This window comes from Mytilus galloprovincialis, chromosome 5 (genome assembly GCF_965363235.1).
Source record: "Mytilus galloprovincialis chromosome 5, xbMytGall1.hap1.1, whole genome shotgun sequence".
Taxonomy (NCBI): domain Eukaryota; kingdom Metazoa; phylum Mollusca; class Bivalvia; order Mytilida; family Mytilidae; genus Mytilus; species Mytilus galloprovincialis.
The window spans coordinates 52,406,618-52,548,303 of NC_134842.1; the positions used below are offsets into that span (position 1 = coordinate 52,406,618).

The 141,686-nt window shown below is 32.0% G+C and overlaps 3 protein-coding genes and 1 non-coding gene across 4 annotated transcripts in view; 1 reads left to right on the forward strand and 3 right to left on the reverse strand.

The window, feature by feature from the left end:
• The window catches only part of LOC143076012 (sigma intracellular receptor 2-like), a 4,121-nt gene extending 1,811 nt beyond the window's left edge, over positions 1–2,310 (reverse strand). The window contains exons 1-2 of the mRNA XM_076251617.1: positions 2,122–2,310; positions 1–73 (exon numbers count right to left, since the gene is read on the reverse strand). The exon at positions 1–73 is cut by the window's left edge and continues 72 nt beyond it. Of these exons, the coding sequence (XP_076107732.1) occupies positions 1–73; positions 2,122–2,232 (184 nt within the window). The 5' untranslated portion in view covers positions 2,233–2,310. The remainder of the gene's footprint in view (positions 74–2,121) is intronic.
• A 17,791-nt stretch (positions 2,311–20,101) lies between these two features.
• LOC143076009 (SH2B adapter protein 2-like) lies at positions 20,102–28,594 on the forward strand. Its single transcript, XM_076251614.1, has 3 exons — positions 20,102–20,247; positions 21,085–21,293; positions 22,723–28,594. Exons 1-3 carry the CDS (start codon positions 20,166–20,168, stop codon positions 23,119–23,121), a joined length of 690 nt encoding a protein of 229 aa, XP_076107729.1. The 5' UTR covers positions 20,102–20,165; the 3' UTR covers positions 23,122–28,594.
• On the reverse strand, positions 22,179–22,298 carry LOC143077119 (U6atac minor spliceosomal RNA). Its single transcript, XR_012978887.1, has one exon. It is a non-coding gene; the product is annotated as a U6atac minor spliceosomal RNA (small nuclear RNA).
• On the reverse strand, positions 26,092–112,665 carry LOC143074071 (uncharacterized). Its single transcript, XM_076249619.1, has 22 exons — positions 112,626–112,665; positions 106,222–106,313; positions 105,629–105,803; positions 104,032–104,325; positions 102,905–102,959; positions 96,815–96,864; positions 94,655–94,717; positions 91,275–91,325; positions 85,448–85,567; positions 85,121–85,246; positions 83,260–83,379; positions 82,571–82,684; positions 81,052–81,180; positions 71,111–71,230; positions 70,571–70,684; positions 67,259–67,372; positions 63,038–63,160; positions 61,121–61,255; positions 57,463–57,588; positions 56,585–56,728; positions 46,255–46,716; positions 26,092–26,129 (listed from the first exon to the last, which is right to left on the reverse strand). Exons 2-22 carry the CDS (start codon positions 106,261–106,263, stop codon positions 26,092–26,094), a joined length of 2,715 nt encoding a protein of 904 aa, XP_076105734.1. The 5' UTR covers positions 106,264–106,313; positions 112,626–112,665.
• Positions 112,666–141,686: the final 29,021 nt, after the last annotated feature.

Genomic DNA, 141,686 nt, shown 5'->3' on the forward strand with positions numbered 1-141,686 from the left:
TAAACCAAGCTGGAGGGTCAATCATCATGGTGTCCTTGAACTCCGCACAGTACCATGCTTTCAATTCTACAACCTAGAAAAGAAAATTAGTATAGTACATAATGTTTAAAAATAAACTTTCACGTTTATCTGGTTATTTGCGCTTTGGTAAATAGTTTGAACTTTGCAGAACTTTCATAACGTGTTATTACGTAAAATAGTTTGGTACACGTATAAACATATACTTTATAATTGGTTTTCAATTTTATCATAACATATATAGATATAGAAATATCCTGATTCCTATGACTCTGTTTCTTCAGGTTTTTACACATATTTTCCATGAAAATAAAATCATTTTTAAAATGTTACTGCTGGTGTCATAGTTAGACAATAGTGCAAGTTATAGATACAAGTAGCTGTGGTATGAGTGCCAACGAGACATCTCTCCAACCAAGTTACAATTATAAAAATTATTATAGCTCAAATAAGTCCTTCAACACGTAGAATTGGTTCACACCGAACAAAAAGCTATAAACTTGTTAATGCATTCATTTGCTTCTATCGACCTCTCTAATTCTAAATAGATTAATCTTAAGACCATATATTAATGATGTTAACTCTAAACATGATTTTGGTTTTTATCGAAGATGCCCAGTTTTACATTGTTTAACATTTTGGGGGAAATACTCTAAATTTACTAAACTGTGTTAAAATGTCCTTAGGGTCATCTTCAGGCGTTGATAATTTGGTAAACGCAGATTATTCGTTACGATATCCATGATATATAAGAAAAGGAAAATATTAGGATTAAAAGGAATATATCCTAAAGACAGGTTATCAAAAAATAAATATTTAAAAGAGTATTACGTCTGGGATTAATTATTGAAATCAGATGTAACATACAATCACATTGAATTAAACATGTTAAAGAGTAAAACAATCGCCAGGAAAATGTCGCTATAAAAATGTGTATAGTCCGCGTATACATATATAATTAGCACGTTTGTCGACTGCAAATAGTACCTGCTATTATTATCCGGTATTATTAACGATTTGTTTTATCTAACTTATTTCTTTATGTATGGCAAAATGTTTAAAGTAAAATACCAAAAAGACCGAACTCCGATGAAAATTCTAAACGGAAATTCCTTAAGTAAATTGCAAAATCAAAAGCGCAAACACTTCAAACGAATGGATGACAACTGTCATATTTCTGGCTTGGCTTATGTAGAAAATGATGGATTAAACCAGGTTTTATAGCTAACTAAATCTCTTACTTGTATGACAGTTGCACACAATTCCATTACATTGACAACGATGTGTGAACAAAACAAACAGGCATATATTGAAGGCCGTACATTGACCTATAATGATTTACTTTTTTTTAAATTGTTATTTGGATGGAGAGTTGTCTCATTGACACTCACAACACATCTTCCTATATCTATATAATAGGTTAAAAATGTCAAAAAAGGGACACAGCAGTCAACATTGTGGTATATTCTATAAAACAAACAATTTCGGGGTCTTTTATAGCTGACTATAAGACATGTGCTTTGCTCATTGTTGAAAGTCGTACGGTGACCTATAGTTGTTAATTTCTGCTTCATTTTGGTCTGTTGTGGAGAGTTGTCTCATTGGCAATCATACCACATTTTCTTTTTCATAAAAACGTCAACAAATCATTTCAAACAGAACATCATATAGCGTGCTAAATAATAGGATATTGCACTAGTGCAAATAAAGCTTCAAATTGTCAACGTCTTCGGGAACTAAACTATTGCACCTGTTTCTATAGTCTTTTACACCAGACAAAAAACAGTTTTAATTGAATTGCAGACATATATATTAGCTATAAATATTATCCTTCGAAGAATAAATATTGCTCTTCCAAGTTCGTGCAATATCAAAATATACTTAGGACAATAGTTATGCAATAACAATGCAAATAATGAATTTATACTGAAATTGTTTCCATTGAACAAATGACAATGTTAAGAACATGCAACGTATCTAGCATTCAATTTGTAAAAGTATTATATGCATATTGATTTTTTTTTTTAAATATTACATGATTGTTTAAAAAACTGTTTCTCTGTCAAGTCTGTAAGAACTACACGATATTGACTTTAAATTTACCTTTGTCGGAAAAATCCATTTTGGTAAAAGCACCTGAGCATCCACAAATATGGAAATCGGTATATGAGTGATAAAATAGCATAAAAATATAAAGTCAAGCACAGCCGCCATTGCTTCTCAAACTAGCTACAAGATCTGTTAGTCTATTTAAATGTGCTTTGTTTACATCCAGTTTAACCCATAAACAAATATTTTATTTAAAATACCAATTGACCCGTTACAAAGATCATATCCGGGGCTCACGACGGCTACTCTAAAACGGATATAGCTATGTCAAAAGATTTTAAAGATCACTGATAAATACACACACAATTAGCAGTGAATTTGCATTTAATTGCAAATCTAATGGACGATAATTAAGATTCCCAACACATCATTGAATTGATTTCCTAGACCAATACATTAACTTGTTTACATGAAGTATAGATTACCAGTGGTTATTATGTGTTAACAATGTACGTATCATAGGCTGTCAGCTGAAAGCCAATCGGGTACCTAATGCATAAGCTTTCTCAATTAAGCACAAATTAAACCATAAGACGATCAAAGGCAATGTATTACATACAAATTACAATTAAAGTGGCATTAGCTGGATTTCTTTTAGTTCTGTTTGATTTTATTTTGTATAGGTTAAAATATATGTTAATCATAGTTTTAACCTGAATTTAAAAAAAATCTTGCTCATAATTGAATTAATGATCAAATTAGTCAATCAAGTGGGTTAGCCTTGTTTCATTTTGAATGTCGACATTATTTTCCTTTTAATAACTGTACACGCCTAATTTATGCGGAACCGATCTCTAGATAAGGTTTCAATTGAATGTCACATGAATAGATTCAATGAGGTCGAATTATTCACATTTATGTGAATTCCTCTTCAACGACCTGTTTTATTCTAGCTTATTTTGACAAAATTGAAACAAACTGGCTCCTATAAATGAATTACTATTACGCTGTTACTCTTTCATTAATGATTGGAAAATAAATAATAGTATTATGCCGATATTTTTCTATATCTCGTACAAACATGTAACTAATGCACCTTAATTTAACAACAATATATGAATTATCATCATATGACATTTACATAAAACTGAGATTTTACGCACTCAACCCTCTAGTGACTACCCAGTTTCTCAATACCATAGACAGTTTGATTCCCCACCCCAGGAGCATTAAGATTTGACTTGCTGGCTAGTCGTTGGATTTCTGATATGATCCATATTATTGCCAGAAAAATCTTCATATAAGATTTATTAATCTTAGAAATAGCCATGTCTCAAAAAATTAAGTCCTTATTTATTTTACAAACTAAAAAGAAATGGGCTTCATCATATAGAACTTAACACTTGTTATTGATGTTTAAATATAAGGGCAACGATCGAAAGAGTTCTAATTTTACAGTGTCTTTCTAGTTATATATAGACTGGAATCTAATCTTAGCTTGTATATTGTTTTCATTTTTCTAACCGGGTTATATAGTATCACCAACGTTATTCTTTTCGTTCTTACAACTTGAAATACAACTGTTGTCCCGACTAATTTTCATTATGCAGTAAATAGTTATCAAAGATACAAGGACTATAATTTAGTACGCTAGACGCGCGTTTCGCCGTCTACATAAGACTCATAAGTGATGCTCATATCAAAATATTTATAAAGCCAAACAAGTACAAAGTTGAAGAGCATTGAGGATCCTAAATTCCAAAAAGTTGTGCCAAATACAGCTAAGGTAATCTATGCCTGGGATAAGAAAATCCTTAGTTTTTCGAAAAATTCTAAGTTTTGTAAACAGGAATTTATAAAAATGGCCGCATTATATTGATATTCATGTCAACACCGAAGTGTTGACTACTGGGCTGGTGATACCCTCGGGGACGAAACCACGGTCCAGATGATCTTTTGTTTCTTTCCGTTGTAAAAGCCGCTTTGGAATCGTTGGGATTCTGTTTCATTATCTCGCATCTTTTTTTATTCTTACAGATTGAGTTTGCTTTTTTTTTGTTATGAATTATTAACTGCTACAGGGATAACGGCTTTTTCGTTCTGGATATGCATGAACTATTTGCGACTGAACGTTAAGCATACCGCAAAATTCAGCTATTTTCTTGTTTATATTATTTACTTCACGTGTTTCCATCAGTGTTTTTTTTTTTTTTTTATTATTTATGTATGATACAAATAGATAAATTTGACCCTCGAAAAAAAAAACATGGTACCATATAAGTTTCCAAAAATAACTTACGAAATCCGGAAATATAATTCGTGATGCGATTCTGATTGTATGTCATCAAGCGTGTCAGTGATAAAGGTCTTATAAACGCTTCAAAGAAAGCCCACACATAGTTATTACAAAATTTACAAAACTTTAAGAATACTATTTACACACTTTTTCGAGATAACAAGCTTTTTCTATGATATTCTTAGATTCTTCTTCGATTATTAGTTAGGCACACAGCTTTTTCATCCATGTCATTATGGTTTTATCAGAGGACAGGTGGATAAAGCATGCAATTTGTTAAACAGTTAAAGATGATGATATATATATATATATATATATATATATATATATATATATATATATATATATATATATAACTCGTTTAAACATCAACCCAACAATGTTAGATCTGTAAATTTGCTATATATATATATATTAGTCCTATAACATATGACCTCGGGGGCATTATTTACTACATATATTTCTATTAACTGTTCTGATATTTCTGTATCTGTATGTAATCGTTGAAGACACCAATTCTGGCTTTTACTCAACTCAATTTTATTTTACTATTAATGTTCGCATTTAAATAAAATAAAAAATGACAATATAAGTATAGAAACTTTAAAAAATAAATAAGAATGCGAAGTCATATGTTATAGGAAGAATATATATATATATAAAATTATGAATTACTTTTCTTCTCCAGTGGCGGATCCAGAAATTTTCATAAGTAGGGGCCTACTGACTGCCTGAGAGGGGGCCCGCTCTAGTCACGCTTCAGTGATTCCCTATATGAGCAACCAATTTTTTTCCCCAAAAGGGGGGGCCGCCCCCCCTTAATCCGCCTCTGTTCTCTTTGTCTTCGAGGCTTCTTTGAAAACAATACAGTCCTCTTTGCACAATTGCCTATGTTGTAGGACCAGGTCACAACAAATTTGCAAGAAGTTCACATATTTATAGGACAGTAATAATTATGATGACATTGATGTCTTGGAATGCTATTTTAAATTCTTGCTTTGACACTTCCTGTGGTAAGCAATGGTAAGGTGTAAAAGAAAAAAAATGTAATAGCCTTTCTAGACGTCATAATTATTTGGACTATCAGTGCTCATGCTTTCATATGATTGGGCCGACCAGTTGCTTCGCCCACCCATCAAAAGTAAAATGTAGTCAGTCAGAGATCTGACATAAACAAGTCAGAACAAAATCGCTTCTTCAAGTCAGAAAATGTTTTGAAATTCTGGCCTGTACGGGTCAATTTTTGTTTTGCATAGTTTTCCATCGAGTCCGTCAAAAATTATTTTGAATTTGCCGCTGATCTAAGACACATACTATCACATGGTTTTTTGCGAGAGATCACGTGTTTGAGAGTCGTTGTTTTGGGAGTTTCTCGAGCTAGAAGTTATTGAAAATATAGTGATTATTTACGTTTTTTTAGTGAAAATCTAGGTCAATGTGGTCATTTTCAGAAGGTAATACATATTACCTCCGTATTTTCATGGCCATTTTTATATTTTTGCCTGTAAAGAAGGTCTTTGCAAGTGGTTTTGTTGCTGTTTCATGCGTGGCCTTTAAGACGACCTGGTGTCTGACAATTCTGACTTGTTCAGGTCAGAAAATGTTGTTATGATGATGAACTGTTGGGAGACAACTCGTGTTGTCTTAAACAGTATTAACATTATTAACCAGTCAGTGCAATTTTAGAAGTAAAATTATTGCTTCGAGCTGAACATCATCGCGTGATATTTGGTGGAAGAAGACTTCAAGTCTTCTGAAGGCCTATGGTGCAAACTTTAAAATCATTGAACCTCCGTACGCCGCATTGTGTCTGTGTATTACAATTACATATCAACTTCCAATTCCTGACATCGATTTTTAAACATGATTAATCATCTGAATCATTTAATTTGTAAATTAGGATAGAAAAACAATCACTATCGTAAATATGTACCCTTTTATTTATATGTAAATTATTAGATTTCATCTCATTTACATGAACGTTATTTGTTTACTTGTAACCGGATGTTTTTACTGTAGATATTTGTAGTACGCATGCGTGAATTTGGTATCGGGATAACTCACCCTGTTAACATGTTCGCCCTTGGTCTGATCGTCCTGAGTTCTTTCGCCCGTAATGGAACGTTCGCCCTGTGTTCATTCTCTTTACTCTTATCAAGGACGTTTTAAAATACGTCCTTGCATTTATTAAAAAATATTTATATTAAGGGTATCGTTAAAAAACTCTAAAAACGATTTAGTGAAAATCATCTAATCCTTATTTTGTTCCCAAGGTAAGATAATCGTGTACAACCAATCAAATTCTGTGTTTCTCATGATCAATTAATAAGCCAATCAAAAACGTTTTCTCTGAAGATTATTCTAGCATGCTAGATTTTGAACTTGTGCTGTTTTATTCTAGTTGTAAAATTGTGAACATAGCATGTGAATTTTCATCTGCAAGCAGGTTCTTACACAGCTTAAGGATAAAAGCATGGCGGATTGACAAAATTCAATGATGCAGTACTACCATAAAGATAATAAATAGTATTTTTTTCACTAATGTATTGACATAATACTTGTAATATATTTTATTTTTGTATTCAATTAAATCATTTAAAGGACAATGTACTATTCTTTTTTCACAAAGACCAACAAACAGGTAGGGACCCTCCCCCTCCCCCCCCCAATTATGTGTGGTGTCCCTTAAATGAAGGACTGTCCCTAAAAAAGATTTTTAACTCAAAAGTGGGAAAATTTATTATATTTGGAACAACTTTCCTAAATGATAGGTCAAATTAATGAAGAAGATATAAGTTTAGCAACATCACAAAATTCTTTTGACATGTTTTGACCATTTAAAACTTGATAGATGCATAGTTCTTGGGGAAAAGTTTCATCACATAAAATGAATATAAAGTTGCTCATTTTTTACAGTGGGTTGTAATGTTCTTCCAATGAGGGTCACCCCTCATTTGAAGTGGTGTTCCCAACCTGTTAAAGATCCATCTTTGTGCATAATTCAAAATTGGAAATTTCAACTAGCATCTAATATTCTTACACAAGAAAATAAACCCTGGTCTGCTAGCTACATGTTCATCTTTTCTATCGATTTAATAACTAGAATCATGCAAACAGACTTAAGAAAAAGGCATGCAAGTTCATCATACAAATATGACATTTTTTCTAGACAATCCAGATCGTGCAAAATACTTCGCTAAAAATTGTAACCTTTAAAATTGTTGTCGCGCACATGGGAACTTTCAAAAGTTGACGGGTATGTAACAAGTCTTACTATTTGTATGCCCCATTTATGGGCATTATGTTTTCTGGTCTGTCCGTCCGACCTGCTTCAGGTTAAAGTTTATGGTCGAGGTAGTTTTTGATGAAGTTGCAATCCAATCAACTTGAAACTTAGTACACATGTGTTCCTTCTGATATGATCTTTCTAATTTTACTGCCAAATTAAAGATTTTACCTAATTTTCACAGTCCACTGAACATAGAAAATGATTGTACGGATGGGAAATCCATGTACTTATGACACATTCGTGTTTGAAGAAAAAAAACACGTCATAACGATAATGGAACAAAGCAGGCTGGGTTAGTGGGGCTGCTTTTATGGTAATTCAAGTTACCTTTTATTGACCTTCTTCCACCTCAGAGCTATCAGCTCCTTGATTCTATTTTTATACTCAATCATGAATTGACTTTTTAACCTTTCCGAGTTTGCGGTTTATAAATATATTTGTTTTTTCGTTTCTCACAATGAGAAAAACGATCTTTTGAATATTGATATTAATAAAAATGAAATGAAAATCGGAATAATTTTAAAAAAGGAAAAAGGAAGGGAGGGTTTAACTAAAGAACCCAAACACTTTTTTCATTTTTATTTTAAAAATGATTTTAACTTGATTCGAGAACATTTAATAGATTCACAAAACGGGTTTTCAGTTATGAACATGGAAAAAAACAAATTAAATGATCACCCCTACCCCTGTCATTTGACAATGTTCTTATAACTTGTGAACAGTCGAGATCCCTGCCCCCTAAACTCTATTTGTTCTCTCTGTAAAGTATTATGAAATATACCAGGCTAGTCTCTATGGGTCGCCCCACCCCTTGTCATTTGAGAATGATCTTATATCTTGAAAATGGTCAAGATCCCCACCTGTAAACCATATATATTCCTTTTTATAATATCAAATTGATTTCAATGAAATATACCGGACTAGTCTCTGGGTTAACCCCTCCCCTGCCATTTGGGAATGTTCTTATATTTTGTAAACGGTCGAGATCCCCACTCCTAAACCATATATATTGTTGTATGGGAAAATAAAACAAACCCAATGAAATATAGGGGAAGTCCCTTTAGGGGGGGGGTCATACTACCCCTCCTATGTGAAAACATGTAAATGGTCAAGATCCCCACCCCTGAATCATATATATTAGTGTAAAGGACAAGACAAATCAAATGAAATAAAGATAAAGTCCCTAGTGGTCATCACATCCCCTCATGTTTGAAAACTTGTAAACGGTTGAGACTTATAAAAGTCTGAATGTTCTGACTTATAAAAATCTGAATGTTCTTACTAATAAAAGTCTGAATGTTCTGACTTATAAAAATCTGAATGTTCTGACTTTTATTTGATAAGGACAGAAAAACACAGAATAATCAGAAAATACTGACTTGTTTTGATACGACCGCAAACATTGAAAATGTTTTGGTCGTATATTGGTATGACGTTGGCGTCGTCGTCGTCGTCGTCGTCGTCAAAAGACATTTGGTTTTCGCACTCTAACTTTAGTATAAGTTAATAGAAATCTATGAAATTTGAACACAAGGTTTATGACCACAAAAGGAAGGTTGGGATTGATATTGGGAGTTTTGGTCCCAACTGGTTAGGAATTAGGGGCTAAAAGGGTCCAAAATTAAACTTTTTTGTTTGATTTGATCAAAAAATGAATTATTGGAGCTCTTTGATATGCCAAATTTAACCGTGTATTTAGATTCTTAATGTTTGGCCCTGTTTTCAAATTGATCTACATTAATGTCCACTTAGTTTGATTTTAACAAAAATTGAATTCTAGGGGTTCTTTGATATGCTGAATCTAAACATGTACTTAGATTTTTGATAATGGGCCCAGTTTTCAAGTTGGTCAAGATCGAAGTCCCAAATTAAACTTTGTTTGATTTCAACAAAAATTGAATATATGGGGTTCTTCAATATGCAGAATCTAACCATGTATTTAGATTTTTAATATTTGGGCCGGTTATCAAATTAGTCCACATTGAGGTCTAAAGGGTCTGAAATAGAACATTATTTGATTTCATCAAAAATTGAATTCTTGGGGTTCTATGATATGCTGAATCTAACCATGTATTTAGATTTTCGATATTGGACCAAAATAAGTAAATGTCCAATTTAAAATTTTTGAGTTTTTAAGTTTGAGTTTTTAGACCACATTCATTCTTTGTCAGAAACCTATGTTGTGTCAACTATTTAATCACAATCCAAATTCAGAGCTGTATCAAGCTTAAATGTTGTGTCCATACTTGCCCCAAATGTTCAGGGTTCGACATCTGCAGTCGTATAAAGCTGCACCCTGCGGAGCATCTGGTTAATGTTTAGAATATTTTAGAATATGAGTGCTCTTGTCATGCTATAGTACCATAAGAAACCCTGACAAGATTATGTTCCCCCAAAAATATATATTAAGAATAACAAGTGTACAATTGAACATCAATTGCAAAGTTATAAATGTTGCTAAAACATCTATATAAAAAACACCAATATATAGTTATCTTTCAACTTTTACATGTTTTTGAAAAAACAGTGAAAATATTATGTATTATATATACTACTTCTTGAAGGACAACAAAGTCACCAAACTTAGTCTGGTTTTCTAAGTATTTTCTCCTCAACATTATTTAACAGAACATGATTTGACCTGTTTAAGTTAGTTTACAGGGGAAAAAATCCGATCAAACTAGGTTTCTTCATCTTAGCCCCTCCTTTTTCTCCTTATCTGAATCTACTACTGTTCAAATACCTAACTCAAGAAACAATTCAGTCAAATGGTTTTTAGAATAATGTTTTTTACAACCAAAAGTTCCATATGTTAACTTAACAGAAAAAAAGTCATGAAAATACAGAAATAAAATAAATTTTTAAGATATTAATTTGATGAAATTTGTTAACAAAATACATTTGAATATAAAATATATCAAATACATTTTTTTATAGTCTTCATTATTGTGACTTTAGTGGACCTTATTTCAACAGTCTTTTATCTGGTTTCCCATACATTTTAAAATCAATATGAAAATCTCTGACTTAAAAAATGACATAAGTTCAGGTTTGACTGACTCTTTGAAGTCAGAACATGATTTGACCTGTTAAAGTCAGTTGACAAATAAAAAATGTCCAGTCAAAACTAGGTATTCTGCATTTAAGCCCCCTCCATATCTGAATCTGCTACTGTTGCGTTAATTAATTCATAATTTGGTTAAAGAAACAATTCAGTCAAATGGTTTTTAAAATAATGTTTTTAAAACTGAAAGATCCAAATGTTGATTTAACAGAAAAAAATCATGAAAATACAGAAATATAATAAAATTTTAAGATAATTTGTTAACAAAATACATTTGAATATTAAATACTAGCAAACCAAATACACTTTTTTATAGTCCACATTTTTGTGACATTATTATTGGGTGTCTTTTACCTGAGTTTCTTATACATTCTTAAATGCATATGACAATCCCAGACTTAAAGTTGCAATAATTAATTTAAGTTTAGTTTTTGGAAAGATTGAAACTTGTTCTAAATCTTTCTTTAGGCACTGGCCTCCCGACAGGTTAGCTACTTTTACTAAATGTATTCACACTAAAATAAAGTTCCCTATAGTTCTCATGTATGTGCACATAATATACATATAAACTGTAAAAAATGGGTATATTGTAGGAGCAGTTCATTTAAGAATGTATGTTATTAAGATGTGTTGATGGAAAGGCTTCGTTTTAAACATTTTGATTAGATAATTGATACAATACTGTATGATTGACAACTGTCAGTATCATCAACCATTCAGGAAAAAGGTGGACCTTTAATTACAATGCCCCACCTCCTAAACTGTCAATCAAATTGACCACATTACTATCAACCTCGGTCTTACATAATTATACAGACAAAATATTATCAATATACATTCCAATAAACAAATATCAATGAATATTTGACCTCATATTTGAATACACAAATGTATATATTAGAGGTTTGATATATCATGTAAAAACTATATGACATATGTATGAGGATGATAGATTTATTTATTGCCTATTACTTTTGATCTACATTACATAAAGTAATTCTGTAAATTATGTTTGAAAGATAAATGATTAATTAAAGATTAACAAGATCTTTAAAAAATTAATGAAATATAAATAAAATATGAATATATAAATAAACTCATCATAGATGCCAGGACTAAATTAAGTATATACGTCAGACGCGCGTTTCGTCTACAAAAGACTCATCAGTGACGCTCGAATCCAAAAGAGGTAAAAAGGACAAATAAAGTACGAAGTGGAAGAGCATTGAGGACCAAAATTCCTAAAAGTTTTGCCAAACACAGCTAAGGTAATCTATGCCTGAGGTAGAACAGCCTTTGTATTTCAAAAAATTCAAAAATTTGTAAACAGTAAATTTATAAATATAACCATATCAATGACAATTCATGTCAGCACAAAAAGTGCTGACTACTGGGCTTGTGATACCCTCCGGAAAATAAATCTCCACCAGCAGTGGCATCGACCTAGTGGTTGTAAATAAACTCATCATAGATACCAGGACTAAATTTAGTATATACGCCAGACGCGCGTTTCGTCTACAAAAGACTCATCAGTGACGCTGAAATCCAAAAGAGGTAAAAAGGCCAAATAAAGTACGAAGTTGAAGAGCATTGAGGACCAAAATTCCTAAAAGTTTTGCCAAATACAGTTAAGGTAATCTATGCCTGAGGTATAACAGCCTTAGTATTTCAAAAAATGAAAAAATTTGTAAACAGTAAATTTATAAATATAACCATATCAATGACAATTCATGTCAGCAGAAAAAGTGCTGACTACTGGGCTTGTGATACCCTCAGGGAAATAAATCTCCACCAGCAGTGGCATCGACCCAGTGGTTGTAAATAAACTCATTATAGATACCAGGACTAAATTTAGTATATACGCCAGATGCGCGTTTCGTCTACAAAAGACTCATCAGTGATGCTCGAATCCAAAAAAGGCCAAATAAAGTACGAAGTTGAAGAGCATTTAGGACCAAAATTCCTAAACTAAAAGTTTTGCCAAATACAGCTCAGGTAATCTATGCCTGAGGTCGAACAGCCTTATATTAATGAAATTTATCCTGTTGAACTTACTTTAAATAAAGCTATTACTAACAATGACCACTGCCCTTTTCTCGATCTTGATATCTATATCACTAATGGAAAGCTGAATACTAAAATTTATGATAAAAGGGATGATTTTTCATTTCCTATCGTTAATTATCCGTTTTTAGATGGTGACGTTCCCTTGTCACCATCTTACGGTGTTTATATATCTCAACTTGTACGATTCGCTCGTGTATGTAACAATGTTTTAGATTTTAACGAGAGAAATTTATGTATTACTAAAAAATTATTACACCAGGGTTTTCGATATCACAAACTAGTCAAAACATTTACTAAATTTTATCATCGGTATAAAGACATCATTCATAAATATAGCTCAACATGCAGACTTCTAATACGTTCAGGTATTTCACATCCAATTTTTTATGGTAATATTCTTTATAAAGCACAAAGGTGTCAGTATTCACCTCAGAAACTTACAAAACCTTTGAATAGACTTATTAAGAAGGGATATAATTACGATACTGTTGTCAAGTCATTAAAGATTGCATATTTTGGCGTTAATATTGAGTCACTGATAAGGTCTTTGCATCGGAACTAAACACATTATTTTTAAAAACAGTTGTTGGCATGACACGGGTTATGTTCTTCTCATATATGTTATGATGGTATGATACTAAACCCCTAACGGGAAGGATTGTGCCTGATGTTCATATGATGAAATCATAATCTTTCAGTCAGTTTAATTGAAGTCTGGAGCTGGCATGTCAGTTAACTGCTAGTAGTCTGTTGTTATTTATGTATTATTGTCATTTTGTTTATTTTCTTTGGTTACATCTTCTGACATCAGACTCGGATTTCTCTTGAACTGAATTTTAATGTGCGTATTGTTATGCGTTTACTTTACTACATTGGTTAGAGGTATAGGGGGAGGGTTGAGATCTCACAAACATGTTTAACCCCGCCGCATTTTTGCGCCTGTCCCAAGTCAGGAGCCTCTGGCCTTTGTTAGTCTTGTATTATTTTAATTTTAGTTTCTTGTGTACAATTTGGAAATTAGTATGGCGTTCATTATCACTGGACTAGTATATATTTGTTTAGGGGCCAGCTGAAGGACACCTCCGGGTGCGGGAATTTCTCGCTACATTGAAGACCTGTTGGTGACCCTCTGCTGTTGTTTTTTATTTGGTCGGGTTGTTGTCTCTTTGACACATTCCCCATTTCCATTCTCAATTTTATTTGTATTTCAAAAAATTCAAAAACTTGTAAACAGTAAATTTATAAATATAACCATATCAATGACAATTCATGTAAGCACAAAAAGTGCTGACTACTGGGCTTGTGATACCCTCGGGGAAATAAATCTCCACCAGCAGTGGCATCGACCCAGTGGTTGTAAATAAACTCATCATAGATACCAGGACTAAATTTATTATATACGCCAGACGCGCGTTTCGTGTACAAAAGACTCATCAGTGACGCTGAAATCCAAAAGAGGTAAAAAGGCCAAATAAAGTACGAAGTTGAAGAGCATTGAGGACCAAAATTCCTAAAAGTTTTGCCAAATACAGCTAAGGTAATCTATGCCTGAGGTATAACAGCCTTAGTATTTCAAAAAATTAAAAAAATTGTAAACAGTAAATTTATAAATATAACCATATCAATGACAATTCATGTCAGCAGAAAAAGTGCTGACTACTGCTCTTGTGATACCCTCAGGGAAATAAATCTCCACCAGCAGTGGCATCGACCCAGTGGTTGTAAATAAACTCATTATAGATACCAGGACTAAATTTAGTATATACGCCAGACGCGCGTTTCGTCTACAAAAGACTCATCAGTGATGCTCGAATCCAAAAAAGGCCAAATAAAGTACGAAGTTGAAGAGCATTGAGGACCAAAATTCCTAAAAGTTTTGCCAAATACAGCTAAGGTAATCTATGCCTGAGGTATAACAGCCTTAGTATTTCAAAAAATTAAAAAAATTGTAAACAGTAAATTTATAAATATAACCATATCAATGACAATTCATGTCAGCAGAAAAAGTGCTGACTACTGCTCTTGTGATACCCTCAGGGAAATAAATCTCCACCAGCAGTGGCATCGACCCAGTGGTTGTAAATAAACTCTTCATAGATACCGGGACTAAATTTAGTATATACGCCAGACGCGCGTTTCGCATCAGTGATGCTCGAATCCAAAAAAGGCCAAATAAAGTACGAAGTTGAAGAGCATTGAGGACCAAAATTCCTAAAAGTTTTGCCAAATACAGCTAAGGTAATCTATGCCTGAGGTATAACAGCCTTAGTATTTCAAAAAATAAAAAAAATTGTAAACAGTAAATTTATAAATATAACCATATCAATGACAATTCATGTCAGCAGAAAAAGTGCTGACTACTGCTCTTGTGATACCCTCAGGGAAATAAATCTCCACCAGCAGTGGCATCGACCCAGTGGTTGTAAATAAACTCTTCATAGATACCAGGACTAAATTTAGTACATGCACCAGACGCGCGTTTCGTCTACAAAAGACTCATCAGTGACGCTCGAATCCAAAAAAGTTAAAAAGGCCAAATAAAGTGCGAAGTTAAAGAGCATTGAGGACCAAAATTCCTAAAAGTTTTGCCAAATATAGCTAGGGTTATCTATGCCTGAGGTAGAACAGCCTTAGTATTTCAAAAAATTCAAAAAAAATTTGTAAACAGTAAATTTATAAATATAACCATATCAATGACAATTCATGTCAGCACAACAAGTGCTGACTACTGGGCTTGTGATACCCTCGGGGAAATAAATCTCCACCAACAGTGGCATCGACCCAGTGGTTGTAAATAGACTCATCATAGATACCAGGACTAAATTTAGTATATAATCCAGACGCGCGTTTCGTCTACAAAAGACTCATCAGTGACGCTCGAATCCAAAAAAGTTAAAAAGGCCAAATAAAGTACGAAGTTGAAGAGCATTTAGGACCAAAATTCCTAAAAGTTTTGCCAAATACAGCTTAGGTAATCTATGCCTGAAGTAGAACAGCCTTAGTATTTCAAAAAATTCAAAAATTTGTAAACAGTAAATTTATAAATATAACCATATCAATGACAATTCATGTCAGCACAAAAAGTGCTGACTACTGGGCTTGTGATACCCTCGGGGAAATAAATCTCCACCAGCAGTGGCATCGACCCAGTGGTTGTAAACAAACTCATCATAGATACCAGGACTAAATTTAGTATATACACCAGACGCGCGTTTCGTCTACAAAAGACTCATCACTGACGCTCGAATCCAAAAAAGTTAAAAAGGCAAAATAAAGTACGAAGTTGAAGAGCATTTAGAACCAAAATTCCTAAAAGTTTTGCCAAATACAGTTAAGGTAATCTATGCCTGAAGAAGAACAGCCTTAGTATTTCAAAAAATTCAAAAATTTGTAAACAGTAAATTTATAAATATAACCATATAAATGACAATTCATGTCAGCACAAAAAGTGCTGACTACTGGGCTTGTGATACCCTCGGGGAAATAAATCTCCACCAGCAGTGGCATCGACCCAGTGGTTGTTAATAAACTCATTATAGATACAATGCACCAGGACTAAATTTAGTATATACGCCAGACGCGCGTTTCGTCTACAAAAGACTCATCAGTGACGCTCGAATCCAATAAAGGCCAAATAAAGTACGAAGTTGAAGAGCATTTAGGACCAAAATTCCTAAAAGTTTTGCCAAATACAGCTCAGGTAATCTATGCCTGAGGTCGAACAGCCTTAGTATTTCAAAAAATTAAAAAATTTGTAAACAGTAAATTTATAAATATAGCCATATCAATGACAATTCATGTCAGCCTATAATTTACTTGATAAATTTCCAATAATCATCTGCAATTAATCAACAATTTAGGTTAGTCAAGGATTTATATAGTTAGTCTAACCATGCTAACTAACTATACAAATCCTTGGGTTAGTTCACTTATTTTTTTTTATCAGTAATTGGCTTGAAACAATTTAAAAATTTTCAAACTTTTGATTATAACAAAACAATTTTTATTAGTTATTCCCCATCAATCATTAGGTCTATTTTAGTCATTTGAATTTTTATAAGAAGTGAATATATATTTTTGCAATCAAGAAAAAAAATCCACATTTTAATAAGTTTTTTAATTTGTTTACGTTGAAAATTACATTTTCAATGCCATGTGCTGAAAAATACTTTATAAATTGATCAAAAGGCACTTTTAATCTTCAATGCAATAAAACCTTTTTTTCAACTTACAAAATGCCCCAATACAACATTTTTAGATTTTTTTTTGTTGACACTTTAAAGTACTTAGCTGTTGGTCAAGATCTTATGTTCTATAAGGGTAGTTGGTAACATTTACAGTACTAGAAGAATTTTCAGCAATAGTTCTTTTTTTATGTTCTTTTGTCCACTCCATGCCTAAGTATATAATTATTCAAACCACTCTTCCAATCTTTCCATGAGTGATTTCCATCACTTTGATTTACTGTCTCCTTAAAGTCAGAACATAATGTGACGTGTTCAAGTCAGTTTGTTCAAAAGGATTTACCTCAATGAAATATTAAGATATCAAAAATATACCAAATTATCTTTCATATAGTTCTTATAATTGTGACTTAATTTTTGTAATTTTTTTCCTACTTGTATCCATACATTCTAACAATCGCATCACAATCATGATAATGTCCGACTTTTACAGAACTTTGCAAGCCATTTAGTTTTTGAGGGACTCTTTTAAGTCGGAACATGATTTGACCTGTTCAAGTCAGTTTCCAGAACAAAATTTCCAATCAAAGATAAGTGTTCTTCCTCTTAGTCTCAGCCCCCTTCTGAATCTGCCACTGTTGAATTTATTTATTAATAAGTTTTTTAAGAACAACTAAATCAAATGGTCATTTATCTTAGAGGATCTTGCATGTATTTTCTGTGTCTTTTATCTGACTTTTCCATACATAACATTAATATCATACATGTATGGCAATGACTGACTTAAAAATGTCCTTAAATTTAGTTTTCGACTGATTTTTTAAAGTCAGAACATGATTTGACCTGTTTAAATCTATTTGTCCGAACATGCCTACTTGACCTGTTTAAGTCAATTTGTCTGAACATGATTTGACCTGTTCAAGTCAGATTGCAGAACAAATTTTCCAATCAAAGCTAGGTGTACTTCCTTTAAGCCCTGCTTTTGAATCTGCTATTTGTGAATTCATTATTTGATAAATGTTTAGAAACAATTAAGTCAAATGGTTATTTATTTTAGGGGATCTTACATATATTTCCTTTGTTCTGACGTTCCCATACTTTCATTTAATATCATATGTCAGTGCCACACTTTAAAAATTTCAATATATTTAGTTTTGGACTGACTGTTTTAAGTCAAAACATGATTTGACCTGTTTAAAAGAAAATACATTTAAATATTGAATATACCAAATAATTTTTTTATAGTCCTCATTGTGACTTTAGGGGAAATTATTTCCTCTGTCCTATATCTGGCTTTCCCATACATTTTTAAATCAATATGACAGTACTAGACTTAAAGGTTGAAATAAGTTTAGTTTTGACTGACTCTTTGAAGTCAGAACATAGTGTGACTTGTTTGAGTCAGTTTGCACAACAGTATTTACCTCAATGAAATATTAAAATAATAAATGTCTTGCTCTTGAAAAAGTTAGCTAAAAGTGGATGAGAATAGATCCTTTATTTTTTCCTTGGAAGATTTGAAGTATTATCATGGTACTAGTAAATATATTCAATATTGTATTTTGTAAATCTTTTGATATTGACAGAAAATTGTATGATCCATTTTTTCTCCTCTGGTTTTTGTTTGTATTTTAAAATGATTGAATTTGATGAGATAAATATATTTGTTAAGATTCTGGAAAGAAGAAGGTATGATGAGCCCAACTTTTTAAACTCTTTGATTCGAAACTAGTAATCAGTATATTTTTATGGAGATTGATAACAAAGTAGTAGTAATGACTGCTTCAAGTCAGAACAAAAATGACCTCTCTAAGTCAAAATGCATTAAAAAGGGACATAAATCTTATTAGAATCTGAAGATATAAAGTCACAATATTTTGTGCAAAAACTGACCTGTGGAAGTCATTTTATGATAAATTAAAGTCTGACATAAATTTACATGTACAAGTCATATTCTGTTTATTGCAAGAAGAGAGACAACACTTAAATCAAATTATATCTAACCTATGGAAGTCATTTTATTCTGACTTGTTTATGTCAGAGCTCTTACTGCTTAAACAAACAACGACAACCACTGAATTACAGGCTCCTGACTTGGGACAGGCCCATACATACATAATGTGGCAGGGTTAAACATGTTAGCGGGATTTTAACCTGGGACAGTGGTATAACAGTACAACAAAAGAACAAACTATAAAAATCAGTTGAAAAAGGCTTAACTCATCAGATGAATATAAACACAAGTGGACGTGGCAGAGTACAACAAAAAGACACTATGAACAGATCTGAGAGTACTTGACCAGATAGATTGTCAATTTAATTGTTAGTTGTGTAATGTCCAGTGACAAATATTTCATACATATTCTTGATGAGACAATAGAGATGTATTTGTCAGAACCTAAGAGAACATGGCATTGATGGACACTGACCGTAGAGTCACTGACAAATGCTAATGATGTTCGTGATGTTTGCAACAACAAAAAAAATCACAAAGAAATGTGTATTATGGTTACAATGCTGTCAAAATAGCATCATTTATTTAATTATTTTATCAATGTGTGAACTGTGCCTACTGATGGAATATATTAACAATGTTTATTTGTAGACATTTTACCCAAATATAGAAATCAATGTGTTATCAAGATAATTAATAAAACATCTGTTTTGCCAAATTATGATGTTTCATCTGGCTTTGAAAGTGTATGATATTAGAAAATTTTAAAAGTACACATACATTATACAAAATAAAATAAGATCTAGATGTGCTATGATAGCCAAAGAGATAACTATATGCCAAAGACCAAACCATGTAGAATCAAGCAACCATACATGTAGGTCACCTCACAGCCTTTAACAATGAGCAAAACCTTTAACACATAGCAAGGTTTACAAATAACAAACTTAAAATTTTTAAACAAGAAAAAAAACCTGCCTATTTTTTGTAGGTATGTAATTAGTGTAGCAAAATACGAAATGCTAAAATAAATCACACATTCAAGTACATTATATACTGTCAGAAAGAACCATATGCTTTTAGATACTTTTCAGTGAAAGCTCAGTATTAAAGCATTATTTCTTGTTCTGTCATAATGATAATGTCACTGTACTTGATATAAGCCTTTTATGTTACAGAATCTCCTAGTCCTGGAATTATCCAGTCCAGCACATCACAGCGAAGTCTAACAAGTAACCCTCCTGATGTCCCTCCAAGACCAAGTCCAAGATCATTACCTAGGACAGAGCATATATCAACTTCTCAGACATATAGGGGATCATTTAGGTACACATCTCAATGTATTTTGGATATATTTGTGATTTTGGGTTTCTGTTTCTTCAACATTGAATCCACGCCTTAGCTCTACACTGTGGTCAACATTCTGTTTTCTGGAAATATGTCCCCTTTTGAAAATCTGGACATCATACCACATCTTTTTATTTTATGATATGTCGTGTGATTGCTAAAGAGACATTTCTCACACACAGTCCAAAGGATTGCAATGTTAGCAACTAAGGGCTATTCCAGAAAAAAATGTATGGGGATTGGGGTTGGAATGCACTTTTTGTCAGCACCTGCCACCCAGACAATTGTAATTGAGACTTATAGTGCATTATAGTGTGAAAAGTTGCTCTGATACCCATCACCCATGTATTATTAGTATAATGTGCCTCCTTCCAACCTCCCCCCTCTCCCCCTCCATACATTTTTTTCTGGAATAGCCCTAAAGGTCACAATAAGAAAAACTGAAATCATATAGTAATTGTAAGATAGAGGAACAGGCAGGACTAAATATGAAACAGTTCATAGGAGAAAACAAAAGTTCAGATTTATGATAAAACAACTAATAGCAACCAAAGATAACCACTAAACAGCAGGTTCCTAACCAAGCACATTCATAATGTGACAGTTTAAACAAGTTTGCCTGCTCTCAAAGCTCCCCAAACTGATGCAACAGCACTACATAAGAATTAACATAATTAACAGGTGAAAAGAGCTTACCTCAAAATACAAAGTACAAATAAACTAAATGCATATAAACATGCATAAAACATTAAAGATTTGCATTTTCCTGGTTTACTCAAAGTTAAATAAAAATTGAATCCTTTCTTTCTTTTTCAGATTCACATAATCGGGATTCATCAGGGGACATACAGATAGAACAAACTTTACGGGAGTATCCATGGTTTCATGAAAATCTGACAAGATCTGAAGCAGCTCAGTTAGTCCTCCAGCAAGGCCCAACAGGACATGGGGTGTTTCTAGTTAGACCCAGTGAAACAAGGAAAGGAGAAAGTGTTCTCACGTTTAATTTTCAAGGAAAAGCTAAGGTATTTTACGTTGATGATAAAGTTTTTTGGGAACAGGATGCAAAGTCACCAAACAAACAAATTTTTCTCTATGAATGGCTTGCACCAAATTATACTGATATGTACATGTATCCTTACTGGCTCCATACCTCTAGATGCTAAGCAAGGACCTATCCAAAGTTAAGTCACTACCTTAAGGGCATACGATACAGTTACAGGGGAGGTGATGTCGTTGCTAACGTCAAATGTTATTTTTGCGACGTCAAACTGTGACATATCGGGAAAAGATGCATTTTTCGACTGATTTTTATCATTCAAACTGATTTCATTTGAAAATGAGTGCATGGACCCCTATTTTTTAAAACGACATTTTGTTTCATTTTGCAGGGAGATTATGCGGACCAAATTTTATAAAACTGTAAATAGTGCATTTTTTTTTTTAATTTTGATAAATATATAGCAAAAATTACGTTTTTTTTCTCAATTCATGACCATTTGATTAATATGAGTTATTTCTGAATAAAAAATGCATAATATTTAAGGATACTTATAAAATACAGAAATAACAAAATATTTAACAAAAAACAATTTGTGTTAATCTTTTAAAACAAAAAAGTTACGTCTTTCGTTCGAAAAAGAAAATACGGCCACAAATCTGAACTTTGAGGAAATATACAAAATTTCGACCTCATTTTACTCAAAAAGTGGCACATGAAGGTATATTTTTTATTACATATTTGATTTAATCGGGTAAAATATAGCCTATATGCAATTTTTCATCAACTTGTAAATGCAGGTTCAAAACTGTATCGTATGCCCTTAATTTTAAGAACTCTCATATATTTTCTACTGTAAATATACAGGCCTAGGATGGTAATTTATTTGAAATACACAATTGGGTAGTTCAAAAAATAAGTGTTGCCTCCTAAGTAGGGAGACAGCGCCTTACATGTATTGTATAGACCACAAGGGTCTCTTCCGTCCTTATCTAGGGGAGTGCTAACCTTCTCTCCTTTCTTACAACACACAATATTAAGGCATGAAAGTATTATATATACCCTTCATTTTTTACCAGAAGACAAATAAGGGTGAAATAAATTTATTGGCTTTGCATAATTTTTCAAAATCCTCATATTTATGAATTTCTAATCCTCAGTTTATGAATGTTTTTAAGTAAAAGGTAACAATTTATTATAGTGAATGAAAGTTTTAGAAATTTACAAGTCTGAAATTAAAAATAGTTTTACATGGAATTTCAAGGGAAGTAACTCAAAATAATAAATTTAAACTTTTATATTTTGTCTCAGTATAACTAAATATGATTTATTTCTGATATTAATTTTAAATACATTTAGCATAATTTTTTTTTTTATCTAAAATAAGAATGTTATATTTGTAATAATATCAATTATGTCATAATTAGTTAATATATGTTTTTACTTTTTTGCAGCATTTAAGAATGACTTTAAATAATGATGGTCAGTGTCGTGTACAGCATTTATGGTTCCAGTCTATTTTCGATATGTTAGAACATTTTAGAACTCATCCGATTCCATTAGAATCAGGAGGGACATCTGATGTGACTTTAACAGATTATGTGGTGGCAATAGAGAGACCTGTGACTCCTAACCTCCCGCGTGGTTCGCCTAGATCCGGCGGTGGTGGCCATCATGGGTCTAATCCAAATCTTGGTAATAATTCCTTAGGAGCTATGGGAGGCAGTCAGGAAAATCGTGATATAGTTGTTGTTCATGGATCAGTGAGAGCACGGACAGAATCAATAGAGAATGTTATGCGTGAACAGGGACAACACGGACGTGCAATTGAAAATCAGTACTCATTCGTATGATTGTCATCATTGTTTTCTGCCACACTTTTAGAAAGGATATGTTTTTGGCAGAATCATGTTAAGTCTTTTATTTCTTTAATATACATGATATATACTACTGTAAACTTATATTTGGGGGGGGGGGGGGGGGGGGCTTCTTTTTGAATAAAGGTATCTGTAGTTTAGATTGCTGGTCTTTCTCTACAGACTTGTTGGATGACTCCTCAAATTTCTAGTTAAAGTGTTTTTTTTATGTTTTTATGAAAATTTAAAGTTAAATTACTTTTTTGCTTTTGTTCTTTTACTTAGCCCTTTTAACGTATGCAAAATACAACAATGTGTGTTTTCAAACTTTTTTGGGAGGGGAGCATTTTTGTTAGCTCTGTTTAAGTCACAATGTGTTCTATATATGTTCCATATCTATATAAGGGAAATCAATGTTACCAGAACCACATATATTAATTTATTTGGCTTTATTACAAACTAAAATTGAACTTGAGTATAACTTTGGAAAAGAGTGAATTATTTCAATTATTGAATATTGTTAACTATTTCTTAATTTATGTATGCCAGAGAAGATATTGAAATATTCTATGTATGAAAATATTACCTTACTGATTAAGTATATTTTATTGGTTAATGCTTTTGGCAATACATTTTAGGTGACATTTGTATTCTGTTTTTTCTACCTGCCTACTATGGACAGCTCTCCCAATTTCATTTATATGTATTTCATGATTTTGTAAAACTATTGAATTAAAATACTTTTCTCTTTTTTGCAAGGAATTATTATTCACTTGTTATGAGATAGATAGAAACGAAATGGCACATGGACTCCAAAGACTTGTATACACAAATTTTAATGTGACTACTTGTTGATACATACATTCTTTTGTAACAAAAAAAAGGTGTGGAAGTTGTATAGTTATGAACCTTGCATATAAGAAACTTTAGAATATCAATCCCTTCAAGCAGTAACTTAGAATTTTATTGGTAGAATTCTAACCTTAAATTTGAGTTCTTGCTTGTTACATGTATTTTGTTAATAGAAATTATCATGTATAGTATTGGTTAGGTTTTTTTACAAATTAAAAAATGGCTCTTATATGCATATATTTTTTTGTGCAGTTCATTAAATTACTGTTATGTTTAAAAAAAAACACAAAGATTTATATTTATATAGGTACAAATATTGTATGTGTCAGAAATGAATTTTTCAAATGTCTTCTCTCGGGTTTATGTTCACTAAACACAAAGATAGATATATATTTATATAGGTACAAATATTGAATGTTACAGACATGAATTTTTCAGATATCTACTATGATTTTATGTTTATGAATTTGGTAGATAATATTTTTTATACAGTTCACACAAAGTGATCATGATTAACATTATCAATGTTTTATTGAATAATGTTCATACAAAGGGCTCTTTGTAAAAAATGATTTGTTAGTACTGAAACTTTGATGACTAACAAGAACTGTAAGTTCAGAAATTATAGCATGCATTTATATTTGTTATTTTTTAAGAGCGAACAAAATGCGAGATTAATTATTGCGATACCAAGAAAATCTGTGTACAAATAAATGTATCAGATATAAGAATACAATTTCTTATTTTTGCGATTAATCATGAAGTTAAATTTTTCCCATTAATAAAAATCTGGCAATAATTTCTGAATTTTCAGTATTTGATCTGGTAAGATTTTTAATGAAAGGATTATTTTTGAGGAATGAAAGTTCTCTGATTTACAACCCTTTTGTACATACATATACTGTAAATTTAGAAATTATTGTGTTCATTTATTATTGTGATTTTTTCATTTTGGACTAAAATGCAATTTTGATTTTTGCGATTTTGAGAAAAATTCTGTTTAATTCATATAAAAAAAATGTCAAAATGTTAGTTAAATTATTGCGATTATAACCCTGTCGCAATTTTTGCAATAATTAAAACATGGCAATAATTTTGATTTACAGTATTAGAGAGATTCAACTAGAAACACTATTTTCTAGGTTTTACAACAAAGAGTGATTTATACTAGATCATGGAGTGTTTACTGTAGTCTGGTACTAGATTTTGAAATCTGGATTTCTGCTCAGTTTTCTCTAAATTCAAATTTTTTGGGTGCATTTATTATTTCGAATTTTTAAAAAGATGGAAAGAAAATAGGGGAAATATTGTTTACAAATAATGCAATCATTGCCACACACATCCTGCAGCAATTTTTCACCAAGATGTCTGAATTTACTATTTATCTGCTATTCTTATGTACACCCTTGTCTTTAATGATTTGGTGAACAATATGTATTCAAGTTTACATATAGATGTATTTGTTAAGTTTTCATATCATGTCTTTGGTTGTATGCTTTTAAACTTTTGTTGCTATTATAACTATAACTTATGTACTAAAAATATTGCAACCTTGTTCAGGGGATAATTTTGAATCTGCTTTTAAAATGAGCTGCGTCGGATTGAAACTTATCTTATGCAAATGAATATTTATATATCTGTTAACCTATTTTGGATTTAAAAAATGTTTACGGAAAGTCTGAATTTAGCTGTGTCAAAATTGAATTGCTAAATAAACCTATAAAACAGACAAAATTCATCATTTTATTTCGTATTTGAATGTTTCAAAATCGAGTAAAGTTTTATACATTTACATGTAAACGAGCACTTGCATAAGGTTGTTTCTATCAGACCCAGCTCAAATATTATTTAGTGATTACATATTTTTAAACTAGTTACAAGGTTCAAACTAGTTATTTGAGCCAGTTGATACAGCAGCAGATTTAGGGAAAGAAGCCTAGAGGGCTTTACAAGGTTGCAACAGTACTAACAAAGTTTACATACTTTATACAAATGTTTTGCAATGAATGTTGAAGAATTTTTTTTAATGTGGGTCATTTCAGGGTTTTGTAGGTTTTTATTTAAAATGACCGATCTTAATCCCTTAAATAATTGCATGTGTCTTTTGTTTTGCTCTTAGCTCTGCCAGAAATAGACTCTGCCCGACTTTGCATCTTAAAAATGTAAGTTCATCAAGTCAACTGGGTTTCAAGATAATTATGGACTTTATGTAATAAGATTGAATTGATCAGTTTTATGCAATAACATAGCTTTACTTTACCAGTATTGGCTTTATTATTTCATTTGATTATGTTATCAGGTTTCCCCTCATCCTGTTTATCCATTAACTATTTGCCACTGGACATTAAGCAAACAACAACCATTTGATATTTGACCTCCATGGATCAATTGAAATGGTCATCATCACAACAAATAGATTTTTTTCTTTCTTGAAAATAAAATCTGAGAAATAGTTATATTGAATGAAAAATTTCAACAATATTGACCCAGTATTTTTATTTGATAAATAGTACTTGGATATATATGAGGATCTATTAGGGGGGGTTCCTGAATTTCTGTATAGTTAAATTTTTCAGGCCATTTTTCTCTATCTATACAAATAATGACATTTTTTTAATAATTCTTGTACAAACAGATTTTGCTGTTAATCATTTCTGAAATTAATTATATGATTTCTTTAATCTGTAGTTTATTCATTTCTGTATTATCCTGATTGTATTACATATTCTTTAATTTTCTACAGTTATTCTTTAAACTTTTGCAACCCATTTTTCTCTCGATTATTTTTTATGGTCATTATATTATTTTGCCATTATTTCCTATTCTGTAAACCCCCATCCAGACCCTCATACACCAAATGGTACTTTTAAACATCAAGATAAGTTCCTTTGCTGCAAGTATGATCCTATGGGAACCTACATGAACAAAAAATCAAGTTTTTTTTATATTACTGTATACTGACCTGAGTTGACCAATGGGATTCAACTAACAAAAAATATATATATATTTGTTTTTTCCATTAAGTATTGTCTTAAGAATTTTCACTATTCTCTTACAACCTTTCCTGGAATAACTATAATTCATTATCTGAATCAAGTTAGGTTATTTTAAACTGAATTGGTCTGAAGTGTAGTCATGATCATGATGATGTTATCTAGATAATGTTGGGAAAATTGTAGATTCTTTGTTAGTAATTTAATTCAGCTAGAGTTATTTCCCTTTGGGCACATGTTTTTCTTTCATGTAATTTGTGTATTCAAGTTTGACAAAAAAATGTGAAAACTTCAACTATGTTGAAACTTCAAAATTATGTTTATTTTATGAAACGAGACATTGCCTATGCTTAAAAAATATTTTATTATCTAATTGACAAGTATGTGTCAATATTTTATGATAAATGTAATACCTTTTGAAAAGTCGATATGTCTTGTAAATTACCAAAAAATGGATATGTTTCTTTTGGAGTTAAATAAGACTTAAGTTTACACATTGCTGAAGTTTCATGCTTTAATATTTTAATTATTTTATTTTTATTATTCAGGATCATACGATTGAAACAACTACGTTTTTTTATTTTTAGAAGTTTTTGAACAGATTTTGTTTTATATGATGATTGTCAGTATATAGTTGATTAATTTTATTCTCTTTGTTAAATATGTTCGAATTGTTATTGTTTTAAAAAAAACTTTTGGAACAGAGAATCTATCACGAAAATTATGAGTACTTTATCAAAGACCAATGTTTGAATTGGTTTTTAGTACTTTAAATAACTACATCAAACAGTTAAATAACATTCAGAGCTAGTAATACAAATGTATATATCTATATTGAAATACTGTCTGAAATTTTTAAACAACCTTTTAAACTTTGGGCAATGAATTTACCAACATCTGGTTTTGTCTCTTTTTCAAAGGTAGCAATGTTTCTTATAATTGCTTACATCAACTTTATTTGAACTCTGATTGATAGTTGTCTATCATACAAAATCTCCTTATTTTTATACAGTTTACTGTGTAGCCTTTAACAAGACAAACCCATGCAGAATAGTAAGCTACTATTAAAGACACTAGAGAAAGAGAAATTAATTTGAGCTAATAAAATCATACAAAAAACAAATCTGACAGACAGCAAACAATGACAACTGCTGGGCTACACAATTTAAGTGTTCTGGCTTACAGACAGTTATTAAAAACAGGGATTTTTTTTTTATCTATTTAAAGCTTTTCCTTTTATAAATAATTGTGGTATAAACATTTTTAAATTTGAAAAAATGAAATTAATCATACAAAAATCCTCCCTCTTTTGGAAATTTGGAATTTAAGCAAATATTTGAAATAGAATTAAAAAATCATCATTATCATTCATGAATGAAAATTAAAACAACTTGAGAATGTCAGGTCTTTAAAGCACATTGCAATACTACATAGATGAATAATTTATTTTGCAAGCTTATAGAGAGATTACATTTCCACATTATTTGAAATGTCTTTTTATGTATTTATGATTTTTAATGTTATTGTACTAGATTTTATCATTTGTACATAAAAACTTTACATCATTGTTTTATTGATATATGTCATATATATGTTATTGTAATAATAAAAACTGTGATGCTTAATTTTACGTTCTTTTAGTATCCTATGTTGTATATTTATGTAAGAAGATAATGACAAGAGTATGACAGGGAAAGGGTTATAAACTATTTGAAAATATGTAATAATACATTCAAATGATAGCATGAATTACTAAAAACATTACAACCACATACTTACCATTACCAGACTGTTTGGACAATGAACACAGTTCAATAAGGACCTTACTTGACCTACATTTTATAATTTAATGTATATTACAGATGAGAATGATTAATATTCTCAATTCACATCCATGTTCTGAAAATAGGTTTCTGGTTTCTTGTTTTTATAACGATACCACTGCTGGTTTTCTTATTTGAATGGTTTTATGCTAGTCATTTTTTGGGGCCCTTTATAGCTTTCTATTCAGTGTGAGCCAATGTTCCTTGTTTAAGACCTGACTTTGACTGTTAATGGTTTACTTTTATGAATTGTGACTTGGATGGAGAGTTTTTCATTGACACTTGTACCACATCTTCTTATATCTAAATATCAGTAGAGTGGATCCTAGTTTCATTATTCAACACCAAGTGAAAATGTAATTTACATTTGCAGATGCATGTCATGCACAACTAAGTTCAGACATCTTGAGGACAGGTATATTTTTCCAGATGAGACCAGTCAAGTGGAAATCTACAATAAAAAGTTTGTGACTGGTGTTGGTCAAGTCAACTAATATCCCCTTTAAATTATGCCAATAAAGGTAAACAGATGTTACATACAAATGAAAACATCGCACAGCAAAGAAAATTTCATAAGAAAATACAAAAGCACAACCAAAACTGTAACATTATCAAAATAACCAACACAGCACATTGAGTAAATTGCATTCAGATGATTTATTGATTAACCAGATTTTATACATGCCAGAATTCTTACTTAAGCCACAGATATGTTGCATATAATTTAGCTTTGTATGAATAGCTTCTTAAGCAGAAGTACAAAATACAATACTGTTTGGAAACGAAATAAAGCAGGACTTGTGAATGTAAAATATGCCTGTCAAAACATACACGACGGAAAACTTTTATGATATAAAAAAGAAGATGTGGTATGATTTCCAATGAGACAACTATCCACAAAAGACCAAAATGACACAGACATTAACAACTATAGGTCACCGTACGGCCTTCAACAATGAGCAAAGCCCATACCGCATAGTCAGCTATAATAGGCCCAGATAAGACAATGTAAAACAATTCAAACGAGAAAACTAACGGCCTTATTTATGTAAAAAATGAACGAAAAAAACAAATATGTAACACATAAACAAACGACAACCATTGAATTACAGGCTCCTGAGCTTGTTTATGACATCTTTACCAGTGGTCTCGCTAGCCCAAAATAGAAGGGTGCCGCGCCCTGGGTGCCCTCAGCTGCGCCCTGGGTGCCTTCATCCGCGCCCTTATGCCCTGACGTCTTTTTCCAAAATTATCTTGTGCCGTTTTGGTAAAATTTTGTTTTATCGATTTCTGATCTCCAAGTTAATTACATATATCACCTGTGTGATTGCCCCCAGGTTAATCATGTCATTACAATCAACTACAATGATAAAGACTTCAAAGGTGTTTTAATAACTAGGTAATTTAATTAGGACAATGTATCTTTTTGTCATACTTTTGATGAATGTGTCAGCGAGTGTGTTTAGCTTGGGTCGGCATTTTCGATCTCCAAGTCACAATGGAAGAGCGTATATAAATGAAGACTTTCATGACTTTAGAATTGAATTTAAGTCATCAAAATAAAACTATGCCTTTACAGAAATGCCTTCCATCTCAACTTGTTAGCGACAAGCTCAGTTTTTAATTAACCCAAACGTGGTGGAAATTGATTTTGGAGTTACTTCCCCTGTTTTAGCTTATTACAAATTTGTGCTCTAAAATTATTATCTAGTACCAAAAAAAAGGAATAAATTACCAATTGAATATATAATAACATAATAATGTTACCTTAAAGATATTAACTGTCTTTGAACATATTAAAAAATATATATTGCAATTTCTACTTGATAATTATACTTTTAGCAATCCATGTTCTAAACATTGCTAAACTAGTAATGCTCTCCGTTTCAGATCATAACCGACCGTGCAAGGGCTGTATAGCCAGTCAAGGTCGTTAAATCTTCCATTTGTTGTTCACATCATATGATGTATTCAAAGCTATAATTCCTATATAGATAAAAAAAAAATAAAAAAAAAACACATATTCTTTGATAATGGGTAGAGTGAAGTTGAACTGTAAAAACATAATATGATGATGAAGATGTACTATATCAATCATAACTACACAAACAATGAAATAAAGACTATAGTTGAAAAGCATCTTTATTTAAAAAAAAACATATACAGTAAAAAAAAAAGAGATTCGTTAACTCGTGATACACACAGAAACGTAGACAAAAAATGAGCAGTGCCTTTTCTTATCATAAAAAGTGCCCTGCCCTCCACTGGCACCCTGCCCCTTTTGATTTCTAGCTAGAGCACTGTTTACAATAAATCAATTGGATGTATACTGATTGATTCTTCAGTATGGGAGAACATGATTTATTTATTAGATGTAATTGGTTTTGAACTAGATTTCACAAACAATGAGGTATACTAGTTCAGGGAAATGGATGCCACACTAAACTCTGAAACACACAAATGAACCAATATTGAACAAAAACATGCAAAGGCTAGAGGTTCCTGACTTCAGGCAGGTGCAAGTGTTTTTGTCATGTGGATTTCTCAGTTATTACAATTCGATAATAACTGTATAAAGTCATTTTTATAAATTTACTGTTTGAATTATTCGAAATACTAAAGGTTTTCTGATCCCAGGCATATTTAACCTTAGAGATAATTGGCACAACTTTTTGGATTTTGTGTCATTAATGCTTTTCAACTTTGAACTTGTTTGGCTTTCTAATTTTTATGATCTGAGAGTCACTGGTGAGTCTGATGTACATAAATAAGGCCCTTAGTTTTCTCGTTATATAGACACAAGTTTTTCAACTTAGTTCCGTCTTCTCCTTGACACTATTGTCATGAATCATTGATAATGTTAAGTGTATGTGAATATCGTTAGGAGTCGACTACATTTTTTGAGTACCAACGTAAAACACATCATGAATAGAAGAGCATACGAGACATTTCAGCGCATTTGAAAGTAATTAATTTCGACCTTACAACAAGACCTGCCTTTATATCATGGCGATGTATGCATGACCTCAACACTGATTTATTTTATAATAAAAACAACATTAACTCTCTCATTAACGTCCCCATTCTGATCGGATGTCACTGAGTACTACTTGTATACACCGCACTGGTAAATTGATGCCCGACTTTGGCAACGTTTTACTGCTGTTCAGAAGAAGACCAATGTGACCATAGCTCTATTCTCATGATTCTCTAACACCTTTTGGAATTTAAAAACTATGATTCCATATTAAAGGGAAGAAGACTAGTTAGTTTATTTTCACTTACTAACGATAGCGACATACTCATTTTGACGAAAAATATCATTTTACGAGATCAATTTTATAAGTATAAAAGGAGCTATATAACAATATGGGTGCTAATCTGTCTTCTTTCAAACTTAAACAATTAGTTAAATGTTACAGTATATCGTTTATATTCATAATAGTTAACCCGTTAGTTCTTAAACTGATCATGAAAGAAATGTTTTTGTTAAATAGAAAGTTAAAGAAAATACACTATTTATAGTTACATAAGTTAAAAACCAACAGCTGTTTGTCTGGTTATTTTCCCATATTATTCTCTTAAATATTATCAACAGTGTTTTTATTTGAAATGAATCATTTGCTTTTGTGCAGATCTGTCGGGTGAAACACCATTCCAATGAATTTTTATCATACGGTGGTCTTCAACACCACAGTCCATGTTAGGGGAGGATTGAGCGGTCACAAACATGTCCCAACTCTTCCTAAATCTTAATTTTCCTTTCCAAAGTCAGAATGATGACTATAATTTAGTGGTGACTATCTGGGATATTTGTTTTTTTCTTTCATTGCTTTGTCATAAATCAAGCCTTTGGTGTGTCCGCCTTTATTATTTTACAGTTTTAATGACTGAGTTTTGTATAGCATGCTTATTGTATTTTGTCCATCTGATGAGTTAAGCCTTTTTCAACTGATTTTTATAGTTCGTTCTGATGTTGTACTGTCATACCACTGTCCAAGGTTAGGGGAGGGTTGGGATCCCGCGCTAACATGTTTAACCCCGCCACATTATTTATGCATGTGCCTGTTCCAAGTCAGGAGCCTGTAATTCAGTGGTTGTCGTTTGTTTATGTGTTACATATTTGTTTTTCGTTCATTTTTTTTTACATAAATAAGGCCGTTAGTTTTCTCGTTTGAATTGTTTTACATTGTCTTATCGGGGCCTATTATAGCTAACTATGCGGTATGGGTCTTGCTCATTGTTGAAGGTCGTACGGTGACCTATAGTTGTTAATGTCTGTACATTTTGGTCTTTTGTGGATAGTTGTCTCATTGGCAATCATACCACATCTTCTTTTTTATATACACAAGATAAAGTATTGGATTTGTTCATTGTTGAAGGCGATATGTTATCTCCTTTTTCGGTTTATGGTGGATAGTTGCTTATTTTGTAATCATGCCACGAACACATGTCTTCTCATCTGTAGATTATTTATGTATTGATATAAATCACAGTTCATAGTCAAGCTTAGTTGAAATCCACTACCTTCCATTTAACAGGGAAAAATGATGGCACTTCCCTTTATCTTGATAATATTGTTTGTTAAAAATCAAACAATCTCTAATTGTATTGTGGACATTTACTTCTGGTAAATTATTAAGTTAGGGAATGCGTACCCATGCACCTATTGCTCAAATCCTTAAGCATCGTATTGGAGCGACACCAGATATTGGTATTAGCTGAATCAGAGAGAGGTTTTAATACTTTATAATCACAGGTACGAATTCCATTTTTTCGCATTTGCTATTATTACAAGTACGTGCTTAAACATTTATATAAAATGTAGAATGATTTGTTGGGAATTGACCTATTTTCAAAATTATTGCTGTATGTTAGACATCAGCCTGAATTAAATCTGGAGACAAACAAATACTATCTAGTAACGAAAAAAAGCACCGACTATTTCAGATCAAGAAAAGAAGCCGATTTAATGCTTCTAAAAAATGGATATTTCATCCTGTTATTCAATTTTGACCCACTTCTAGTACACAAGACAATACTTTCATAATTAGTTGTCTTTGAAAGTTATGTACAAAGGCGGCAAAGTTTCGATAGTGTACGGCAGCTTGTATTAACCTTACAACCTTTTCCCGCTTCAGATATCAGCAATATCCGGTGTCGCCCACAACGGTGTAACATACATTGATTGTCGAAAGCGGATATATTAATGCAGATTTTTTTTATCATGCATGTTTTAATACATCTTTTTTCAAAAGATCCAGAATAGCAACCACAACTTGACATTAGGGTATGGGGCTATTCTCACAAACAGTAGAAGATCATTTCTAATTAGATCGGACTCACCACTGAGTTTGTCAATAAGATGAATGCAGAATTGACATGCTTATTATGTCTAAAACTATCTACTGGCATTTACAAATTCATGCTTCGGTATTTTCAGACTACTTAAGTCGTCTTTACACCACATGCCTTTGGGGGTGTACTCATTGCCATTTTTGTCTCAGAAAACATTGTTTATCTTTTATTTATATTTTTCGGTAACTGTGAGATCTGTTAAATCGGTACTTTTGGTCTTTTGTATTGTTATTTGCGTGTATGGGAATTGATCTGATCAACAAGGCACATTCAAATAATTTACCCGGTTTGTTCATTATTGTGTTTTGTTGTGACATCACTGTCGACGACTGAGAGCCTACGTAAAATGTTTAACTCCGTGACAATTTTGATTTTAAGCCAATAGTTGTTGTTAAGTTCTTATGACATAATAAATTTATGACATAATATATCTTCCAACCTGTCCGGTTACTTTTACTGGACTATAGAGTCAATGCTATGTGCCTATCCCAAGTCTGGAGTCTGTTATTCAGTGGTTGTCGTTTGTTGCTGTGTTACGTACAAGTACTTGTTTTTCGTTCATTATTTTGAACACATGATTGGTGCAAGCTATACTTTATTGTAGTTTTAACATGAGTAGGCATTATATTCGTGATTATTTTTGCCCAAGCGATAGTGAGGGCTAAAATAACACGAATACAATGCCTATCCATATTAAAACTACAATAAAGTATAGCTTGCATCGATTATTTCGATTCTGATTAGGACAATTAAGGTAATTTCTATGTCCGATGTGTATAAGTGTAGTGCGTTTGTGTTGAACCTCCCTATTTGTTTGTAAACAAGCAAACGACTGGCAATGATTTATCAGCGGGAGGAGTTTTGAACAGCCAGCATGAACGATTGTCGTATGTAGGTCAAATATGTCAATTTCAAGCTGCAACACATTACACACATACTAAATGAATTAGTAACAACATGTGCATCATTTAAGAGTTTGGAAGTGTGTTAAGTTTATGAAATATATTAAACGCATGATAATTTGATAAAATTTATTATTCTGCAGTAGTCAATACACGCATGTGCAAACTTTATTGGATTTAGAGCATGGGTTTATTCACAAAGCGAAAGAAGCACGTCAGTTTAGAATAGGCCGTTAGTTTTCTCGTTTGAAATGTTTTACATTTGTTTTCGGGGTCTTTTATAGCTGACTATGCGGTATCGTCTTGCTCATTGATATAAGGCTGTACAGTGACATATAGTTGATAATTTCTGATTCATTTGGTCTATTGCGGAGAGTTGTCTCATTGGCAATCAAACCACATCTTCTTTTTAAAACTGAACTTAGAACTTGAAATCGCTTCGAGGACATGGATGAGAAGTCCATAATGAATTAAATGTATAATAATTCATCATGAAAAAGAAATGTCAATACATATATATATATACTAGAACACACCCGCGAAATCGCGGGCATTCAGAGCGTAGTTTAAAGTATGTAAAGTGTTGTTTGAAGAATTTTGTAAAATGCAGAATGACTGGAGAATTTCAGCAAAAGTATCATAAGTCATAGGTTATTGTTTTTTTACCCTCCACCTTTATTTCCAAAGTTCCCAATTTTTGGTTTTCTGTCAATTTCAATATGAACATACATTTAGTATGTTATGAACAGTTATTTAAGTAAGGAGCCTGTAATTCAGTGGTTGTCGTTTGTTTATGTGTTACATATTTGTTTTTCGTTCATTTTTTGTACATAAATTATAAGGCCGCTAGTTTTCTCGTTTGCATCGTTTTACATTGTCATTTCGGGCCTTTTGAAGCTGAGTATGCGGTATGGGCTTTGCTCTTTGTTGAAGGCCGTACGGTGACCTATAGTTGTTAATATCTGTGTCATTTTGGTCTTTTGTGGAGAGTTGTCTCAACATGGCAATCATACCACTTCTTCTTTTTTTTTTTTTATGTAATCAATGAATTTTGTAAAAGATTTAATGACGGAGAATTTCAGAAAAAGTATCAAAAGTTCACATGAATAATTTTAACGCTTATCTGTATATTATGAACATTCATTACTACATGTATATAAATAAAGCGTGTTTACTTTCAATTCTAAGTTTACTAATCGATCCATAGTGATCATTGAAATAGTATACAGACCCTCTCTATTTAATAAACTCTGTGACCGCCGTGGATATAGTAAACTTGAAAATGATAGCAGATAAAATTCTGAAAATAAACTTTATTCGTAGTATATATGTATGTTCAAAGTATACAGAAATACGCAAACCGGAAGTCTAATCTGACTTAAAATTTCGTACAATGACGGGACAATATCCGGATGCCTTTTTCTCGTTTTTCTACTAAAATAACTCAATCTGAATAATCATATGAACGGATGACAAATGCGACTATGCACTGTACCTATAGGACACAGAGGCGTGTTGATTAATTTATTCTGGAAAGAAGAGAAGCGACACCAAAAATGAGGTCTTCTCGTTTAATAGTATAGAAGATAACTATGCGCAAGCCTTATTTTAGTATTAGTATTGTGATCTGATAAAGTCATGCCTAAGATACACTGCTTTCAAATCTTTCTGTTTGAACCCGTCGAACTGGAACTTATCAAATATTGGTAATATTAATTATTTGGAAAACAAAAGGTCCTGGAATGGAGTATTTCTTAATCAACAGCATTGTCCTATATTAGTTATAAATAAAGGTGAATTCTTTGATTCGCTGTTTTACGTCATGCCCGCTAACAAATTGAAAATTGTACCGGCTATACGCCTTATTTTTAGTCCAGATTTTTAGTATTCGTATTGTTATCTTAGAAAGTCTTACTGATTAAAATACTACAATAGGTAACAATTTGACAATTTAGTAGTGTCAACCCTGTGATTATGACCCGTGTATATAGCATATAAATCCTGAATACACCGTTTGGTGGTGCGCCTGTCAGATGCGGAGCGTACAGATAAGGTAATAGGTAACAGGTGAATATACTATTGGTATCGGTATCGGACTCGACCCGGAACTTCTTAATTATTGGCAATATTAATCACGTGGAAAGAGCCTTGAGTGGTGTAATTTTTAATCTACACCTTTGTACTATATTAGTTATATATAAAGTTGAATTCTTTGATTTGTCGTTTTTACGTGATGACGGCTGACAAATTGGACCTCGTCATTTTAGTATTATAGATACATTGTTTTTAATTTCAAGTATGTAATCATTTAATACAAAAATAAAAAATGTATCTACAGAAATTCACAAATTATCTAAGGAAAGTTCACGCATTTCACTTGGTCACAATACAATTAAAGAGTAGTAGTTGCCACCATAATACCCTTGAAATACAGTCTATCAAACATTGACTTATTTTAGCATATCTATCCCCAGCCACAGTAAGTTTTGAAATACGTGCAATTTTAAGATAAATAACATTGAAAAATAATAGAAAACATCGATATAATTCACATGTGTTAATGAAAAACGCATGATTTATTCACTGATAGACATACTTATACAAACTGATGCCATTAGATGTTTCAATTGTCTACTGATTTGAAAACGACTTTTTCGTCTAGCATTAACATGTAATAATTGATAGACCAATGTATGTATGCTGTCCATTCAAGAACTAAGAATACGGCAACGATTTTCTATTAGTCATTTATCAAAGAAAAATATATCAGAAAATAGAGACGTAGCAAAACATTACATTTACAATGTAAGCGCTCATTAAAAACTGAACTTGGACAAATGATTAAAATAAATGTCAAACTTTCGGCTAAAGTTCTAGATTAACATTACGAATTAGCGTGAGGTAAAGAGACTTGCTTACATCACTTGATTTGTAGATACATGTAGTTGTCTCATTGATAAATACACCACATCTCTTTTTTTATACCACCGCATGCATATGGTAAAACCTGTCGTCTTTAATATCACGATGTGTTGCGGTTTGTTTAAATTGATAGTTATATCTGCTTTTTGGTCGGGTTGTTGTCTTTTTGACACATTCCCCATTTCCGTTCTCAATATGTGTTTATTCTTAAAAATCTATCTGAAATCTCAATTTCCTATATATATATATTCTAGTGGCTTCCTTAATACAAAATAGGTTACTTAGAAAATAAAGGTATGACCTGTATTATGTAACACGTAAACTCTTTTTATATATAGTTATGATAATGATAATTCTAAAAGAAAACAATAATAATAATCACAAAACACACACACACAAAATAACAAGCTGACATGTATTTACAGGTCTACTTAATGATATCTCTATTCGCCATGGTTGAAAATAGTTCATAACCACTGTAAAGTCTTTTCGAGATGCTAGGACTAGGCACACCTACAATGTACAAGCCTGAAGATTGTTAATAGTTTAGCAAATTGTCAATTGTTAAGGACTTCAAATTTCTCGTATGTCTTTTGTGAGACTTTTTTTGTTGGGGGTTGAGATATCTTTGAAAAATAGAAGTGGAATATTACAAGGAGACATTCAAAACACATAAGTTGAGATAGACTGATACATGAATATCCAATATTCTCTTTTATTTATTTTGTATTCCAGCCTATTAATCTCTGATTTTTTTTCCAATTAGATATATGAAATATCATTTACTTCGTTTATCTCTCTGCGCTTCCCAAGTATTATGATCAAACAATGTTAAAAAATATGTTAAAATGCTGATAAAACATTAAAATCACATAGAATAATATATAAAAGTATCACGATTTGTTTATATCCACCGAATACTTTGTAATCAATAAGTATTGGATATGATGAAAATCAGCAGCATGAAACAATCGATACAACTATACAACATCTTCATTGTTTTTAAAACATTAATTAATTTGTGTTTAATTATTTTGTCATTTATATTTCAATAAATTACTAAGTCTACTAAATATCCAGAAAGGAAAAAACCTTCAAGGGGATTTTAACAAAACAAAATCTAAATCAGAAAAATTTAACACAGTCAAATTAAATATAAATTTTCGTAATAGAAACACACATATATCACACATAGCATTTCAAGGCTAAGTTCAGTTTGTTAAAGGACAACCTATTTTATTATCTGGAAGTGCAAAACATAAAAGACTAACACTTACATTTTTGAACGATATATTATTCATTGAAGGTCACTGGATAAATATATATCTGATTTCGTGCATAAAAAAATGTTCTTACGACATTTATTAAGGTCGCGTTGTATAATTTCATTTTGGCAGATTGATTCGTTTCTTCTTTTTTTTGGCTTAGAAAATTAACTGTATATGAGAAGTCCATTTAAAACACCGTTTTAACTATTTGAAAGTGGTCACTTACTCTGATTACATGTAGTAAAATTTTGCAATTTATTTAACAGAAATTTAAGTACAATATAGGTCTTGTCCGAAAAATATTCAAACTCAAATAGAATTTGAAGTTCCCCCGACCTCTGAATATATATTTTCACAGATTGCGTTTGAAACCATACTCTCATGATTAAAAGAATAACATATTTTCATCAGTTTTGCATTCTAACAATGTAATGAACAGATATTTCATGGAACCATATTCTATCAACGAAATTTTTCATTTCAAAATGTCGAGTTAACACATATAAAAGAAAAGATTTCATATTAATTTAACAGATAATGATAAAATGTAAACACAAAATTGACAGGTTCAATGAGATCATTAACTTAATTAGTGATAACCTATAACTAATGCAGGGGATGATTCAAATCAAATAATAACTGCATGTCTTCCTCCCACAGCATAATATAACCAAAGGGGAACAAGACACACAAAAACAAACATGACAATAGATTACAATTAATATTTACAAGTTTCAAAATTGTACACTACTTAAAACAATCTGAAAAAATCTTAACAAAGTTAAAAACAAGAAACTAAAACAAAAAATAAATCAAACAAAATATTAACAAATTCAAGAACGCACAACAAGTAATACACCTGATTTTATATCACAACATATTAAGTTTGATAAAACCTTCATGCAAATTTAGGTAGCTTTGATTTAAAAGAGCTAGGCATGACTTTCTGCTTGAACCCTACCTCCTATGACGTCAATTACTTTCATTAATTTAAATGTGATGCTAAATTATGTAATTTGGTCACAATTAGTCTTTCGTCACTAATATTCGTTAAGACAGTACACAAAATTATAACAAATTAATTGGATGCCAAATATTTACAAGTTAGTATGAACATATTATACTATTATACTGAAAATGTACTATATGGGATTACATACTTAGTGCGTGTATAGAATAACAATATAAACGTAAAAGTATTTAATACAAAAACAATTCAAAAACTGTACCATTGTTTTGTAGCAGCATATTAAATGATATGTTAGAAAATAAAAAAAAAATGCTTGAGAACAATTTATTTATTTATTAATTGATTCGTTCATCCATTTATTCAATGACATTTAATAATAATTCATTGATATGTACTTTAAACACAAACATGTATGTACCTTGTAAAAGAGCGGTCTGAAAACATGTTTCGTCGTTGGTTTGCTATGTTAATGACGTTTACCCCCAAATAATCGTTTGTCCCTTTCAACAATATAACATTTCCCCTTTCCATGGACAGTTTTTAAAGTCTTATTGTTTTTATTAAACCATTTGATGCCTTTTGCCGGGATATTTATAAGTATTGACAAAATAGATCTTTGAATAAGAATTTGAAATATAGAATCATTTTAGATTTTTTTTATTACAAAACAGTTTAAAGTTTGTCTATTCTACGCAAACGGTTTCTGATTTCTTTTTTCGTTTTTGAATTTTTCAAAGTATCAAGCGAATGAAAGACTTTCAATTGCCTCTTTCTCTGTTATAGTTTTCCAAGTTTCAGGCACAACAATTTTTTCAACTTGATATTTTTCTTTTAGTTCATCTTGATATTTGCACATTACCCACATCCAGTATTTTGACTTATCAGATGAGGGTACAATATCCCATTCTGGAAAATGTGACTTATATTCCCTGTAGTATCTGCTTTCTTTTGGTTCCTCATTTCCCCACATGTACTCTATATTTGTTTGCACATAACAATTGCAAAACTCTGTTACCAAAAGTTTTGTACCTATGTTATACCAACCGCTTATTCCTTGAGGTCTATGTTGTATGCATTGGTGTTGGACATCTTGCTCTACATGGCCTTTGTCTGTATGTCTGCAAGGTTCGGCGCAAAACATACATTTTTCCGTACAACCCCACAATTTGTCCATTATTTTTAAATTTGGATTTGTCTTCCATTGTACATTATAGTTGTCAGTATCATCATAAGTCTTACAGATGTCATTTTCCATTTCGTTCAAGTCATTCCTGATAACTTCAATATAACCCTCTAAATCTTCCACCTTTCTATTTTTCACATGAACAAAAACTTCATTAGGAAATGGTAATGCGTTAATATCTCTGCTATGTTGAATAAAAAATTGCATCCAACTTGATATGTCCTTCACACCAGAATCCTGACACATAATGGATGCTTTATCTATGCATTTTGATACTTGTTTAAGCACCTTTATAATTTGACATTTCGCTAGTCTGCCGTAGGTTGTACAGTTATCTGCTCCACGATCAAATATATCTTTGTTAATAAAACAATTCAACCATACCCTTGTATACTCACTTGGGTCTTGAACGAATTGAGAGAAGTACATAAAGGTCTTTTTTTTAGCCAAATCGATCATGATTGTTTTCATCAACGCATACTTTTCGTGTGCAAAAGACGTCATTATGTGCTCCTGTACTAAGATTGGAAGAAGATCATCTATATACTCAGTGACAGCTTTTGTAATAGCTTCTCTGAAGAATGTTGCTGCAATTACACTTTCGGTTTTGCTGTCGAAAACATTCTTAAATAATGTCCAAACAGTACCTTTGTATTCCTCCATTTGACTTTTGGGACTATTTTTTTTGTTATATTTTTCATTCATACGAACAAAAACATCAGTGATGAAAGGTTTCACGTGGGTGACAATCATTGCTCGGTATGGCGGCAACAGATTAAATCTGTAAGTATTTACAAGGTGGTTGTTATGTATTTCTATATCTTTTGAAATCAACATCAGTATTTCTGTTGCGAAAGAGATATCAAATCGAACATCTTGAGAGGTATATTCAGCAAGTCTTGAGTCCATTTTCCTCAACATTTTGTTAGTTACCTCAAGTGCATCCTTCCTGTTTTCCGTAAATGATTTCCAGTTTTGTCCTTCGTATGAGGTGATCATGCTTATATGATTTGGAAGAATATTAGAGGTTGTTATGCTTCCTCCAAGTTTTTCTTGTGGTTTAAGCGTTGATTGATCACCTAAGATAGTTATTTCAGCAGGTTGAGAACTATGTACTCTTCTATGGTTTACATTAAGTTTTGTAAACCATATGATGGCATATCTAATGATATGTGTAGTCACCATTCTTCCATAGTCTTCCGTCAAAGTGAAATCGAAATGATTTGTATTTCGACTTACAATGTGAAGATGTATCATTTCTACAATTTTGTTTGCATGCGTGACATTAAATTTAACGTCCGTCGTTTTGATTGTGGAGAGGTATTCATCAATTCTGTGCAACAATGCATCAAGTAGATCAACAACTTGCTGCTTCCTTGTTTTTGTAGTCTTTCCAAAGATAAACTTGAGATACATGTGTGGCTTTATCTGCAATTGGCTATCGGCTATATGGGTTATATCAATACTTTGTTCAAGTTGATTTAACTTATTTAAAACCTGGAATTCATCATCCGATATTTGTACAATAGCTGAAGCCAGCTTTGATTCATATTTTCTTTCTTCAAGAGCGGATTTTATAACCTCCTGTATCAATTCATAAGCATCAGCATGTATTATATCTGGGTTGGATTCTGAATCATGCGCTTCACATTCCACAAATGCAGCATCAGAGCAAAATTTCTCACAAAGAAGAGATTCAATCTCATCTTTGATTGAAACTCGGTCTTCAGATATTTCTGACATAAAGTTTGTCATCCAGGTTTCCCACAAAACATTAAATTTGTCTTTTAAAACATCTTCAGAAGGCGTTTCTCCTCTCAATTCGGTAGCTAATATTTGCACACGTTGATTTATCTCCATTTCATGTGTTTTCTGTGCGTCCATTCTTTTTTTTTCAATCCGAATCTCTTCCTTTGTTTTTTTTATGCTTGCCTTTGATCTGTCAATTAAATCTTCCGCCAACATTTCCAGTCTTTTCTTTTTCTTTTCTATCCATTGAATCATTATGTCTTTCAAGGAATTTGAATCCACAAACTCATCCAATTCATGGTTCGAATCGTCAACCTGTTTCCAAACTTTTTGAGAGCAGAGTTTTAAAATTTTAGGCACAACATTTACGAAATCTTCCTCATTTAAACATTTGTATATTTCGACTTTAACTTTTGAAAGAACAAATTCTGAAACACACTGTTCCAACTTCCATGATAGTTCCTGATATTTTCTGTCTATATTAGTGTATGCTTTCAGTTCCAAACTATTTCTGAAACTAAACACAAAATCATCTTTTAGTATTCCTTTCCACAAATCGTCTATTCTTAATATTGTATCAGTAATTGTAAAATATGTTTCTCGAACTGAGGCTAGTTTGTACAATACGGTATTTCTTACTTCATTGACTCGTCTGCTGTACCCAGGATTAAAGGGGGCCATTGGAGGGTCCCCATGCCATAAATCTGACAGATACCAAACGTCTTTATTACAGTCAAAATTTATAACCTGACTAAAAGTGTGAATATCTGCTATATTTTCTTGATCAGCAGCCTCTTTTGTCATTTCATCAAGTATTTCAAGAAATTTCTGCCTTCCTTGCACCATTTTATTATTAGCATCAGAAGCAGGAACGTTTTGATGAATGAACACACAACTTTGTTTTAAATTTAATCTTCTGTTTGCAAGCTTAAGTCTCAAGAAGGCATGCACTGCTATTTGTAGAACGTCTTTGACTTCTGCAGTATTTTCACCTTTGATATTAATTATGGTGATGTCACCTAAACCAATAACAAAGGTTGCCAATTCATTGTCATGGCTATATTTTTGATGGGCTAGTTCGGGGGCTCTCAACCCTTCAGTGTCAAAAACAACTATGTAATCAACTGGAACACTGCACTTTTCTACTTTGACAAGCTGCATAAAGACACCACGTGTACAACGACCTGCGCTTACAGCAAATTGCACGCCAAACATTGTATTGAGTAATGTTGACTTCCCAGAGCTTTGAACACCAAGAATAGACAATGCCAACAACTTCCTGTCACCAATCATATTTTTTAATTCAGTTATCACCGCCTTTACCCAAATCAAAGGTACGTTAGCTGTATCTCCATCCATTAATTCAAATGGCTGTCCGTTCAAAAGCATTCTTGCACCAATTGTTGCCAGATCACATGCCGTAATACTGTTTGGACTCACATTGCTTAAGTTTTCTCTCTTACACTCTATCATAGCTTCATACATTTGTCCTATTTCACGAACCACATGTTCTAATCCAAATGAGGCCTCTGCAAGATTATATTCACTTGTGTTGAGCTGTAATTTCAACTTTTCAATTTCATTATGTTGTTTGATGTTTTTAACTGATCTAAGTGCCTGCCAATCTCGTTGGTATTCTGTTAGAAATTTTGGAAGAATACGTCTTGATCTTTCATCTAATAATAATTTCAGCCACCAAATGAGATACGTGAAGTGGAGATCATTATTCAAATATTTAAATAATATTTCAATGACTGATTTCATGAACGGTCCTAACTTGGTGCAAATACGTAATTCCGTCTCTCTCAATCCTATCATATGCTGCCTTATTTTGTCTGCTTCATAAATCGACGTATACTGGCTAGTCTTATTCAAGGTTTTACAGTATTTAGTCCACATTTTCCAAGTTTCACCTTGTAGTGGGACAATTTCATCTTTGACAGTTGAATGACTCGTTGGTATATGGCTGAGAATTAATTCTGCCTTTTCCTTACATTCTTTATATTTACTATCAACATCAGAGTATGTGTATCCTTTATCTTTTAGTTGTTTTGATAAAGTGCAAGGTTTCATATCTGCTGTCAGTTTTGCAATAGACTCTCGAATCGATATCTTGATACTGGAAACGCTTGTTTCTTTATCCTCTCTTGACAAAATGCAAAATTCAGTCTGTTTCCTACAATCCCCGATAATCCTAGAATAGTCCTTGCAAATAGTCTTCACCAGATCCAGATCCACTGCATTTGCATCTATAGCTATGACAACACCTCTGACTGATTTATGCAGATTTAATAAAACAGTTATTGTCTTCTCATCTTTTAACCATAAAACATTTAGCATAACAACCACAACTGCCGAAATATTAGATAAAACTTCAAACTGATTAACATGCGTTAGCCCATCGCCCCGCAAATTCATACACATAACAACATCTTTGGAAAAATCTGAGTGTTCTGAAGGTAAGAACCATGCACTTTCTATTGTGCCTTCACTAACAGTTCTTACAGATGTCCCATTCGGACAATCTTTGTTAAAAAATGTGTTATGATATTGATCCGTGAGAATATCATTGATAACTTTTGATTTAGAAAGAGAAATTTTACCTAGACGAATAAAACCAACAAAATGACAAGGGCAGTTGGTAATATCTGAGTGCTGTGATCCTTTTTTTTCTGTAGGCAAATCTATAATAATAGTCTGCAACATCCATGGTGAAAATAAAACTTTATCCAAAGTCAACGAAGGAAAGCAAATTGGAATTGCTAATTTGCACATGAATAGCTTCTGTGCAAGAATATGTTTCAAGATAGGCGAACTACAAAGGAACAGGACAACCAACAGATCCATAGGATGTAAGGAAATGCTACTGTTATCTCCATCAAGCAAACTCACAAAAATGTCATCATAGCTTCCAGAAACAGGCAATTTTGATTTAGGTTCTGTTTTTTGTAACAATTCTTGAACCAATTTATCTCGGGAATTAAAGTTACCCATTATAAGACTTTTATAAACTATCCATGGTATATCCGTAAAAGTAATTGTTTTAACTGGATTATTTACAATCATTACATTCAGTAAATTGATTTTATTAGGGAAAAAACTTTCTAAACCAAGAGATTTAACAAGAACATCAAATTTATATTGCTTATCTGCTATTTCTTTACTCTTAACATCTTTGTCTTGTTTTGATGTTGTAACTATGTGCTTTTCCGTTTTCTCTTTTATGTCTTTGCAATCTGTTCCCGTTTCTGTTCTTCTATTTTCTTTCCTAACGACTTCATTATTCTCGTTACCTGTGTTGGATAGATCTTTCACTACGCACTGAGCCTCAGCCATTTCCCGGATGCTTATATCGTCGTTCGATGTTTTACGTTTCATACTGTGCTCTTCAATAATTACCTGTAGTCTGTTATCAATGTCTGGATTAGACTTATTGTTTTGTTCGTGTCTAGCTGGAATAAGGTTTGGTTCAGATTGTTCGTGCAAGGTTTTTCTATCAGCCCCAACGTTTTTTGTTTCTAGCTTTGTTTTGTCAGCATCACATTCAGTCTTGTCCTCATAATTAGAACAACCTAAAATATATTTTTGAGAGTATATATTACAGACGAAGCCAGACTTTCTAATAGCACTTTTTAAATCAAGGGACAATTGGGTTACAATTACCCTAAAAACGATTTCGAATGTGGTGAAACTTATTACTATTCTTAAGACGCGATCTATGCTGACCAGTCTAAAAATTTTCCACCCTTAAACAATACATTCATTGTGACTTAACATCAAAACATATGAAGTTCAAATAACAATGGGGTACAATTGACACTCTTGGCCAGTTTTCCAAATGGTATTGTTACCCTTTTGGTATATTTTCCAGATGTTTTTTTTCAATTTCGATTATTTGACACTCAGCGTGTCAAGTAATATTTCAAGTTCAGATAATTCCAATGGAAACAAGAGGACATGTAATATATAGACTTTTTGTCATTCAACTAAAAGTAGCACATGTACATAGATTTTTTTCACTCCCTATCAAACAACTTTAAACTGATGTAGTTTCTTTCATCTAGCTTTAAATCTTATTAATGAAATACCAAAATAAAACAAAAAGAATAATCTTTCGAGTGGGGATAATTTCATTATGATATAGTTATTACATATTAATTAATTATTATATAATTAGTTGCTAGATTGTCATGTTTACACTTGAATGAAATTACCTTCTTTGTTATGCATAGCATCACAAAATATTTTATAGATTCTTATATAACACAGTTTGACCACCAAAAGGTGTCCCAGATGTTTCCTATTGTATTTCATTCTCTTATAAACCTTTTTTTTTCATTTTTGAAGTTCATTTTTAAAAGAATTCATATCTAAACATTCTCCTGGAAAAATTATATTATAAACATCAGAAACATTTATTGTTGTACAATTACATTTGTTAAATATCTGTATATTTATATTTTGATTCCCTTTATATATCTTCATTTTTCCATTAATCCCTTATCCACCTCTTTTTCATAACTATTAATTTTATTGCTAGTCAGTGGTCATTAAACAGCTATCAGATGATTCAATGGATTAACCATGAAGTACTGCCTACATGTTGTTATCTTGTACATATTTATTTGTTTTTAATTCAATTCTCATATGATTTGCATGTTAGGGAATACGTTGATATGATTAGTCGGGAGGACTTCCGGTAGTTGATCTTGACGTTGGTTATTTTTCGATAGACGACGTTGACCGAACTTCTTTTCGTAACTATGTAAACAATATGGCGGCGATAATAACACGAACGTTAAGAGAATTTATTTTCACTGCACGTTAATCGTTTAATAAAATAATAAACACATAACCATTCATTTGAATCATAATAAGAGTTTTTGCAGTTTATTGTTCATCAGATAGCAAATTTCATGGAGTACATATTTTTGCGTTAACCAACAAATATTATCATGCGCCAGGCCTATATGATGACATAAATATACAATTCAAATGTGATAGAAGTTTCGAGTATTGACAAATATATTCCCTATTTCCAATTTAAAAGGCTTATAAGGATTACACGCCTTTTTAAAGGAATTTATTGGTGTATAAACTGGACCAAGTCACTCACAAACATATCATAAAAGTCTTTCGGACTTTTATTTGTTTATGAGTGACTTGGTCGAGTATATACACTAATAAATTCCTTTAAAAAGGCGTTTAATCCTATAATAAAACTAATAGTACGGTGACCAGACCCAATATTTTTTTTATATTTAATCGTCAAACATACTATATGGCTATATTATATATCATTGGATTCGGAAAAATGAGTACTATCAAAATATAGATGTCGTCAAAAAGAAATGTGGTAACAGTTTTGCATAAAATGAGGTCAAAGATCAAATTCTGTTTTTATTTTTTTTCTTCTATACTTTCAAAATTTGAAGAAATATACAACAGTTTAGGTTAAATTCTAGATACATACATTTTCTGATATCAATTTTCAATGAATCATCTCGAAAATGTTAAAAAACTAGAGGCTCTAAAGAGCCTGTGTCGCTCACCTTGGTCTATGTGACTATTAAACAAAGGAAGCAGATGGATTCATGACAAAATTGTATTTTGGTGATGGTGATGTGTTTGTACATCTTACTTTACTGAACATCCTTGCAGCTTACAATTATCTCTATCTATAATGAACTTGGCCCAGTAGTTTCAGTGGAAAATTTTAGTAAAAATTTACAATTTTATAAAAATTGTTGAAAATTGACTATAAAGGACAATAACTCCTTAGGGGGTCAATTGACCATTTCGGTCATGTTGACTTATTTGTAAATCTTACTTTGCTGAACATTATTGCTGTTTACAGTTTATCTCTATCTATAATAATATTCAAGACAATAACCAAAAACAGCAAAATTTCCTTAAAATTACCAATTCAGGGGCAGCAACCCAACAACGGGTTGTCCGATTCATTTGAAAATTTCGGGGCAGATAGATCTTGACCTGATAAACAATTTAACCCCTGTCAGATTTGCTCTAAACGCTTTAATTTTTGAGTTATAAGCCAAAAACTGCATTTTACCCCTATGTTCTATTTTTAGCCATGGCGGCCATCTTGGTTGGATGGCCAGGTCATCGGACACATTTTTTAAACTAGATACCCCAAAGATGATTGTGGATAAGTTTGGATTAATTTGGCCCATCAGTTTCAGAGGAGAAGATTTTTGTATAAGATTACTAAGATTTACGAAAAATGGTTAAAAATTGACTATAAAGGGCAATAACTCCTATATGGGTCAACTGACCATTTCGGTCATGTTGACTTATTTGTAAATCTTACTTTGCTGAACATTATTGCTGTTTACAGTTTATTTCTATCTATAATAATTTTCAAGATAATAACCAAAAACAGTAAAATTTCCTTAAAATTACCAATTCAGGGGCAGCAACCCAACAACGGGTTGTCCGATTTATCTGAAAATTTCAGGGCAGATAGATCTTGACCTGATAAACAAGTTGACCCCCGTGTCAGATTTGCTCTAAAGGCTTTGGTTTTTGAGTTATAAGCCAAAAACTGCATTTTTCCCCTATGTTCTATTTTTAGCCATGGTGGCCATCTTGGTTGGATGGCCGGGTCATCAGACACATTTTTTAAACTAGATAACCAAAAGATGATTGTGGATAAGTTTGGATTAATTTGGCCCAGTAGTTTCAGAGGAGAAGATTTTTGTAAAAGATTACTAAGATTTACGAAAAATGGTTAAAAATTGACTATAAAGGGCAATAACTCCTATATTGGTCAACTGACCATTTCGGTCATGTTGACTTATTTGTAAATCTTACTTTGCTGAACATTATTGCTGTTTACAGTTTATTTCTATCTATAATAATTTTCAAGATAATAACCAAAAACAGTAAAATTTCCTTAAAATTACCAATTCAGGGGCAGCAACCCAACAACAGGTTGTCAGATTCATCTGAAAATTTCAGGGTAAATAGATCTTGACCTGATAAACAATTTTACCAATAGTCAGATTTGCTCTAAATGCTTTGGTTTTTAAGTTATAAGCCAAAAACTGCATTTTACCCCTATGTTCTATTTTTAGCCGTGGCGGCCATCTTGGTTGGTTGGCCGGGTCACCGGACACATTTTTTAAACTAGATACCCCAAAGATAATTGTGGCCAAGTTTGGATAAATTTTGCCTAGTAGTTTCAGAGGAGAAGATTTTTGTAAAAGATTACTAAGATTTACGAAAAATGGTTAAAAATTGACTATAAAGGGCAATAACTCCTATATGGGTCAACTGACCATTTCGGTCATGTTGACTTATTTGTAGATTTTACTTTGCTGAACATTATTGCTGTTTACAGTTTATCTCTATCTATAATAATATTCAAGATAATAACCATATAACGGCAAAATTTCCTTAAAATTGCCAATTCAGGGGCAGCAACGAAACAACCGGTTGTCCGATTCGTCTGAAAATTTCAGGGCAGATAGATCTTGACTTAATAAACAATTTAACCCCATGTCAGATTTGCTCTAAATGGTTCGGTTTCAGAGTTATAAGCCAAAAACTGCATTTTACCCCTATGTTCTATTTTTAGCCATGGCGGCCATCTTGGTTGGTTGGCCGGGTAACCGAACACATTTTTTAAACTAGATACCCCAATGATGATTGTGGACAAGTTTGGTTAAATTTGGCCCAGTAGTTTCAGAGGAGAAGATTTTTGTAAAAGTTAACGACGCCAGACGACGGACGACAGACGACGGACGACGGACGCCGGACGCCAAGTGATGAGAAAAGCTCACTTGGCCCTTCGGGCCAGGTGAGCTAAAAAATGAAAAAGAAATCGATTTATTCTGGAAATTGGCGTTTTTCAAATATTTGTTCTATTACACAAGATCAACACATATTCTGTTAAAATTACTGTAGTTACCTTGCCGGCTAACATCCAACCTCATCAATAAATGATGAATATTATTTTTACCTGCATCCTTCTGTCATGAAGGCATATTTTGCATAAGACCATTCATGAAATTCATTAAAACTAAAAAGCACTCAATTATTCGAAAATAGTTACAACTCAACATTCCAATCAAAGAGATCCACACAACAGAATTATATCTTCTGGTTAATTGTCAAGGAACATGATTTGAAATTTCTACATAATTCTGACCCTTTACAGGACCAAAGCCCCGGACATGTAAGGTTTTATAGTGAACAGACACATGACTCTTTCACATGTAGATTTTCCTTCAATGAAGACACAAGATCCTGCAAGAACTCTGCTGAAATATGCCTTTTAAAATACACAGGGTGTAATGAATCATTTTACTCTCGCCAACCGTATTCTAAAGGTGACCGGATAGGGGTTTAGCAATGTGTAATGCGTTTCAAATTTTTAGTTTGAAACGAAGTACGTAAAACATATTGTTTCAGTGCCGTCTCGCAGGAAGGTAACCTGACTAAACTTACATCTTACTTGTGAAAAACTTGAATAATTATTATGATGGAGTGGTTTTAAAGAGATAGCTCTGATCATAAACCTTTGAAATTATCTTTCATGCCAAAACAAGGGATTTATCATTGTCAATATTACCGAAACTCTAAACACAACTGAAAGAGTCGTCCGTGTCCTTCGAAGTCTTGTAGACAGTTTGAATACCTACTCCAAACAGAGACGAAGTTGCGTCGCATTCGGTAAGTACATGTCCAGCAGGCAATAGTTTACAAATTGTTGGGGAAAGACAGACACATAGTTATTGAATGGGTGAAAATCTCCCCCCATCATTTACACTGCTAATGTTCCACATCTGCAACCACAACTCGCTTGTATGTGTCCTATTTTTATAGTAGCGAACACACAAAACAATTACAACTGTATACGAGGTCTGTATAATTGTTCTTCCACTCTTTCACATTTCCCTTAACTCCGTGTCAAAGTTTAAGGCATTGGGTATAGGCCTTCTCTTAAATGCTGAACAAGTTACGACAGCCATGAACAGTGTAGGTATAAATAACTAAGTTTCAAACGTTCTGACTATGTAAAGCTCACATCAGGTGGAATCTTATCGGATTTGTCAAGGTTTTCCAGTCAGGAATACTTCTCCGCTCTATAATCTGATACACTTTGATGGAAGCTGTAGTCTCTGTGAGGCGTTCCCTTTCGGCAGACTTTATAGAGTTGTTCGTGTCGTAGCGGTCAAAAACATGTGCTACTATGTGCGCCATAGAAATTCATTGGGACATATTTTTTTAATAGTAAGCTGCAAGGTCGCAGCATGTTTTACCTTTCTTAGCATTAATAAATTGAACTAATGCCATACCATCTCTTATGTAAGTTGTGAGCGATGATATAAAGGAAGGTAGGGAAAGTGCACAAGAGACTTAAGATTCGAATTGCTTCACAAAATCCGACTTGCATGATTTTCTCATGGTGCCGTCATTTTGAAAAGGGGATAATGGAATGGGTGCGACAGCACATGTTCTATGATAACATCATCTCTACATTTTGCCGAAATTGGTGCACGTCTAATTACAAGTTATGGATTTATGCGACCTGAAAGTATTTCCCCCGATTTATTTTTCAGGTTTGTGTTTGACTTTGACATTGGACTATAAAACTCCTTGTGATCTTAAGAAAAGCACTAATGAGAAAATGTTTAGACATTTTCAAGCCTTCCTCGACAACTGGGAGCGAAGAAACTCGACTATGTCTTGAGCATGCATTTAAGAAGAGATATTGATAAGACATTGAGGGTGGGATTCCACACCAAAGGGATATGTCATGGATCATTTAGATGGTTCACAATGGCAATAACATGTTCTTCATCTCTGTTCATTGCTGTTGGCTTTGTTTCTTACTGTGAATTTGCCTAATTTTCAGCATTTCCATCCCTTTTCAGTATTACATGACTAATGGATTCTATGAAATGTCTAGTAAAGGCCCATCTAACAAGCGCAGACTTTTGAATTGTTATGCCTACAGTGCCACCTAATCCCCTTGAGGCTTTTATAACGGTCTTTTCTGTTGCCATGTCATAGTCCTTTTAAAATGTCCAGGAATCTGTCTAAAAAGCAAAGTAGCCATCTATAAAAGGTGATCAAATGTTCACAGAAAATTGAAGCATATCGATTATGTAAAATGGCATCCACCTTCGTGGAGTACGGTTGGTTACAAAAATATAATTTTACATTTGAGATGACGATCTCAAGGAAGAAATCAATTTCCCTCTCGTTCTGCTCTAACATTTGACTGCTAAATGTCTACTGCTTCAGGGAACATATCCCAGTATGTAAATGTAAGTAATACATCACATCCCAATAGCGTATATGTATCTATAAGAGGCTGTATATGAGATTCGAATAGCTCCGTCATATGAGCGTTATGAATTTTGTCTGGCTTGAATTGCTGAAATGGTGCTTCTGAGACAAATGAATTTGATATTATTGATTAATAAAGGTACAAATATATGGAATAACATATAAATGTTAATTATTTTACATTTTACGTTAAAAAAAATCATGAAATTAAATTGGAACGTACTCTATTAAATGCAAAGTATTCGTAGTGTTAAACTTTTACAAAAACTCTTTAATAACGAATTAATTTTGCTAAACTTTCTTTGAAATCGTTAAAACAATATGAATAAGGTGTAACAACAATGTATATAATAACAGAAATCATATCACGGATGTTATTTTACAATGTTGACCTCAAAACTTTTTTTAGTCGATTTTTCGTTCAAGTTAATTAACGTACTTCAAAGCCCATTTTACGAAAATTGCACCGTACGATGTTTTGACGACAAGTCAAAATGTTAAGTTTAACCTTTGAACTACCAATACTGTGATTTATAGCCGTATAGTCCGAATGACAATTAAACTCCTTAAATAAGCCACTTTTCCTTACTCGGTCACCGTACTATAATAGTCATCAAAATAGTGCGAGATATTTAAATACATTTTTCTTCGGTGATTTTGGAATATTAAAAAGTAACAAAAACAGCTGGAAATGAAATTATGATACAAAAAAAGTAAAATCACAAAAATACTGAACTCAGAGGAAAATTCAATCGGAAAGTCCATAATCACATGGCAAAATCAAATGACAAAAAAAAAACAAAAACGAATGGACAGGAACTTTCATACTCCTGACTTGGTACAGGCTTTTTCAAATACAGAAAAAGGTGGATTAAACCTGGTTTTAAAGCGCTAAACCTCTCACTTTGATGACAGTCTCACCAAATTCCGTTATATTTACAATGATGCGTGAACTAAACAGACATAATAAATAAAATAGTCAAAATATGGGTACAGCAGTCATCATCGTGTAACAATTTTAAAAGGAACAATTTCAATTAACATATAAGTTCATTCTGTAATGTGTATAAATTTACATATCAAACGAAAATTATGTCATCTGTTTATAATCAATTGATCATACTGCTGAACTAAATAATATTGTAATACATGACCTTGCTTCGCATTTAAACAGATTAATCTTTATCATATTTTTTTTTCTTCTGCTGTATACTTGTATATAAATTAGTTTTGTGGAGAACCAATATAACTTAATTTTGAAATTTAACGGTGTTATGCAGAGGAACAACAATCATAGTGCTGTTATAAATACTCAGGTGTATCTATCATCAAATATTGACCGGCGTCGTAATCAATATTATTGGTAATACACCAAAATGAATATCTTATTTCTACCTGCCTATGTTTGTAGGTTTTTTTTTATTTCTGTCTTGGTGTCTCGATCTTTAATCTAAGATATAGTTAATTTCATAATATTATGGATTTTCATAAAGCAGTACAATTTAGTCAATTCCATAATAATATGGAGTTTGCTAAGTGCCCCGACTGAACTTAACAGAACACAAAAAACATCTATCTACAAACACATTCATTGATTCGCGTGTTTGACGTCAGAAAATGTTATACGTCACATAAATTTGTCGTTCAATGTATATACAAACAATTTAAAAATTTCACATGAGCCATATTAGCATACAGGGTTAAAAAAAATCAAAGTATGTAAGAATTAACTTCAGAAATAGACAGAGATTTAAAATAGTCCAAAAGTTATATAGAATTTATAAGAATCCACAAATAGTTCATTCCACTACGCGATTTAGTTACTTTTGTATTGTATTTACTTGATATCTAGTTTTAAAATGTGTAAGATGACACGCCCAACCAACCAAGATGACCGCCATGGCTAAGCATAGAACATAGGGATACAATGTAGATTTTGGCTTATATCTCTGAAACCAAAGCATTTACAGCAAATCTGACGTAGTGAAAATGTTCATCAGGTCAAGATCTATCTGTCCTAAATTTTCAGAAGAGTCGGACAACCCGTTGTTGGGTAGCTGCCCCTGAATTGGTTATTTCAACGAAATTTTGCAGTTTTTGGTTATTATCATGAATATTATTATTGATAGAGATCAACTGTAAACACCAATAATATTCAGCAAAGTAAGATCTACAAATAAGTCAACATGACCAAAATGGTCAATTGACCCCTTAAGGAGCTAATGGTCCTTTATAGAAATTTTTATCAATTTTTGTAAATTTTTGTAATCTTACAAAACTCTTCTTCTCTGAAACTACGGAGACAAATTCAGCCATACTTGGTCAAAATCATTATTAGGATATCTAGTTTGACAAATGTGTCCGATGAACCCACTAGCCAACCATCATGGCCGACATAGCTAAAAATAGAATATAGGGGGAAAATGCAGTTTTTGGCTGATATCTCTGAGACTAAACCATTTAGAGCAAATTTGACAACATAAAAATGTTCACCAGACTAAGATATATTTGTCCTAAAATTTTCAGACCAATCAGGCAAACTGTTGTAAGGTTGATGCCCCTGAATTATTTATTTTAAAGGATTTTTTTTGTTTTCGGTTATTATTTTGAATTTTATTATAGATAAAGATAAACTGTAAACAGAAATAATGTTCAGCAAAGTTAGATCTACAACAGGTCAACATGATCAAAATGGTGAATTGACCTCATAAGGAGTTAATGCCCTTTAAAGTCAAATTTTACAATATTTCATAAATCTTTGCAATCTTTTACAAAAGTCTTCTCCTGATACTGAGACAAATTTAAATAAACTTAGTCACAAATAAGCAAAAGGGAATTTAGTTTTAAAAATAATGTACGATGACCCTGCCTGCCAACCAACATGGCCGAAATGACTGAGAATAGAACATAGCGGGAAAATGCAGTTTTTGACTTTTTTCTCTGAAACTAGAGCACAAGTATAACGGTTACATTATTTATGCATCAATTGTAAATAAAGATATAAGGTGAGCGACACAGGCTCATTGAAGCCTCTAGTTAAATTTCCAAAGAGAATCAAGATTGCATATATTATCATTATAGATACGCTTTATAATGTTTTTCAACTACAATTCGTCTCACCATTGTCTTGAAATGGACCTGTAATGATGTCTGCGTTAGGCCCTCCGTCACGAGTTCTGTTCTGTGCAATTTCGTCTTGTGGGTGAGAATTCGGTTTGTCAGCACTACTTATAAACTTGTTTTGGTCAGTACATTCTGATGAAGCTATATTTAAATGTAACAATACATAAACAAATATTTTTATGTTTTCTTCTAAGTTTTTACTGTAATTTAGGACAAACAATATTTTTGTTCGAATACATCAACCTTTGAGATGGAAAATAGATAAATTAGCATGGGATCATAATGAATTTATATATATATACTAGTATCAATTTGTTTTATGATACGTATTACCTGTTTTCATCTAGTTCACACTTATATCAATTTCCTCAAGATATTTTAATACCAGTTTAAAAAATATAGAACTATAGGAGAGTGCAAATGTTTGAATTCAAAGTTGACAATCATAAAAACTGCATTAAACAAATTCTACATCAGACACCTTATTTTCATTTGTTGTAATCAATTTCAATAATTTCTTTTTTGTGCCCCCTGGTTTTTTTTTACCCATTGTTCATTGTCAGGTTACCTTCATTTTTCTGCCTCGAACTGATTAGTTAATGAACGAAGTAATAATCGATGGAATAATTTCAAAACAATTTGTTTTGATTTTCATAAAACAAGGAAAAAGGGAAAACATATTATGGATTTTGTTTACATTAAATACATGTATGATTTCCATATTTTCGAAAAGCGTAATTCTGATAACACCTTTCAAACTAAAATTCACAAATTATTGTATCAGTTTGACAAAATTGTGTTTATTCTTCAAAATGTCCACGCTTCATAATGTTTTTTTTAACTATTATCTGTCTAATCATTGTCTCGAAATGTACCTGTAATGATGTCTGCGTTAGGCCCTCCGTCCCGATCTCTATTCTGTACAATTTCGTCTTGTGGGTGAGGATTTGGTTTGTCAGCATTACTTATAAACTTGTTTTGGTCAGTACATTCTGATGAAGCTATATGTAAATGTAACAATACATAAAAAATTGTTTATGTTTTCTGCTAAGTTATTACTGTAATTTAGGACAAACAATTGTTTTGTTCAATTACATCAGCCTTTGAGATGGAAAATAGATAAGCTAACAAGGGATCATAATAAAAAAATATATGAATATTGTTTGTTTCATGATATTCATGACATGTATTCTATTAGTTCAAACTTGTATGAATTTCCTTAGGATATTTAAATACCGGTTTAAAATATACAGAAATATTGGAGATTGCAAATGTTTGAATTCAAAGTTGACAATCATAAAATCTGCGTGAAACAAGTTCTTCATCAGACTGCTTATTTTCATTTGTTGTAATCAATTTCAATAATTTCTTTTCGTGCTGCCTGTTTTCTTTTACCCATTGTTTATTGTCAGGTTAGGGAAAAAACATTTTGGATTTTGTTTACATTTAATACATATATGATTTCCATATTTTCGAATAGCATAATTCTGATAGCACTTTCAAACTAATATTCACAAAGAATATTGTATCAGTTTGACAAAATTGTGTTTATTCTTCAAAATGTCCACGCTTCATAATGGTTTATAATCCGGTATAAAGGTTGTTGGTCATGATCTAGGTAATTTAAATGCTAGAGTAAAATATTATGATGGTAGGGGATATAAATATGCTTAAGGGTTGCCAATAATATTGCCTTAATATGAACTGTAGAATAAAGTGTGAAATTTCCTGTTTACAAAACTTTGAATTTTTCGAAAAACCAAGGATTTTCTTGTCCCGGGAATAGATTACCTTATCCGTATTTGGCACAACATTTTTGGAATTTTGGATCCTCAATGCTCTTCAACTTCGTACTTGTTTGGCTTGATAAATATTTTGATATGAGCGTCACTGATGAGTCTTATGTAAACGAAACGCGCGTCTGGAGTACTGAATTATAATCCTGGTACCTTTGATAACTATCATACAGCGTTTTGAAATAATCAATAATGTATTCCCTGTCTAGCAGTTGCATACCCTTGAAGCATTACTTATCTTTTAGCAAACACAAATATATATGGCGATTGAGTGGGCATATAGTTTACATCTAGTAATTGATAGAACCGTAAATATGTCATTGATAAATCTTATATAACGATACGCAACATATCGTATTGAGATACCGCATCATGATAATACATATTCTGATAATTTGTTTTGTTATATTCGCTACCTGCACTATATCGAATGACTTTCAAATTGAATAAATTGTCTTGATATTTTAACATCAGTTATTGTGTCTGTTTAGTTAACGCATCAATGTAAATATAACGGAAATTGATGAGACTGTCATCAAAGAGAGAGGGTTATCGCTATAAAACCAGGTTTAATCCACCATTTTCTACATGGAAAATGCCTGTACCAAGTCAGGAATATGACAGTTCTTGTCCATTCGTTTTTGATGCGTTTTGTTATTTGATTTTGCGATGTGATTATGGACTTTCCGAATTGATTTTCCTCTAAGTTCAGTATTTTTGTGATTTTACTTTTCACAGGTGTCATTCGGTATATCAAGAAAAAAGATCGCGAAAGAATACCTTTCGGAATTTAAGTATTGCGATTGGATCGTGTAAGCTCTCGTATAGAATCGTGAAGGAAATCTTATCGAAAAGACATACGCAAGGTCAATAACTAGTCTAACTTTTAATGAATTATAAGGACAAATTTACCAAAAAAAAAATAAAAGCGTCTGTCAAAATGGTTCATAATTATTATCAGTATCCAAGAAAGTCAAGATTTTAAAGTAAACCGTTTTTACAAAACTACGAAAGACAGATTGGTCCTCGACCTTTCAATTACCTTAAATATGTTATCAAAAAAGTTTTTTTCATAATTTGAATGACTAACGACTATTCTTTGAAACATGTCATTCCATTTTAAGATTAAAATGGTTCTTACAGTTTTGAATCCTAACCAAATAAAGATTGAGAAAAAAATAAATAATGGGCTATGTTGCAGTTCAATCTTTGAATCATGCACAATCGTTCGCCGCCCAGATGATACAATGACGTAAATCTATTGTGAACTGACTGATCAAACAATCAGGCAAATAAAACGCTATCTTTGAACCTTTTTTGTAATACAATGAACATACAAACGACAGAACGATAGAAGGTAACAACTCTTATACATGGAAACAATACGTAAGCCAGCAAATATTTCCAGGACGGATGCAAAAAGCATTATAGACACATATATACTTTTACTTCTCAAAATTAATGCCCTAAAGGTCCTTTTATCTTAGAAATTTACTTATTTAGTCACGTTTTTAGTTATTTTAATAATTAAAAGAAAATGTGTTGAATTAGAAAAAAAAAAATGTTCTTTCTTTTTAAGATAATAGTCGTGCTTATGAAAAATGTAAACGACAACAGTCCAAGAGGGTAAATTAGAATGCATGCTTATAACAACCATGAGTCTTTCTAAAAGTTTAGAAGAACATAGTACAGGAGGTACCATTGTTAAAGTATAAAATATTAGGTTAGATAAACTATGATGGTACAGTTCCTCGGACTATTCATGCAACAGAATAACCATAGTTTCAAATCTAACTCACTAATAATACAGATAATTGAAGAATTTCTGTCACTTTTATACCGGAAATGCATACTTTATTTTCTATAATATTTCTGGTTTACCCGAATTTTTTTCTTTCAATTTTGTCGTTTGATCAGAGTGACTTTCAAAGAATATTTGAACATCTGTCCACGATATTGTTAAATTTTTAAAGACTACAGGTAAATTATTCAAGTAAAAAGCGCAAATGTTTCAAGAGTGTGAGGCGCAAATGTCGCGCAAAAGTTTAAAGTGTGTGAGGCGCAAATGTCTTTTAATTTTACAGGTAAAGTAAAGAAAATGTCCTGAGTTTGTCTGTTCACCCCTTGTCTTTCACGATCAAGACATTGCGTGGCTTGACCCTTCACGATCAAGACATTGCGTGGCTTGATCCTTTACGATCAATTTTGTTTAAAAATCATTAAAAATCAATGTTTTAAACAAACAAAATGAACGGTTTCAAGTGGAAAAAAACACTGTTTTATCTGACACACCAAAAAGTTAAGTTCTAACTATATCATTATATTTTGTAAAATGATCATTATAGGTACATACATGTTTTTAAATGAATATCATAGATAAAAATTCCACCTTTTGTGTTTTCTCATAAACATGAACTGTATATTTTCTTTATCTTATTACACAGTATTATTGAGAAAGTTGAATCATTTTAACAAACATAATATTGTTTGCGGAGTTGTTTCGCGTTTTGAAAATACAGCTGATTTTTTTCACAAATTTTGAATTACAATTACAACTAATTACATTCATGATCCGATACCATGTCTTTCACTATCCGATCGCAATTCTTGACCACCGTTAGGTATTCTTTCACAATCATTCACCGAAATAACAGCCATTGGTTTATGATTGACAAAACATTTTTAAGAGCGCAAAACCATTAAAGTCAAAGGTGACTAATACAATGCAAAAGTTTACCTGTGACATGTACTTCTCCAGACATCTTATACTGACATTGATTATCATCACCTTTTTCAATGTGGAATTCTTCATCTCTGCCTTGACATAACTGGTGGTTACTGGCAAGTTTATCTTCATTCGTCTCTCGACATGCTTTGTCAAAATAAGAAAGAATTTGAGTAACTAAAGATTGAAATATTTTACCCTTAAAGCATTTAGATATTTCTTTACATCACATACATGAATACTTGCATAACTTCAAACTAAGGTCACAAATTAGAAGAGTTCCAATAGGACTACACTACAAACTGCTCAGAGTCTGAATTGACCAGTTTTTGTGCTCGACCAGTAAAATCGACCACACATTTTACTCGACTAGTCTCGACATTGTCTCGACTGTACTAAACTGTACTTAAGTGTACTCGACTAGGTCTCGACTTTACTTAATTAGTCTGATTCAGTACTTGATGATCTTTGTGTAGTCTGAAATGGTCTTGACCAAAGCTCGACCTTTCTCGACCTGTCTTGACTAGTCTTGACTCAGTCTCAACCAGTCTCGACCTCTCTCAATCAGTCTCGACCTGTCTCAACTAGTCTTGACATCAAATTTAGTTTTGACTGGTGTAAATCAGCCCATCATACTAAATTGAATATTGATCTTACAAAATTCAAGCTTATTAGGTTGTTTGATTTATTGATGTGAAATGAAAGAATTTAATTTTACAATTGGTAAAAAAAAACATATTATATAAATTCAGATAGGCATCTTTAATTTTTTTAATTACTTTTTCAAATCAACTTGGATTTTCATCAAACTATGCAGCTATCTTAGATATATATTAAGCTATAGAATCCCATGTCATTTTGTTTTTTGTTGTTTTGCTGTCAAATTTAAAAATGAAATTAATTTTGTTAAAAAAAAGCTAGGATTGCAATTCAGACAAAATAGAGATAGTACACTTTAATTTTTTTTAATTACTTTTTCAAATCAACTTGGATTTTCATCAAACTATGCAGCTATCTTAAATATATATTAAGCTTATTAACCTTGCAGTTAGTCTGCACTAGTGGAATAGTGGTATCATAAAATCAAAATTGAGAAAGAAAATGGGGAATCTGTCAAAGAGACAACAACTCGACCAAACAGCAGAAAACAGCAGAAGACCACCATCCAACGAATAAATCCAGCGTTTTGATGCATTATACATTTCTATTTTTGAAACTAAAGCTAATGGTAATATTAGCAAGAAAGAATATGATCTGGTTACGGAGTGACCTTAAAGTAAAAATTATTTTTGGGAACATTTTAAGGTGTGTATCATTAAGACTAAAAATTGTCAGCAAAGCATAATTACATGATCTGTATTTCAATCAGAATTGGTCGATACGCAAATTCTGCAAAAAATACCTCACTATGTCAAATGTGACATTACCCCCACCCCCAGTGATGACTGAATTACACTTAATACTGGGTTTTTAATTAGCATTAGCAACACGACAGCTGCCATATGTGAAGCAATATATGCGTACCCTGCCGGATCCATTGGTGTGGGGTTCGTGTTTTGTGTTTTGTGTACTGTTGTTGTCTTTTGATGGTTTTTTTTGTCCAGGTAAGTCTAGTTTTGACTACTTATGAGTTTGAATTTCCCTTTTGTCTTAGTCTTACATCATGAAAAACATCATGAAAAACTTCATCTTTCCATTTGCATACTCTGAATGTAATATTCCATATTGAACACAGCAGCCTTTATAGTGAAAATTTGATCCTTTATCATAATATTTTGTAATGCTTTCAATCTTTCTTTATACTCACTAACTTTACTATTCTAAATAGCTTTAAAATTGCATGAACTGTCCCAATCAAGATGTTTTCACATCACTTTATGATATGTTGAACAGGTTTACACTTCAGATGTTACATGATCCCAAATTTACCTGTGGAATATTCCTCTCTAGACTGACATTTATTATCGTCACTTTCTTCGATGTGTAATTCGTCATCTCGGCATTGACACGACTGGTGGTTACTGGCCAGGTTTTCTTCAATTAAAACTGGACCTGTAATGTCAGAAATAAAAATGATTTTTGTTTTACAAATTTAAAAAAAAAAACTTTTTAAAGATTCTGATTACTAGAAACAATTATTTGATAAACATTTACTTAACAAAATTACAGAGAAAAATTAAAAAAAAAGTCTGTAATCAAACGGCAAAATCAAAAGATGAAACACATCAAACGAATGGATATCAGCTGTCATATTCATGTCATATATATTCAACCTGGTTTTATAACTGGCTTAACATCTCACTTGTATAATAGTTGCATAAAGTTTCAACATATTGACAACAATGTGCGAGCAACATAAAACGGACATTATAGGCAAAAATGTCAAAATAGAGATCAAAACTGTGTATTAATCTTAATCACTATCAAACAAACACAAAATTAACAAAGCAACACAAAAAGGCATGAATACAGAGCACATTCGTACAAATTAAAGACAAGAACACCAAAAATTACCATAGCATATCAACACAATGACGGGATGTATATTGCGAAAGGTACCACATCAAATATGTAGGACTCAAATCTGTGGCAGATTCCTAATCTATAGCAAATGTGACGTTACAACGTCAAACAAATCAAATCTATGACAGATTTTTCTTTTCGGGGGAAAAGAGTAACATATATCGTCACAATTGAATAATGCGATATTAAATCGTTGCAGCCGAAAACGATGGCAGAACCCATAGATTTGAACACCATTTAAGATGAAGGTATTTCCCTCGACATGGTTTAAAGAAAATATGACCTGTTATCCGAAAAAAGGACAAACTGTGCTGTTGTACCGGCCGAAGCCCGAGAAGAAAAGAACATCGCTTTTTTCAGTACAGAATATTTTAGAAAAGGAAGAGTACTGAATATTTTACTGTCTGCGGCTGGCCAAGTTTATAGAGTGAAAGATAAAATCATCTTTTTCCAAATTGATGTAAGTCATCATCACATTAAAAAAATGTATTAACGATGAAATAAATATTATTTAAAAATTCTATCTTTTCATTTTCATTTATCTTTTTTTTTCCATATAAAAACAACCTTCTTGTTTGTGAATGGACTTGTAAGTTGGCTTAATAAATGGGCTAGTTTATAGGTACCATGCATAGATAAGAAAATGTTTATTTTGACGGGTCACATCATTTTAATCTCGGAGTCTGTATTAAGTTATATGGATTCATCATTTACGAATTGCTTTGGTTGGACATGATTATGGAATGTTTATTTTTACAAATGTTTATAGACATGCTACCGTTGTCATAAATGACCACCTGTTTTCCATTTGCACAACATTTGCAACAGATTTGAAAGAAAAACAATCCGCCCTAGATTAGAAAATTACAAAACTTGCACTAGATCAGTATTGTAAAAATCTGCCAAAGATTTGGGATGGCATAACATTATCTTTGAAATAGATTCATGGATTTGGAACTCACCCTGGAGTCCTACATATATTACCAAGAAACACCAAAAGACATATATAGACAAAGCACATTAACACAATAACATTTATGAATAGCATAATTTTGATTATTCCAGCCAATGTGTTAAACACGTAAAGGGAGACGTAAATACCCTTTTCGAATGCGATATATGGGTCTATTATTACATATTCTAATATGACGTGCTTCTTTCGCTTTGTAAACAACACTGTGATAAAATTCTCGATATATCTATACTTAGCGCAGACTAGAGATATACAAAATAATGGCTGTTACAATATACTTCCCACGTAAATTCACATGTATTGGAACCTATTTGCAGACCCTTTGCCGATTTTATTGATTTAAAAAGTGCAATTAAAAAAAGACAAAATTACTGGTACTCTTATTCGGATGCATAGTAAAAAGCAGTAATGAACAAGAGCTCGGAGAAATAAACAAAATTAAAACAAAATACAATTCAGCGAAAGTCTATTAATTTTTTTGGCGCATTTAAGTTCGATTTCAAAACATGAAGTCATGCAAATGAAACCGCTAGAGTTGAAAGTTTTCTGTTACGTGAACCATCGAAATTTGAATGATATTGTATTAAAACTGATTTTTGAGGTAGGTTTTATTTTATTTATTATTCTATTGCATTATTTGCATATTTACTAATTTCAGCAAGTCAACATAGGCGCCTCCTTAGTTACGAAATGTGAACTTTGGTTTTGACGGAAGCTTACCGGAAAATCATGTAAATTAAAAATGGCAAATGTTGGGTTTGAGAATTAGAAGAATTAAACAGTTTTTTCTAGTGGTTATTCACGAAATAACCCATGCAAGCTACGGATTTATTAGGATATTTGAGCTTTTTTTAACACGGAGTCAAAAGATCAGCAGCCCATACCAAACCAACCCTCGCTTCAGTATTAAAATGATCGTATTTGGAAGCCATATATTGTTGCAAATTTACACATGGCCTGGGCCGTGATATTAGTTAATGTTATCCCTCGCTAATGCTCAGGATCAAATTCGAATATCACGGCCCAGGCCATGTGTAAATTCCCAACAATATATGGCTTCCATGAATTATTTCTTAATTTATCTTGCTAGGCAACCGTTTTACCTCAATGAAAAATATGGTGTTTTGCATACAGAAAAAGTCATAAACAAATTCCTTGTTGTGTGTAAATGTCATTACATAATCTGTATAATATCGGATAAATTGACAATTGACTCGGAAACTCGAGTTTTAGTATATGTTTTGAAATGACTCATTGTAGTTATGATATGGCTCACAGTGGTTTTGATATTACTCGATATGGTTTTGATATTACTCAATATGGTTTTTGATGTTACATGATATGGTTTCGTAATGGCTTGATATGGTTTGTCATTACCTAAAATTATTTCAACATTATCTAATAATCTAAATGTGGTTGCGTCATAAACATTTGATATCAGTTGATGTGAATGTATGTTGACATATTGAAGTTATAAAATTTCACATGGTGCATGATGTAGTTTTGCTATTTTGTGCTGATGACACATTATACAGGCTTAACATTACATAATCGCTGATACCCGTCCAAAAAGTTCCTTACGCTATTTTATTTAACAAATATTTGCATACAAATATTCTAAATAATTATTTCTTGTGTTCCCAAAGAGAGGCGAAAGGTACCAATGGGATATTCAAATCCATCAGTCGAAGAAAACAAATTGTTGATATCATAGCAAAAAGTGACCAAAAGACAGATCATTCTTATTAAAACACAACATCTTAAGACTTAACAACTCGAACCTCTTCAGAAACAGGGTGTCGAAACTGGTGCTCAAATACTTTACATGCGGCACTCTTGCAGTCTTGCACTAATAAGTACAAACTCGGTGGTAGTCAGTATAATTATATAAGTCACATCCAAGGAAAAGAGGGTGTGATTGCAGTAACGACAGTAGCAACGTTTTAGTAGTCATCTTTGAAACATATGTTCCAAGTATTTGCTTTATCCAAGATAGTTCGAAGTATATTACAAAATGCAACTGATCAAAATGAAATATTGCTTTTCGTTCATATTCAAATGATCACACGTGTAAAAAAAAATTGGGAGAATTCGTATTATATAGATGTGTTGCTTTAATAGACGCTGAAATAGAAAAAAGGCAAAAACAAACTATGACGTTAAAGAGCATTGAAAACCAAAAATACCTTAAAGTTTGGAAAATAAAGCTACGGTAATTTATTCCTGAAGTAAAAAAGCCTTAGTGTTTCAAATTTTCAAAGTTTCGTAAACACTTGAATTATAATTATGACCAGATCAATGATAATTCATGTCAACACAGAAGTGCTAAGTGATTATTGATTAATTTTATGGTTTGCTACCAATATGATGTCTCATCTAACTTTTTTTCACTGTTTACATTTAGATACCGCTAAAAGTTAAAGTTTTCAAAAAACTTTTATGATTTTTTTGGGAAATTTTGAACGAACACAATGATCGAAACCACAGTATCTAGAGCCTTTACAGTGGAAATTGCATTTGTTCTTGTATCCAATTACACATTTATGTCTATTTGGTTTTTGAACTTGCCATCCGATTTGAATAGCTCCCATCTCAAACGAACTGTCTGAACTTGTTTTTAACGATTATTAGGACTAACAAAGCGGCAATTTTACCTGTAACAAAATCATTTTCAGCCATCTGATCCCTTTCTTCAATGTCTTTGGTATCAGCTTGGTCCTGGCTTGGCTGATATTCAATGCCAGGTTTATCTCCATCTAATCCGAGACCTGGTGTCAATAAAGAAATGAATAGTTAACAAATGACTTACAATTACATATCAGGAAAACATCTTTTGGAAAAAAAAGGTGTATTAATTTGGTGACTATAAAAAAACTCATCATAGATACCAGGATTCAATTTTATATATATGCCAGACGCGCGTTTCGTCTACAAAAGACTCATCAGTGACGCTCGAATCCAAAAAAAGTAAAAAAAGGTCAAATAAAGTACGAATTTGAAGAGCATTGGGGACCAAAATGCCTAAAAGTTTTGCCAAATTCAGCTAAGGTTATCTATTCCTGAGGTAGAAAAAGGTATAAACCCTTAAAGTATACCCTTTTTTCATAACTGAGTTTTATAAATAAAACACGTATAATTTCCAATGGGACAACTCTTCACAAGAGACCTAAAGACTCAGCAATTAACAACTTTAGATAATCATACGGGATTGAACAATGAGCAAACCCTATATAAATAGGTAACATTTAAAAGTCCAAGAATTGACAAATGTAAAACAAGCAGTTCATACGAGAAAATTAACTGCCTAATTTATGTACTAAGTATTAAACTTCAAAACTATAAAATCAAATATGTTACACAAATGACAACCAATGATATAAAGCATATGGCGGGGTTAAATTCATTTAAAGGCACAAACCCTCCCCTAAACTAGGAGAGTTGTGTGACAGAACAAAATAATAACAAACTATATAAATCAGTCGAAAAAGGACACTTTCATCCAACATATCTGTAATAAGCTTTGATTTTTGTCCATCGTTCCGATATTTCTTTTCTTCCATTGCGTCTTGCGTATGAATATTTGTTTTGAGGGATTCTTTGATAGCGTCTTGTTTATAGTTATTTGTTTTGTCGGGATTAATTGCTGTCTTCAACTGATCAGTAAAGTCCTGTTAATTATCCAATAATAGTGTCGATTGAAGGTCGATTGTCAATGATATCAAAGAAAAGAGGGGCTAAAGATACCCAGAGGAATATTCAAACTCCTAGATCGAAAATAAAATATCAACACCAAGATATTGTAAAATCTGGTAAGACAAAGAAATATTTATTCGAAAACGTTTCTACGAAAATTCTTCTTAAATAAAATTCGAGACTCATAGATGGTGAAAAACTAAAACACAATTAAACCACTGATTTTTAGGGAATAATATAATATAATGAACAATATAAAAAAATCAGCCACTTTACTTCATGTATTTATAGTAATTAAACTACAGTCATATCATGCATGACAGCATTCAACCCAAAGGAGTATCTGTAGTTTGTTCGGCTCTAGAGACTGATTGATTCAAAATGCAGATAAGTAATGGCTTAAGAGATGTTCAGTAAATGGTCTTATATTATGTATTATGATTTGGGAAACTGTGCATATCTTATACACGAGTGTGAGAATTATATTGAGCTTGAAACACTTTGCTTGAAACACTTTTTGTTATAATCAAATAACATTTAACATTATATTGTTTTCGTATTGACAAGCATCGTTTCTCCTGGTCCTCATAGCCATGACACATGTGTCTACCAGTAATCAGATTGTATCACGGAATAGATCTGTGTGACTATCTTATTGGCTTAACCATGTCAAACCCGTTTGCAATTCAAAGTCTAAGAAGATAAGGACATTCACATACAATAATACAATTCTACCTTTCATCGACATTTTCAAATATAAGTTCAAAAACTACTATTTGTATTCGAAAAAAGCAACAAAGTGACAAAATTTGCGTTAAAGTATGAAAGAAATTGATATTCTATGTACAATGTAAAAGTGCAGTCATTACTGATTCTAAACTTTATTTATTTACACCAGAAAAGAATGAGGAAATTAATTGGACAAAAGAAGACAAGTCATTTTTATTGAAAGAAAAGTAAATCTAACCTTATTGCTGAAATTTATTTTTGGAAAGATACTGATTTGGCTGTAAAATATTCAGAACTATAAATCCGACATCAAATCAAAAGACATGCTCTGCCTACAGATTTTTATAAGTTAATGTAATGAAAGGTATGAAGTAGCAAACTGATGTGACTTCTTACTCCAATTTTGTTGGAAGGAATGAAAAGCATATATTTCGAGTCAATATATCGTATGCAACATTGTAACAGAAAATAGACAATGCTTTGTTGCAACAATTCTTACTGTTTTCCCTTTTACATGGCTTTAGATGAACATGTTATAGATAAATGATACCAGGTAGAGCAGTTGTATTTGACGCGGAAATAAGTCCCCCCGTATCTAGTGTACATATAGAAGTTCCTACGATTAATATAAGACATAATAACGACATTTGGTTACTTGAAGCGGTATTCTTATTGCAAATAAAAATGAATGTCAAATTAGTCATGTTGTTGTAGAAAACAATTTATTAGCGATGATATGAGGCATTTTTGCAAGACAATTACCCACCTCATGAACATATTTAATGTACTATGAAGTCAGAACATGTCAGTGCAAAATATACATGTTGATCTTTGTTTTCCTCATTTATCTTACGGGTAAAAACCTTACGTAAACTATGGATATAGTGCATGGAAACAATAGTGGCATAACAAGCACGAACAAACATATGCATGTACGATTACGAAGTGAATGTAGATTAAAATTGCCTTGTGGTGAAGCACCCAAGATGTAAAGAAGAAGGGCTAGCTCGGACACACAATATATATACAAATATTATTTAATTATTTTGAACCACAGGCGATGATAACAAGAAGGTCCAGATTGTATCTTACACGCCCTCTTTTTAATAACAAGTTTTTATTCCAACAATCATAACTAAATATACAAAGTGTTGGCTTGAAAATGGTTGAATGAGAATAAAAAATATCAGAAAAATATACTAAAACATAATGCATCTGGATGTAAGTAGAAAACATTATCAAGTTTTGTAAAGAATGTATTGCATGTGTTTAATATTCGAAAACACAAGCCTTTTAAAGTGAAAAGTGTATTTGTTATTGTAACAAATTGAACCTATATATTTTTTTCTCTTAAACTTTCTATTGATTTAGCTCTCGCCGCGATATAGCCTTTTTGTGCTAATGCGGCGTAAAGCAACCAACAATCAATCAATCAATTAAACTTTCTACATGATTCGAAATACTTGCTATGCAAACGTCCGGAGTTGTTTTTTAACATCGGTCTATGATCGGTCTAGGAAATGTTAAGAGTGCGGCAATTTTACCTGTAGCAACATCATTTTCAGTCATCTGATTCCTTTCTTCAATGTGTTTGGTACCAGCTTGGTCCTGCATTGACTGATGTTCAATGCCAGGTTTATCTTCATCCAGTTCCAGACCTGGAATTTCAATGAATATATGAACTGTTAAAAAATGACAAAAACTCTTCTTACAATTGTAAAACAGAAAAAATATCTACTTAAATTAATTAAGTCATTTAATGAATGTTTATTTAAAAGGTATCTTTAAAATTTAAACGTTGTGTCAATTTGATGACTATAAACCCACAAACATGACAAACGCCAGGTTATTTTAATTGAATTATAAAAACTAAAGGATGTGGTATGTTTCCAGTGAGAGACAAAATTACACAGAGTTTAACAACTATATTTCACGGTACGGGGTTCAACAATCAGCAAGGCCCATATGGTACAGTCAGCTATAAAGACACAAACCCTCCCCTGACCTGGGACAGTGATATAACAGTACAATATAGGAACAAAATATAACATTCTGTTGAAAAAGGCCACTATCATCCAACATACCTGTAATAAGCTTTACTTTTTGTCCTTCGTCCCGATCATTCTTTTCTTCCATTGCTTCTTGCGTATGAATATTTATATTGTCTGAATGAACTTTGTACTTGAACTTATCATTATAGTAACCTGCAATGTTAATTAAAGAATCGTAGTGAGCCCGCTCATATACCCCACTTCCCCACATTGTCACTGGAGAAATAAAGTTACTATAGGGAAAAAAATGGATAAGAAAAACAAATTGAATCATAATTTCCTGTCGATATGCACATCTACATAGTATGTCCTTATTATCGACAAAGTTTCATGAAATTCTGAGATGTGGTTTCAGAGGACTAGCGATGATAAACTGGTGCAGAGTTATCCACATTGTCACTAGAAAAATAAAATAACTATAGGAAAAAACATTTGTATAAAAAAAAATGAATCATAATTTCCTGTCGATATGAACATCTACATAGTTTGTCCTTATTATCTACAAAGTTTCATGAAATTCTGTTGTGTGATTTCAGAGGAGTTGCGAGAAAAAACTATTGCAGAGTTATATTGAAGCAAATAAGTTCAAAGGGGCGTAACTCCTAGAAAAAAAATTGATTCATAATTTCCTGTCGATATGCACATCTACGTTTCATGAAGTTCTGTTGTTTGGTTTTGAAGGAGTTGCGATGACAAACTGTAGCAGTAGTATATCGAAGCAAATAAGTTCAAAAGGGCCTAACTCATAGAAAAAAAATGAATCGTAAAGGGGCCTTACTCATAGAAAAAAAATGAATCGTGAAGGGGCGTAACTCCAAGAAAAAAAATAATGAATCGTAATTTAGTGTCGGTATGCACATCTACATAGTTTGACCTTATTATCTAAAATGGTTTCATGAAATTCTGTTGTGTGGTTTAAGAAAACTGTTGCAGTAGTATATTAAAGCAAACAAGTTGAAAGGGGCGTAACTCCTAGAAAAATAATGAATCGTAATTTCCTGTCAATATGCTCATCTACATAGTGTTTCCTTATTATCTAAAAAGGTTTCATGACATTCTGTTGTATTGTTGCGATGTCAAGAAACAGGACAGACGACGGACGGACGGACGGACGAACGAACGGATGGACGGACGAACGGACAGACAGACAGACGGACGGACGGGTCAAAAACATTATAAATATTTGATAAAAGTTTCAAGTGAAGTCATACTGTCATTGAAATCAGGAAAACAATTATTTTATACGTATTATGTAAAATTATAAATGCGTCTGTCATTGTGTCTGTAGAAAAATAATATATGGTTCGTTAGACTTATGATATATGAGTAGATCTATGTGTTATTGAGACAGTTCTTATATATCGATGATGCAACGAAATAAAATTAACTTGTAGGTATGATTACAGAGTGTCATGTTAAGAGTTAGACATGGAAAACGGGCATCCTATAATAATCTGTTATGTAACGTTAAAGTTGATTGTATGAAAAATGTACGGATGATGCCGGAACGACGATCGTATGCTATCAAAATGATGCACGAATACAAACAAAACGCTGAACGAACTTTGTACGGACATTGATCGAATGATGTAAGAACAAAACACTGTACCATAAACCATTTCCTAAATGATAAGAAACGCTCTTTTATCGTACATGGTATGGTTTCACGTACATCGTTTTGTTTCGCTTATATCGTATTGTTAATCGTACATCGTTTTCGTTGTTAAACATGGTCTCGTTAGCGATTCATGGTGTTTATTTATAAAAAAAAAAAAAAGGCACCAGTAGTATACCGCTGTTCAAACGTCATAAATCGATTAAGAGAAAATAAATCCGGGTTAAAAACTAAAACCGAGGGAAACACATCAGCTATAAGAGGAACACAACGAAACAACAGAAACATTGACGTGTAACAAAAAACCAATGAAAATGTAGAGAAACTAACGATAAGATTAAAAGTAACAACTGCCATTTTCCTGACTTGGTACAGCAAATTTTAGCATGTTCAAGAAAAAATGGTGGGTTGAACCCGATTATGTGCCTAGCAAAAACTCGCGCTTTTATGGCAATGTTAAATATAACACTAAAATGACAACATTACATGACAGCACTACAGTACAAATAAATGCAAGAACATTCAGCATAGAGAAATACAAAATAAATAATAAAATAGTACATTTTGGTTTGGTCTTCATAAGACTCATAAGTGACGCTCAAAACAAAATAGTAAGAAAGCCAAACAAGTACAAAGTTGAAGAGCATTGATGATCCACAATTCCAAAAAGGTTATCTATGCCTGGGATGAGAAAATCCTTATTAGTTACAATAATTCATATTTTTTTAAAACATTTTATCAGAATTACCATATAATTGATATTCATGCACCGAAGTGCTGACTACATTTTGTAACCAAAATATAAAAACAACCTAGACAGCTAAATGCTTTCTTTTAGAATCTGCAATAATATTTTTTATAAATGTAATCATCGGCGTTACATTCAATATGTATGTATATATATATAACGATGGATAGATATTTATTTTGTTATCATTTAATTAATTATAATTTATGCGACTCTTGATCAAAAATTGTTTACAAAACAAAACAAAAAATGAATGTCCGGATAAAGTACAGTCTATAGACATTTAGTCAACCTTTTCTTATAACAGTCAAAGATGATAACATTCTGTTGGCTGAAATGAACAATTTGTTTGAGATGGAATTCTGAATAAATCCATTTTTACAAATATATATTTAGGGTCTTAAAGTTTCAATTTTGTCCAAATGCTTTGATAATTATTTTTGAATATATTTTTTCATAATTTCTTTTTTAGCATGTGTATTGACAATAACTGAAAACTAGAAATTGCGTTATTTATGGGGCATTTCTAATGCAAAGCTCACACCCTTGTTGAGAAATATTTGTAATGCTACAAAATATATTATTTTGTTGCAGGAAACACGACCAAGCCGTAACTTTTTCGTCTTTTGACTTAGATCTTACATCGTTGGTATGTGGATGTAGTGACTGTATCATCATGAGTGTTCTCCCTTACAATTAATGACCTTCATGTAATCCAAGGACAGTAAATGTAATTACCGCTATAAACACTTGAGCAGGCCATTATTTGTTGTCTTTCGACCTAGGCCTACGATATTTGGCTATTGAATTCTAAGTTTTATTTAGAGTCGATATAAAATTAGTAAATACATAATTCACAAGCTCTAATGAGCCATTCAAATCTACCATACAACAAAATAGACACACAATGTCAATGCATTCAAAATACAAAAAGTATCGCATCTCATGACAACAACTACGTGTAGTACCATTAAATTTAAAAAAGGCATTTTTTTCAGTTACGCAGAAGTGTACGTTATGATTAACTACTGCATAGATTTTTTTTGGATTCACATATTTATTCGGCTTGTTAAAGTACACCAGAAAATATAATAGAAAAGGGGATAACCGTTTTCGTTTGTGAGTTACATATATACATGCTGTTAAAATTAACAGCATGAGACGCCAAAAATACAAGTGATGCATGGAAAAAAAAACATGAAAATTGGCAGATATTTTTTCTTTATAGAGATTTTCTATTTATGTTGGTCCACAGGCTAAACAAAATTAATATACGATTAAAAAATTAAAGACGAATGCATTTGCGAAAAGAACCACGGCTCTTGAAAATTTAAACTAGGTGGTAGAATAGCGCGACTGTGCGAGAAAACAATTTATGATCAAGTTCGTTAAACATAGAATCGAAAAGTATTTCTACAGAGGTTACAAAATTGGATACAGATAGATGTTTATAAAAACCAGTCTTAGAGATGATGTTCAAACATGTAAAACGTAAAAATCTTCGCTCATTTCACCTCGCATTCCACCAAATATTAAATTGCAGTAACACATGTAACAAGTGTTATATTTTATTTTTCTGTCATAATCTTGAATAGAAACTTGATAAGAAAAACGTTTACTTTAAAATGATGCTTATTTCATTAGCGTTTGCATACGGTGATTAAGGTAAAACAGTATTAAAGAGCTTGCGTTTTCTCTAAATATCTCCTTGGTATACATGGTATAGGATTGCTAATTACAAGGAAGGTACTGCACCAATGATTCCTAGTGTAAAATTGAAGTCATTACTTTGAAAGTTTCACGGTTTTCCTCAATTTGGTTGATCGTTATGGAATATTTGTGTCATTTATGATTTCGAAAATGTTTCAATTGTAACAACCAACAGTCTTTTTTTCCTCAATTATGATATCACTTGTTCAAACTTATAACAGAATTTGTATTTACCATGAAAAACATGACTGATCTTAATAGTAGATCAGGATCAGCATACCCTTCCAAGGCACCTGCTAATTCAATTTGTTTTGTAGAGGTGTGAACTTTTTAAACATTGTTTTGTGAATTTGTTTTGATTTTAGATCAAACACTATTTAGAAATATAAATCAATTGCTTTAAAAAAGCAATTGTAGGGGGTCTTTCCCCCTGTAAAATTAATTGAATTGGGGGGTGTTTGTTTGTTTGTTTGTTTGTTTGTTTCTGTATGGGGTCTATATTATTGTTACCGGAGAAGTTTCATGTTTAGTTTGGAAAGTTTTTCTTTTATTTTAGGTACAGCGCGCGCGCCACATCACGTGACACGGGTTTATAATAACGAAAAGATAGTCTTTTTATTTCTTTTTAGGTGGGGACGTTAAACAGACAACATCTATAGAGATGGAATGTACACAATGTAATTTCTTTTGTCATTGTAGGAAATTGACATTTTGATGACAGTTCACAAGTAGTGCATATTTTGGATTTAATTGATCCGGTGTAACTTTAAAACACATTTATTGATTATTTTCTGATAATGTACATTTTTCAGCACCTGTTTGTAACACAGATTAGTATTTCAAACTCGGAGCGGACATTTTATTGTAGGTTTTTACTGAGATTTACGGACCTAGCAAGCTATTTTTACGGCATTGCCATTTCTTTTCTCTAGGAAAAGCTTTGAGAGATATCTGCACCAAGTTTTTTTATAAACGTTTAGTACATGTATGCCCTGCTGACTGCAAATTTTGAGGTCGATTGTACTTGTAGTTTCAGAGAACATGTGGATTTTTTTTCAGAAGTGACGTAAAAACAATATTAAATTTCAATTTTTCTTGAATAATTGAGAGTTTGTTCCTTCAATAAACTGTCATGATTAAACAGTCATACAGATTGATTGATTGATTGATTGATTGATTGATTGATTGATTGATAAGTTGGTTAGTTGGTTGGTTGGTTGGTTGGTTAAACACGTTGGATAGGGTCAATTGAAACACGGAAAAAGAAACAAAGAAGATCTTGGACCCTATATTAAACACATGAGACGGAAACATGATTGATTGATCATGATCATGATTGATTGATTAGTTGATTGATTGATTAATTGATTAGTTGGTTGGTTGGTTGGTTAAACACGTTGGATAGGGTCAATTGAAACACGGAAAAAGAAACAAAGAAGATCTTGGACCCTATATTAAACACATGAGACGGAAACATGATTGATTGATCATGATCATGATTGATTGATTGGTTGATTGATTGATTGATTAATTGATTAGTTGGTTGGTTGGTTGGTTGGTTGGTTGGTTGGTTAAACACGTTGGATAGGGTCAATTGAAACACGGAAAAAGAAACAAAGAAGATCTTGGACCCTATATTAAACACATGAGACGGAAACATGATTGATTGATCATGATCATGATTGATTGATTGATTGATTGATTGATTGATTGATTAGTTGGTTGGTTGGTTGGTTGGTTGGTTGGTTGGTTAAACACATTGGATAGGGTCAATTGAAACACGGAAAAAGACACAAAGAAGATCTTGGACCCTATATTAAACACATGAGACGGAAACATGATTGGTTGATCATGATCATGATTGATTGATTGATTGATTGGTTGATTGGTTGGTTGGTTGGTTGGTTGAACCCTATAAGAAACACATGAGACAGAAACATGATTGATTGATTGATCATGATCATTATTGGTTGATTGATCATGATTGATTGATTGATTGATTGATTGATTGATTGATTGGTTGGTTGGTTGGTTGGTTGGTTGGTATGTTGGTTGGTTGGTTGGTTGAAATTCAAACACACATAAAACTGTTTAAATAGTGCCAAAACCACATAATTTGATGACCTTGACCTTTGACCTTGTAACCTTCGTCAAGGTCATTGCTCCACAAGGTCATTGCAAAAGACCCTATGGGTCAAGGACCTTTTGTTTAAGAGTTTTGCCTAAAAATGGCCTTTTAAAAACCATCGATGGGAGTTATGTCCCTTACATGATGGTAAAATCAATATAGTCATAATATAAAAAAAGTTGCCCCTTGAAGTACCAAGCATTTTTCACTGCTAAATTTTTTTGTATCTATAACCGTTCAAGAGTTATAGGGAAATCAAAGACATATGAAAATCTAAAATATGACCTTGACCTTTGACCTTGACCTAATTTTCTAAGTTAGGAATCAGGGGACTCAAATAAAAACATTCCAGGGTTATACGGTTAACGGTTTATGAGTTAAAAAAACATACCGACAAATTTATTCCGAAAAGATAGATAGCTCCTATAACAATGTATAAAATTTCTTCGAATCGCTTCGATCCAAATACGCCAAAAATTACTGAGGATGTAACGAACAATTTTGTAAAATAAATTTGTCATAATCTTTAACGGTTGCGAAGGAGATGCCATAACAAGGAAAACAGTGTTTGGGGAGATAACTCCTACAAAGAAAAGTATTCGTTTACGCAGGGTAAATTTCAAAAGCGCATAAACTGTTCGATATCATATACAAAATATCTAAGCGACATATTGCGAAACAAATGTTTATCGCAAGAACAAAATTAGGCGGAAGAAAAAAAAAATAATCAGAAGAAAAACAATAGGTCTTTCCACAGAAAAGTGGAAAGACCTAATAACACGATTATGGCTTTAATGGTAAGTATAACATGTTTGATATTGATTAACTTATTTACTTTCAAATTTTTTTATGTGTCAATTCATCTTTAGTCATTATTTCATCACAACTTACTATACCATTGTTACTATTTTAACCTTTTCAATACAAAGAATTAATACATGCAAGATGTATTAGTATTGTTTATAAATATGGGAATCGCAATTTGACAATTTGAAATCGAATGAGACAAATACACTTCCCTCATAACTATTCAAATATATCTAGAATCAACTACAACTGTACACGATAAAAATAGGCTGTATATCAAATTGTCGAATCAGAAAAACCTTTTTGTTTTTATCTTAAAGTCAAAGAGCAATATTCATTCGAAAACAATTGCTAAATCATAACTACCTTTTTCTAACAAAAAAGATATTTGCCCTCTGCACATTGTCTCAAACCAAGATACTGTAGACTCTGTAAAGACACACAAAAATGTGATCAAAAACGTATCTACGAGACTTGCTGTGACGTCCAGTCAAGGGGCATAACTCTGTCTAATTAAGCATTATTTATTGGGCATGTTGGGAGTGGCAAAGAATGAAATATTTAATTACTCAGTCACTTTACTACATGTATATATCATTCATTAACAACAGTCAGATAAGGCATCACAGCAACACACCAAAGTCTTTACCAGCGGTTCAGTCGGATCAAGGAATAATTTGAATCAAAATGCAGATTATAAGTTGCTTAAGGTAGATAGGGTGTCTTCCTCCATCTTGGATTTGGAAATACCAGAAAACAAATCTAGATCTTTAATAGAATGTGCAAAAAAAAATGAGTAGTAGGTAACTCATGTGTAAGAACTTTCACTTCGATATAGAAAATTACATGTTTTATCATATTTATTGTTGTATTTTACAAAAAACAGAAAACTTTTGTTTGATAATTTTTTTACAACTTTGCAAAATAAGGGGAGGCAACTCAAATGCAAGGGCAGATAATTCAGATAAGGTACTTTTACACTGGATTGTGTTAAGGAATTTACCTATTTTAAAATGTAGCAAGAAACGGGTCCGGTGACCCCATTGTTTCTTTTTCTTAACTGAAAGCATACTATTAAAGCCATCTTCTCATATGTTATCTCAAAATTCTATGGTGTAGATTATGCTTAATTGCAGAAAATTGGGTTTTCCATGCATAATCTATACAAAATTTGTCAATTTTGAACACCGTGTAGCGTGACAATAAGCCTGGTGACCCATTTTTTTTTATTATTTTTTTTGTTAAAAGCACGATATAAACTACATTTTGGAAAATTATTAAAAAATTATATGGATTATAATTTAGACACCCCATCTACCTTAAGAGATGCACTGTCAATGCGTAAGCAAAACGATGATTACAGAAATTGCGCAAAGTGTATATCATATACGCATGTAAGAACAGTTTTGTGATTCAAAACATTACTATGTAGACTTTGATTGAAACATTTATTATCAAATACGATTCAAACTTGTAGTTATTATTTGTATTAACAATCATTCTTCATAATGACCCTCATAGTCATGACACGTTTATCTACAAGTAACAAGATGGAATCTCTGCTATATAAATTTTAAAATCATCTTTCATCGAAACGTGGCAAATACTAGTTTACAAACTACATTTACCATTTTTATATGTCAACAGGAAAAAATTGACAGTTTTTGTTTTAAAGATTGAAAATAATTTGTGGTGATATGTACAAGGCTGAAAATCATTTCGGAAAGAAACCGATTGAGCTGGGATTTTGTCAGAAGCATACATCCTACAAAGACACACCCTTGAAACAGACTTTGTAAATCAGACAAAACTAATTTGACTAAATTTGTAAATAAACGTCCCAATATGACTCCTCCTCTCAAATGTTGTTTGCAACAAGTAAAACATACATTTTGAATCAACTCTTATACCCTAAGAATTTTAATTAAAACAATCAGAAGACGGGAAAATAACGACATTGCTTTGCTACAACAATTCTACCTGTTTTACCTTCCCATTGAAATCGATGAAAATGTACTTCACAAATTTTACCAGTTGGAGCTGTATAATTGGACGAAAACATAGTTCTTCTTACATTTGATGTACGGCAAAGATATTATATTATATATATTAATATAATTATATATTATAATAATATTGTATTACTTTAGATTGCATGCTCATTGCAAAATAAAGAAGTTTATCTTGTCATGTTGGTTGAAAAGGCAATATTTAGCGATGACCAGAGGCTGCTTTGCAAGAGAATACCCCGCCCCAGACAACATCTATTATGAAAAAGGAAAAACAGAACATTTCAGTACAGAAAAAAAAATGGTAAATCATTACTTTTTTTTGTTAATTTTGTGTCTACGAAGGATAAAACTTAAGGTAAACTATTGTTTACAGTGCATGAAAGAATTCTTCTCATAACAAACACGAACATGTGCATATATATAGGGTTATGGATTCGATATTGATCAGTAATTTTCTTGTGGTTATGCACCCATGATGCGAAGATGAAGAGCTTGCTCGGACACATAATTCATATTTTGAACATGATTACTAAGGCAAAGATTATACGAAGGTCTTGATTACATCTGACACGCACTATTTTTACCAAACAACTTTATTCCAAAAATCATTACTCAATATCAAAAATATTGGCCTTAACATTGTTGAAAGATAATAAAAAATAAACGAAAAATATTCTGCATAATGCAGCGCTATGATAAATGAAAGACATTATATTGTTTTGTGTAGAAATATTGGAGATTTATATTTTACTTCTCAAAAAGATTTGGTTTCGAAAACACTAGCCCTTATAGGGGAACGTGCATTTGTTCTTGTCAAATTGAAACTATGCATGAGTTTGTTTTCCTAAAATTGCTGCTTTGTTTGAATTACTTTCAACTCAAACGAATCGTCTGAAGTTGTTTGCAAACACCAGTTAATATATTTTTGAAATTTTTGTATTGCGTCAATTTTACCTGTAGCAACATCTTCAATCAACTGAAACTGATAGTTGTTCTGTTCCCTTTCTTCAATGTGGTTTGTTTCAGCTTTGGCTTGATTAGACAGGTGTTCAATGTCAGGTTGATCCTCATCCAGTTGGAAACCTGTATGCCAATAATGAAATGAATTGTTTACAAATGTCTTTAAATCTTCTAACAGTTATGTTACATTTTGTAACAGTTAGACATGTTTTGGAAACATTCTTATATAATTGAATACTTCTTTAATGAATGCATATTTAAAATTTGTTTTGTAACTTAAAGTAACTATGTATAAATGTTGTGTCAATTTGACTATCAACCCTTTAAATTCAGGCAGTTGTTCAAAAGTGGATCATAAGAATAAGAAGAAGGTATGATGGCAAATGAGACAAATTCAAATTTAAAGACATACCCTTCCTTTATTATGAAGCAGACAAAATAAATGTGATGAAAGTTATAAGCTAATACTCTGATATGACCCCTCCTCTACTAATTTTGTTGAAAACAATCAAAAGAATATATTTTGCCCTAAGAGTTATCGTATAAACAAATGTTTGAGAGGAAGGACCATAATGGCAATGATTTGTAACAATACATCTACCTGTTAACTGTTCACTTCGGAATCAATGAAAATATCATTTATAAATGATACTAGGTGGAGCTGTTGTATTTGACGAATACATAGGTCTCCCTACATCAAATGTACGTATACAAGTCACCACGGTTAGATAATAATAATACCGACAATGTATTACTTAAAACGGTATTATCATTGCAAATAAAAAAACAAATGGCAAATTGGTCATGTTTGTTTAGATAACAAGTAATGTAATGATATGAGGCCGTTTTGCAAGACAATATCCCACCCCAGACATTATCTATGATACAATAGAAAACAGAACATGTCAGAATATAATATAAATGGTGGATCATTATTATCTTCATGTGTCTTTCGGGGACAAAAGGTAAACTATTTTTATATTGCTTTAAAACATGCTTGACATAGCAAGCACGAACCTGTGGATGTACGGTTATGAAGTGGATGTAGCCCAGCTATTGACTTCAGGTGATGACCCATGATGCAAAGGAGAAAGGCTAGTTCGGACACCAAACGCATATAATAATAATATTTAATTGTTTTGAACCACATTACACAGGTGAAGATCACACAAGTTGTGATTAAATCTGACTCGCCCTCTTTTGATAAAGCATCTTAATTCCAAAATATCATAACTAAAGTATGAATATTGTGGCTTGAACATGGTTTAAAGAGAATCAGAAATAAAAAAAAAATATGTAAAATCACAAAAATACTGAACAAAAAAAAATAAATGGCAAAATCAAGAGCTCAAACATATCAAACGAATTCACAACAACTGTAATAATCCTCACTTGGTTTAGGCATTTTCTTATGTAGAGAATGATGCATTAAACTTGGTTATTAAGCCTTCTAAACATAATATTTAACATCAGTCTAAGAATATGAGGAAATGTTAAGAGTGCGGTAAATTACCTGTAGCAAAATCTTCTTCAGTCATCTGATCACATTTTTCAATGTGTTTTGTTTCAGATTCGGTCTGCTTTGACTGGTGGTCAATGTCAGGTTGCCCTTTATCCAGTGTGAGACCTGTAGTGTCAATAAATATCTGGATTGTTAAAAAATGACAAAAACTGTTGTTACAATTGTAAAACAGAAAAATATCTTTAAGAATAAATTCTAAAGATTGATTGCATTATTTAATGTATGCTTATTTTAAAAAGGAATTTAACTTCCAATCAACGTTGTGTTTTTGGAAAATGAATTATGAAAATGTGTGGTATGATTGTCAATGACAATTCTTTCAGCATGCAACAAAATGACACAGAAATTAATATGTATAGGGCGACGTTCGGCCTCCAATCACGAGAAAAGCCAACACAGTATAGTCAGCTTTAAATGGTTCTAATTGACAAATATGAAACAACAGAACACGATAACTAACGGCCTCTTTTATTGAAATAAAATGATCAAAAAACAAATATATTACACATAACAAAAGAATAACGACTGATCTACAGGCATATAGCTCGGGAGTTGCACTTACAGAATGCGTTTTTTTTTTGGATTGTTTAATGGCGACAACCCTTCCTTTACTTGAGACAGTACAATATATGAGTACACTATAAAAATCTGTTGAAAAAGGCCATTTTCGTCAAATATACCTGTAATAAGCTTTCCTTTATGCCCTTCGACTCGATATTTTGTTTCTTCCATTGCGTGTTGCGTATGCATATTTGTTTTGTCGGAATTCATTTCGTTATTGATCTGATCAGTACAGTTACCTGCAATGTAAATTATTAAATAAAGTGTTTGAAATGAATAATTAACGCATTCTGCAAAAGCGTCAGACTCTGTAGAAAACTAATATATCGTTCCTCAGACTTATGATATATGAATAGATATTCATGTTCATGAGACATGTATTTTCCTGTATAATCGTTTACATATTTATGATCCAAAGAAAAAATAAACTTAACTTATGATTATAGAGTGTATATATGTTAATAGAGCTAAACAATGTTAAATGGACAATCATATAACATACGTAGCCATTGAGATAAAAAAAAATAACTACGGCGACGATCAGGACCCTTTTCCCAATCAATACAAAGTATTCTTATGACATACATAAAAACGTTTCACCTGTATCAATTTCAATTACTCCATGTTTTGTACCTGTGACGTAGATATGTGTTTATAATCTTCAATTCTGTCGAAAAATGTTTTCATGAATACCGTTTGCTTTTCTCAACCTCACAGTTACAACATATTAATTAAAGCTTAAAAAGAAACTGTTTAATATCTATTCATATATGATACATGTTCTATTTTCAATGTAAAATTGCATTCATGACTGAATGTAAACCCTTATTGCTTTACAACAGAAAACAATTATGAAATCTATTTATCATGGCTAAACATGTTTAATTTGGGAAAAATACCGATTTAGCTGTAACATTTTCAGAACTAAAATTCCTACATCAAATTCAAAGACATATAGCTCTGCCCCAATTATTTTTAAAGCAGACAAATTAATGTGATGAACGTTATAATTTAACACGGTGATATGAATCCTCCTCTATATTTGTGAATCAAAGTTTATGCCTTAAAAGTAATCATATAAAACATTGTTTCAGAAGAGAGACAATAACGACAATGCATTGTTACAACTATTCTACCTGTTTTCCTTTTTAGATTACAATCGTTGAAAATTTAATAAATACATTTCAGCTTTTATATCTGAATTTGTATTGATATCGTATGTTTCACTGTAAACTTGTATTTAGGTTTTAGAGAATAAAGTATCTACTATCTTATAGAACTATTAGGTGGAACTGTTATATTTGACGAAGACATATGTGTCCCTACATCCAAAGTACGGATTTCTTTACAGTAAAGATAAGACAAAATAGAGACATTATATTATTTGAAAGTGTATTCTAATGGCAAAACACTGGATGTTTAATTGGTCACATAGGTTGAAATGGCAACTACTTAGCGATGATATGATAATGTTTGACATGACAATATCCGCCCCGGAACATCTTTGATGAGGAATAGAAATACAAAAAAATTCACTACAGAATTTGAATGTTTTATCAATACTTTCTGCACGTGTCTCCATAGGACAGATAATATATGTAACAATACATTTATTGTTAAATACATGTATTGATGTTGAACCTCATTATCAAGGCGAAGATATATATCTGACAAACCATCTTTTGACACAACAACTTTATTAAAACAAATATAACTAAATATCAAAATTTTTAGCTTGAACATGGTTGAATGAAAACAAAAAAAAATGCAAGAAAAATATTCTAAAACATAACGCATCGCCTTGTAAAATTGAAGATTTAAATTTTTGTGCAGAAAATATTTCATTAAGATTTAAAAGATGTTGTATTTGAAAACACAAGCATTTATTGTTGAATGTGTAGTTGACTTCCAACTCATTGTCTAAAGTTTTTAACATCAGTTAATGGTATTTCTTAAATAATAAGAGTGCGGCATGTATACCTGTAGCAAAATCATTATTAAACAACTGATACTGATATTTGTTGTGTTCACTTTCTTCAATGGGGTTTGCATTGTCTTGCATTGGCAGGTGTTTTATGCCAGGTTTGTTTTTATGCAGTTTGGGACCTGTAAAGTCAATAAAGATATGAATTGTTAACAAATGACTAAAATCTTCTTAAAATTGAAAAAAAATCTTTTAGAAAAATTCTAAAAATTGAAAAAAAAAACATTTTTATGAATGCATATTACTCGAAGTAACTTCCGATAAAAGTTGTGTCCAGACTGTATATAGTAATTGATTATCCTGATCACTATCGTCAAACATACCTGTAATAAGCTTTGCTTTGAGCCCATCGTCCCGAAATTTATGTTCCTCTATTTCGTCTTTAGTATGAATATTTGTTTTATCAGGATGTATTTCTTTCTTAAACTGATCGATATAGTAACCTGCAAAATAAATCATTAAATACAAAGGAGTAGGTCCGGTAAGGACCGATTTTGGCCTCAAATTTCAAGTTCATCTGACGAACGATTTTGACCACTTTTTAAATACTTAAGTGTCTATTTTAATTGAATTAATTAGTTTATGGGAAAGATTTTAACTGATTTAGTCATTAAAAACGATCCGATTCAAGCTCAAATATGACAAATCTACCAAATATGCCGAAAAATGTCACTTTTCAGATGGTTTTTGGAAAAAATGGAAGTGGCCGCATCCGTGTTCATCCTCAACCTTTATATATGTTATGTATTATCATCAAATACAACTTACATTTTAATATTAGAGATAAACACGAATGCGGCCACTTTCGTTTTACACGAAAACCGTCTAAAATTTAACTAAAATGCTAGAATTGTGAAGATTTCAGTAATTTAGCATGACTTAATGGTGCTAGTACCCATTGTATTATCAAAAACAGCCCATATTTATGTAGCAGAAGCATTCTACTGTCCAATAAATAACTAAAAGTTAACATTTTAACAATTTTGTAAAACTGTTATATTTTGGGGCCAAAAAGGGGTCTTACTGAACCTACTCCTTTCAAATGAAGGTATATTTTTTAAAATTGACATCAGGGAAACAATTATTTATATTTCCTTAAAAATTATGCATACGTAGAAAACTAACATATAAAATAAGGCTAAAGATATGTGTTATTGATGTTAGTTGATAATTGCGTTGATTTTAAACTCCAAGAGTTAATTCGAAAACAATTGCTTAATCAATGATACGTCCTTTTAAATTTGATTAAACCTTCGAATATTGTACCAACACAAAATACTATAGACTCAGTAAAGACACAGTAAAATGTTATTCAAAACTTATCTACGAAACTTCTTCTAAAATCAAATTAAAGACGTATTATTCGTTAAAATAAAAAATCAGACGAACCACTCCTTTATTGGGAGTGGCACTCTTTGAACAATGTCTTAAAATCAGCCATTCCACCTTTCAGTCAAATATGCACACCGTCAACCAATTCAAAGCTGATAAAATGATCAGGGAGTAGTGTTTTTAATAAACGAACTGAGGAGAAGCTATAGTGATACTTAGTTTCATTAAAAAATAGCAGAGATCAACTACAATCTGAAAACTTTTATAACAAATCTAGTATAATTGAAATCTGTTCTGTGAAATTATATGCTAGGCCTCTATCAATTTGGTTTTAAAGTTAGTTACTTTTAAAATATATATTTAAAAAAAAAAATAATAAATCGGTCTTCTTTTCAAAAATTTTACGATGGCGTGTGGTCTAAGTATTTGAACTATAATAATGATATTGTGGGTTTCAATCACGCACATGACAGGTAAAATTGACCCTACCTTATATAGACTAGGTTTGTAAGCTTTTCTACCGAATTTCGTTGTTTCTCTCCGGCAATAACGACTTCCTTCATTAAAGTGGCGTAAATTAACAAACAATCAATCAATCAACCACAAATTACAACGAATACGTATCGTGTATGTTATAGAAAAACAATGGGTATAGGGTAACCATCATTATTCATTATTAATTCAAAACGGCCCCTAGCACTGGCTTGAGTAGAATTACTTACTGACGTATATGTATAAGATGCATTACCACCCAATAGGGCGGGGTCAAAATAGATCATACTGGAAAGTAGTACATATTTAAAACAAAATAGTTCATACGCACAGGTGTAAATCGTTAACTATGTAGTATATATTGTAGATATTAAAGAATCAGATGAAATATGAAGTACTGGTAATTCATGCAGAACAGAAAATTTACTGATAGTTTCAAATAATACGAAAATAAATTATTGAATTTTGATATTGAGGGCATATGTATCCTGTTTATCAAATATAAAGTGCCTGGTATGGTGTATTCAAAATTCCGGTAACCATTCCATTGCAGTACGGTCTGATGTATAAATACAGGTATATTGATCTCACGTCCTTAAATGTTTTGAAGTGAAAAGTTTAACGTGGTTAGGAATGATGACCATGAATAGGTCGAATACGTCCTATTTTAGTATACAAAATGTCCTATTGAACATTGAGAGAATGATGATGTAGCACCTATAAGGAAAGTTATCTTGAGAATAAATACACCATTATTTTAAAGATACAGGAGAACATACATATCACATGTATCAAGCATATGGAAACTTTCTACATATGAGCGTCAATGATGAGTCTTATGTAAACGAAACGCGCGTCTGGCGTACTAAATTATAATCCTGGTACCTTTGATAACTATCTACACAGTACGAGAAGCAAACTCCGTTAATATATATATGTTACAGTAAATAGGTGAAATTAGGAATTACACGTAATAACTAAACATTTCAGTAAATACCTGTAATTACTAGCCAATTTAGTAATTACATGTATTTACTAGTTGTTTCAGTAATTACTGGTAATCACTGATTTTTTTTGTCATTTTTACAGCTATTTACTAACTTGATGTTTTTGTTTTAAAATTAAAAACATAATACAAGATACCAAATAAGAAAGTAAAGGGATAGTGATTTTAAGGGAGCTTACGTAAGGATGTAGGAATATAAGGCACATCAAAAGTGCATACTCTTTAATGTTTGTGAATTGAAACTGGAAAACCGGTGTTTTATAGGTTTTAAAACTCTGTAAATATATGCATGCAAGACAATGATATCTATCCAAAATTGATTTTTTTTGTAAATTACTTATAAATGGACTAGTTTTTTCCCCAGATTACATACACTCTACAGTTAAAGTTTTTAAAACATTAGGTTTTATAAACCATCCTGAATTTTTACCCAATTTTGACAGAAACTTCTTACAGTACTAGTCAAAAGATAGTATCTCATGGACAATTTTAAGATTAATAGCAAAAGTAGCCTATTTGTTCTGCAAAACCCTTACAACTTGAATAGCTTAATACATCGACAACCCATCTCCAGCTAGAGGTTGAATTGAAGGTCACATGAATACATATTCAATGAGGTCCAAATATTCACTTGCAAGTGCACAACTGGTTACCCTTGTTTCTCAGCTAATTTAGCAAAGTAGAATCAAATTGGCTGCTAACAGTGAATTATGATTTCACTATATCATTTTTATTAATGATTTAACAACAACAAAAATAAATCTTTTTTTATATCTCGAAGCTAATGCACATAACAGTTCATTCTAGTTCTTAACCTACATAACGTTATCTTTTCTTTATAAGGTACAAAAATGTAGTAAGTCTAAATATTCTTCAAATTCAAAGTTTTCTTTTTAGAAATTTAAAACATACTGCTTTGGGAGAATTTTTCATTTCTGATTTCCATGTCTGCTGAAATTGGTCAAAAATTGTTAATGCTCAACTTGAACCATTTTGGATTTAAACTAAACATCTAAACATGCTAAAGTTACTCTGATTTAACCAAATATTTTAAAGTCCATAATTATTTATTCAAGATATTTTTAATACAAATCAACCATTCAATACAAAGTTTAAGAGTACTAACTGATCTTCTAGTTAGTATAATATTACCATAACTTTTGATGATCTGAACATAGTACAACATTGTTTTAGCAGTCAGTAAATAGGTGTAAAAATTCATTTTAAAATAAGTAATTACTGGTAATAACTGGACTGTTTCAGGAATTACTTGTATTTACTAAGTGCATCGGGGATTACCTGTAATTCCTAAATTTTAGTAAATACATGTAATTCCTAATTTCACCTATTTACTGTAACATATACAAAAAAGCTATGTGTATTCAACCCTTCCGAATCATGATTCTGTCGATAAGCTGACATACAATACATTCAAATGTTACCACGGTTTTAAGTCAAAGCGTTTTTATAATTGTATGACTAACATTTCAATAAATTCTAACAAATAACTTTAAAGTCTCGAAAAAATAATTACTATAGTCCATAATATATTGTAATAATGTATTTAACATACTAAAATCATTTGAAGACACAACCGATGAAACCGAAGATATTCCTAAGAAGACAAAGAAAAATGGCTGAAACACTTTATCGATCAAGAGAATTCAAAACAGATTGATGTTACCTCCGAAATGGGTTTATAAAATAAACCCTAAGAATATAGAAAATAATAATTTAGAAACTTTAGAAACTGATAAACCAGTAATTTGCTCAAAATTAAAATAGAATTAATAAAAGATAAATTGTTTGCCAAAAATATTCAAATCGAAAGATAGACTTACTTAAATGATAGATGACCAATCAAGTTGCAGTCAACTTCGTTTTAACGAAATCTACAGTACTACAGAACTACAGATAGCATTTAAAAATTAGAATCATATTTTGATATTTGATGTAAAAATGAAAATAAATTTTATGGTGGTTTTGTAGATTTAGAACAGGTATTTGACTAGGTATGGAGATATGTCTCATTGAACTATGGAGCTAAGTAAACAAAACAACATGTGATTTTTTTGGTTTGAAAACTCAAAATTTTAAATCTTTAGTTTAATTACCAGTCAAAGTTGCTTATCATGAATTACCCTTATTTATTTTAAACCTCTGAAGTAGCCTTCTCGACTAACCTATCTTATCTCTAATTTAAAGCTAAAAACGAACCAATCTTATCATATCTTTTTTTTATGAAAATTTGTTTAGACTTAATAAAAACCATTCAGAGGTTATATAAAATGAGTACTTAACACTACTTTGAAATTTAGATTAATAATAAGATGGAAAATATTGAGGAACAAAGTAAACTTTCTTTAAATAAGAATCTTTAATGTTAAACAAATTTTACATTTCGAACACACTTTAGGAACAATACATTTTATTTATAAAACATATACTATACAATTATTAAAAAGAGTCTCTCAAGAGCCTGAATCGCTCACCTATCTATATTTCCTTAATTTTTGATCAGTGAATATTTTTTTCTATACATTTTCTATATATCCATTATACATGTAATAATATTACAAATAATAACCAAAAGCAGTAAAATTTGCATAAACGTAACCAATTACGCAAGTGACCCTATAATGGTCGGTCAAACTAGTCTGAAATTATACAGCTGATAGATTTGTATTTTTAATGACTCCATGTCACCTTTCCTATAGTTGGGGTGGTTTTTTGTAGATAAAAGTCAAAAACTGCAGTTAATCACTTTATTAGCATTAGTGTGTTTCCGAGACTTATGACGTGTATGAGGAAGAACAGCTCACATCGACACAACTTAAACGGTGAAAATATTAAGTAATCCGATAATTGTGTCTTTCTATCAACCCACTAGCGACATATTGTCATTGTCTTGGATCGTTTGATACCGGTTAAGTAGTCTTATTTGTAATCCTGTGGAGTGTGTCCTATTCCTTTTTGTAACATTGTTTGTTTAAAGCGAAATAACAGAATACGCGTACGCTATCGACGAAGCTGGCCTTGCTAATTTTTGAGTTCTTGCAATACCCGCATTTTATGTTTGCGACCTTGATCTGTCCTCTTGATCTATAACTGAGATATAAACATCGGTAGCATATTGTCGGCTTGATCTCCGCTCCAGATAGGGTCTTGATTCTGTACTTATCCCTATTACTTCGACGACAGCATAGCCATACACTTTAACATTACGCAGCTACATTATCCCCATCACAACCTTCAATTAATGATATGTATTTTCATGTACAAATATGTAATCTTATGCGTGGCATATTTGTAAAACTTACCGTCAAGATGTGTAGCAAACATCGTATACGCTATTGTAACAGTTACTATTCCTGAAAATAAACAACAACAAAATGAATTAAAAACCGATTCTTCAGAGAACAATTAAAGGTCTTTCCACCTCGATAATAAGAATGAAATTTAAAACACTATGTTAGAAAATGTCACTCCTTGTTGAGGTAATTTGGTACTTCAAACTGATATAAAAAAATAATATTAATAGGTATATGCAGAAGACTTAATTGTTTTATAATGAACAAGAAAGAATTTTTAGAAAAGGTCAAAATCTAGAACGTCAAATTGACCTTTGACCATGATCTCAATTTCAAGGTCAAAGGTCAGTGATCTTAAATTAAAAGACCCTAGGTCAATCACTTGTATGGTTGTGGAGAAATACCGATTTCAAATACAAAAGGGGAGAAAACTCATATAAGGGTTGACCAAAACACTTCGACTTTAATGGGTTGAAGTTGCACCTTATCGTAAACAGCTATTTAGAAAACACATTATATCATTAACTGTTACAGTTTCTTTTGAATAAAGATAACAAGCAAAATTCAAAACTTAGAACATGACCTTGACCTCAATTTCCGTCAAAAGACTTTTAGCCTCTACGACTTAAATTGTGTGAATTTATCCAACATATCGCCTATATTAAATTTTCAAAGGGAAATAACACCCAAAAGATGTCATCCGATCACTCCAGTCAAAATTTACCAAATCATTCTTAAGAGTAGACAAACAAGTTGGTGAAAACAGTTTGTTAAAATCTTTTACGGTTTTAGAAATATAGCGATAACAAGAAAAAGGTGAGGGAGATAACTCCTATAAGAATAAGTGTTGGGTCACACAGGGTGAGTTTTGAAACCCCCATTACTGTACAACATCATCGGCCAAAAATGTATGCGATATGTTGCAAAACAAAAAAGCATCTCAGACGGCAGAAAAAAAAAACAAACAATAATGCAATAATGTTTTTTTTATAATTAGACTGTTTAATGTACATTCAATTCTTTCTGTTACGCTAAATACCACATTAATGTGTTTAACAAAAGGTTGAAAGATACCAGCGGGATATTCGAACTCAGAGATCGAAAATAAACTGACAACGCCAAACTACATCTTCTTTTTTCTATATATTGCCTAAATAAATATTGAATTGCATACACAAACATGACAAATCATTTATTTGAATATCTAAGTAAACATGAAATCCCATATCCCAGAGCCTATTTAAGAAAATAACACATTCATCCATCATGTCCATATCTCCTATCGGTTTTGACATAACATAAGGATGAACATTTTCACACAATAAAAAGTTAAATCACAAAAATACTGAACTCCGAGGCAAATTCAAAACGGAAAGTCCCTTATCAAATGACAAAATCAAAAAATAAAACACATCAAACGAATGGACGAAAACTGTCATATTCATGACTTGGTACGGGCATTTTCAAATGTAGAAAATGGTAGATTAAACCTGTTTTTTTAACGCTAACCCTCTCACTTTTATGACATTCGCATCAAATTCCATCATATAAACAGCGATGCGTGAACAAAACAGACATAACAGACAAACTTGTCAAAATAGGGGTACAGTAGTCATCACTGTATGAAAATCTCAATTAGAACAAAAACAAACAAATATTTAACAAAGAAGCACAACAAGCACCTATCAAATTTAACAAAAATATTCATTGCTTACTTATATATGTAGTTTAAAACAACCCATAAAGGATTGCAATAAGTCCTGTGACTAAATGGCAAGGTTCATATCAACTCTATTGCAGAGTCGCGTGTTTGACGTCAGAATGTAAACGTCACACAGGAAGAAATATAAAATAATTTTGTCGTTCAAAGTATTTTCAAAATTATGATTTTAAATGGGGAATAGTGGTATACAGCGTTGAAAAATCAAAAGTTATGATAGAAATATGGCCAATATAGATTTTGAAGGGGTTCGAGATACAATTCTGTTTTTAAAGTAATGGAAAAAGCCTTAATTGCTATGATGAGAACCCCGCTGATTTTAACAAAAAAGATTGATAAAGGGACGGCTGTATGAAGTTTAGCAGCAAATTACATCCACATTTACGACGAACACATACTAATGCAAGTTGAATTTGTGCACTGTTTTATAAAGCCCGACACAAAAACCCGGAGTTCTTACGTGTTGAAAAGGTAATGGTTCAGAGGTAGACACCTTACCATACCTTGATACATATTCTGACTCAGTGTCAACCAAATATTTACTTTTACTTCTATATGCGCATTGAACTCTCAAAACAGGACTACCATATGGTATCATAAAAACAATGTCTTAACAAGACATGTATATTTGATGAATATATTTGGTTGATATTCATTACCGAAACCAAACGGTAATCTTTCTCTTTTTATCGCTGTCAGTACAGATTGTCGACTTCAACTAGAATCTAAGACAAAGGTTATGATTTCAACTTTACAGTTTTCTCCTTCCAATTATATAGTAGTTATATACATTCTGTCTCATCGTTTGACGCCTTTTAGTTAAAGCGTTACATGTCTCATATATTAAAAGTTTTATTTACAGGGCTTAGTGCTTATGTGTGACTTAATTCATTATCAACCTGTTTTCAAGGTTAGGTTTCATCGTTTCGTCCATCGGGAACCACTAGCCACTAGCCAAAAAAGACATCACCATATTTTTAGCGTTAGATATCATTTATATGTTAAATTGTCTGTAAACTAACTAAACATCTTGAATCTTGAATACATATTCTTAACCTTATTTGGATATTTGCAGGTTACAATCTCATTAACGGCATAGTAGACAACACGTATGTGTTGACCTAAAATGTTTCTGACATATCAAGTTGGTTGTAAACCTACTGCTGATACAATAACATGAATTAGTTAAAACACCAATGATAGATTATCTAACATTTAATTTTGTGTTTGTTTTTTAAATATGTTTCTAAAAAGTTTATGAACTAACTATGTGATAAGCCCTCTGATCTGTTCTGATGCGAACACCACTAATGAGAATTATATTGACGAAACACGTGTAAGGTGTACACATTTATAACTCAGGTATTTATGAAAACGTTATAAAAACTACTGCAAAGACACAACTGATGTTATGTAGACGAAACGTGCGTTTATAAGCCTGGTATCTGAATTTACAGTATATGATTTAAAAAAACAATCTGGAATTGAAAAATCACATAAATGGTAAATAAAAGCACATCATATTTATTTTGTTGCGTCAGTGGCTCGATTTATTTTTTCTTCAAAGTATATCAAATTAACAAATAAAAACAAAAGTGAGGAATATCCTGAAAAGTATTTAGTCTTTACACATGCCGATGAATGCAGCAAATGATAACATAATACATACCTATCAGAATAAGTATGATAGCATGGCTTAGGAGATTGTTGTGTCTTTTGAAGTCTGAAATAACTAAACACAGTGGTTTATGTCAATACTATTCCAATGTTCATTTCAAAAATTGAAGTATTTTAGCATCGCGCAATTTTTTTTTCTAGGTTTGGGGATGGGGGGCAAGAATATCAAAAATGAGAAGCCTGTCCTTGTGAGAACTAATCAGAACAGGATGAAAATACATAGTTTACCCAACAAAAAGCAGACACTAATTGTTTACAAAAAATTAGGATCGCAGAATTAAAAAAATATCCTGGTCCAGCATATCAAATGATTGTTCCTTTGTTTAGAACAAATTTACGACAAAAAGAGTTTCCAATTGTCACCTATCATTTCTTTTTAGCAAAGTTAGTTGTATTCTTTACCTTTACATTCCTCTACATAGATTGTTTTCTCTCATTTAATGATTCAAAAATTGGTGACCATGTTGAAATCATCTACGACATCGAAGTTGAGATAAAGGATATAAAATATACAATTAAGTATGCTTCGTATGTTGCATAACATCTAGAACTGGACAATAAAGTTCGAATGAAAATAAAGTTTTACGACAAACGAGATGATTTCAGCTTCCCAAGTTGGAACTTCCAGCAGCGATTGCAGCGATTGTATAACGTGATTATTATCTCACAGTTGAAACAATATTCCAGTGTTTGTATTTCCTGTCACGATTTCCTTGACAAAGAGTTACTGCTCACAAGAATGGTAAATTTTCAGAAGATGAAATCAAAATCATCCCTACGTTTATTTAACGGACGCCATCACGAGTTGGTTGACCGTTTGTGGAGTTTTCTTATCCCATATGACAACGGATATGTTCAACTTATTATAACTACTGCCCTGTCCTTCTTTCTCCAAATTTGACCTACCGTATTAAACATATGTCTTGGTTTGTACTAGAAAAGGACAACACGTTGGATGTCGCATATGGAACAGAGTCAGATTGACATATCGGAACATCTGAGATCAGCCCTAGTTTTTAGTGAGGTTCGTGTTTGTTCAGTCTTTGATTTTCTGTATAATGTTTGTGTACAGCTTGTCTTTTTGTTATTTTTTGTTACAGCAGCGTCTGCATATTAAGGAAAACAAGAAACAGCTTAAACATGCACAAATTAGCCAAATCGGTGATAACAGAAAATGAAAATGTACTTTTGTTGACATCAATATTGATAGTCTCGTCTAATGTTGTGCAAACATGATCATGTTAGTCGAGGAGGAAGAACGATGACTTCTCATTTAAGACTTAAGTTTTTTTTTCAACATTACGGCAAATAACATGTTCAAACTTTACAAAATATTCAAAATATGAAACTATTTTATTTAAAATATGAAATTGGCTTCAGAAATGCAGTAAAGAGGTATATCATCCGTTCCTTTCATTAACTAAAACTACAATTTAAAATTTTGTATTAAAAATTCAATCTTAGGGACCAGAACTAGACTCCTTACTAAGTTTACAATTCAAAACTGTTATTGAATATTGTTTTATTGTTATTAATATTGATTTTGTTATCAGTAAATTAAAAGCAAACTAAACACTATTGTTATATAATCTGTCGATATATGTAACTTGGCATTCCACAAGGTAATGTTTTGCTCTGACTGATTATGACGTCTTTACACTAAATCTGTTGGATGTTGTCTGTGTACTGATTGATGGTTAAGTCTTAGATGCATGATTTTTTTTTATTAGTTGTAAGTATGTTTGAACTAATTGTTAGTAACTGCGAATACTCTCAGATCAATTCTTAGTATCTTTTTATTGTTGGTATATACAAGTGCCCGGTCACGTTCACGTTAAGGTTTTGTACATAAATGTTGCCTTTTATTTTCTCGTTTGAATTGTTTTACATTTATCATTTCTTGGCCTTTTATAGCTGACTATGCGGTATGAGCTTGGCTCATTGTTGATGGCCGTACGCAGACAATTAGTTTTAATTTTTGTGTGATTTAGTCTCCTGTAAAGAGTTGTTTCATTAGTAATCATATCACATCTTCTTTTTTTTTTTTTTTATTTTTATCCCTTTTTTGAATGTATTTGAAAAAAACGCGTTCAAACCAAAATATCTAGTTGAAGGCAATACTTAGACGGTTTTAAATAATCTAAGTACTTACTGTTTATGTTATGATGTTCACCATATGAAAAATTTGTACGTATTCCGGATCTGCAATCAAAGTACAGGAACAATCATAATGTCAATAACTGACTTAACACTTGAAAGCTACAAGATTCTGATGATACATCTTTGTAAGAGTTTGTATGAATGTTGTCTTGACACACAAAGAAATTTATTAATCTTTCGTAACACTACCTTAGAGCTTTCAGATTTTTTTTTAACCTACTTCTTAAAAATGTCTAAATTTATCAGAAAAAAATGTATACATTCTTAATTTAGATTAAGTATAGAAGGAGCCGTATAAATATATTAATTGTTTTTCTGTTCATACATCATTTTAGTGTTACAGGATTAATTTGTGAAAGAAATTAACAATGATAGAAATGGCTTTAATTTATTTTTTATATTTGTATTCAAAATTGGATAATAGTCCTCATATTGTTTTTTATGAGGATTTAGTGATACTTATATATTAAAAGAATTAAGACGATAACATATAATTTGTAAGTTTTAATTCTTGAGTCAAAAATCCCTATGCTTTTGATATATTTTGCATTAAACTCATTAAATGATTTGTTTTTTCCATTTATATACTTGCTAAATTCAACGAATCAACAAACCAAGTTTCTTTTTGTTTCTCAATTGCAACAATTTGTTCATTTGTTTTTGTTACATGTGTCATATACGTATATTTTTTTTCAACTGCAACGTTGACCTGCAATATATCATTTTAATTTTTTTCAGATACAGCTGTTAATATTATGAAGAGAGTGTTTCAAATAATCATAGAATATCTAGTACAAGAATTTCAATATAGAAAAAAAACCTTCCGGCGAGAGCCCAGACAACGCATTAAAATACGAATGAGGATAGCGCATTAGATGATTTTTAGTTTTTTGTCGTGACGAGTTCAAATTATTTAATAATTTGGATTCGTGAAATAGTTATCCTTTTTATTTTTTTATATATTGACTATATACACCTAATTGAAATATTAGACCATGAAGGAAACTATATATTTGTCTACACATTTTTAATTGTTTTGATACAATGTCATCGACAACATTATGACAAAACAACTGATTAATGACTTCAGATGAAGGAAATTATCAGATTTATTTCACACTGAAATCATTGTTTATATTTAAACGTAAATCATTGTCAATGATTTAATCAATGCAATGATAATTAAAAAAAAAACATAATTGAAAAAACAATAATTATAGTTTTCTGATAGTATGAAGTTAAATCAGTGATATTGATTTCTGCATTTTCAAATTAAGATGACAAACACATGTGTTTCTGTATAGACATTTAAAAAAAACATATGAATATCTCGAAAGAAAAATCTAACTTATATTTATTTGTAATTTGTCGTCGTTTGTCAAATGCATACTTGCCATTAGAAAACGAATTAAATCTTTCATTGAATTAAAAAAAAGACAAATACATTTAGTTTTATCCGAATTGATTTTATAAAGACCCTGTTCAATATGGTTTATGAGCCTTAATTTTCATTCGTTTCCGATAAGTTTCAAAGTTTTTTGGAAATATCCTTGAATTTAAATACACAGAATAATTTATTTGTCCGTACCCTTTTTCAATATATCATTCTGTGAAAGATTAAATGTTTAATATTCCATCTACACATGTGTTGAGATGTTTTAATCTAATTGACGTTAAAGTTAATGCAATAGTTGTACAATTAAAGAATAGAGCAATCATATAACACATCGCTCTAATATCATTTTGTTGTACACAAATATAATTTAAAAGATTTAACTAATGATACTAATTTGTGTCATTCACTCCACAGTACAATTTGATAGCTGAACTAATAATATAAATAGGATTAGGACGTGTCCTAAGACCAACTTATGACAAGTCTTTGTCCTAAGTCATGTTCCCGAAGCTCTCTTAAATTAGGATATATCGCATTGTTCGTCCTAACTTTAGGACACCTAATTAGGTGTCATAAGATCATCCTATCTTCATTTTCACTTTGTGCATGCTTTGTGCTAATTTGTTTACGTAAAAATTGACATGAAATTAAGCGCACCATAGATCAGTGTATGTAAAGTGCGGATCCTAAAATATCATTTTCACTGTATATGCCAGAAATTTTTGATGTAGAATGATAAATAAACAGACGACTTTTTTTATTTTTGAAAAAAATGAAGAAAATTAGTTAAAAAGTATATGTTAAGAAACACATAATACCTATAAAACAAAGTAAGAGATGCGAACGGGTTTTTTTTTTTTTTCGCGCCTAAATCCCAATAGCTGTGAAATATATACCAAAATAGGTGAATATTTAGGACATTTCACGAACAGATCGTGCAGGTGTTTAATAACTAACAGGTAAGATGTTATTGCAGAAAAAATATTCATTTCAACACAATTATTAAAGTTGTATAACGTAGAATAGGTTTTGTCATTCAGTTTCTTCATATTGAACTGAATTCCACTATGGTGCTTTCTTTATGCGAGTCATGTTTACTGTCGAATAATGATACTATTCTTTCATTTTCACTGTAGAGCGATTCATTAGCATTGTATATGCGGCGCATTTTCACTGTATGATATATTTATTTTCTTATCTATTACGGCGTATTTTTTTTAAGCATGTAAAGCAAGACTATAGTTAGCGTGCTTGCTTCGGGTTTTTTTTTGCACAATCATTATGATAACACCCAATTTAATTCAAATATAATAGTTATATAAATACAGGTTAAACTATGCCGATACATATTGTTTAAAGATGTCAATCTTATTTACAAAGTTTGTATAAACAATTATACAAACTAAGCAATCAAGTCAACCAAAGTTTTGCTTTACATGCATTAGGAAATTAGCTGTAAAGCCTTAATTTAGCCGACTTGCTCAAACAATAGATAAAGTAAGAGACGGATTTGAAAAAAAATAACTTACGGAGGAAAGTTTGGTTTTAAAACACTCTAAATAAATTCAATAGAAATAACATTTATTTCAAATGTATTCCATTTTTTAAATTTCTTATGAATCGTATAGGGATCTTTATCCTTGTTTTTTTTATCCATTTCCATATCCTTGTTTTTTTTTATCCATTTCCAAGACACTTCACCACTAATTACGTACATCTTGATAAAGATTGAATCGTTGGTTTTCCCGTTTAAAAGGTTTTACACTGGGGCCCTTTATAACTTGCTGTTCGGTGTGAGCCAAGACTCCATGTTGAGGACCGTATTTTGACGTATAAAGGTATACTTTTATAAATTGTGACTCGTTTTGAGAGTTGTCTCATTGTCACATATGACATCTTATCTATCTGTGGCTCAACCCGAAACGAACGGGATAAAAGGGATAAAAAACACACTTTTTTAACATATTTAAAATGGGCTTAATATGAGTCAGAAAAGAGTAGAATAGTGGGTCGCGTTGGGGTATAAGCGTGACGCGGAATTGCCGATTTTTTTGTAAGCGTGACACGTGATAGTCAAATGATTGTGTCGTGAAAACGAGAAATAAAGTATAGCGGGACACGGAAAATTTTAAAAAATGAGAACTGCACAGTATAAGCGGGATACGGGAATCTGATAAAGCAGTAAGCGGGATCAGGGATCAGACCCCCACCCCCCAATGAGACCCGAGAATAAGATTTTTTTTTTTATATTCATCCTATTGTTACAGTCATGCCTTCAATAACAAATGTATCCCATGCATGCATTTTTATAGACAAAAGACATTATGAATATTTGGGGTTCTTTGACATGCTGAATCTAACCTTGTATCCAGTTTGGGGATTTTTACCAAGTTACCGAAACAGCCCACATAGAGGTCCAAAGGGTCTAAGATCATCAAACATGAATTGTAGCATGCATGTTGTGTACAATTACCCAAATGTGCATTGTTTGACCTCGGTGGTAGTATCCACTCGCGGATCTAGAAATTTTTATAAGTAGGGGTCCAATGACTACCTAAGAGTGGGCCCGCTCCAGTGATTTCATATAAAAGTAACCAAATGTTTTCCCAAAAAGGGGCAACCCCCTGTCCCCCTAAATCCTCCTCTGGTATCGAGCTGTTCATTACGGATAATTTTTTTTGTATCAAGGGTGCTCTACTTCACGTACCAATGCAAACAAAAAAGTTCGCCCACACCTTACATTTCATGTTTTAATGACTGTGGATAATATATGTCACATACCGTTTCACCTTATACAGTTAAAATCATGCAAGCAACAATCGAGTCAAGAACATTTGTTCTACCAAAACTGAATATGGAAATTGAAACAGTTGAGGGTACAACTGGGGAAAGTTAATATTTTATAAGCTTTTCTGTCACCATTGCGTTTCAAGATGCATATTTCTCTGTTCGCAAGTGTATTTATTGCGTGGAAGATAACGTCCTCAAATGTACTCGTCTCTATTTTACACAGACTGCACTTAAATTCCGCAATGTCAAATACAGAAATATCTTTTAATTTTTTTTTTTAAATCAAGGAAAAACGTAATTTGAAGAATACAATATGACATTTTGAGAAGCGTTTTTGTTACAAGTTTGAAAAACTATATATTTGATAAAGAATGAATGAGGAGTTTGTATTTCAATTTGAAAATATATTTATCATAAATTCTAAAGTCATCAACTAAGTTTTTTCATTTGTTTCAAGTGCATTTATCACATAATTCTACAATAAAAATTCCTCGCATCTTCGAAAATTCCACATCAGAAATGACTGCACTAACAGTGATAATTCATCGCATCTATAGTTAAAATGGATCGCTTTCAAAAATCGATATGCTATATTATGTTGCTTTTATAACACTTATTTGAACTTTAATGCTATGTTTGTACATAATAAAGACATATCACAATGAACATATGTAAAAACTTTCCTTCAAATCAAGTAATTTGGTATTTTCAAAACGTAAACAAATACAGTTTTCCCATGATCCTTTATTCTACAATAGACATACCCGCATATGACAGTGAAAATGAACTAGGTGGATTCGCACTTTATATACACTGATAGATTATTTAATAGTATATTAAGAAATTGTGTATGATTTTAAACTTTGAACCTCGTGTTTCACGATACGATGACACTACAATTTTCAAATTCTCATTTCAAAAAACATTGTATGCAGCTAAAAATTACAATCTTTTTTAATATCATTTTATAATTACATTTAACATCGTGCATTTAATAATGCATCTTAGTATACAAATTTCGTAAGCAATTGTATTAATAGCTTTCGTCTTTAATAATTTTTTTAGCCAAAAAATGCGTTGACTATTTTAAATTTCGTACTTAGGATATGTTTAGGACGTCCTAACATAAGATGCGTCTGAGATAGCTTCGAGACACAACTTAAGAGTGTCCTAAGACAATCCTAAGTCCATCCTAAAATTGGTCTTATCTACGACTTAGGACAAATCGTAGGATACTTTCGAGAACACCACCCCAGGATTAAAATTTGAGTTCAAACGCAAGTTTCGTCTACAAAAGACTCATCAGTGACGCTCGAATCAAAACGTTGAGAAGGATAAATAAAGATTTAGGGTTGAACATGTTGAAGATCATTGATGACTAAGAATTCTGATTTTTAGTTGGTCGAATACGACTAAGGTGATCTATTCATAGGGCATTATAGGGAAGACTATCCTTTTTTCGATTTAAAAAAACCGAGATAATTTATGATTTTGACAATTTCAATGATAATTCAATTTCCCGTAAACTTAATATTTTGAACGCTTGTTGCTGTTTTCGTCTGCAAATAACTTATCAGTGACACTTGAACAAAAAAATAAGGAAATTAAAGATAATTTCCAAGATAAAAATGGTAGAAAATTTAATATTTCCTTATGCAAGTTCGTCATGTACCATGCGTATCTATCGTATTTGGATTCGTTATAATAATAAGGTTTTCAGCATTGATCGTTTTGGAGGTCATTTGAGTTATTAGTTTTTTGCTCATATATGGTATCATTTTGGAGATTTAAAATTCTTTTTTTTAAATATCAATCACAGCTATATGCAGGCATATTGAATTAGAATACATGTGTTATTCAAAGAAATTTTGTACTTTTCTCAATAAATGCTCTTACATTGTGGTTATTGTACCAATACATACATCCTGAGAGTTGCCACAGCTAGAATTTACTAAAATAAAACAAAGAAATAAAATCAATTTATATACCATTTGTGTAGTTAATAGTGCCAAAAATAATCTGGATTAAATTTGCATATATTGATTGATAACTAGTTTTTATTGTCAGTGTATAATGCCATTTTCACCAATTTTAGAAATATCGTGGCGGACATTTTAATGCGATAAAAAACGATAACAAAGAGTTTTACGCATACTTGTATTAATTGATTCATATAGTTTCTTGAGCATCCAAAAATATACTATAACGTCTTAAAAATCCATCAACTTCAGTCATTACAAATTTGCAAAGATTTCAAACGTTTCACTATTTTTTTCCCACACAAACTTTATACATTTTGAATTTGGAGTAAAGTATTTGCATTTTCTAAGAAAGTAATATTTATTTCATTTTCTATTCAAAATTTGTTTCGAGATGTATTGATAAAGTCTTTAAACTAGTATATAACATAATTATTCAACACCTCAAAGATATCGAAAAAGGAGAAAATTTTCCACTTATTCTTATACATACGTTTTTGTAATCCTTAATGACTGAATTTGAAAGATTTAATTTAACACACAAAACAACCTTATATTCTTCACCAATTGAAGTGACTATTCAATATTTTACTATGGTGCCGGATGAACTTTAAGCCAAACGAATTGGGTTGATGCGACATGGGGTAGGATTGAATTAGAGACTGGTTAATTCGTGAGCGGAACAACCTGATATCTATCATAACTTTGTTATCGTTTATATTGAGATAACTGTGAGACATGAAATTTACCCATATATCATGCTTGACATTACGTCGAAAAGACATTCCGTCATTTTATAGATCTCTGTGCAAATATTGACTCATGAATACTTCCCAGTAGAAGCAAATCTTTACCTAAACAAACGATTAAAGATAATAAGTGTCACGCAAATGTTTATGACTTCATATTTACACCGTTTTTTATCAGACATTCTAAAAATAGCCGATTAAAGATTGGACAACACGAACCCCATAATACGTAGGCAATAAAATGTCCAAAAAATGGCTTATTAAAAAAATGCATACATACAATTTAGCTTCTTACCTACTTCAGTGATATTGTCTGACCTAAAACATGAGCAATCTTCGTTTGATGGAATGCAATAACATGGATTCCTTGTCTTTGAAACAAATTTATAACCTTTGGTATGATCACATCTGCAACTAACATCTACATCTAGTGAATTATCACTGCAAACAACTTGTCCTTCTTCGCTACATGTTGACTTTCGAAAAACACAGTCACTATTTCCAAACGATGAAAAGGCTATTGGTTGATATCTTTCAAATGTACATTTTTCAGATATGAAACCCAGTGATTGAAAAACAAGTTTTCGACCTACAATTGATATTTATATTTCAAATTCTATACAGTATCGGAAATGAATGTTGAATATGTATCGCTAAATATATATCGTTTCATTATATGAAATATATTGTGCATTTAACGAGAGAGAGAGAGAGAGATATTCTAGAAGCCTTCGGGAAACAACTCAAATAAAAACAACAAATTTACTCTGAATTGGGATTTAAAACCAAAGTTATCAATGTTAGAGGCTTTCAATTTTTAGATATAAATTAAAACTGATTCAGTTAGAAAGTAGTTAGGTAAAAACAAAGAGTTGCCTTGACAAATTAAAGAAAAATGTATTAACCTTAAACTATTTTCTATACTTTTTTTTCTTCAAAATTTCGTTTTTAATCTAGACATGTCTTTAATAAAAAAATGTGCAATAAAAATCAATAAAAGTAAAATGAGTAAAGCACATATATATTTCTTAACGATACAATGTATTAAAACAAGCACAACAGTGGTATAAGCCATTAATTATTCACAAAGCCAACACCTTTTCAAATGGTACTTTTCGATAAAACATTATTGGGCCGCTATTCGGACTAACTCAAACAATCCTGTAGAATTCACATACCCAATATAACAATAAATTAAGCGTATCTGTTAATGTCTTTTATGGGTGAGCAATTGTAACAATTTAACATGAATATATGTACCTGTATGTCAAGTAACAATGTCCATAAAGCAAACATTGGTGTACTTTGAGACCTCCTGATTATTTTAGTTGTCGAGCTGAGAAATTCTCTTAATTTTATGGAGCGTTATTAAATCAGGGTATACACATAAAGCATATTTCTCCCGGATTATATATTACTCAATAATTCGCGCATCCTGTAATGATTTTCCTGATAGATGTTTGATGCATACAAATAAACTATTGAATCAAGGATGAACAAATTGAAGACTTCCCTTCTTTGTTTACTGGCCTGGTCATGATTATGGAATATCGATGTCACATATGACATTGGTTATGTTCAAACTTTCGTGGCCAAGATCTCGCTTTCTCTTTTTCTCAATTAAAACAATTCTAGTGCGACTTATCAACAATAGCAGAACTGACGGACGAAACTAATTGGACAGGACTTGCGTAAACGTATATGACATGAAATAATGATGGTTTCGCGATGCACAACCCCAAGTTTTCTACGATATGTATTGTAATACTTTGTTTTTGTTTCGAGCATTTTCTTTTTATCACTGATATTTTCTCTACATCGGTTAACGACAAATGTCATTATCATCTTTGAAAAGCATATACATTTAATTTCAACTATCATATAACCTTTACCGCTCTCGACATCATCTGGTCCTTGACAGTTCTCGTTGTATTTTTCGTGTGTTCTATTCAACAGGCATGCGTAACTATTCTTTTCTAGGCATATAGCACTTGCTCTCAAATTCCATTGTGAAGTAGACGGACACACAAGATCATACGAGTTTATCTTTTTTGTGATCTGTAGAAACTAAAAAGTAAATATAGGTTTTACAAGGATATAACCATAAAATGTATCTCGGAAATTAAAAAATCTATTTTGAAATATACGAATCCTTTTACACTCAAATTTATTGGTTATTCGTCAAATAAATAAGCTTTTTTCTACTGTTGCTGCAAATAATACTAAAATCGAATAAGAAATAGCTATTAATTATGTGGAGCAAGATCTGCATAACCTTCCGAAACACCTGATATCATCTCAGGTTTGAATTGGAACGTGTTGCTCACTCGGGTTTTCTATGTTGTGTTTGTGTACTATGGTTGTCTATTTGTCTTTCCGTCTATTTTTGTTGCTTGTTCGTTATCAGTTTATTTTCGACTTATGAGTATGGGTGTCGCTCTGGTATCTTCCTCGTCTTTTTTACATTTGTAGTTGAACCACTTACTAGTATAAACTTTATCAAACACATCTTCATATTCATCGCCATGTTGTACAACAGATGCAGGATATTGCCATCTTTGAAGCTCTTTAAGTAGACTATAAATGTAAATAAACTCATCATAGATACCAGGACTAAATCTTTAATATACGCCAGACGCGCGTTTCGTCTATAAAAAACTCATCAGTGACGCTCGAATCCAAAAAGTTATAAAAAGCCAAATAAAGTTAATGTATGATTATTATCAACGGATCGTTATTATGTTCATTTGGATTGAAAAAGTGTTTATCATTTTTTTTAATGGTAGTTAATAATGCGAATAAAAATTAAGTTAAGCACCTGCAAATAAACCATACCTGATACGGGACTAAAACAGCATCTAATATAACTGTCACTGAGATTTATTTAACGGTCTTAGTGATACAAACAGGTTGTAATAAGATGTTCTTTGGAAACATGACTCTGTTCCGGAACATTTTTTTTTTCGATCATTGAAGTTTCAAAAGATGAAATTGAGTAAAACGATCATGAATGGTAATATATAAATCTCAAATGCCCAAATCCCGTGCAGACAAGTGTAGTCGTTGTCAAGTATAATTGGCACCGTATTCTTTGTCAAAGTATTTAAATTAACAGCTGCGTTCACTCGAATTGACGTTTTTTAATAAGCAGAATCAACAGTCTTTAAATAAAAACACTACATTCCTAGCTTTTGTTGTGTTTGCACTGATTAATCCTGACCTTCACATAATCAAAGATTATTTTCAATGGTGGTATCAGACATTGTAATTACCGGAAGTGTTGCCGTCTTTCACGTGTTTCACGTTCATTCTATTTTTCGGCTCTTTCAGATCCATGTTCTTTTATATTGTTTATATGCAAAAAAGGCGGAAAACTGTATCGCATCAACGACATGAATATTACCGAAGAGTACCAATATTAGGTTTATAAAGGATACTCATAAAAACCATGATGCCAGATTAACAATTGTAAATAATCTTGGAGAATGTGACGGTCAGAATTCTACAGTGCAATTTTTAACAAAACGTAGGACAGTACATTTTTTCTGGAAAGATTTTTGCTTCTCTACTTGAAATATGTCATCTCGAATGAATTCTGTTGGTAGTTAAACTTTTTTTGACAAAACACATTTTGTCAACTTTACTTGACGGCGACTATAGTTCGGCCGATCGGGGAAAAAATTGCTCAAATAATGAGGAAAGCACCAATTTTTGCATGATGGTACATTTTTGTGTACTGAGCAATATTAGCTATGGACCCACCCTCAAAATTCAATATGGCGGCTTATTTCAAGATGGCTGCCGTACGTTCTAAAATATTTTCCAGTATTGCACAAACCACAGTGGATTTGATGCTGGGTGCACAAAAATCAACATATTTGAATGACTTGGTGTACTTAGCAAGATTTTGTTTTGGCGGCTATTTTCAAAATGGCCGTCTTGAAAAATAAGCAAGTATTCATTATTGAGAATTGAATATAAGCATTTTATTGATGTATAGTGTCATTTGGTATCAGTCCCAGTTCTGTCCTTTCTGATTTTGCCTTGCTTGTCATTTCATACACAAAGTAGTAGCTTTCATTAAAAGCTACACTATTTGTTGTCTTGGGTCACACATAAAAGCTGTGATTTGGGATTTATCTGCCTTAAGATATTATTCAGTGCCTATCTTATCTCTTGGGTCGCAATATTTAAGACATTAAACTGTGAATTGAGAATCAGTTAAACACATATCAGTGAAATGGCAGGAATTGAGGACAAGAAGGACAAGAACATTGAAATGGCAGAAACTGAATCACTTGGGGATATGGAGAAACCCACAGCTGAAGACGCTTTGACAGAGGACAGCTCAGAAATGACTATTAAACAAATGTACCAAGAATATTTAACAGATAAAAAATCAAATGCTCAAAGAACAGCTGAGATTTACCGCAATATAAAACAGAGCGAAGCGCGAATATATAAAATATGTGTTGGTCTCATTACGTTTCAAGCTGAACAGAAAGAGGCAATGAGTATTGATATCAAACAGATGAAAGCAATAATTCAGCAACTTCAGCAGTCTCAAGACAGGATATACCACAAGGCTAGTAATAATTGCTTGGCGAAATTGATGGTCAGACCAATAAGATATTCAATGTTGTGGTGAGACGAATGGACAAGCTGACAACAACTGAGGAAGTAGACACAGTTCTATTTAAAAGTGCATTTGAACAGTTGGCAGCAAGTGGATTCTATCACGTTTCTCCAATGCTGAATGCAGTGCCTACTTACGGTATCATCCCCGTCGAGTCAATGGCAAATCCCACATTTATCACTCCAATTATGACAACCTCGTCCGCTTCTGGAGCTCTTCTATGCTTCCCATAACAGCAAGTTGACTCCATTGACCGATCCAGGAAAGGGCAGAGGAAAGAAAAAAGTGTGACAACACCTCTTCTTCAGACTCTTCATTGGAGAGAGAATATATTCGATGGCAAGAAAATCTTTGTGCAAGGGACCGGAGCCGAAGCCTACAGCTGCCAAAAATGCAAAAACTCAATTGAAGAGGGTCCATCACTTGGGAGGCGTTCATTTACCAATTTGAACGAACAGCCGGTAGATGACAATGGGAAATCAGGGAAAAATGTGTGTAGGCCCCAAATTGCCAGGCCGATGTTGGCTTTGAGTACGCTCGCATGGTAAACACAGATGATGACTCCAAGGCCTTAAAAAAGCATTCGATTGGAGCAGCGCTTCAGCAAGAAAGACGATCTGAAAACCAGATTGGAACCAAACCATTCCGTCGAGGATGTAAAGACAAAGATTCTTCAAGGCATGTAATAGAGAGGAATCCAGAAACATTCAACAAGGCGTTAAAACAATTGAAAACCTCAAAAGCAAACCAGATGGCGATATATGGATAAAAAAGTGCCAATTATGACCATCGACAAGTCTATTTTGCTAATGGCGCAGTATCACCGACCGATAAAGAAAATATGAGCAGTCCTTTAGATTATGAGTTGCATAACCTCACACAAATTGTCACAAAACTAGGTGATGTTATGCTTTCAACTAATCAGCATAACTTCGGATTGGTCGATCAATATAATCTCGGTTCTTCTGATCAAAAAATCATGGAAGATCACCAGTTCAATGGAAGATCACCTGATCAATATAAACGTGGAGGATCTCTTAAGCAATACAATCGCGGTAAAACGGCAGATAGAAGTACACCCAAGCTTAATGCCTATCGATCAGCAACATCCCCACTAAGCTAGAGATCATATAGTCTCTAAAGACAACGGTTAGCATCTCCACGGACAAACTTCAGAAATCCCGAATATTTCAGACAACGGTCACCTTCACCAGGATACCGAGCAAATCAAAGTTTAACCTCAACAATGGAGCAAAGGGTCGGGTCAGTAGGACAACTCAGATTCCAAAGTCTATTGGCCATGAAACATCACCTTATCACAAACTCAAACATATGCCCACTGCCTCGTCCAATATTGTCATCATTTGAACCATTTGAAAGAGCTAAGTAACTACAAGGTACTATACATAACCAGAATTTGAGCATGATTGTGGACACTGCTGCAATGATAACATTAGTAAATGAGAAATTAATTCCGGCAGAAAATGGAGATTTGGAGAACGTAACGCTACGTGGTTTGGGTTAACAGCTTGTTATTGGGAAGATTATAAGGAACGACTCTCGACATTGATAGAGTAAAAATACAATGGGATGTGTGCAAAGAGCCATTAACAGACGATGTTATACTTAGCCTAGTTATTTTGGACAGACTGATCGCAGTGATAAACCTGAGTACTCCCACAATTACATTTGTACCATCAACAATAAAGTGTTAAATGTGCCATTTGTTAATAGTGGAAACGAGATTTTAACTCAGCTAGTTTGCATAAAACGAACCAACACAGTTCCGCCAAATTGAAACATGACTGTTATCATTAAAACTAATAAAAGTGCTGACCAGGAGTGCATTTTAAGACCATGCTGAAATGTTGCAAATTGATTACGCACGTAGTTAGAAAAGGAAATAGTTGCCCCTTAACCATTTTAAATGATGACAATCGTCTAATCCGACTGAAGAAAGGTACACCTATTGATTACATAGAATAATTTGACGATGTAGTGGGTACGGCAGATGAAAACGCGATAAGTGAAGTAAGACGTGGCATTGAAGAGACACGAGACAAGGTGCCCTCGGCACTGCCTCAAAGTTCAGATGAGTTACCTAGTATTCCACCACATTTAACCGACCTATATGAACGTCAATCGACTCGTTTCAACCCATTTCAGTCCAACCATTAAAACTGAAAGCGTTTAAAGAACAATTACAATAACATGTAACATATTGATTAACATTTTGAATTTCACTATTTGTTTTTGTATATGTAGCTATAATTATTTGTTGTATACTTTAGAATAAATTGATAACAAATTCAAGAACATGAAGTCCATTTTTAAAGAATCATGCAGTACTTTAATTTCAGAAATTATATAGAATACCTTTAGGACAATCTTGAATTTTATACCGTTTTTCGCCATCTTGAAAATGGCAGCCATATTGGATTTTTCAGAATGGGTCCATAGCTGAAATCAAAGGGTATATAACCAAGAACTACTATGCAAAGTTTCATGCTTTCCTCATCAAGTGAGCAATTCTGCTCTATATCTGCACCAATCGGCCGCACTACTATATAGACGTTACTTTTTCATATCAAATTGACTGAATTAGTACTCACAATTTTCTCTGCTTTATAGAGACCTCATTTATCTTTCAAAAATCTATCTCATGATAAAAAAATTACGTAAAAAACATTTATATTGCTACGAATGATTCGGTACTCTTGTCAGATATCGTCCATAGTTACATAGATATTTTATATAATACTTGCACAATTGTGAATTAATCAGCTTACAAGATTGATAAAATCATTCTTATCAGTTTTTAAACGTTTGACCTCAATTCAAGCATATAACAAAATACAAATACAGTAAATGCAATAAGAAAAAGTACGAGATGCATTTAGGTATATTTATTTTATGTTAATTTAGTCAACGAAAGACTGGTATTTGATAGTCAATCCTGATACTGTCATAGGCTTATTAACGAAAATTTGTATTAAAAGCAGAAGTCAGATGTTTTATGCAGATAATTGCCCAAACAACATTGTTCATCTGTGTAGATCACATTACATAAATTGTTTGATAAATGAATAAGGTATTGACATTTCACTAGGAAACTCAATTTATCTCAATACCATACTGACACAGGATGACACTTTTGATAAACAAAGGTATGTTCAATGTTCTTTTGCAATTCTAACCACAGATGAACATCTTGGTTTTATTCGCTGTATTGCATACCTAAATACCACAAAGTGATTTACTGCCAACGCTATTGTGATGGGTCTTCAAAGTCCTCTCCACAACATATTTGTTATCACCTGTTAAAGCCAGGGTTCTTTAAAAAAGTATACCCCATTTCAGATTTAAAAAAACACTGCTTACCGTATGGTAAATGTTGTTTTGCGACACTTGCATGGGTGTTTAATCGTGTACATCTAACATTATTGATGATAATACGAACCCTATCTTTGGGAAATCAATATGATGTTGCTAATGAATAAGCTTTTTAAATGTTGGAAATATGATTCGTTAATCAAAGGTACCAGGATTATAATTTGATACGCCAGACGCGTGCTTCGTCCACATAAGACCCCTCAGTGACGCTCTAATAAAAAAATGTAAAGTCAAACAAGAACAAATTTGAATTGCATTGGTAACCCAAAATTCCAAAAAGTAAACATATGCCAATGGAAAGTGTATATATTTATTTAAGTGCAATGAAGCCTTTCAGTTCGTTACGATATGAAATAGGGAAACTTCTAATAAGCATCACATATAAGCCGCAACAGTCCGGGGGGGGGGGGGGGAGTAACAATATTTCAAATAAAGAATATTTTGATATATCCAAGGAGGTCTTTAATTAAGCATTTTATACTATAAAACCGCAGTATTTATTCTAAACAGTTGTTATTAAACAAACATAATTCGTCTTTCATATATTTCATAATAATTTGACAACAACTTACCTTTAGTTTGTCATTGTAGGCTACAGCTTAACAGACAGAGGGAATTTGATTATTACTCACTCCTTGTTTATTGTTAACACACTCATGGTTACCTTGACATGTGATGTTGAGTGTTTACATGCGAACATAATACAACATGTGCAAAATAACCAAAATAATCATCTTTATGTATTGTAGACGGATTATAAATACAATTGTGTATTTTTGTTCATAAAATATGGGTTGTTCGGGTAATAAAAGAAACCAAAAAATACATAGAAAAAATTGTTTACCAAATTACATACTAACCTTCTTCTTTTAAGCAAAAACGACACGAGATCAGACATTCATAGCGCTCAGCAACTTCCCATAACTAAACAACAACTAAATTGATCAAACATATTTATCTCATGGATACCCTGCGAGTTTTCAAACATATTACGTATTTGCAAGTTATACTAGTAACATAAATATGCATGGTTGATTTTTTTTCTATTTCAAAGGTTCATACTAAGTGTAATTGTTTGATTTATCTATAAGTAATACCTAAAATCTAAATGTGCTAAAAAAAAAATAGTTAATATAAATTACTTCAGAAATTTTCTTTGCATCGGTAACAAATTAAGATTTTTCTACTTATGTTGCAAAATTGAAATCAAATAACATTTTATGACTTTGTCTGCAGTGCATCGTCATCCAGCAACAGAAAAATTACAAAAATCATCGAGTAAACCTTTTATTATCCTAAATTAAATTTCTACGAAGATTGAACACTCACAGAGTCAATTTCATCATGGAACACTTTCTCCATAATCAGGGGTTCATTAAGGGATGAAAATAAGCTTGACATTTGTGTTACGATTTAAAAAGCTATCAATGTGTTAATTTAAGTCGCAGTCTAAAAACAATATTAGGTAAATGTCATAAAAATATTAACTGTTTTGTACTGGGAGCAATACTTGGGAAGGGCTCGGTAGAACCTCGCCCTTCTCCAATTTCTCAGCCTCATACACAAGTTTATATTTTCCTGACATTGAGCTTATAGTGTATATAATGATATATACATAAAAATGATATAAAGTGCAATTTCTATCGAAAAATGAATTAATAATCATGATGTATTTATTCAATTATATGATACAAATGTTATATAATTATCGTCAATGTGTTTTTCTGGACTAAATGATGTCTCGCACAAATCTATTCATCTATCAATCGGCACACATAGCGATTACAGCGTAATGGAATCTGCCGATATTTGCAATAATTCTCAGCATCGTTTACAACTTTCAATTTCTTAATTCATTCTCGTAACAGCGAAAACAACTGTGAATGACAATAGTGTAGGGCGACACACGCTTAGGTGTAAAATAACATGGTATGTTTTAAGTGAAAAAAATTGAGTGCCACAGCGCCATGAAACTTTTAAAGTCGGGTCATAGTAGTTCCGGTGAAAAAAATGATTTCATAATTTGATCCTTGACACAATATTAATATAATTCGAAATAAAAAAAAAAGATGTAGGAACAGTGTGAATCGATGAAAATGGCTTTGTGAATAATTATTCAGTCTTTCAAAATTATGTCAAGACCCAAATGGTCATTTCCTTTTTTCGACTTATGAGATAGAATGTTCCTTCGGTATTTTTCGCCTCTCTTTGTATAGACGACTAGAATTCGTTTACTAGTGATAATCCATGATGGTCCCCAAGTGTAGCATTCCGTACTTCAATTATCTGGGAATTTTGAAATTCGGCTTTATTTTTTCACTTTTTAGATCCACGAGAATCCAAATAACCCCGCAAAAACTATGAGAGATCTTAAAAGATATGGAGTTACTTCTTTTTACTTCCTTATAATTGAAAATAACAAAAGATATACCTTTTTTATCGGAAGATATCAGACTATTTATGAATCCTTACCTGTATGAAATTTTATTTGCGATATATAATTTTTTGCGATATATAATTAGTTTTGATGACATAAAGATTTGATGGTAATTTAACATGTCCATGGCATATATGTAGTTTTTGTAAGTATGTGGATCGGATGGTCCAAAAAATATTTTTTGGGGTATACAATCCAGTATATTTCAAAGTCGACTGCTATGAGTAACTGATAAGCATCTATCAAGTTCAAAAACCAACTCCACCGACCATGTTTATTCAGGACTACGAATTATAAATTTCTGGATAGTCTAGTACTGGTTCATACAAACTACAACCATTTAAATTAAATAGGTGAGGTTATTGATATAATCATAATTGTCAACCGAATTGGTCTAGAAATACACAAGCTTCATCAATCGTTAAAGACCAAAAGCTAATACGCAGCTGTTTTACCTCCTCGACAAGTATGTGGTTTACGTTATTCCTGTAGATAATTGTCCCAAACAACATTGTCCATCTGTGTAAATCACATTACATTGATTGCTTGCTAAGTAAATTAGATATTGACATTTCAATTGGAAACTCGACATATCTCAACCCACACTTAAAAAGAACGAAATGCTGGATAAGTATAGGTATATTTTATGTTACTTTGGAATTTAACCCGAGATACTAGCTGTATTACTTAACTAAATGACATTTAGCATGTTTAGTGCCTTTACTGGCAATGCAATGTTGTTGAGTGTTCCTTGTCCTCCCCGCAACCTCTTTCTGAAGAATGAACATCAATGTTATTATCTATCAAAGCCAGGGTGCAACGCTATTGCAAAACTACCCATTTCACGAATAGAATGCATCAGATTCTACCCTTTACATAATGATTCCCTATTTCAGCTTTTAAAAACGGCATATCGTTTGTTAAATGCTGTTATGCGACACTTGGTTGAGGTTTAGTTAGCTATATAACCAGGTACAATCCACCATTTTCTACATTGGAAAATGTCTGTACCAAGTCAGGAATATAACAGTTGTTATCCATTCGTTTGATGTACTTTTGGTTTTGTCATTTGATTAGTGACTTTCCATTTTGAATTTCCCTCGGATTTCAGGATTTTTTATGATTTTACTTCTTTTTTTTAAAAGTATAATCGAGTGCATATAGCATTTGGCTTTTAATACGATCCCTATTAATGGTAATTTGATATGCTGTTGCACAAAAATAAGCTTTAAAAAATATTATTATGATTGCCAAAAATACGCCGATGTAAAGTGTATAAATACGTGCAATTAAGCAGTTTGTTCTACATTGTTAACGGTATGAAACAGGGACACTTCTTGTAAGTATCAACGTAAAACCCACGATTAACCTGTTGAATGATAGTGTATTTCTTTTTTTATATTTTCTGTTAGAAATTAGAGAAATGGACAAAACGAAGCTATCAATTATTGTAAGATTGAATAAATAAGATCAAGTACACTTAGAAAACGTAAATTAAGTTGAAATATCTAACAAAATCTTGAATAGTGATAAAATGAATAATTGTGTATAATAATTTTTTTTTTTTTTTAACTGTACCTGGAATCTTTTTCTCCGATTTGTCATTGAATTTTACTGATAAGTGTAGATGTTTGTTTATTCATGTCTATAAAGTTCGGCAGGATTGAAAAATATTTATCCCCCTCATGACGGAATGATGACACTGAACAAATTTTTTTGGGGGTTTTCTAGAAATACAACTGTATATTTGAAGTAACAATTTGAAAGTATATCTTCAATTGTGCATTTAAGACTATAGTATGTACAGCGTTAATTCGAAACAGTACTTATCTCTTACAGCAACGTCCGATAGCTTGTTACCAACTGAATCGATCAAATCGATACGTGTTTTAGATCAAATGTCTCGTAAATTTAACAAGATTGATATGAAGACACACTGGGGGTTCGAAACGGATGATTTATTTACATGTAATATTAGTAACATAAATATGCATTGTTAATGTAATCATATCAAAGGTTTAAACTAAGTCTCATTGCGTGTTTTATCTTTTATCATTTATGTAATACCTGTTAAGTTTCCTTATTATTGAAAAAGTTAAGATGAACAGCTTTTTTTGTATTGGCAACTTAATCATGTCTAGATATTTGTACTCATTTTACAAAGTTGAAATCAATTAAAGCTTTGTGAATTTAAATGAAGTGCACCGTCATTCAGCAAAAAAACATCACAACAACATGCTGCTAAACCACAGTTTTAGAATAATCACAGAGCAAATCATTTTGAAAAATCGATAAATCAAGACATAAATACATAACCAAGGACTAGAAAATATGCACTATGGTTTACATAAATGACCTTCTTGATCAGTTAGACAATATTATACTTCGTAAAAAGTAACTTCCCATCAGCCGACCTACTTATATTATAATCTTGATAAAGGGTAGCCATTGTTAGAATAGATTTATCCATTATATCACCATTACAATACTCACACTGTTGTATTCTTAAAGAAAAAAGATTTTTAACATCGTTTTGTTTTCTTTTGAACCTTTTCACCTTAAAACTGCTTGATCGGTTTTTATGAGTAAAAAAGATGTGTTTAATCGAAAGTTAAAAAAAAACTAAAATTGGAAACTAGATGTTTCTGGAATGGCAGATTTTTAAAAGTCAGGGTTGAATATTTAATGCCGTTTTTATATCTGTATTTTCCACTTTTGAATTTGGAAATTGTTTGACGACTTTGTCTGCGCACAAGTTAGTCGGGCTTGCTAAGGAGTGCAGTTTTAAACTCCTCAGTTGTAGTGACGCACACTACCGAGTCTTCTGGATCGTTTCAATCTACTGTAGTACGCAGAACAAGACAGTTTTTGAATTGTTCGGTCTTACTATTCGAAACTATAACCGTTCGTTTGTTGTTACGGACTTGTTTTTAATGTTCTTAGTGATAAAATTTTTGAATGTTATAGCGCGAATTTGTCGTTTTGGTCTATGAAATTTAATAAGGTCGTTTGGAGGGAGCGCTGGTATTTCCCACTCAACCACATTGAAAATGAAAATCAGTTGTTGTTATGTTAACGTTGTTGACGTCTTGATTGTAATGACGGATGCTGAATTTCTTGTAGCATTTTTGTCAAACGTCCTTCATCTCTTGATTTGTAGTCTTTAGTGATGAATTGAGCTCCTCTCTTTTGCATGAATTCTAATTTATCAATGTCTTTTTGTGTATATGGGTCCCAGATAATTGATCCATACTCAATTATTAATCTTTTTAGTGTTATATATGCTGTTTTACGGCATTCCTCGTGGTAGTGTTGTATGTTTCTCCTAAGGAAGCCTAACGTTGACCTGGCCTTGTTGCATTTATTGGTTATTTGTTCCTTTTATTTATTATGGCACCCTCAACGGAGTTGGGGTGACATATTGTTATTCTACGTTTCTTTTTTTTCTTATTTTTTTTCTTGCAACAAATTTTGTCCAGGGGATTTCTTGAAATCCAATGGACCAATGTCGATGGAACTCTACTATAATAAGGACCCCCACGTGCAGAGTTGCAGTAAGCATGGAATGGTTCAAGATGGCTACCGTTTCCATGGAAACAGAACAAATGTGAAAAAATCTAGTTTTTGGTTTTGGTGAACTGTTTGGATATGCTTTAACTCAGAATCATTATATTTTAATACAATGGAGGTGCCCACTATATACAGGTTTTGGAGGATTTTAGCAATCAATGGAACTACTCTGTTGCCATGGAAACTACACCAAAAATTCCAAAAATCTCAAAGTGCTCCAAATTTCATGAAACTTCACAGTAACGATGAGCAACATTGTAAGATGTGACATATGAAGTTGGAATTTCCAAAATAGCTGTTGTTACCATGGAAACAATGCAAAAAGGTAAAAAATTTCAACAGAAAAATTATTATGCTGCAAACTGGATGAAACTTTACAGGAATAGTAGGTAGCATAAGCAGAGTTCCATTGTGAAGTTGCAATTTTCAAAATGTCCGCCGTAACCATGGAAACAGCAAAAATATCAAAAATTTCAAAATGCTTTAAACTTAATGAAACTTCGCAAAAATGTTACTAGACATCTGTAGATGCACTCTTTGACTTTGGAATTTTCAAAATGGCTGCCGCTCACCTGGCAATGGGGGAAGGGTGCCATCCGTTATTGCTAGCAATTACAAATCTAGTTTTTTTTTGTATTTGTAGTCCAAGATATGGATTGGATGACACTTGTCCTAGTGTGTGGTTATTAAGGTTGTAGAACCGCTGGCTTTTGCGTATATCATTTTTTTGCGTTGAAGCGCATACCCCAGTCATCGGACCATTTTTTTAGTGATTTGAAGTTCTCTTGTAGTTTGTTGAGGTCATTTTGGTTTTTGATTTCACTGTTCAGCAAACAATCGTCTGCAAATAGTCGGACTAATGAGTAACCTGCATCTGGTGGATCATTATGTGACACAAAATGAGGATCTGTCTTAATACTGTTCCTTGGGGACTCCGGATTCAACTGAATCATTAGTTGAGTGTTTTCCTTCAAGTGTGACTCGCATTTTTCTTTCAGTTAGGAATGAAGTTAGCCATTTGTAAATATGACCTTAATTCCATATTGATTTGTTTTGTACAAGTGCCGATCACGAGGTATAGTGTCGAATGGCTTCAAAAATCCAAGATCGCGATGTCTACTTGTGTTCCTTTGTCGTATGATTTGAGCTTGTCATGGATGATGATAGCAAGTTGTGTCTCACAGTAAAATCATGATCTCAAGTCATGATTTAAAAAAGTCAGGGCATTATGCTTTTCAAGGTGTTTAAGCATATGTCTGCATATAATGTGGTCAAGCAGCTTGCATGATACTGATAATAACGAGACTAACCTGTAGTTTTCAACGCTATGTCTGTCTCCTTTCTTGATGTTGACTTTCTCTCGTAGAGTACCAATGTCTAAGGATAGCTGCAATAATGATATTAATATCGGTGCTTATGTTCGCATTGTTTCAGTTCCCTATTAGGTATATTATCTGGGCCAGATGCTTTGAATGGGGTGATATTTTGAAGCAATTTTTTTCACTCCTTCTGTTCTGATGGTAATTTTATGTATGAAGTCTTTTACCCTGATGCTTGTTTTGGCTAAAGTTTGTGTTTTTTTCTTTTGTGAAGACAGACGCAAATAGCTACAGTAGAATTTACTGTCGTTTATGAGCTGTCCTTTTTTTTAAATGGTGCAACTCGGATGTTAATCTGATTCCTTGATACATCCCAAAAGGTTCTGTGTTGTTTTTATTCAATCCGTCAATGATTGCGTCGTTAATGTAATTACGTTCAGAATCTGCTTTCCGGATTTTCTCGTTTTCATGTGTTTTGGTAATGGTGGTAGGTTGTCCATGATTTTTATCTAGTGGCTTGGTTATACAGGTTATGTTTTTTCTTTAGCATTTTCTTTATTTTGTTGGTTATCCATGGCAGTCTGTTGTTGGACTTGAATATGTTTTATTGTTTGTTTTTGCCCATAGGTGTTTCTTAAATGTCAGCCATGTTTCGTTGATATTTTGGTTGATTTTGATGTTATTCATTACTTGTGATGATAGTGAGTTTAAATCTTTATTCACTTCTTCCCAGTTTGTTCTTTCCCAGGTGTATACTTTCCGAGGTATAGATTTCAAGTATTATGGTTTGATGTCTGTATCAGTTTTGATGATTACGACAGTTGATATAAGCATGTTTAGTTATTTTCCTGAGCCATACTTTAGCTAGAAGTAGTCATGGTTGTATCCCATCAGCGTATGCTTTTCTTGTCGTTGATCTCCAAGTTCTTTTGTTTTTGATTGTTTTTTGTGGATGATGTCAGTTGTAAATAATGGTGAATATGGTGGTTCATTCTTATTGAGATTTCGAATCTTCTTATAAAGTTTGTATATTTGTGTTTCTAGTTGTATGTCTGGTTCCGTGAAGTTTTCAGGTTTTTTATGGTCCTTGTCGTTTTATATATTCTGAGATATTGAGTAGACCAGTATTTCAAGAAAGGTGACTCTACAGCCAGGATATTATGTGACTAGTTCTTTGATTTTCCCAAAATATTCAGCACCTTTTCCAACGGCGCTGTGTGTTTCAGATGTTAGGTTTAAGTCGCAAGTACCATACCATACGTATAACAAGATTTGACCGTGTTTCCTTGTTTTGTGTTTGATATTGCTTTTCGAACGCTGGTAACCTTTTTCGGATGTTACACAAACTTTGTCCACCATTTCAGGTTCTGTTCTAGGTAGTTGAATATTTTTCTCTCTAATCACTTTCCTTTCCTGTCGGAAAGTACGCCGGGGATATGCACTCGATCACCTGTAGGTGGTTCGAGTTGGCGCTCATATTGCTTCAAAAGTGTTTTTTTTTTACATCAAGTTTGTTGGTATTCAATGGGTAGATGTTGATAAATATATTGCAATGTGTTACTGAGACTAAAGTTGATGTGAATTGAAATATGTCGATGAATGGTTATTTCCACGATGGTTTTGTGGTTTGGGCTATGTAGATTTTCAAAATGGTATGTTAGGCAGGATACACAGCTTTACTCGTCGTTTCTCCTACATATCTCATACTTTTAACAATGTTTAATTGATGATTTTCAGATAAAATATGTCGGATGGCTTATAAATTACCGGATTAAACGCGTCGCGATTTTAATTAAATAATTACGCTCTTCTTCCTTGCAGCCGTGTATTACAAAAAAAAAATATTTTAAGTAAGGGAAATAAAGATCCACAACTAAAGTCAGTACTAAAGAGCTTTCTGTCAAAATAATGGAATTGTATGCAAATGCCATAATGTATATCTGGGATATTTAGCTATTTTATAAACTAAATGTAATCCACCATTTAGTGCCTAAGGAAATGTCTGTAACAAGTCAGGAAAATGACAGTTGTTTTCCATTTTTTTTATGTATTTTTCATTTTGCCACTTGCCATATTTTGCAATTCTGTTTTTAATTTTCCTTGGAGTTCAGTTTTTGTTATTTTTTTTCTTTTGACTTTTTTTGTCAGTAGAAATTTAAAGAGTGTGCCGGCTTTTCACTTTTTCATACATTTCATGAATATATCATATATATGTTTGACATGCCTAACTATTAATATAAAAATAAGTGAACTTAAATCAATTAGTATACAAGTTAGATATTCAACTCTAATGCTAAACATGTGTAGTAGCGCAAAGATTGATTTCCATACAAAAAACCGCCAAGTGTGTTGTTATAACTCGTTTAAAGGATGATTCACTTAACCCATATACTTCGTTTCTTGGTATTTCACATTGTTTATAAACCCAACACATAGCCTATATATATGAAAATAAAGGAATATGAAGTGAGTTGATGTATCAAATATTTTGCTTTACATTTGCACTACAAAAAAACTAATTCATACACAATAGTATGATACAATGTGCACCAAACCTTTTTTTATCGTGTAATATTCGCCCATTTTAATTTTATTTAAAAAGGAAATGGTCGCAAATAAATGCTTTGAAAAAAGCGATTTTACCTCTCTCTGTTTATGCAACAAAAAAATTATTTGACCCTACTATAATTGACTGTTCTGAGTAAATGTGTCTTCTGTTTTTAATAGCAATTCTTTGTTACCACCAACCAAGTTGCACGCATAGTCTCAGATTATCTTGAAACTTAGTCTGTTGGTAGCTATCGATAAACTATCAAGAAAAATGTTGACAAAAAATTTATTTATGCCCCCGTTGCCATGGTTACGGGTCCCCTTGGATTTTGCCTGAAAAATGCATATTTTGAGGATAAAAATTGACCCATTTTAAGCAGTTTTCATGCATATATTTCAAGTTTTATGAATATTTTGACTATTGTTCATTAAAATATAAGACTTTATGAGTAAGATGAAAGATAAAAATTATTTCTGACAAAAGGGGAAGAAGGGGGCAGCACTGATTCAAATAGAGGAATTTTCAATGTATTTAAAAAGGCAAATTATAGGAATTTTGCATGACATAATTTTACACTTTTGCATCCACAACCAATTATACTAAAGCGATAAATGTAAATTATGACTGTTGCCTAGGAATAAATTATCATTAAAGGTTTGGGGAATAGGTTGCTAGGGGGGTTGCTATGGGAACATAAAAGTGTCATTTTTTGTATTTTGAAGAAAAAATTTGACATTGTTATTTAAATAGTTTAAAAACAGTCACAAATACACAATAAAAATCACGTAGGACATGTTGTGCATTCAATGACCTGAAACTTGACCTCAAGGTCAAAGGTTATTTATGACCTTGACTTTGACCTTCGGTCTTTTTTTGATTTAATTTTGTTGGAAATTTTATCAAATAAACTCAAAAAGTATTTAGAAAAAGTATTTAGACAACATTTTGCTTACATTTGGTCAGAAAGCAAAATGCCAGTGGTCAAGGTCATGTTAAAAGTTCTTAGCAACGACTATTACCTTATATCAAATTACCTAAATCGACGAAAAATATGAAATAATCAAGCCTTATAAGTTATAACGAGTGAAAATAAATATATTGTCTATGCATAACTTCTTTGCTTGAAAGGTCAACTCCAACCAAAATGAACTGGTCGATCTCTTAGCAGTTATATTCCTTTTCTCTTCTTCTTGTAGATATAAATAATTTGTGTTTAAATAACATTTGTTTGTCTTCTGAAGAGTTGTCTCATCAGACGACATCTTTTAAATTTTTGTAAATATGTGTAATCAGTCTCATGAAATTAAATTTGCTATATAATTTACTTTTCCGGATAAGACATATGTTCTTAATATCATTTTTTCTGAGTTTTGTCCATATGAAACCAAAAATAAACTGTTGCTGTGCAGTTTTTCTAAATAATTAATTGGTTGCTATGCACTTTTTCAATATAAATGAATGATTGTTTGCAACTAATGTGATGACACCTATTAGGCCTTTGAAGTTAGGTCTATGTAATAGTTTATATAGTCCTGAATGAAATCATATATTGTTGCTAGGTACATTTTTTATCATATGATGGTGGTTGCTAAGCACTTTTGACATGACCATGACTTTTTATTTTTCATATGTTGATAAAAAGTGGCTTAAAACATCCTGATCATTTACTCCATGTATAGTATGCTTCTTTATATTATATTTCCTTTCAAAATTCAATTAATATTCACAAGGTCAAAGGTCAAGGTCATCAATGACCTTTGACATTTGGACAAATTTATGGTAATTTAATTGCCAATAGTTTGCACATCATAGCCATTCAATAATAATTACTTTTTGTGGATTATTTTAATAAAATGGCCACCTTTTGGAGGTAAAAATGCAAAAATGACACATTTTTGTTTCCATAGCAACCATCCTAGAACCTAATTTCCCAAACATTTTGTTATAATTTTTTTATAAGAAACATTGATACTTTTCATCCATAACCACAGGTTAAATGGAGGCGGATGCAAAAAATGTCTATTTTGTTCATACAAAATGTGTAAAATTTGTCTTCTGAACTATATTGAAAAATGACATCTGTGTCTGTGGTTGTGACAATATTCAGCCAAAATATTTTTTATATATGACATTGCTATTTTGATTGTTAAGTTTCATGTTTCTAAAAAATATTACCAAATATCATTAATAAAACCTAGTTTTGATTACGAATGACTGCAAAGTAGTTGTTTTTTCGATGCTAAATTCCTCAAAATTTGCCGGAAATCTCATTTACTTGGTTGCCATGGCAACCATGACCAAGCAACATTTGGGTGGGCATTTTCTTTCTTTTTTACATGATCACATGTTTTGGGTTAGTTTCATGAAAATCGGTGACTATTCGTGCCTGCTCCCCCCCCCCTTTTATATAAAATTGTTGGTGGTTACAGAGAATTGCTCTTAACAATTTACAAATATTATAATACATCGGCACTCATTTCTTTTCTTATAAACAAATGTATAAGATACAAACAATTCTAAACCATGCACCTATGTTAAACTTTTAAAGCCTTTAGAAAAGGATATAAATAATTTAGATATTCTTACTTATCCATTTTTCTTTCTATAATAAAGATTTCCATTTGTTGTGATTAATTTTAACTTTAAATCAGCCTTAGATAACAACAGTACTATTATATTAAATGAAAATGTGTGTGACATTTAGTTGATGTCTCATTGATTATTGTATTAGAGTCTTAATTTCTTATTGACATTAATCAACAATTTAAAAATCATAACATTCCAACTTACTATAAATTTTGAGCATTTAAAATACGACTTGAATTTTGTTTATTGAACATTCAACAGTCATGGATTGACATTAAATTTTGCACACAACCAGATGTATTAAAATAGTATTTCGAACAGTCTGGCGTTACGCTAGGCATTAGATACAACATTTACCATGACATTAATTATTGAAATTTTCCTATTTTCAGAGTATGAAAAGTGAAGAAAAACAAGAATTGACTAAAGGCTTCAATTACTTGTTTACATGTGTATAGGGCAAAAGGATAACGATCAGAAAACAAAAGAAAAAGGAAAATCAAGTTCGGTCTGTTGAATGACAATGTTCCGTAAACTTTTGAGTAATAAAACGTAATCATTTTCTACTGCAATTATGAATTGATATAGCAAACTTTTTTAAATGATAAACCTATATTTTTAATCTTAGGTAATAGTGAAATGATATTTTTTTTTAAGAAATGGACACAATGAATGTTTTAAAAAAAACTTTGGTGTAATTTTTTTTTGTGTATTAAGAAAGTGAGTAATTCGTTTTGCAGCGTTTATTTAATAACATAATTTTAGGAAACGAGACACATTTTTGGTTTAACAATCCAATGAATATTTGTCTCAAAAGCATGTTTAACATAATTTTGCAGGACAAAATCTAATCACTCGTCATTTCTGGGTCAAAAAATCGTGCGTACGACACAGGTTCCAAGCTGATATATCGTCTCAAAAAAGGACGATTCCGATCACTTAAATGTATCTGCATAATTAAACGATTGACAGTCTTGACAGCAATTTTGACGATAATAGTCAAGTAGAAGATATTTGAAATTAAAATTCGTCATCCAAAGAGTCCGACTACGACGATCATTTCACAAATGTCTGATCGCCTTGTTACTTTCTAAATGTGACAAGAGCTACATAGGCTGATATGGCCCTGCTGTTTTTGTTGATTACATAGAGATTCACTCAGGCATAACTTGAGCGGGCATCCTGTTAGACAATCAATTCCTCCCCTCCTCTTTATGAAAATTTTTGGATCGGCCACTGAGCTTGATTTGGCAAGTGCGGTTGGCACAGTTATAACCGAAAGGATAGTCTCTAACCTCCCGGGACTTCAATTCGTTTAAATGATCCTTATTCTCATTTACCACTCTCCGTTTTCTTTAAAAATCAAAGAGCTGAAAGCTCTGAGGAAAAATGACGCCACTGTCTCTAATATTGGGATAGTTTTTATGCAAGTCTTGATTTTCACATACCTTAATTAGTTTAACAATGCAACATGTCTCGTAAGCATATAATTGATATTTGTATATGTGTGTGTGTGAAGTGAAGGTGACAACTGGCTGTGTTTTTTTTTAAGACAAATGAATAGGTCAAGACTACCTGAATTGTACAAATAAATACCGTAGAAAGGCTTGTATATTTCTCACTGGTACATAGTCTGAATCCGTGTCCGTTCGCGCCCACTCATGTTCGCCCCTTTCACTTTCACACCCTACATGTTCGCACCCAATCTTAATTGGTTTTGTGTTTAATAACTCTGTAAGCAAGTGTTTTCTTATAAGTATAATTGTTGTCATTGTCTCAAAAATAAAGTGTTGAATAAATCTTAATTATGTTTTGGATAGGGTATTGTTAAAAATAATAATAATCCTTTCTAAATAAAGTGGTATTTTGTCAACGTTTTATTTTGTGTTGAATAACTCTTAATCATGTTTTGGTTAGTGTATTGCTTCATTGACTTGTTTCAAAATGAAGTGAGATTCTGACTATGTTTTTTTCTGTGTGTTGAATAAATTTTATCATGTTTTGGTTATAATAGTGGATTGCTATATTTTAGTTCCTATATTTTATTGCTTCGTTGTTTCAGATCAAAGGGACCAAGCTGTTAAAAACAATTATCTTTTGTGTTTTTCCTTTAAAATCTTCAATGTTTTACTCATACCAAGCTATAAATACATTCAGTATTTACACCAAAGCAATTTAAAACAACAATCATGATTTTCCAATTATTCAACTTGAATTTGAATTAAAATTGGGCGCGAATGAGTAGAGTGCGAACGGACCTTGGGTGCGAACGTGCGAGCTGCGAACATGTAGGGTGCGAAACTGTATTGGGCGCGAACAGACCTGATACCACAGTCTGAACCCCCTTCTCCCACAAAATATTAAGTAAATAATCTTTTTGTTACTGTTATCAAAGGTCTAATGAAACTCAGGTAATTTCAAACATTTGTCAAAGAATTCTAGTCAAACCGGTACCTGGTTAAATTGGCACCTGGACAAATCAGCACCTGGTTAAATCGACACCTGCTATAGTCAATTCGTCACCCATGTTAAATATATATTTTTAACAGTATTTTAAGCAAAAAGAGTAAAAATAAGAAAGGGGTTGCCAGAATTTTTTTCAGTATTTAAGCAAAAAGAGTATACTAACTTTCACATTTTTGGGTGTTCATGTACATTTTGTATATATTTATTTTTCTCAACTAAATGACCTTTTTGGTGTATTTTTAATGATATATAATGTATATATGAGTAGTCCAAATAATTATTACGTCTGGCAAGGCTTTTTTTATTTCATTCTGGGACACCTTCCTATGACCGCAAGGCTATGTTAATTTTTTTCTGGGACGCCCAGAAAAAAAAAAATATCCTACCCCGACGTCATAATTATTTGGACTAATACATGAGATATTGGATATTTTTATGCATTATTTTAACCAGTTGAGCATTTTACAGGATTGTTGGTTTAATGCTGTTTAAATTTTACTGAAAAAAACACCTTAAATTTGCTAATTATTTGGCATGAAAGTTTGATTTATTGAAAGGGACTCATAGTTTTCCATTTTATTTTAATAATTGTCTAATTGTTAAAACAACAGTTGGGTAAGGGATTCGTTGTTTACCTTTATACACAACAACATATTCACTTTGGTTTCCTTATTTACCTAAATACACAACAACATATTCACTATGTACTTGGTAACAGTTATTAATTAATTGAATAGAAAATATTATAACAAATATTATTGGATGCCGAATTGACGTCAAATAGGTGCCGATTTGACTAGATGCCAATTTAACCAGGTGCCGACTTAACTTGTACGTTTCAATTCTTCTGCGATCGTTTGCGGTATTTTCTTGAGAAAACCTATTTTCCATCATCAAAGAGAAGAAACTGCTTGAAAATGATTCTGGAACGCTTCATGATTGTTAAAATAAATTTAATTCACTCAAATAACAATTTTGAAACTTGCGATGTTTAAACAGGAAGTTTCAAAAGCACGTGTAAAAGAAGAAATTAACCGGTGAGAGTGGAAATCCGTACATGACAAATATCACTATAGTACGACTTTGAAAGTAAAACAGTTCCATCCTTTTGTAAAACAGTCTTTAATATACCTATCACATTAATGTTTGAAGGGTCTTAAGCTTATTGAAACCATATAAGTCGGTATGAAACACCAAAACGGAATGAACAATAACCGATTACGTTTTGTAGTTTACAAATTCTAAACTGGTTCCCGTCAAACTACAACACTTTGTTCGAGTGTAGTGGAATACAAGCAGGAACCCGTTTGTTTGTATAGTAAATTATGAAACCGAGTGTAAACTGGTTCCTGGCTAATAACTACACAATGATCATGCATAATGATAACACAAGCAGATTCCAGTTTGTATGGAAAATAGTAAATACGAAACCAAGCGCGGTAGGCAGAGAAATGTTATGAAGTTCAGGTCGGCAGTTATGGAACAATGACTGCGTCATTTTCCAAAAATCTGGATGTGTAAGAATCTTTCATAAATGTTAAGTTTGGGGTAAAGGAAAACTATGATGATTTCGTTTTCATATTTTAAAGTCGCGATTGTGTAACATTCGAAACAATAATAAATTGTCTTGGAGTGTACCTTTATCATGTTTATATCGATATTATGTTTTATTATTTTTAAATATTAGTTTTTTTTTCATGTATAAAAAGATAGTCAAAGTAAACCCTTTTTTATATAAATTATTTACATTGTACTTAAAATTTATCTAACATCCGTCTTAATATGTCTTAATATCTTAAAATATTATGGATGCGCAAAATTGTTTAATGTATAAATGTAATTTATGTTTTTTTTTAATTTAAATCAACAACTTATTATGGTTTTTGTTATCTTATTAATTTTTTTTATAATTTTAAGATATTAGAACATTTTTTTATTGATTTAAACATTCAAAATTTTACTTTGTAAGGGAAATAACCGTTACTCATATTAGAATGTGTTTTTTTTTTTAAATGTATGTTGTTTAGTCACAAGTAAACGTATTCGGACAATCTAAAAGAAAGCTCTTACCAAAGTAATGTTTTCCATTAGCTGTCTTCTAAAGTGAATAATCTACATTTATTTCGTTACTCTAAGTCTGCCATTAAGTTTTCTATCTAGTCAAATAAACGGCCTTTTTCGATATGAGAATTTTTCACAACCTGTAGTTTCAAAACAGACTCGAGGACAGACCTTTTATTAAGTTTTGAAATCAACACGATACTAGCTCCATTTTGGGTGGTAAATACGAAATATATCCAGGATGATACTCTCCTTCTGCATTTTCAAACTTAAACACGGATATATTAAATGATAATAAATAGAAACAAGATGAGGTATGAGTAACAATGAGACAACATTTCATCCAAGTCACACTTTGTAAAAGGTAAACAATTATAGGTCAAAAGTACGGCCTTGGCCATGGAGCCGTTGGCTAACATAAAAAAACAAGCTAAAAAGGGCCCAAGGTTGACTAGTGTAAAACAATTCAAACAGGAAAATCAACGTTCTTATCTATATAAAAAAAATAGAACCACATATGAACCAAGACAACCACCGAACAGGTATAAAAATTCATTATTGCATCACTTGGTTCAAATTGAATTCTGTGTCATTTAAAATGTCTGCTAGTTTGAATTAAAAAAATGTAGAATATACACTATCAGACAGCCACCCAACGACACAAAAAGACACACTACAAATCAGATTTTTTTTGCATCACTTGGAGTTCAATAAAGACAAGTGCCTATACTATACATTGTAATTAAATATCAACACAGTAAAATAACTGATAATATTATTGAATGAAATGCAATAAGAACAACGAAGCCAAATTAAACAGATTAAAAACATGTTAAAAGGATGCACACAACATAAGTTACCACACAAGTGTGTATAAACAAGTATATATAACGATGTACTTATCAGGACTCACACTTTATCATATCAATTCGTCAGTATAATATAATATGATACGAGATGCCACCAAATACCAAAAATAACAACTTAAGGATGTGAACAACTATAGATGTGTATATTAAAAATTGACACAAAATGTTGTTCTTGCTTGAAATTGTTTCGTATATTTGTTTCTATTGCTAGTATTAAATACACCTTTAGGGCGTTAGCCCGGATCAGTGATATCTATGGCTTTTTTCAAAACTACCTCTACCCTTTTTTATTGGGAAAATATGCGTCATTTTTATCAAATTGGGAAATTAATAATTAACCATGAATTTGACTGGAACTTCAATTTGCAGACCACCTTTCAAGAGGTAAACCCTTATTTGAAATAAGACCCCTTATTGTCAGTGATGATACATGAATAGACCCTCAAATCTGCACATAAAGTCATTTTAGGCATGAAAAATGTTTAAATGAGTGTTTTCCAGTTTGTATTCATGTACAATACTACTGATACTGCACTGTTTGGGAGAAAAGCTGTATTTTTGGGAATAATTTTAAGCCATTTTTTTCAAATTGGGATTCTTCTCCAGGGGAAAAAGCCTTCTTTCTCCGGTAATTTAAGGCAAACAATATCACTGCGGATGGGTATTTTAAATTAATTTACACCCAGCAATTATTACCAATGCATAATAAAAGTTATCAATAATTAGCAGGATGGTCTTTTAAGAACTTGATGGTAGGCTATGGAAAACATGATAAATTCAGGGTATCCAATTTTATATAACGACATGAATTGGAAACATGAATAATACCTGGCACAAAATGTACCTGCAGATTCAAGTTCGATAGTATGCCGTATTCATATACCTGTCAGAAACTGTATTTTTTGCCTGTTATATGAATTTAACATATATGGCAGAGCGACATCACAAGGGGCAGATCCAGGATTTTTGAAAGGGGGCGAAATTTTAAAACTCGCCGAGCGGAGCGATACAAAAAAAATTTAAGACCTTTTTTAGGGCTAAAAAACCTTAAATAAGTGTAACCAGATGCTCCGCAGGGCGCAGCTTTATACGACCGCAGAGGTTGAACCCTGAACGGTTGGGGCAAGTATGGACACAACATTCAAGCTGGATTCAGCTCTAAATTTGGATTGTGATTAAATAGTTGACACAGCATAGGTTTCTGACACAGAATGAATGTGGTCTAATGAACTTAAAATACTTTTTTTTCCTTTGAGCAATTCACTATGCTGTTGAATATTAATCCTCTCAAAAAAATGTTTGAAGAAATTTTCTTGTTATTTATGAAATCTGAAATGAGAAAAATTTAACCCCCCCCCCCCATTTTTTTTTCACATCCCCCTTTCCCTTTTTCCAAAACTGATCTCAATTCAAATTTCTAATGGAGTTTGTAACAATAACTACTCATTTAAATACATCATAAAATATTAAAATGTAACAAAAGGTGCTTGTTATCACTGAATGGTAAAGATTGTTTTAATTTATCAGTTGGTAGTAAAAGTGAATATACATTGTATATTGTATAAAACAATGATTTAAGTTGATTCAACTACTATTCTGGACAAAGAAAGATAACTCCAATCAATTGAAAATTTCTTGCTATTGCACAATATTGTGCAATTAGATATTTCTTGCTATTGCGCAATACTGTGCAATTGAAAATATTTGCTATTGCACAATACTGTGCAATTGAAGATTTCTTGCTATTGCGCAATACTGTGCAATTGAAAATTTCTTGTTATTGCACAATGCTGTGCAATTGAAGATTTCTTGCTATTGCTGAATACTGTGCAATTGAAAATTTCTTGCTATTGCACAATACTTAATATAATAATTTTGGATCCTGATTTGAACCAACTTGAAAACTGGGCCCATAATAAAAAATCTAAGTACATGTTTAGATTCAGCGTATCAAAAAAGCTCAAGAATTCAATTTTTGTTAAAATCAAATTTAGTTTAATTTTGGACCCTTTGGACTTTAATGTAGACCAATTTGAAAACGGGACTAAAAATTAAGAATCTACATACACAGTAAGATTTGGCATATCAAAGAACCCCAATTATTCAATTTTTGATAAAATCAAACAAAGATTAATTTGGATCCGATTTGGACCAACTTGAAAACTGGGCCAATAATCAAAAATCTAAGTACATTTTTAGATTCAGCATATCAAAGAACCCCAAGGATTCAATTTTTGTCAAAATCAAACTAAGTTTAATTTTGGACCCTTTGGACCTTAATGTAGACCAATTTGAAAACGGGACCAAAAATTAAGAATCTACATACACAGTTAGATTCGGCATATCAAAGAACCCCAATTATTCAATTTTTGATGAAATCAAACTAAGTTCAATTTTGGACCCTTTGGGCCCCTTATTCCTAAACTGTTGGGACCAAAACTCCCAAAATCAAACCCAACCTTCCTTTAGTGGTCATAAACCTTGTGTTTAAATTTCATAGATTTCTATTTACTTAAACTAAAGTTATGGTGCGAAAACCAAGAATAATGCTTACTTGGGCCCCTTTTTGGCCCCTAATTCCTAAACTGTTAGAACCAAAACTCCCAAAATCAATCCCAACCTTTCTTTTGTGGTCTTAAACCTTGTGTCAAAATTTCATAGATTTCTATTCACATAAACTTAAGTTATTGTGCGAAAACCAAGAAAATGCTTATTTGGGCCCTTTTGGCCCCTAATTCCTAAAATGTTGGGATCAAAACTCCCAAAATCTATCCCAACCTTCCTTTTGTGGTCATAAACCTTGTGTTAAAATTTCATAGATTTCTATTCACTTTTACTAAAGTTCGAGTGCGAAAACTAAAAGTATTCGGACGACGACGACGCAGACGACGACGCCAACGTGATAGCAATATACGACGAAAAGTTAAAATTTTTGCGGTCGTATAAAAATGCACTTTTTCAACCGGCGGTTCCTGATGTGGGGCTTGTATATTTTATTGTTGTTGTAAAGGTTGGACCTTTTTATGCTGTATTTTCCCTATTAATTGTCTATTATATAACGAAAGCCATGTACTGATATATTCAATGTGGGACTTGTCAGTAAAAAACAGACATGGAAAATTTTCGTTTGTTGTATATACAATGTATGTTAAGTGAGAATAATCTCAGATTTCTTGTTATAAACAAGATATACGCCGGGCCATTCGATGAAATTTAGAATACGACTGGCAGATTAAAGAAAGACAAACAAGCAATTGCTGTCCAAATGTTTGGTTGATATGTTTCACCGAACAAAAATAAGGGAAGTGAGCTGGGGTTCAATATCAACCGAAGGCGTATACGAATGAGACAACAAACTTATAAATGACGGTCCACAAATGGAGACATAAAAGCCACACCCAGCAGGCAGGTTACAGTATTATCTTCAAAAAAGTATAATAAACTGTATTCAATGCATCAATTCGGCGAAAACAGACAGTCACATTCCGGTCATACATGCAAACCCCTGCCCCCCCCCAAAAAAAATTAAAAAAAAACGCCCGTTTTTTAATCCTCATGTTCATTTAATGCTATATAATTCTGTTGGAAATTTTCGTTTCTAATAGCAAAAAGTGGACAAGATCATTGTTTTCAATCCAGATACGGCCAGAATTTTAATTTAAGTCAAAAATCAGAGTCAGATTATTTTCTCTCTCAAATATCTCAGACTGCCTCCTCAAATCAAAGGGTGCGTCTCTTAGACTGTAGAGCTTGTACTGACTGGGGATCATTATTCAGCTATCTATAATACTAAAATTACGAGGTCCAATTTGTCAGCCGTCATCACGTAAAAAACGACGAATCAAAGAATTCAACTTTATATATAACTAATATAGTACAAAGGTGTAGATTGAAAATTACACCACTCCAGGCTCTTTTGTTTTCCAAGTAATTAATATTGCCAATAATTAAAAAGTTCCGGGTCGAGTCCGATACCGATACCAATAGTATATTCACCTGTTACCGATTACCTTATCTGTACGTTCCGCATCTGACAGGCGCACCACCAAACGGTGTATTCAGTATTAATATGCTATATAGTATTACACGGGTCATAATCACAGGGTTGACACTACTTAATTGTCAAATTGTTATCTATTGTAGTATTTTAATCAGTTAGACTTTCTAAGATAACAATACGAATACTAAAAATCTGGACTAAAATAAGGCGTATAGGTACATTTTTCAATTTGTTAGCGGGCATGACGTAAAACAGCGAATCAAAGAATTCAATATAAAATTTTATAACTAATATAGGACAATGCTGTTGATTAAAAAATACTCCATTCCAGGACCTTTTGTTTTCCAAATAATTATTATTATCAATAATTGATAAGTTCCAGTTCGACGGGTTCAAACAGAAAGATTTGAAAGCAGAGAAAACTGTGAATCTTATAATCAGCATGACTTTATCTGATGACAATACTAATATTAAAATAAGGCTTTCGCATAGTTATATACTTTAATTCAGTCACGGACCCGCGATATACGGGTGTGTTCTAGTGTTATTTAAAAATAGGCTGGGCGTATAAGGTTAAACATTTTTTCGTAGGTGAATAATAGTGCTGAGGAACTTTTTTCATGAGTGTGTAATAGAGTATTAATTTCTATTTAGTGGAATTGTAAAATAGAAGTCAATACGTTCTTGTTCAATTCTGTGTCGCTTTGAATGTGTCATGATTGTCGTCCTTCAATATCCTAATCAATGTGTTACTGTAATTTAATTTTCAAAATGACTGAGTGACGTTTAAACTTTTTACGGCGCACTGGTTAACTCTAACATAGCGAATTTGACTTAATCAGTAAATACCAGCAAAAAAATATCATTATGAGTAAAGAATTGTCAAATAAAAATTAAATACACGGGAAATGGCAAAGTTCACGAAGTCTAGTCTGATTAATCATTTTACAAAAAAAAAGTCCAAGCAAAAGGGGGTGGGGTGGGGTGGGGGGGGGGGGGGGGGCGTACGCCCTCTACGTCCCCCTCTGGATCCGTAACTGATTCACACTCACTGATATTCAAACAAAGTCTGTTTTCGAAATTGACGCAGATTGATAACACTACAAGGAACTTGTCCGATCCGCAAAAATTATCATTATGGCAACTTGTTCTGCTTATGCTCGACGCATTGATTTTAGATATGAACATGATAATATTCGCTCTTCAGTGTTCGTTCTAAAGTAGCCTATTAAGATCTCTATATTTAGATTTTTTAATCCATATTTTCCAACATATATTTTTTGTCATAATTACACCTTATGTAACAATCCTGGGTTTTGATTGGTTGATAGCCAGTGTATTTTTCACCAATATACTTTTATCAAATGAATATCGTTCATTTTTAAACAGCGCCGGGGTATATGCAAAAAGGATAATGGATATGCCTTTTTTAAGCTCTCTGCCGTGGTATTTGCCAAAAAATACTCTATCCGACTGGACGTTTGTAATGTCACGGTCATCAATGCGTTTTGTACGTTAACATTCGGTGTAATTAAACAGATATAGCATGTTCTTGAGGGGCATTTGCGAAAAATACCCCTCCTTAACATGATATATCTGTTCAATATTTAACTCATCCTCAGCATGAAAACAAAATGGTTCGATATAATATAATGTATGATACTTTATGGAATGTTTCTTCTCTGATAAATTATACTTTACATTATGTTGATAAAAAAAATCGCAATGATGAAGCCAAGGTCGCTGAATGTGGCCTTCAACACCAACTAACAGTAAAAAAAAATAAATTTATATGAGATTTTTAAAGTGTTTAACGTCGCTGAAAATGCATTGCTGAAATTTGATCTGAGGAAACACATTTAACATACTAGTAGAACCAATGAATGCACGACCAAGTCCAGTGGCAAATATCATATCCATACAAAGATTATTATTCAATATAATCTTGGATTTCCAACAGTTTAACGTACTACATTATTTGCTTTGTATTTAACGCCGATTTCAGTACTATTTTCTTATTTCGTGGCAGTAAGTTTGTATTGGTGGAGGAAGAGGAGAGCCCAAAGAGAACTACCGACATTCCTGTAAGTTCCCTTAAACTTGACAGTCAAAATGAAGTTTGAATTGAAAGTAAGGTTTATTTTAGGCATAGTATATACCGAATGGTTACCGATGGAAATAAAAGACGGAAATTGAATCCCTTTAAAAAAAATAAAGTTACCGACAGTCATACAACTCGGTGAAATAAGTCATTTGTCGAAAGAGCGGCTGTTTTGTGTTAGATTGTTTTTACTAGGAGAGTTGGGATTTACTCCAAAAACACATCAAAAAAACAAAACAGAAACAAATCACTAATAATACAATAGAAAAAATGAAGACTTTGAAGGATCGCTTTTTTCGATGTTCATAATTGTCCAATGTTTCACATGTGATGTAATTTTCGTAATGTTTTTCATTAATTGTGTATTAAACGTTTGAATATTAACATTATTACATAAATCTTTCAAAAAGGAACGGTTCTCATTATCAATATTGTAAACGAAAGCGTATAATTACAACACATTTGGTTTAACTAATAATAATAATAACCTTTTTCTAATTAATCTTTTAAAATTTTATTTTGATGTTCTATTAGAATGTGTACCTATGTATCTGCAATGGTTATGAGGATAAAGATATTGCCATTGTCAGATAGATTAGGATTCCATTTTGAATTCGACAAATTTTCTAATAATTTTGTATGAATGTGTTCTTTTTCTTTCGATAAGTTTTCAATTAAAATTCACCAGTTTAAAGATTAAGAAACAACTTTTATAAGAACTTTTGATAATAATCTAAGGTTTCAAAGGCTTAATATTTGTCATTATGCTTGATATTTCTCTCGACAAATAAGCTTTTAATTCGATGTGTACTTTTCTATAAGTATGTAAGGAAATCAACTAAGTATATGCATCCTTTATTTAATGGTATAAGTGTTTTACAACTTATATATGGTATATCCTTGTCCTTTTAACGAATTATACGACTACTGTTAAAAGTGTTATTATTTTTTTTAGAAAATAACTTGATTAAAAATATTAGTTGTTATATAGAGCATGTATATATGAAAATAATAAAAATAAAATTATTTGGGGAAAATCTTTGGAGTTCCATATTTGCTTTTAATCGCCATCTGAAAACAGTTGACATTTATGACTTTTTAGTCTCTACACAAACTAACAGATTTTTTTAATTCTATTTAAGCAGACGACTCTTTTAATTTAACATTTATTTGCTCTAACTTGCATGAAATTTCTGTAATGATTGATTGATCAGTGTTAAATTTCACATTCAACACTGTTTGTGCTATTTTATTGTGGGCAGTTTGTTTTGGTGGATGATCCGGAGTACTTAGAGAGAACCACAGACCTTCTGGAAAAAAAATTGACCATTCTAGTCAATTAAGATTGGAATCGAGCCCAACGTCATCGTGTGGTGTTCGAACTCACAACCTCAGTGTTGAAAGGTTAGTGACACAGTTTGACTACTTGCACCACTCGGCCATTGAAGCTCACTTCCTTCTTTAATAAAAACGGTAAACAGGCTAGGTGCAAAACTGAAACTGTAATACAATTATTAAAAAGCGGTTATGCCTTATGTTATGTTTTTATTCGCATCAACTGTCGTATCGGCAATAAAGTTTATCAACTGGCAATAGATAGTCTATGGGCACTAACTGAACCCTTTCATAGTAGAATTTTTTAATATTTCACAATTCATATGGCTAAGTTCGGTGAACATTTGTGAGAGCTTCATGTAAGAAATAAAATAACACCTTTACCTTTATTATATTTTTGCCATAAATAAACAGGAATATTTTATTATGCTGCAAAAATTTACCGAAAACGGGTATTTCTATAAAAGCATTTCATACCAAATGGCTATTTTCGATTCATTTTCGGGAGGGGAGAAGAGCGGTGATGTTCATGAAGGCCTTTCTTTCCTCGTGTTCATATCCCAAGTTCCCAACGCGTATATATAGAGTGCATGGTTTATATACGATCTATGTGATTTTTTTGACAAAAACAGAAAACAGTAAAATAGCTCCAAAGGAATTCAAAATGGAAAATCTTTTATCAAATGCAAACATCAAAAGCTAAAACATATCAAACGAAAAGAAAACAGCTGTCATATTCCTGACTTGGCATGGGCGTTAAACTTTTCTTGTGTAAAAAAAAAGTGGACAACATTTGATCAAATGGAAACGAATGATAAAAAGAAAATAACTTAGCATCGCTCTATTGACTGTCTAACATCTCATTTATGCTTGTAATAGTTCATAAAGATTACAATCGGAAAACATCGGAAATATGACTCGAATAATCAATAGTAAAGACAATTTAACTGACGGAAAATGACGCTCGATAATGTATCGATCACTTTGTTGGGTCGGTGAATTACCGGAATTGTACTCACACGAGCAACACGACGGGTGCCAAATGTGGAGCAGGATCTACTTGTCTTTCCGGAGCACATGCAATCACTCCCAGTATTTGGTGGGATTTGTATTGCTCAGCTTTTAGGTTTTTTGTTTTTATTTGTTGTGTTTGTGTTTTTTAGTCATCTCGTTGTCAGTTTATTTTCTACTTATGAGTTTGAATGTTGCCTTGGTATCTTTTGCCTCTCTTTCAGTTACCGATATACTTAATAGTACAAAACGGAGATTTGTCAAGTTACTTACTCTCGCTATTGTTGATTTAAGATTTAAGATGAATTTATTTGGCTCAATGGATACCATGGATATCATGCTTCCTCCCCACTTCGAACCTTTTTGTTTTATATATAGCTGAATGATTTAACAAAAACTTGTTCAATAAATTAATAAACGGCACAGTCAGCTCGACTGGCAATTTTCTCTTTCAAAAATTGTAGTCTATAAAAAACCTTTTAGTAACAGTATAAAGTTATTAGGTAAAAAATAGACACATTTCTGTTGTCAAAGTGCCATGTTTTATTTTCGTTAATATTGGTATAAGTCTGAGGTATTCATTTAAGGACCCTTTTTGTTGTATTCGGTAAAGAGCAGATCACATCGTCTTTATTCAAGGCCCAAACCTGATTGCCTCGTGTAAGGGTAAAATTTCATTAAATTGCCATCATTTTTTTTTTAAATCTTTTTTTTTTTGTGCAAAAATTAATTTTTCAGATCAATAAACTTTTATGTGGTTTTTTTTATCAATATAACAATAAATTAAAATGTATTTTAGACAGCTGTATTAAATGAGTGTGATATCAGCACATTGAAGCACGAACACTTACAGGGCCGTTACTACATTGAGGCAAATGAGGCAAATGCCTCATGTTTTAAATTTAAAAAAAAAAACAACTAAAAAACTAAAACAAAAGATCTTCATATCAAGTTGTTTTCACGGAAAGTGTCGTGCAAGAAACAAGTTCTCTTACTCTCTGATGTCGCCCCTGCATGTTTTTCGCAATCCATGTGTCTATTTTACTTTTGATTTTCAGAGTTGATGATCTATTGTTTGTACATCTGTGTCCCAGGTTTGTCTTTTGTTCATTTATTGTCCTACTTAATGAGTACTTAATGACTAGTCTGAGAGTTGATTTTCATTTGTAAACATGTCACACTGTGTAATGTTGCATGTCCATCGATGTCAAGGCATTATGCGAGAAAATATTTGAAGAATATGCGATGCTTTTGGACACAGAAAGAGTTCGTTTCTGCATGGAGAATTGAACTTGATATCAAAGAATACAAAACTTGTATATAAAACCACAGGCGCTTGGGTATATGATTCAGATCTTTTTTTTTTTTTTGGAAAATACCCAATTTTTCTTAGTATGGATTGTAAAATTAGGTATTTTCCAAGAGTCGTTTTAATCACTCGAAACTAGGTGAGATATGCACAGAAGTGATAGAAATGTATTATGAATATAGAAAATTGAATATCTTAATCAACAAAAAAAATCCAAATAAAATATCTGTATCATATACCCAAGCACCTGTGGATAAAACTAGATAGCTGACATGGTTTAAATTAAAGTAAGACCACAAATTTCCCGGTATCAAATCATTTGTTGAAAAAAACATCAATGTATTGCCATATGACCTTTTACATTTAAGGGTTAAATTTGCATTAAGTCGTGTTCAGACTCTTTAATAGAAAATAAAGGAATATGAAGTACACGTGCACACAATGTCAATGTATAGAAAAAGATACAAATGATCAATGGTCAAAGTTTGTTCCTGTTCTTCATCTTGAAAGTTGCTGGAGGGTCTTCAATAATGAAAGAGTCATAAATACTTAAAGTATATTACTGCACTGTCACTATATTTAAATCTAGTCATAAAAAAATCACACAAGACAAGAACAGACAGACAGATCCGGTATTAATGATTTTGAGAATTACAATTTTTGCTTTATCCTACATATCGGTCTTTTAATGTTTCCCCTAAAACCTTAAAGTCTTAAATAACGATGAATCTATGTTTTTGCTTTGAGACCAGAATATTGTCGAAAAAATATCTAAAATTATTTGCGTTTCTATGTAAGAAAGAGTCGGGGAAACGCGCAGAATGCCCGATTTTGAGTTATTTTTCTCAGAGCTTCTGGGGGCCTTGAGCGGCCTGCAGACCCCTCGCCAAAATTTTTTTCGCATCGGTACGCTCGGCAACTGCATTTTGCCTCACTATTAAAAGAGACTAGTTAAGGCCCTGACTTATTTACTTCTTTTGTTGTGTATTGTTTCGTTCTATTGATACTTGCTTTACTTCTAAGTAAAATAATTTGACATCAATAAGGCATTGTTTGATGGGTTTTCTATGTATTTGTAATACAATCATCGAGGATGATAATAAAATATCATGAACATACATATAACATAAATATCATGAATATTTTATTTATTTTTTTAACAATGTTGAATTGACGAAGCCTGTTATAGCGGGTATTCTGAGTATTCATATTATGGTCGTTTGTATTTACGAAATCTAGCACACTGAGTTTGTACATTTCATTCATGTGCATGTCTAAAAAATCTTACAAATATGAAATTTACGGAAACTGATCAAAGTTGGGCGTGGATAATATTAATAGCATCTTTCATTGAGCATATTATCGTCGGATTTTGTTTATATTCAATTGGACTCATCCACACAGCCTTTATTAACAAGTTTAATGTTAATGTGACACTGACGTCATGCGTTTACTTTTCTACATTGGCTAAAGGTATAGGGGGCGGGTTTAGATCTCATAAACATGTTTAACCCCGCCGCATTTTTGCACCTGTCCCAAGTCAGGAGCTTCTGCCTTTGTTAGTCTTGTATTATTTTTACTTTTAGTTTCTTGTGTATAATTTGGAGTTTAGTATGACATTATCACTGAACTAGTATATTTGTTGAGGGGCCAGCTGAAGGACGCCTCCGGGTGCGGGAATATCTCGCTGCATTGACGACCTATTGGTGACCTTCTGTTGTTGTCTGTTCTGTGGTCGGGTTGTTGTCTCTTTGACACATTCCCCATTTCCATTCTCAAATCTATGTACACATGTATTGGAATTTGGAACATTTTCCCTCTGTTTACTTGGACTATCAGGTAAATGCATTATCAAACATACTTTTTGAAAGTATCGATTATATTTTTAGGGTCAATGAAGTTTGATTTAAAAATGAGCTTGTCCGCAGCGGTTCTCAAAAACCGCTTGTCAGATTTACCTAGGGTTTTATAAAATGTTAGACGAACATGTGTAGGGAAGGCATCAATCTTTCATTTCTGCATTGGGGTCTATTAAGGAGTACTAGTATACAGAAGGGAGGGGTATATAGAACCCTATTTGATATATATATTTTTTTATTTTTAAATAACTATACCATGAAAACTGTAAGTGATAGACACACACAGTCTTCAGAAATGATTACAGGACAATCAAACAAATCAAATGAAATACAGGGTGCGTCCCTAGGGGTCATCCCAACTCCCTTCAATTTGAGAATGTCCTATTATCTTGTAAACGGTCGAGACCCCAACCTCTAAATATATATTTTTGCATGGGACAATTAGAC

What these genes read in the sequence shown, in the direction of transcription:
- LOC143076009 (XM_076251614.1), top strand. Translation starts at nt 20,166, where the DNA reads ATGTCCCTCCAAGACCAAGTCCAAGATCATTACCTAGGACAGAGCATA. An exon ending in ACATATAGGGGATCATTTAG is followed by an intron (nt 20,248 to 21,084) that starts GTACACATCTCA and finishes TTTCTTTTTCAG; the next exon opens with ATTCACATAATCGGGATTCA. An exon ending in ATTTTCAAGGAAAAGCTAAG is followed by an intron (nt 21,294 to 22,722) that starts GTATTTTACGTT and finishes ACTTTTTTGCAG; the next exon opens with CATTTAAGAATGACTTTAAA.
- LOC143074071 (XM_076249619.1), bottom strand. Translation starts at nt 106,263, where the DNA reads ATGGCGATGAATATGAAGATGTGTTTGATAAAGTTTATACTA. An exon ending in GTTTGATAAAGTTTATACTA is followed by an intron (nt 105,804 to 106,221) that starts GTAAGTGGTTCA and finishes TTTACTTTTTAG; the next exon opens with TTTCTACAGATCACAAAAAA. An exon ending in ACCAGATGATGTCGAGAGCG is followed by an intron (nt 104,326 to 105,628) that starts GTAAAGGTTATA and finishes TATCAATTGTAG; the next exon opens with GTCGAAAACTTGTTTTTCAA.